This window comes from Eumetopias jubatus, unplaced genomic scaffold (genome assembly GCF_037043125.1).
Source record: "Eumetopias jubatus isolate StellerSeaLion01/CBP00866 unplaced genomic scaffold, mEumJub1_p1.0 scaffold_1, whole genome shotgun sequence".
Taxonomy (NCBI): Eukaryota; Metazoa; Chordata; class Mammalia; order Carnivora; family Otariidae; genus Eumetopias; species Eumetopias jubatus.
The window spans coordinates 212708956-212830851 of record NW_028274807.1 but is presented as its reverse complement, the minus strand read 5'-3'; the positions used below and the strand labels follow the sequence as shown (position 1 = coordinate 212830851).

Here is a 121896-nt window from a genome sequence, read left to right as displayed (position 1 = left end):
AAAAAGAATGCCCTTATCAGAAATGTGCTTAGGTATTGAAGGGGAAGTGTCTTGATGTCTGCAACTCTCCTTCAAACGTTTAGCAAAACAAATCTGCTTGTATATGTACGTGTGTGTGTATTTGTGTGTGTATACATAACAGAGATGGCTAAAGCAAATGGCAAAATGAATCTAGGTGAAGCGTCTACGAGTGTTCTTTATACTATTCTTGCAACTTGTTTGTGGCTTTCAAGTGTTTCAAAATGAAAAGGTGGAAAAACAAACAGAGCACCCTCAATGCTCCCCATATGTTCCTCCAGCTGCCATCATTTTTCCCTCTACACACAGCAAGGATTTCTCAGAGATGCCCATGCCTGCCCTACATGCTGGCTGAATGTTTACTAGCTGGCCCTTCATACGAACCAAAAGCTCCCGATCTGTAGTGTTTGCCAATTCCTGTGGTGTAAATACTCCTCCCACCGTGGCGGATTGCAAGCTACTGATGCGGTGTCACTGAACACGGAACTGATAGAAGATGCAACAGCACGTGTAACAGTATTTCCAGCATACACACGTGATTTATGTAAATACCCTCAGTAGCAACACGTGGAAAAATAATTAGGAAGTGTTGAGTTTTGAGTATTTATTACCTTTGTCTAAATACAATCCATTTGATGGGAAAGTTTATACAATGAACTTTTAAACAAGGGCCGTGTTTAACAACTAGCTCCCAAATTCCTGAAAATTCGACAATTTGCTCTCGCCGGCCAGTACAAGCTGATACCAGCACACCTCTGTAAAAAATAAACAAAAAAACTCAACCCACTGAAACCTGGCTTCCACAATCACCATTCAACCAAAATGCTCTTGCTTGTCTCATCAGGGACCTCCATATTGCAAAAATGCCAAGGACAATGGACACAGGTCTGGCCTGGCCTGCCTTGCCTGAGTTCCCTGTAGCATTCAACACTCCACACTCCGCCTGCCTTCTCCGAGGTCTTCCAGGCGCTCTTCCTACCTGTTGACCACTCCTGCCCAGTCTCCTTCAAGGGCTCTTCTTCCTCCAGACCTTCTTCTCAGCAACAAACCTATATATCCCAACCACTTAACTAGTTTGCTCTTCTTGGAGTAAAGACATTTCAAACAAAGCCAGAGTGGAAGCCCTCATTACTTACTCCCACCTCCAGGCGGAGCTTCTGAGAGACAGAGAATCTGTCCAACCCTGAAGCTAGGGAGTGTATGTTGCCTCCCTTTCAAGTCCCACAGACCTTATCACAGTTTAATAACTCAAAAGGCTTCAATAGGGCAAAGGCAACATGCATTGACTCCCCCACGGCACCAGCTCCCCATCTCTCCTAGACTCAGATCGCAAGGCCATGTTAAGGTACCGCCACTTGGTGGCGGCATTCTCTAAATGGAAAATAGTATCCAGGTGCTAAAAAGACAAAGGCCTAATCTTCTTTAGGGCCAGGTGTGTCAATTCACACGGGATCCACGGAGGAGCGGCCTCCACCCAGCCTGGTCTTAGCTTCATCTTCCTGTTCTGGACTAAAACCAACAGGAGCTTTCTCAAAGTGCTGTACAAAGTGGGCTCATTTGCTCTCGCTCAGGGAGCAACTCACTTGCCCGTCTGTCTGTCACTGTAGGCCACTGTCAGTGAGAGCCAGGGTCAGTCACTACCGGGCTGGTCCGCGGGCCAATCAGTCAGAATCCAACTGAATCCATCCCTGTGGTCAGCCGCTCTACTTGTCCTTGCAACCACTGCAACCCGGCGCGATCTGTCGGGGAGATCACCGCTTCGGACGGAATTCGAGCCCTCACGATCCGCCCCTTCGTAGTCTTATCCAACCATAGGTCTCCGCTTCAAAAAAAGTGCCCGCTCCCCGCTCGCTGACATCCAGTCACAGGCCCCGCCTTCCGAAAAATCCTGCCCTATCAGAGGCCTAGTTCTCTAGGCACTCTCCGGCTCATTAGGCCCCGCCCCTATTCCAGACCGCTCCCCAAGGCCCCGCCCTCCCCGGAATGCTGTCTAATCAGAGGCTGTTTCCTCTCCGAAACCCCGCCCCCAGGGCCGGCTTTTTCCCAGGCCCACGCCGAGCCACATAGACGCGGTGGGTGACGCCATCGGGCCGCGTCACCAGAAGGTTACACGGGATCCAGCAACATGGCGGCGGCGGCGCTGTGGGGAGGCTGGTGTCGCTGCCCGCGGGTAAACGGATGTGCAGGGTTGGGGTGCGGAGTAGGGGCGGGTCTGGGGAGTTCCAGGCCTGCGACCTCCAGGGCCTTTTTGTCCCCAGGCCTTTGGCCCCCTCGGCCCTTCCTTGGGCTCAGCGAGAGCCTTGGGGTTAGGGCGTTGGGTCGGCGGAGGCCGGGCCCGGGGTCCCGGAGCGAAACTCATGGGCGGGGGCAGAGCGTGCCGGCTGGGAGGTGGCCAAGGGCGGAGCCCGGCGGGGGGCGAATCGCCCCTCACTTCCTGATCACACTCCACGTGCACAGGGGAGTGAATGGTGGCCTCGGCGCCCAGTGGAGAAAGAGCGAGAAGTCAAAACAGCGTGACAGTCACGGCTCGCGTTTATATGCCAGGTCCTCTACCGAGGGCATTTCCTGCATCGCTCCTCCTAACCCTCCCTGTGAAAGTGCGGGAGGTAGTTCTCTCCCTGGCTGAGAGCTTGAGCTCATAGCGGCGGTAGGAGTTGAGGTGTGTAAGGCCTGCTCAGAAAACAGTAGTATTTCATGTTGCTGGAACTCGGTTAGGAAACTGGGAGTCAGAAAGGTTAAGCAACCTGCCCACAGTGTCAGCTGCGGGGGGTAGCTGACCTGGCCAAAATCCTGGGTCAGACTGACGACAGAGCCAGACTCTGGAGGGAGGAAAATATCTTATAGGGATCCTAGTGTGGGGAGAAAGAAGCTGTCTGACTCAGGGCTGATTTTTTTTTTCTTGGCTGCTTGTCTTTTGAGTCAGGGTTGAGAGATTGAATTTGCACGTTTGGATTTGGGCACAAAACTGGTGGGGCACCAACTTCAGGTTTGGGCTTACTGTGGAATTTCTTTCCCAAGTTAGACAGCCATCCACTTCTATCTCAGACTGTTGCTGAAGTCAGTGGCTCCAGGATCAATAGGTGTAGGCAGAGAAGAACAACTTACTTAAACTCTTGGGAGTTAACTCTCTCTTTTTTAAAGATTTTATTTATCTGACAGAACAAGCAGGGGGAGCGGCAGGCAGAGGGATAGGGAAAAGCAGGCTCCCAAAGAGGGAGCCTGATGCGGGGCCAGGTCCCAGGACCCTGGGATCATGACCCGAGCCAAAGGCAGCCACTTAACTGACTGAGCCACCCAGGCGTCCCAGGAGTTACTCTTTTTTTTTTTTTTAAGATTTTATTTATTTATTTGAGAGAGAGAGAGAGAGAGAAACAGTATGAGAGGGGAGAAGGTCAGAGGGAGAAGCAGGCTCCCCGCTGAGCCGGGAGCCTGATGTGGGACTCGATCCCAGGACTCCGGGATCATGACCTGAGCCGAAGGCAGTTGCTTAACCAACTGAGCCACCCAGGCGCCCTATTTTTTATTTTTTAAAGATTTTATTTATTTATTTGAGAGAGAGAGAATGAGAGATAGAGAGCACAAGAGGGAAGAAGGTCAGAGGGAGAAGCAGACTCCCTGCTGAGCAGGGAGCCCGATGTGGGACTCGATCACGGGACTCCAGGATCATGACCTGAGCCGAAGGCAGTCGCCTAACCAACTGAGCCACCCAGGCGCCCCCCAGGAGTTACTCTTTTTTAAAAAAATAATTTTTTTGGTGGGGGCGCGTGAGTGGCTCAGTCGTTGGACATCTGCCTTCGGCTCAGGTGATGATCCCAGGGTCCTGGGATCAAGCCCCGGGTCGGGCTCCCTGCTACGCGGGAAGCCTGCTTCTCCCTCTCCCACTCCCCCTGCTTGTGTTCCCTCTCTCGCTGTGTCTCTCTCTGTCAAATGAATAAATAAAATCTTTTAAAAAATAAAATAAAAATTAAAAAATAATTTTTTTGGTAAGTTTATTTAAGTCATTTCTACCCCCAGCATGGGGCTTGAACTCATGACCCCAAGATCAAGAGTCTCATGCTCTTCTGACTGAGCCAGACAGGCGTCTCAGGAGTTACTCTTGAACTATAGGAGATGGTGGCATTTGTATGAGTTTGGGATGTTGCTTAAAGTTTCTGGAGAAAGGAGGTGTGAAACAGGGAGAGGAAAGGCCCAGGGAATGTGGAAATGGAAGTGTTTTGTTTTGTTTTGTTTTTTAAAGATTTTATTTATTTATTTGACCAAGAGAGACAGAGAGGGAACACAAGCGGGGGGAGAGGGAGAAGCAGGCTTCCGGCGGAGCAGGGAGCCCGATGCGGGGCTCGATCCCAGGACCCTGGGATCATGACCTGAGCCGAAGGCAGACGCTTAACGTCTGAGCCACCCAGGCACCCCTAGAAGAGTGGTTTTTTGGGGTCATTGACATCAGCGTGCATGGTTCAGTGCTGGGTGCTAGGTTTCAACGTTGAACAGGACCTGCACAGGCCCTTCTCTTATGGAGCTTAAGTTCTTCATTTGGTGGGAGCAGAAATGCCTTTCACATGACATTAGTAGTGTTTTTGCCCAGGGGTTTCCCCTCAGTTGTCCCGCTGGCAACCCAACCCTGGGACATGGTAGGTTTCTCCCAGGGTTGTGCCTGGAACAGTAAGTTCTCTGTGTTTTACCTCTGAAAGCCCAGGTCTCTGGCCTTCTGGGGCTGGCAGAAGTGGGGGAGGCTTATGAGAGAAGACTGTTTACTGCCAGCATCGAGGCTCTGGGTGCCCATTTCAGTCTCCAGGATTAAATTAGACTGGCATGATTCGCCTTCTTCCACCATACATTGGCATTTCCTGGAACTTCTCTGGTTTCCCCCAGGTTCAGAGGCAGGAAAGTAGACGTGGACCCTGGAGGTGCAGATCCAGTGTCGTCTTTTCCGAAAGATTCCACTGGCTTCTCAGAATTTAGCAAGATTGCAGAGGGTCTAGCTTACAGCACAGGCATGTGGTAAAAATCGGCAAGTGAGTCTTGGGCGACCCCCAGCTTTTTAGTGTGGCCTGCTTACTTCCCAGTCATTCTCTTAACTGAATTGGGTCTTTCTCTTTTCTCTCCCAATTAGAAATGCCTCGGCAGTGGAGTCCAGTTTCTGTCCAGCCACAACCTGGTGCCGCTACGCCATGGTACCTATCACATACGCTGGCCCAGTGGAGAGCTGCCCGTGGTGAGTAACTCAGAATGCTAGCAAGCTGAGAGGAGGGGGAAGTCTTCTGAAAGATCAGGCCTAGTTGACAGGAGAGAGGGCTGCAAGGTGTTGCCCACACTGCCTGGGGCAACTGATTGGCTGACCTTCCACATCTAAGGCCTTCGGGGTTACAGAGTCCAGCGTGCTGGTCCTCTCAGGATCTCCAGAGGGGCTTGGCATTAACAGAGGTGGAACTCCCGCCTGACAAGGCAGATGATGTGTCAGCTCTAATCGCTGGAAAGGCATCCCTGGACTCAGCTGAAATCCACCTCCCTGGGGCTCTTGCCTTTTCTGCGTGACAGCCCTCCAGGCATTTGAGCAGAGTCACCCGTCTTGGGGGCTCAGTTTTCTGTTTCTGTTTTTCCCCACAGACCGCGTTTTCTAGAGCTTTTGCCCTTCCCTTCATACCTCTTCAACCATGCTTCTTTCTGTGAGTGTCTCACCATCACAAGGAGGAAAGCCCCGAAGATGACCTACTTCCCCAAACCCACACACTGGGGCAGCCCACACCCTGCCCTTCCCTCTGAGTCTCCTCCCAGCAGTAGACTCTCACACAGGCGGTGGCGCATTCCCAGATGGTCTTAGAACCTGGACTCTCACCAAGAGTCCATTCGCCTCTCCCCCGCCCCACCCTGAGAAAGGCTGGCCAGGCTGGCCCTGGGGCTTGATGGGGGCTCAGGAGTCAGTCACCCTGAAAACTGGGAAGGCAGGCCCCGGCCATGGCGGTGCACTGGCACACCATGGAAGTGGCCCCTGCCCCATGCCGCGGCTCCCTCCCATGGCTCTCCAAGCATTCCCTTTTCAGAGCCTGCTCTCATGCTTTTGGCGAAGCAGGGATCCGACCCTGGCTCAGTCTGACCCTGGAGCCTTGTCTTGGGCAGTGTACTGGCTCTTGTGCCTGGAGTGGGGCCTTGGCCTTTCTTTTGGCCTCCCTAGGCTCTGGCTTTTGGGTGTGTTGTGTCGGGTTTTTCCTATGAGGGGGACCCCTGAGCTTCAGTTCTTGGTGACAGTGATCCTGTGGGTTGACGAGGGAGGTTTGCGCCAAGCCCTGGGGTGACATGTGAAGCCCAACTTGGGACTTGAGTGTGACCCCAAAGGAAGAAGTTACCCCGGCTCCAGAAGCCCAGGGAGTAGGGTCCTATGCCAGCTTCTTTGGGATGTTGTCCCAGTCCTGGGCCAAGGGCCCCTTTGGGTGTTGACCTTCACCTTAGACGAGCACATTTGAATCCCTCTGAGGATTCTAAGCTGCGCCCGTTTCTCATCCAGGGTCTCCTCTGTTGAAGAAGGAGCCTGGTACTTTGTTTTGTTGTAGAATAGACTTTATTCTTTTGAGCACTTTTAGAAGTACAGAAAACCTGAACAGGAAGTACAGAGAGTTCCCATCAACTTCCTCTCCCCCTCTCCCACCTGGGCACACAGTTTTCCCCGAGAGGCGTTTTCACCATGAGGCGCATCCTGCATTAGTGTAGCATGGTTGTTCCAACTCATGAGCAGGTATTGATCTGTTATTATTAACTGCAGTCCACGGTTTGCCTCAGGGTTCGCTCTGGGTGCTGTACACTCCCGGGCTGTGGACAGACATCCGCCCTGTGTCCACCATCGTCGGGTCGCAGAGAGTCGTCCCTGTGCCCTGAACCTCCCTTGGGCTCGGCCCATTCATCTCCCCCCCAACCCCAGCAGCCCGTGACAACCACGGATCCTTTTACTGTCTGCATGGTTTCACCTTTTCCAGAAGGGCCTAGAGCGGGGATCATACCATCTGGAGGCTCTTCAGACCAGCTTCTCTCAGCTAAGGTTCCTCTGTGTCTTTTTTAAATTGAGATGTCATTGACATATGACGTTGCAGAAGGCCACAGTATCTTTTCATGGCTTGCTAACTCATTTCTTTTTATTATTGAATAACATTTCATTGTCTGGACATCTCACAGTTTACCACCAGATGCTTTTTTATTTTTTATTTATTTTTTTCTAAAGATTTTATTTATTTATGAGAGGGAGGGAGGGAGAGAGAGAGAACACAAATGGGGGTAAGGGGCAGAGGAAGAGGGAGAAATCACCCCTGCACCTGGGGAGAAGCAGACTCCCCACTGGGCAGGGGGCCCAACGTGGGGCTCCATCCCAGGACCTTGGGATCATGACCTGAGCTGAAGACAGATGCTTCATTGACCGAGCCACCCAGGCGCCCCTCACCTAATGCTTTTTTGATTTGACTTTTGTCGCTCATAAAAGAGGTAGCTATTCATTGTGAAACCCGTATCGATACAGAGGAAAAAGTACGAACCCTTTGTTTTCTTTTACATTCTTTTTAGTCCAGATCCTATTCTTCTGGAAACAGGAAAGGCTTTCTCTCTGGCTTGCTGGATAATATCAAACAAGAATTAGCCAAAAACAAAGAAATGAAAGAAAGTATAAAAAAGTTCCGAGATGAGGCCCGCAAGTTGGAAGAGTCCGATGCGCTCCAGGAAGCCAGAAGGAAATACGTGAGTCCCTCTGCTTCGCGTCCCCCCTGGTGGGACACTTGCTTCCCGCGCGGTGCCGGCGTGGCGGGGGAAGGTGAGGTCACTGCACTGGCGCTGGGGGCAGGGGGGGACAGGAGTACGTCACCAGCCCTCCGTTTCTGTGCTGAGATGGAGCGCCGTGCTCTGCACACTGGCAGCGCCAGCTTCTCTGGGGAGCGCGTGAAAAATGCAGGGTTCTCGGAGCCCCCCATAGCTGCCAGGCCCACGTGTGCATCGGCCAGCCTCCCCCGATGACCGCTGGAGCAGTAGGCTTGAGATGCACTGCTCCTGAGAGCTGGTCGTGGCCCTCTGAGTGAAGCGGGTAGAAAGCGGGTTACAACACTGCAGGTGTCATCAATGGGCGCTGTCTCTTAGCGAGCGGGCTCTGCCGCCTCTGCCACACAAGGGCTGTGAGGTGAGGGCAGCCTCCCCTCCTACCAGCGGGCGCCCGCTCCAGGCCCCTGGGCTTTTTGTTCTCTGGGCCCCCTCCCAGGCCATGCGCAAGGCCAGTTCCGTCGGCGGCAGGTCGCCCTTCCTTTCCATTAAGGAAGGGGTGGTTTGGGGGCAGGTCGGGGGGACAGTGACTGTGGGAGATCTGGCAGGGGCTGGCAGCTGCAGGGGTGCAGAGTGAGGCAGGATGATGTCAGTGAGCCGGGGGGAGGGGCTGCGGAGGGGGCCAGATCACCCCTGCACCTAGCAAGGGAGTGGAGCCAGGGGCTGGGCCTGGAGGGTCTCCACGTGTCAGCCTTAGGCTGCTGAGCCCGCCGGCCGGGCTGTGGGGCAGTGAGGAGCCCCGGGGTGGGCAGGCTGGCGGGGGAGAGGGCTGCTGAGAAAAATGCTTCTTTGGACCCTTGCCTGTAAGATACCCGCGGCGGCCTAACAAACACCATCCCTCCCGTAGAAAACCATTGAATCCGAAACAGTGCGGACGAGTGAGGTGATAAAGAAGAAGCTGGGGGAGCTCTCTGGCACAGTGAAGGAGGTAACGGTCTCTGGGCCGCCATGCCACGCTCCATCGGCCACGGCTCGGGGCCATCTGTGGGTCGCGTCTGGGAGGAGAGAGCAGTGCTGGGAGCGGCGGCAGAGTTGGTACCCAGGCAGGGCGGGACTTGGCCCCGGGGCTGCGGAGCCGTGGGCGGCAGGCAAGGGAAGAGCCGGCCCGGTGGGGTGGCTTCCGGAGTTAGGCTGCACGGCGCCCCCAGGAAGGAGGGCGAAGTCACACTAGCCCTCATGCCCTGCAGTTTACCACTCGGGTGAGAAGCTTAGCTGCCGCTGGCAAAGACTGGAGCAGAGACGAGGATTTTTTTTTTTTTCTTCCTGCCTAAAAACCAGGAAGCGCTGCTTCGCCCCCAGGCGAGGGTGGGGAGGGCAGGGAGTTGTGCCAGGGGCTTCCTTTTTGTACCTTGTTTTGCTTTTCTCTGTTCTGGGCAAGAGAGCAGGGCAGGCCGGTGCAGTGCTGGACGCAGGTTTCTCCCCTGTTATACCTCAGCTGCCTCTCCTGTCCATTCTGGGGAGAGCCAGTTGACCTGGTGTCTAGCCCAGAGCCCAGGGGTCCAGCACCCCAGACTTTGTACACGGGCCAGACGAGCTCAGAACACCTGTTCCTGCCCTTTGAAGGCTCAACTGGCCTTAGCTTTGGGGGAGCTCATGTGGGCCCCGAGCGGTACTGTGCTGACACCCCTGTCCCTCTGTCTCAGTAGAGTCTCGACGAAGTCAGTAAAAGCGACCTTGGCCGGAAAATCAAGGAGAGCGTGGAAGAAGCAGCCAAGACTGCCAAGCAGTCCGCCGAGTCAGTGTCCAAGGGTGGGGAGAAGCTGGGCAAGACTGCTGCCTTCAGAGCCCTCTCTCAGGTGGGTCAGCCTGGTGCCCTTCCTGCCGGGGGTGCCCTTGCCTTGGCCTGCTCAAGAGTCCAGGAGCCAGAGTTCCCACCTCGAGCTCAGCCCACCCGAGGCCCCTGGTCTGCGCTCCACTCCCGGCTAGGCAGCCTCGGGCAAGTGAGAGCTTCTCAGCTGCTAACATCCTTAGCTTGTGCGCCTAAACCAGGGACCTTTTGCACTCAGGGTGACTGGAGGTCCCGAATTCGTTCCCCATCACCTGTCAAATCTTCCCATGGCTGAGCCCTCTGCTGGCCACAGGGGCCACAAGATAGAAAGTCCTCGTTTCTGCTCTCAAGGGGTCTGGGGTCCCAGCTGGGGATGAGCAGTTCCTGAGCGACATGTGACACAGAAACATACAGGGAAGGAGCCACAGGTGGAAGGGGCAGGCCCTACAGAGGGGGGCATGCACAGGCAGCTGAACAGGGCCAGAGCCCCTGTCTCGGGGAATGAGAGGGAGGCCAAAGAAAAGCAAGGTCCATCTCGAACAGTCCCACTGCCCATGCAGGGAAGTCGGGCAGATCACTCTGAGCCACGTGACCTCAACACTGGGGGAGGCCGAGCCCCTGGGGTGTCATCAGGCCCTACGTTGGGGTTCCCAGCAGATGCTCTCTGACGTGGGGTGCAAACACACAGGCCCACCGTGGTGGTCTGCGGTGTCGGGCAGGTCCCGAGTGCCCACCACGTGGCTGGCTGCTTCCCTCCAGGGGGTGGAGTCCGTGAAGAAGGAGCTCGACGAGAGTGTGCTGGGGCAGACCGGGCCCTATCGGAGGCCAGAGCGGCTCAGGAAGAGGAAGGAGTTTGCGGGAGAGAAGTTCAAGGAAGAGAAGGTGTTTGAGCCCAATGAGTAGGTAGCAGACCAGCCAGCGCCTGTGTCCCACCCCACGCACTGGGTGTGGTCGAGCGCCTGCAGAAGGTTCTGCCCGAGTCAGTTCATTCCCCAGCTGCTTTTCTGCTCAACAGTTCCTGCTCCCTAGTGCATCTGGGGGAGCAGGTGGGGTGGGGAACAGGAGAGAGGAGGCAGGAGGCTGAGAGGCGAGGGGTGGGCTGTCCCGCTACACCCCTCGCCCCAGGGCTGGATGGGTGGGAGGGTTCGGGTGCATGCGCTAGCGCCTGGGGGCTCCTGCGCTGCTGCTCATCGCTGGCCCGGTCTTCCCAGGGAGGCCCTGGGAGTTGTGCTGCACAAGGACTCCAAGTGGTACCAGCAGTGGAAAGACTTCAGGGACAACAATGTGGTCTTTAATCGTGAGTGTTCACGTCTCGGAGGCTCAGCTGACGGCGTAGGCGTGACCGCGGAAACTCACTGAGTGCTCCCCATGTGCTGGGCACAAGCCCCCACTTTACAGAGGAGGAGACCGGGGTCAGAGAGGACCAGCCACTTCCACAGGATCGCCCAGCCAGTGAGCAGCAGAGCTCTGGCAGAGCACAGGCCGACAGGCAGCCCTGCTCACGTGGGCAGCCCGGTACATTTTGGGCTGGCGGGCCAGGGACCCTACCATGGGGGCCGAGTCACCCATCGCTGCCGTTGCCAGAGCGGTTGCTAGCAGCAGGGCGACCGGGCACACGGCTGTGGATTCCCCCGTGAGACACGCCCTCACAGGGAGCGCTGGTGGAGCCCGGCCAGCCAGCTTGAGGCCCCAGAGTTCTCTGGTCTCGTCTGGGGCATGGGGCTCCCCAGGTGGCACCCACCCTCGTCCCTTGTCCTGTGAGGGTTGCTAGAGGCCTGTTTCCTTTGAAGGGAGAGCCCCAGCTAGCAGGGCAGCCCCTCACGGTTTGCACAGCCCCCTCGGCCCACCGCTGGGGACACAGGCTCAGAGAAGGCCCCTCGTTTACCCAGCCTGCATGGAGAGTGGATCTCGTAGGGGCCCCGAGGAGCCCTCGGAAGTCATGGAGTAGGGGTGTCATTCTGGAAGGGCCCCCTGACCCCAGCCCATGTCCCCACAGGGTTCTTCGAGATGAAGATGAAGTATGACGAAAGTGACAACGCACTCATCCGGGCGTCCCGTGTGCTGACAGACAAGGTCACAGACTTGCTGGGTGAGTGGCTTGCCTGTCCTTGTCACCGGGGCTGGCAGCAGGGGAGGGCCATGGGCCCTCGACCCACTCCTGGCTCGGCTGCCTCCAGGGGGCCTATTCTCCAAGACGGAGATGTCAGAGGTGCTCACGGAGATCCTGCGAGTTGACCCCGCCTTTGACAAGGAGCGGTTCCTGCAGCAGTGTGAGAACGACATCATCCCCAACGTCCTGGAGGTGGGTTGCCCCCTCAGCGGGCCCTCCCCATCCCACGGGCCTCTTGTCGCCCTGGGCTGCGCATGACACCGGCTGCAGCCTGATGGAGCACTCTGCCGGGGCAGACACCTGTCCCGCCTTCAGAGGCCTGAGCACCCCACGCCTGGCCCTTGTTAGTCACGCACCTCTGAGAAGGCATCTGGGGTCGCCCGTGGGCCCTGCTGGTCCCCACGACGGCAGCTGCTTTCTTGCCCTGGTTGTCGGGTGCGTCTGCTCCCGGGACTGAGTTCCCTGTCACGATGTCCGGCAGCGATTCCTGCCTCCCTTGAAAGCCAGCCTGGAGCGTCCTATCTGGTTCCCTCGTGCTCTCTGCTTGAGGTGGTTCCTTGGAGGCTGCAGTGAGCGGTTGCCCGGGGCCTTTCAGGAGTGGGGGAAGCTGTAGCCCGTGGGGCAAGCCATGAGGAAGACCCTAACGGGGCTCTCCTCCGAGTTGTCCTCTCTGTGGGAATCCTGAATCCCATCTTCTATCCCCTTCCTGGCTCGGAAACGAAGAGGGAGCGGCTTGCTCAAGGTCCCGCTGCAACCAGCCCTCCACAAGGCCCCTGCCCGAGGTCGGCTGCCTTTTCCTCCACCACGTCTGCTCCTTGAGCCCCCAAGATGTGGCCGGAGCCTCGGAAAAGTCCTAATGAGACCAGAGAAAGGCCCTGCAAGCCCCATTGGGTTCCTGTCCCCTCCTCCTGCCTCCTCCATCCCAGTGACCTTCATGGGGTCCCCTCCCTTCTGATTTCCCAGGTCCCTCATGCCACTTTGGGCAGGGCGGGAGGAGGTAGACATGGAGTGATCCCCAAAAGCAGCAGTCCGAGCACAGGCAGTTTCTTCTGGGGTGAGGCTGTCTCAGCCCCCAGCCTGCTTGTGCTTTCCCTCGGGCCCTCAGCTCCTCCGTCACCTTGAGCAGGTTTGGCCCTGCCTCCGAGTTCCTACAGAGGTCTCCCCCATGGCACCTGGGGAGGCCACCCCCGGGACCCCTCCTCTGTGCCTTTGTGGACCCAGCTGTGCAAAGCTCCATCCCCAGTAGAGGGAGAATGCAGCTCCTGGCCTCCCTGGCTCAGTTTCCTGGCCAGGGTGAGCCCACCACGCTGCCACCCTCCTCTGCCTCCTCCCACAAGGCCCTTGGGACCACCCTGGGCTGCCGGGGGTCACACACACAGGCCCTTGGTCCCCAGGGCCTGAGGAGGGGCACCCATTGCTGCAGCCCAATTCAAGGCCCCCTGCTCCCCAGGTAGAGCCTGCTGGGGAGGGCCTCCTGCCTAGATCGTCCCCTCTTAGTCTTGAGCTAATTTTTTTTGTTTTCCCCTTTTTAGGCCATGATTTCTGGAGAGCTCGACATTCTCAAAGATTGGTGCTATGAAGCTGTGAGTACTTCTTTCTTTTTATTTTTTCTAGTTAGGCCTAAAAAGAATCACAGCTTGGAGATCTGCTTGGGCAGCACGGTCTGAGAAGGGCATGATGGGGTCTGGCGTCCTGATTGTGGGGGGACCCCGGGGGCTGGAGCTGGGCAGAGAGGGATGTGTGTGACCTTCCCATGTCTGGGCCAGAGTCCATCATCACGCCCATGTCACAGGCATCATAAGGGTACAGTGCGAACACAGGCAGCATTTGCAGGACACAAAGCGCTGGCTGGACTCATTAGCTGTCCTCACTTTGAGTTCCCGAAACACAGATCAAAACAGATGGTGATAGATTTCCCGCATGGGGAGGAGCCGTGTCCTGATGAGGCCTGACTGCTCCCCGGAGTCGGGGCTCAGGGTCCCCGGCCTGCATGGCGCCGGGCTATGGATGACGGGTCAGCACCCCTCAGGAGCACACCCTGTCTTCCTCAGAGCCTGGCAGCCTCCCCATGCCTGCAGGGCTCTGGCCGGCCACCGCGTCTCACCCGCTCACTCCCTGACTGTGTCTTCGTGGGGTTTTTTTTTTTTTTTTCTTTTTCCAAGCTTATTTGTATTAAGCAATCCAAAGCCTTTTTTGGCTGACTCTGTTCTGCTTCTAGCTCACAAACAACTTGGAGAAAGCAGAGGAGAAGATGTCGGATTTTTTTTTAAAATACTCCTCTGCATGGTGACTAATCCAACAGGCATTTGTGAGTGGTGGTGGTGGTTTTTTTTTTTTTAATACTTTGGGACCATTAGGATGTGGTTGATTATCTTTGCCAGAGAACTGCTGGTGCCCCTGGAAATGCACTTGAAGTTGCAGGTGCTCACACAGAGGTGTTTTTAAATGTCATTTTTTAAGAATCACACCAGAAATGGGAGCGGCAGCATTTGTTTTCTTGGTAGATCAGTTATTTCCATAAAAAGTAGTTGTGATTGGAATGTCTTCCATCATAGTTGCTGAGTCCAGAGAAGCTTCTGGAGGAAAGCTACAAGGCTGCACATGTCCTGGGCCTGGGAGCAGGCTGAGGGGGGTGAGGGGTGTTACGCGGGGTGCGCTGCCCCTTCGGAAGAATGGGCTGCCTGCAGGCAGCAGCTTCCTGGAGCAGCTGGTCAGCGAGGAGGAGGCACCCCAGGCAGCTCACTTCAGAGCAGCCATGGATTAGGGCAAATCCTAGAAAACGCGTTTGATTCCAGGCCAAGATTCAGAGTGCGGTGAATATGGGCAAGTCCAAGATCAGCCAGAGAGGCCTCAACTTACCCCTGGGGGTGTATTTCAGATCTTGTGGCAAGAGAATTACCAACTCTCCCGATGATACCACTTTCAGTCCGTAGTCTTGATGCAGTGCTACCTTTATAACGAGGGAGGGGTGTGTGATTCAGGCGAGCAAACGGGTGGCACCAGCCCGCCTGCTTGGACCCGTGCTCCTGGCATCTGCCACTCCTGGCATAGCACACCCCGGTGCCAGGAGCCGTTTCTGGACGGTACGAGGGCTGAAAGCTCGGAGCTCGGCTGGCAAGCCGGCCTGCAGGGAGAGCCTCCCAGGACTGTGTGCCCAGCCCCGCGGTGCGCCGGCCTTGGTGGTGCGGTGCCCGGGCGGGGCTTGCGTTCCGGCCTGCGTGCGTGCGGTCTCGGGCACGTGTGTGTGCATGCGGCCCCAGGCGTGCATGTGTGCGTGCATGTGTGCGTGCATGTGGCCCCAGGCGTGCGTGCGTGTGGCCCCAGGCGTGTGGCTTCTTATTGCAGACCTACAGCCAGCTGGCTCACCCAATCCAGCAGGCCAAGGCCCTGGGCCTACAGTTCCACTCCCGCATCTTGGATATCGACAGCGTTGATGTGAGTATCTCTCCCGGGGGGTGTGCTCGTCACAGGGGCACCCCGTCCCTGCAGGAGCCCTGACATGGGCAGGTGCTTGGGCTAAGGGACCTCCAGGGCCCTTTCAGCAGAAGCCCGTGGTGGGAGAATTCTTAGGCAGGTGGCAGACGCAGGGGTGCTGCTGCCCAGACCCTCGGGGCCCCCAAAGGCAGTATTGTCCCTGCGCCTTTACTGGGAAGGGGGGTGCTTTGTCAGGACTGCTCAGGCCCCGACAGTCCCTATGGGGAACTGGAGACACGCCAGCGCGTGCTTCCCTCTACCCCTACCTGTGTGCATGACTGGCCCCTTTGCGGGGCCTTGATGTGGCCGCCCAGCCCAGGTCTGGGGAGGCTGCATGGGTTCTTAGCAGTTCAGACAATGGCTCACATTGGGAAGGGTCTCATGGGAATCTCCCACCTGGAAATGGAGGACTGGACTCCTCAGCCTCCTTCCGGGACCTGGCCCGACAAGGGGCACGAGGGGAGTGCTGGGGCCGCTCCCTGGGAAGCGGGGAGCTGCACCAAAGGGGAGCAGCAAGGAAGGGGAGCAGCAGGGAAGGGGTGTGGCCACTCTCTGAGTCCCCTCCCTCCTCCCCCCCCTGCAGCTGGCCATGGGCAAGATGATGGAGCAGGGGCCTGTGCTGATCATCACCTTCCAGGCCCAGCTGGTGATGGTGATCAAGAACCCCAAAGGCGAGGTGGTCGAGGGTGACCCGGTGAGTGCGGGAGGAAATGGAGCAGCACGGGCGGGTGGCCATCTTCAGCTGCCTTGCACTTTGGAGCCAGGAGGTTTTGTGACTGTGCAGAAACAGCAGGGCGGGGCCTCCAGAAGTCTAGGGTCCCAGTCGGGCCTGGTGGAGGTCAGAGGGTGACTGACCTGTCTGGTTGGGCTAAGTCCTGAGTTGCAGCCTCTGGAGCCCAGAGCCAGGCTGACACCCCCGGCCCCACTCCCTGGTCCCTCCTGGCGTCCCTTCTGTGTTCTGCCCTGCTCCTCTCGACAGCCCCGTCCCCAGCCCTCACCTTCCCCACCTCGGCAGGACAAGGTGCTGCGCATGCTGTACGTGTGGGCGCTCTGCCGAGACCAGGATGAGCTCAACCCCTATGCAGCCTGGCGGCTTCTGGACATCTCCGCCTCCAGCACAGAGCAGGTCCTCTGAGCACGGTGGCCACGGCCGGGGGCTCCTGGGCTGGATCAGCACGCGATGGACACCCCGAGGACTGGTGTCTGCCTGCAGCAGCTCGACCTCTGGGGACAGGACTGTCGGTTCTCTTCCAGGGCAGCATGGGGAAGGGCGGGCAGCTGCTGGGGGTTTCTCCCCACAGTGCCAGCCCCTGCGCTGCCCCTCGGCCCCTCGGGGCAGCTGAGCGAGGTCACTGCGGTGCACAGACCAGATGGGGCCAGCGGGCCCCTACCCAGGGACTCTCTGGAGGCAGGAGGACAGGGCCCAGGCCCCTGCCACTCAGAGTGATCCACTGGCCACTTCAGCCAGGCCATTTTGGCTCTGTTTTTTATTTTAACAGTGCCCTTATTACCCCTGTATATATGCCTGAGATTTGGAAATAATAAATCACCAAAGTGCAGGAGAGCAACTTGGGTGGTCCGAGGTGTCTGTCACTAGGGTGGGGTGGGAGCTGACCAGGAGGTCACAGGGAAGTGGTCAAGGTCACTGAAGGAACTGAAGCCCTGGAGGGGGCAGCCTTGCCTGGTCAGGACCCTGCCCGCCCTTGGGCGGGGGGGAGGGGGGAGGGGGGGCGGGGGGGAGGGCGGGGACCGAGACAAGAGCTAGGGAGCTTTCAATAGCCTGGCTGGGGTCTCGGAGGGTTGGGGTTCCTAGAGCTGGAGGAGCTTGAGCGCCAATACGAGTGATTTTTGGAGGCATTGGGATCCGCCCGCGCAGGACGTCTGGTCGAGGGGTCTATCGCAGAGAATGGGGGGAAGGTGCGGAAGTCGGGCTGGGGTGCTGGTGGGGTGGGCGAGGTCCTCGGTGCTGAGGCTCCCCGTGGCCGCGGTCTCCCAGGCGCCTCCGGGTGGGAGCTCCGTCCTCCCCGAGGCCGGGGCGGGGTCGCGAGCCCGCGCACCGCTCCCTGCGCAGCCTCCGCCCCCCGCGGCGGCCCCGCCCCCGTCGCCATGGGAACAGCCGCGGCGGCCCGGCTAGCGCGCGGCTCGCCTGCCTCGGTCTCCAGCGCTCCAGGGGCGGGTGGGGTGGGCTGAGCCCGGGCCGCCGCCGTCGCCGCCAGCCGCCGCCGCCACCGCTACCACCCGGGAGAGGCCGAGAGCGGAGCCGGCGCGGGTCCCGGAGCAGAGCGCAGTCACCGGGAGCTCGGTCCCCGTCCCGGTCGAGGCCAGGGTGAGGGGCGCGGCGGGGTGGGGGTGGTGGGGGAGGGGTCCCCGGGACGCCGAGAACAAAGGGAGTGGGGCGGGGGACAGGGTTTCACCGCTGCGCCGCCCGGGCTGCGCGTTCGCACCTGTTGTGCGCGGGCCGGCCGGGTCCGGGCTCCCTCTCCCCACTCTCAGCGCCCCCACCTGCACGCACGGCCGGAGTTGGGTCCCCGCGAGCCGGGCTTGGGCGTAGCCGGGGGACAGAGGCGCGGGCGGGGGCTGTATCCGGGCAAGGTCAGGGGGCGGTGGCGGGAGGGGGCGGCGCAGGGGCGGGAAGGGGCAGCCTCATCCCGCCGCCCCCGGCCGGCCCTTCCTCCGCAGGGCGCGCGGCGATGTGAGCCATGAGCGCGACGTGGACGCTGTCCCCCGAGCCGCTGCCGCCGTCGACGGGGCCCCCGGTGGGCGCGGGCCTGGACGCGGAGCAGCGCACGGTGTTCGCCTTCGTGCTCTGCCTGCTCGTGGTGCTGGTGCTGCTGATGGTGCGCTGCGTGCGCATCCTGCTCGACCCCTACAGCCGCATGCCCGCCTCGTCCTGGACCGACCACAAGGAGGCGCTCGAGCGTGGGCAGTTCGACTACGCGCTGGTCTGAGCGGTGCCCGGCCGCTCTCCTAGGGGCCGACCCGACGGGGGCGCCGCCTGGCAGGGATCGCGCTCAGGACCTCCGCCCCAGCGCCTAGCCCGAGGAAGGAGGCCGTTAGAGGTCCGGCCCCTCCCCCTCAGACCCCTCCCATCTTTCCTCCCGGCCTGGCCGGAGCCCCACTTCGTGCCTTTATCCCGCCCCGTCCTCGCTCCATAACTCGCCGGCTCGGCTGGCCCCCGACTGGGAAGAGGACCCCCACCCCCACCCCAAGGCGTAGAGGTGGCTCTGCTATTGTCCTGCCGCCGAGCATGAGTGTCCTGTCCATTCCTGGATGCGGGGGACCCCCGTGTCCCCCCTCCCTCCCCTGTGGTCTGGCCATCCTCACTCCGCCCCCGCCCCCGCCCCCGCTCCCGCCTTAGTGTTGAGCTGCTCCTGCGGGGCAGGCTCTCCTGCGCCCATGGGGTGGACGCTGCATACCCATATGCCCTGCGCGGCCTGCCCCGGAGACCGAGCCTGGAGAGCACCAATGGCTGTTGTGTCCAGGACGCGCGGCGCTTTCGGTGGGAGCAAGAGTGCGGGCAGGTTCTCCCCAGTACAGGTCAGCGCCCCTCCCTGGCCCTCCTGCCGCTTCCCCCTGCCCCCTTCTCGCATCCCGCCGCCGCGGCCTTCCCCATGCCTTCCCCCTCCTCCCTGCCTCTGAGCCGATGGTGTCAATAAAAGCTATTACTGAGCGCTTACTACATGCCAGGCGGCGCGTGAGTTAGCGCATGCTGCGCATGACCTGTCCCCTCTGCGGAACCCAGAGTGAGCCCTCTTAGCATCGCTGTTCGACAGCCCAGGGGATGGAGGCCCAGGCAGCCTGAGGGACTAGCCTGTACTGTACTGAGTGGCGGGATTCCAGCCTGGCTGGGATTTGAACCCAGGTCTGACTTCCACATGCTCTTAATGGCTGCCCCATGCTGCCAAAACATGCAGGCCGCATTCTGGGGGACTGACGGGTGAACTAGCTCTGCGCATCGCCAAGGTCCACCCCCCACTTCTTTCCCTTAACCTGGGGAGACTGGAGGCTGTGGAATAACGGGACTAAGTGGGGCTGGAGGGGGGTGGGGGGGGCCCGCTCAGCCAGCCCTGGAGGGTGCCACCAAGACATGGCATGATCTCCTGGCACTGACCACATCTGCTCCCCCAAACCTCTCAGCCTGGTTCCTCCTGCCCACCATCCACACACGCACTTTGGAAGCCAGGGGACGGGCAGCACGGACTGGGCTGGCTCTGCTCCACAGCCCCCGCCCAGGAGCCTGTTTGTACCCCGGGGAGCCGTGTGCAGTATGTGGGGAAAAGCAGGCGCTTCTATAAAAGGAAGGCTGTGTGAATGCACGGGCTCTGCGAACACATCTACCGGCTCTCAGAGGACTAGTTAGGCTGGGGGGGGGGTGCTGTGGGAGGGTACCTGGCTCCCCTGCCGTGCCCTCCCCAGCCTCCCCCTGAATCTACACCCTCAGGCAGGCTGATGAAGGGGGACCCCTTGCAGGGACACCCCGCCACACTCCTGGGAATTCGGGGCCTTTGGCAGCAGCCAGGACCCTTCCTCTACCCAGCTCAGCTCCTCCGTCCCTGCTCTTCCTTGCTTTGCTGGGGGGTGGGGGGGATGACTTGCTCCCCCTTACCCTTGACCTGTACCTGGGGCCTGGCTCCTCCCACCTGGCTACCCTCTGCTGGCTTCTCTTCTCTTCATCTGTGTGAGGGGAGGTCACCTGCGCTGAAAACCCTGCACTCAACATCTGTCAGGCTCAGGCCTCATCCTCCACACAGTCACTGAGGGTCCCCTTCACGGCCAGACCAAGGTCACTCCAGGTGGCATTGAACCAGACCTGGCGGCAGCGGCAGCCTTTACTAATGACTATGCCTTCCCCCCCACATGCCCCCCCTTCAGGCCTGGGACCCCAAGCTCCAGCACTCCTACCTCTGACTTCTCCTTCTGGCACTTTGAGCCTCCACTCCCGCCTTTAACTCACAGGAAAAAGGGAGCAAGACAGATTGGCAAGAACTTTACTCACAGGACATAGGATACAGAATGTTGGAAGGGACAGGAGCTGGGGGGAGGGGGACTGGCTGCCCCCACCTCAGTTCCATGGCCAAACCCCTGTGCAACTGTGCTTCTGTTTCAGAGACCCCTGCCGTGTCGGTCCTCTTCAAGGCCACCCCCTGCTGCCCACCATGTCAGGGACCTTCCACCGTGGCTGGGTCCTCCTGACAACCCAGGACCAGCCCGGGCAGGACGGAGGGCCAGGGGGCTCACAAATGTCTGGTGTGTCTTCCACCTGCCAGGCCTTCACCTCGCAGGGCTGGCTGCCTGGCCCAGAAATTCCAGGGGCACCAGGAATGGGTTCAGGGGGCAGATCCCAGCTGCTTGCCAAGCAGACCTTGGTTCACTGGGCCCAGCATTCTCCGGAGCCAGGGGCACGGCCTGGCTGGCCTCCTCTCGCCCCTGGGAGCTTGTCCCGGCATCCTCAGCTCCGGGCGCCAGGCCCTCCATGGCTGGGTCCGGCTGAGGGCCTGTCAGGTGCACGTACATATCCGACATGTGTTTAACCAGGGCATTGCAGGGCAGGCGGAGGAGCTCCTCGGGAAGTGCCAAGAGCAGGTCGAGGACCACCGCTGCCTCTGGTGATGGACACAGAGGTGTGGGGTGAGGGCAGGGCGGGCCTTGCTGCCCGGGGCTCACTCCCTCCCAGCCCCTACCCGTTATTCTCACCAGCTGCAGAAAGCTCAGGGCCATGGCAGCTGCGGGAGACGGACGACAGATACTTGTAGATCTTCTCAAAGTCCACGGAGAAGTCCCCTTCCACCGAGGGCTCAGCCAGGGATGCAGAAGGTGCCTCGGGGGCGGGGCCATTCGCCTTAGGGGCGGGGCCCGCGGTGTCCGGGCTGGAGTCCTCCCGCCCTCCAGGGGCACTGAGCAGCAGTAGCTTCCCACGCGCCTGTGTGGGCTTGGGGGGCTTGGAGTGCAGGAGGCTGACGGGCTCGGTGGCCGCGATGGTGAGTACCTGGCAGGAAGAGAGACCAGGGAAGAAAAGGGGGAAGTCCTCCCATCGGCCTCTCTGCTGCCCTGCACCTGGCTGAGCTCTCCACCTCCACCGGCTCACCAAATCCACCCTGTTAGACGTAACACACGGGAGCTGTCGGAAGCAGGGTCACTGAGGCGCAGAGTGTTCGGTGACTGGCCAGCGTCACAGAGCTGGCAAGAGGAAGGGCCCCGGAGCCAAGTCCCCCTAATTCAGACTTATACATAACACCCCCATCCTGCCTGCGGGACGGCTGTACCTGTGAGAAAGCCACAGTCAGGGCCTCCTCCAGCGGGCCTGTTATCTTCTCAGCCAGATCCATCCATACCTAGATGGGGCGACCAGAAGGCACACGGTCAGCCTAGGGACCAACCCTCGAGGGTCTCCAAGCCCTGCCCCTCCTGGGGGTTCCCCTGACCAGGTTATGCCCCCCAACACCCACACCATGCCCCAGGGCCCGGTCTTGGCGGGCCTTGTCCTGCCTCACCTCGATGGGGGCCGGGGTCTGTGTTTCCCGGCGCCTCGGACCCTGCGGGCCACCGGGATGCACCCTCTGAATGGCCTCCCGGACCACGCGGCCCTTGAGCTGCCGCAGGAAGTCCCGGATCTGGAGAAGAGGAGGAGGCCGAATGGGCCTTCTACACGCCCAGGGTTGGGGAGAGAGGCCAAAGCCTACTGCCTGCTCCAGCACCGGCACTGCTCCCTAGCCTCCCGCTACCCCAGGGTTACAGGTCTCAGTGACTCTGCCCCGGGGCTCGGGCCCAGGCCCCAGGTGTGACCAGCCACCCCATAAAGGTATAAGGCCGGTTCTGCTTCCTCCCCGCAGCCAGGGCCCACCCTCTGCAAAGTACTACCCTGTTCAGCGCCCCGCTTCACCCACTTGGCCCCGCTTCCTGGCTCTCACTTCAGCTTCACTGCCCTTTCCGCCCTGACTCGGGCCTCCACTCCGTCTAATTCGGAGTCCGACCGACCCCTCAGCCTCTCGCACGCGCGGCCTCCACCCCGCCCCGCCCCTCAGCCTCATGTATGCCCCGCCCACCCCAGCCTCCCTTCCAAGTCCCCCCGCCCCCACCCCACGCTCGCCCCGCCTCCCCGCCCCTCAGCCGCAAGTCTGCCCCGCCCACATCCTAGCCGGGCCTCCAGCCCCGCTCCCTTGCCAGGACCCCCTCACCTCCGCCTCGCTGCGGCCCGGCAGCTCCCGGGCCAGCTCAGCGGCGTCCGGCTCCGGCTGGCCCTGCCGCGCCTGCAGTAGTCGTAGCAGCTGCCGCTTCTCGCGGGCGCTCCAGGCCGCGGGGCCGGTCACCTCACCCAGGTAGCGCGCCGGGGCCGCTCGCCGCCGCTGCGGAGGCTTCATGCCGGCGAGGGCGGTGTCGGCGTTCCGGGCCCGTTTCCCTGGTAGGCGGGGTTACGGAGGCCGCTGGGGTCAGAAAGCACCGCGCGGAGGCAGAAACAGATGGGGGCGTGGCTCCGCGTTTGCGGCCGAAGAGAACCGTTTAGATGGGAGAAAATGGAGAGATGGGCATGCGAACGGAGGTGGGAGCGCATGAGACACCCCACCTGCCTGCATTTTATCTCCTCCGTGAACTGGAGCCGAGACCTTACATCTCCTGCCCTCCCTCCATTCCGGGACTGAGTCTTGGGAAACTCCTACTGTGTGCTTTGTTTCTCCAAAAGGAGTGGACCCTGGCAAGAAGGCAGCTGTTCAGTGGTAGCCAAGAACCTGGGCTGTGGGGTTGGCCAGCCCTGAGGACCTAGAGCAAGTGATATGGCCGAGCCGAGCCTCAGTTTCCTCATTTGTGAAATGGAGCTAGTAGTCCCGCTGGAGGGAAGGGAGGAACTCGGACAGGAGACAGTTAAGAGCTCTAGACTAGACAGAGGGCGCTGGAGCAGAGACCAGAGGTCAAGGCCTTTAGCGAGGGCAGGCTCCATCCAGGGTGGGGGTGGAGAGCGGATAAAGCCTGGCTTTGGGAAGACCGCCGGAGGCAGGAGGGCAGGTGCAGGGCTTGAGGAAGGAGGCGGAGCTTATTAAAACTTAAGCACGTGGGGTTGGGTGTCCCTTCCTGTTTGGGAAAAACTCCCTTGGGTCTCCTCTGGCCTCCATCTGCACACGTATACACGGGCGTGTGAGCCCGGCCCCCAAGTCCTGATCCAAGGCCTCTGCTTCCTGCCCCCTATACCCGCGCCAGGCTCACACGCAGACTTCAGAACTCAGCAGGTCAGATCAGATGTTTATTTTGAGCCCAGGTGGGAGGGTGCGTGGAGGAGCGCAGCGGGGGCGGGAGGGTTCGGAGCAGAGACAGTGGTCCCGTCGGGTCCGAGGTCGGCCGCGGCCGGTGCAGTCCTGGCGGGCCTGGTTCGAGGCCGTGGCTGGTGTGTCTCGGGACCTTGCTGGGGGTGCGCCATCCCTGCGGAGGGGCTACCCGGGCTGAGCGAAGGAAAGGACACAACACAGGCCACCCCCTTCCCAGCGGATCATTGGCCTCCTCCGTCAGTCTGTGTGCGGGAGTGAGGGTGGGTGCTAGGTCTGAGTCGCGAATTCTCTTCGTCTAGTGTCTGTCCGAGGTTTGAGGACCCCTCTTGTGACACAGAGCCCGAAGTTGGCCACGGGTGACCCAGTGCCCGAGTTTGAATTCCAGCTCCACCAAATTTTGTGGCCTTTGACAAGTTACTTCAGAGAGTGCCTCATGCGTCTCATTTCTAATGTGGGGATTATAATAATATCTACCTGAACGTTGTTATGAGAATTACATTAATTAATAGGCATGAAACCTTCCGAACACTCCCCGGCACAGGGAAAGCCTAAAACGCCATTATCATCACCTCCCTCTTTCAGCTGTCCTACCGGCTCCACGTTACAACACTTTCCCCCCCTCACCCCCCCGTTTACCTGCCTCACTGGGGCCTCCTGGGCTGGGGGCCGCTGGGCGAGTCCCTCGGGGCCGGACCGGGGGTTGGGGGCGCTGGAAAGGAGAGGCAGGCTGCGGAGCACTAGGGGTTGCTGCGCACTGGGCCGGGGCAAGGGCGCCCCCTGGGGGCTGCCGCGGGCGTAGCGCAGGCAGGTCTGGGGATGGTCGGGGCTCCACTGGCTGGGTCGCGGCGACCCGGGGTCCCGACCCGCGGGGATAGGCTGGGGGCCGGGCGGAAGTCCCGGCGGGCGGAGCTTGGTACCTGAATGCGCACAGACGAGGCCGAGCCCGGCGGCCAGCGCGGCGCCCAGCACGAAGGCAGCCAACACCAGCGCCACCACGGGCGCAGGCTCCAGGGCCGCCGGGGCCGGGTCGGGAGGCTCGGGGCGCACGGCTCTGCCGGGGACGCCCTTGGATGGCCCTGTGGGAAGTACGACACAGGGACTGGGCCCGGGCCCCAGATGTCCTCCCCACCCCCCGTTCCCCGACCCCTGCGGAGAACTGCGCGCTCACTGGGGGGTGGCCGCGGCACTGTGACCACGATGGGCTGCGTCAGCGTGTGCAGGTGGGCGCTGTCGGCACCCAGGCTCTCGTCGCTGCCGGCGCCCGCGCACGCCTCATCCTGAGGCAGACACTGGGGGGAGGAGGAGGCAAGAGATGGGCAGTCAGGCCCCAGGATTCAGGGACCTGTCCCCGGGGCTCCCTAGAGGTCTACGTGTCCAGCTCTCTATTGCGACCAGGAGTCGCACCAGTGAACTCCTGGAAATCCGACCCCCGAGAGGTCCGCGAGCCCAGCCCCTAAGATGTACAAGCAGCCAGCCACCCAGCCTGTGAGGACTCCAAATTGCAGCCCCTCAAGGTCACACGACCCAGTTCTCTGAGAACCTTAGATACCCGACCGGCCCCTTGGCCGCCTCTGCATCCAGCCACCCAGCCCTGGAGGGACCTCTGAGTTCCGCCCAAGGCATCCCAGAGCAAGCCCGGTGTCCATTCCCTGTCCCCTTGGGGAACCCCTAGGCAGAGCCTCACGGGCCTCCCTCTCCGTCCCTGAGCCCAGCCACCAGCCCGAGACCCAGGGACTCTCCCCAGCTCCGAGGGACCCCCGTCTCCAGCCTCCAAAGCGTCGGACCCCCGAGATCCCCAAGCTCCAAGGGGCTCTTCCTTCAGAGGCCGGGGGGGGGGGGCCTGTGTCCAGGCCCCCCCCTCCCCGCGACTGGCCCAGGCGCCCAGATTCCCGGCCGTGCGCTCGCGCACCAGCGATGGCGGTGGCAGCGTCAGAGGCGCAGGTGTCCGGCGGGCTCCCCGGAGGCGGCGGCAGCGGCTCAGCTGGCAGTGCAGGAACTGCACCGAGGCGTTGAAGACCGGGCGCAGGCGGAAGCTGAAGCGCGCGGGCCCGGCAGCACCCGGGCGCGGCGGCGGCGGTGGGAGGACGACCGAGGAGTCGGCGGGGCAGCCCCCGCGCAGCAGCTCCAGGGCGGGCCCCGGGGCCGGGCGCGAGGACGGTGTCACCGAGCAGCGGTGCAGGACCAGGCCCCAGCGCGGAGACGGATGGGCCAGGGCCGCCTAGGGGGCGGGGGCGCGATCAGCGACGGCCGCCCCCCACCCGGCCCGCCTTGGCCCCGGCGCGCCCCGCCTCCACACCTGCACGAACACGCGGCTGTCGGCCGGGACCTCGAGCGGCCCCGCGCGGCGCGGGAAGGCGTCCTCCGCGTCCGACAGCTCCAGACTGAAAAGGGGTCGGCGCAGCCAGGGCCCGGGCGCCGCGGGGAATGGGGGCGCTGGCGGGGAGAAAGGGTGACACGAAGCAGGTCGCGCTGCCCCTTAGCCCCTCCAGGCCAGCGGAGCAACCTTCCCGCCTCCTTTGGAAAAAGGGTGCTGTTGCGGTGAGGGATTCCCGGGTGCTCGGTGCTGGGCTCCGCGCCGGCTTCACTGCTGGCAGAGTAGGCATGGTACGTCCCCTGAAGGTCCGGGGGCCGCCACAGCCCAGCAGCCGAGGCTGGGAGCTAAGCTGTGCGCCTCTGGGGAGGAGCCCCCCTTTCCAGACGTGGATCTCTCCCCCCACAGCAGACCTGGGACTCCCTGGCGGGGCAGGGTTGAAGGGTGCCTGACCCGGGGCGCGGCGGGGAAGGCGGCCCGGCTGGGTGAGGTCAGCTACCCAAGGGGCCCAGCGCCCGCTTGGGGGAGGGTGCTGCTCCCCCCTTTCCTTTCCAAGGTTACCGTGACCAATGGGGAAGGGGAGAAGGAAGGCGCCGTCTCTCTGCCCCTCTGGCACAGCTGGAGCCCAGCCGGGCCACCAGGGTCTCCCGCCTCTCCGTTTGTCCAGGTTCCTCGCTCCCAGACCGAGCGCAGCAGCAACACAGGGTGGGGACCCACACGCACCCACACCCCCTCTGCCCGAGGGAGGCACTCCGCTGGGATCCTTGTCAAATAATGTTCTCAGGACGGTCCCCACACGTTTCCTAAAAGCATTGGTACACCGCTCTCCCATGGTCACTGGCCTCAGTGTACCTGCTGGGGCCTCTGAAGAAGTTGGGGGTCCAGGAGAAGGATCTGGAGACGGGAGACAGAGGCAGAGCCCACCTGCCCCCCCACCCCCCGTTCCCCCCGGCAGGGCATAGGGGCGGTGGAGCCAAGAAAAGGCAACGCGGGGATGGCAGCCTGATGGGCCGTGTCCCCAGCCTCTACGTACCAGGCGGTCCGCTGGGCAAGGTGGCGGCCCCGGGGAGCAGGGCCAGCAGCAGGAGCGTGGCACCCAGCATGCTGGACCGGCGCCGAAGTGTGCCCCAGGAGTGCAGCCACCCGCCGGATGGCACCCAGGCCCGGCAGGTGGGCAGGCAGCCCTGTCCTTGGCTGAGCAGCCACCCCAGGAGGCGGGGGCGGTGGACTGAGGGGTGTGCATCAGAGCCAGCGCCCAAGGTCTGCCAGGGATTAAGGGCTCCTCTCTGGCCAACCTGTGGCTGGTGGGGTGGTGGGGAGGGAGGTCTGGCACACTGGTCGCTTGATATGCAGCAACTCACTACAAATACCACCCTTCCAGGCCCGGCTGGGCTTCAGTCCCCCGCCCCCCAGTGCAGAGGCCCCATCCCCTGGAATGGCACGGCTCCCCCCGCCCCCCCAAAGGTCAGGCCTCACAGCCCTTTCCCACCTCTTGCTGCCCTGGTCTGCCAAGCTCAAGACACACCACAGACTCCGTGGAAGAAAAGGGAGGGGTTTTATTCTCAAGCGTCTAAGGATTTACAAACGGGGGCATTTCGTTTTTAAAAAGGGCTGGGGGAATACTGGCGACCGGGGAAGGGGTCGTGGGCCGGCGGCCTGGGCCAGGCCACCCCAGGCCCCTGCCCGCCCGCCCACCTGCTCCCCCCTCTGCCTGGTCGAGAAGGATGGCTGGTGACTGGCGACGGAGGGAGAGCAGAGGAAAGAGGCAGAGAAGAGGTTCCCCCAGAACCCCCCCACTTCACGCAGAAGGGCGGCGGGGGCGGGCAGACGCACTCACAAAACAGAAAGTAGTTAAATAAAAATAAATCCAGGTGGCTGGCCCAGGGCCTCCACTGGCCCTGGGCCCAGCCACGGAACCTTCCAGCTACCCACAAAGGCCTCGCCTCCCCTCCCCTCCTTGGCTGGGCCAGGTGAGGGAGGGTGGGGGACCAGGCCTACGGGCCCCCCACCCTGCCCCCATCCCCTCACAAAGGGGACCGGGGCAAGAGAAGGTGGCCGTTTCCCTCCCGGGCAGGGGACACAGAGCAGAGAACTCGAGGACTTTTGAACATGCGGCGTTTTGTGAGTTTGGCGCAGAACGAGAGTCCACAAGACAGACAGGATACAGTGATGCCTAGGCCTAGACTGCGTCCGCTCCGTCCGGCCAAGTTCCTCACCTTTGGTGTTGGTTGGTTTTGTGGTTCTGTGGGTTTCTGTTTTTGTTTTTTTGTTTTGTTTTGTTGTCCACTTAATTTGCATGCATCACCAACAAAAAGGAAACATACCCCCTCCCAGTCCGGCTGCTGCAGAGGGCGGGGGGGGGGGGGGGGGGCGGCGGACTGGCCAGCTCTGGGGGAGTCGAGGGGCGCTCAGGGGCACTCCAAGGGCGTGACTGCCTACACACGCCCAGCCCTCAGCCAGCTCCACCTCTGTCCTGTCACACGTCCTCGAACCCCCACACCCGCCCCTTGCACCCTCGATCCCTGCCTCCCCGGGGCCCCGGGGCCCCGCTCCTGCCACTGACCCCCTTCACCACCTCCCTGCCGCAGCAGCATCTGCTGCCCTCACCGTGCCCTGCACCCGCCTTCCCTGAAGGCCACCCTGTGTGGCCGCGGCCCCTCGGGCTCCCTCCACGCCCCCTGAGGTCCTCAACTCACCCCCCCCGAGCTGTGGCCAGTCTCCAGCCCCGAGGGCTGACCCCGAGGGAGGAGCCCCCAGAGCCCACCTTTGGGGCTCGGCCCCGCCCCCCGGCCCCAGACGCCTGTACCCACAGGCGGTCGGGGGGCTCCACCACAAGCAGCTAAACATGACTTTGGTAAAAGTTTCTGAAGGTACCGACAAACCCCGTGAGAACAAGCTCTTTGCCCCCCCCACCCCAAACACCCCACCAAGTACAATAAAATACAATAAACTCCAAAAAGGACCCCCTGAGATCAAAGAGAGAGAGAGAAAGAGAGAAAGACAGAGAGAGAGACCAGCCCAGGCCCAGCTGCAGTCGTAATGCCCAGCCTGCCTTCCTGGGGCGAGGACACCAGCTGACGGACTCGCCACTGCCGGAGACCCAGGTGGACCCAGGAGTCCCCCGGGGGGGGGCTGGCGAGGGGAGCCCGGGTATGGGCCAGGAGAGAGGCAGAGGCAGGGAGGGAGATGGGGAAAGTCAGAGAGGTAGACAGGGGATGGGGGAGAGGGTGGATGGAGGCAGGGAGCAGGTCTGCGGAGGGAAGCAGGAGGCGGAGGGGATGGCACATGGCGCGTTGGGGGGGGAAGGGGCGGGACGGGCGGCTCTCTCCCGGCCCCTGGGGGCCGCCCCAGCCCAGAGGTTACGACTGAATAAATAGCGAGTCTGCTCGTGGCCTGCTGTCTTCCGTTCACAGTGTCTGTCAGGGGGACGCGCACGGCTGGCTGACCCCGGGAGGCCGGCTGACCCCGGGACGGGAAGGGCTGGGGCCTGGCGAGCCCATCTGTCCACGGCTGGTGGGCAGGGGGCTGGGGGTGGGTCGGCACCCCCTTCTTTCTGTCCTCAGCCCTCAGCAGCTGTCCAGGTCCCAGGTCCCCCTGGTGGGCAGCTGGGTGGCCAGGTGCGGAAGGGGGGCCTGTGGCCATGCCCCCGGCCCCCGGTGGGGCTGGCCGCCACCACGTGGCTACCTGAAGAAGGGCAGGTGGTGCTGGCTCAGGACTCCGCTAGTCCTCGGTGACTCAGTCTTCGCCATGACGTCCTTGAACCAGGATGCCACATCTACCTCCAGCATCTCGTAGCGCTTGATGAAGCTGTGTTCCTGTGGGCCGAGGGGTGGGGCTGAGGACGAGGGAGGCTCCCCCCGGGGTGGCTGCTCGGGTCCCCGGGCGGATGTCCCGGTGGGAGGGAGCGGGTAGGGGCCGCAAGTACTCACAAGTAGCTTATTATACTTTGGTCTCTTCCTGTGATCCTTAGTAAGGCTGAAGGAGAAGGAAAGAGAAATAAAAATTGGGGAAGGAGGGGCCTGGCTGCCCTGGGGACTCAAGTGTCCTGGCTCTGAGATGGGGGTCTTCAGAATGTCGGGGAAGGAGCTGCTGTGCGCTCGTGACCCAGGGCTGCTTGCTGAAAAGCCCGAGGACCCAAGGCCTGCACTTGGGAATCCCGCCTGCGACAGAAGCCCAAACTGGATTGTAAGGGGCTTGTGGGAGAGGTAAATGGGGCTCTCCCACGGTACAAGCAAACGCAGACACGACGGCAGGCAGAATTCAATGGCTTGCGGAGGCTGGACGCACAGACCCCCTGGCACTGGGGCATATCTGCTGTGCACAACCTCCCGCGGCAAAGGGAGGCTCAGGCCAGGGCCAAAGCCGACTCCTAATGCCCAGAGCTCTGGGCCCAGCTCCTGCCTGCATCCCTGCCAGGAGCACCTGCCCTCTCGCCACAGCCACCCATGCTTCCACAGAAGTCCGGCCCCGAACCTCCCTAGAGCCCAAGCGGGGGGGCAGGCTCCTCACCAGTCTTTGACGAAGGACTGAAAGTCCCCTGAGAAGCCCATGTGGCCGGGCAAGAGTGGGGGCTCTTCCTGTAGGACTTTGGTGAGGACTTCAAAGTCTGTCTTGCAGTTCTTGTAGGGAAACTGTCCTGTTGCCAGCTCCACCTAGAAGAGAGGACTAGGCCTGATGGGCTGAGCACGGGTTCCTCCCCTCCCTTCCCGCCTCCTTCTGGATCCTGAGGAGATGCTGCCCAAAAGGCGGGGGCCCCCACTCACCAAGGAGATGCCCAGGCTCCACACATCGGCCCGGATATCGTAGTCCGGCTTGGTGGGGTCCGGGGGGTCTATGCGCTCCGGCTGCCAGCAGGAGAAGGGGAGGATGTACCCCCAGGCCGATGCGGGTGCGCCGCCCCGATCCCCCACGCCCGCCCGCCCAGGCGCCACGCGGCTCCCACTCACGGCCATGTAGGCGGCACAGCCGGCGCTGCGCGTCTTGGCCTTGGAATCAACCAGACGGCCGCTGATGCCAAAGTCACAGAGCTTGATCTGGCCCCGCTCGTCCAGCAGGATGTTGGAGGGCTTGACGTCACGGTGGATCACGCCGTGCTTCTCCTTCAGGTAGTACAATGCCTTCACGATCTGCAGCGAGGAGAGGATAGCGGGAGGGCACCGGTGACGGGAGGACCGGGCCCCGGGGCGGGGGGAGACACGACCCGGCCGGCTGCACCCCTGCCCGGCCCGCTCACCGCCACCGTCATCTTGCCCAGGATCCGCTCAGGGATGGGGCCCTGCACCCGCTTCTTGAGCTTCTCAGCGCACGTGCCCATGAGCTCCATGGCAATGAAGACATCCGTCTGCGGGGGCAGCACAGGGAGGCTTGGGCACAGCTGCAGCCCCTGCCCCCTCCCCCCTCCACGGACTCCAGCCATGGAGGAGACCCCGCGGAGCCCCCAGAGAGGCAGGGGAGCGGTGCAGGCCGCCGGCCGGGCACACACTCACATTCGTGATGAAGGTGCCGAAGCACTGCACGATGTAGGGGCAGTCGTGGCTCTTGAGCACCACGTCCAGGTCCATGAGGATCCGCTTGTTCTCCTCCTTATTCCCAGAGCGCCGCATTTGCTGCACGGAGGGCCAGGGGAGCCTTAGTGCCGGAGTGCCGGGGTCTCGGGGTGCGGGTGGGGGGCCCACCCGGGGCGGGGCTCACCTTGACGGCGATGACATGGCCCGTCTTCCGGAAGCGCATCTTCCACACCTGGCCACACGTGCCGCTACCCATTTCCCCCAGGTTCTCCAGATCGTTGATTTCTGCTTGGTAGCGCTGGTAAGGACAGCCAGAACTGGAGGATGGGCCAGGCCTGGGGCACCGCCCCCACCCCAAGGCCTAACCCCGCGGTGCGTCTTGCCCACCCCCCAGGGGGCCAGGGCCAGGGTGGTACCTGGCCCCCGATGGTCAGGTAGCCCGTCTGCTTCATGATCTCCTGCAGCTTCTGGTCAATCTCGATGCTGGGGGGGGGACAGGGAGGAGGTCCCGGTGGAGGAGGATCCCAGCCAAACAGAGGCCACCCCAGTCCCCCACACACAGAGGTTCCCATAGATTTAACCACCCTCCTCCCTAGGGCAGGAGAAGTGACCCTCCCCACACTGACCTCCCCACCCCCTCCCCCCCCACCCCCCGCTGGCCAGCTAGGCCCGTCCCAACAGCTTACCTCTCCATGCTGCGGGGCATGAACAAGGTTGACGGAAGCCCCAGCATGTTGCGGGGCCGGGCAGGGGGTGTGGGGTGCTGTGGGGAGCTCTCAGAGGACGGTGAGCGGCTGCCCCCATCATTGGCCAGTGGGAGCTGGAGGGCTGGTGGGGGGTGAGAACCAAGGGTGAGAGGGGGTTAGCTACCACCTGGCACTCGGGCCTTGGGACTCTGGTCTCCCCCTCCCTGGCACCAGGTAGGCCAGCACAGACCCCCCCAGCCCCCACCCCACTGGGCTGGAAGAGCTAGTGTCTCCCTGACCACTCTCAGGGTGCCTTCTCCCACCCCCCTGACCTGGCAGAAGATGGAGTAGGCTGGCAGGGAAAGGTGGTCCTCAGAGGCTGAGGGACTGTCCCCAAGTCTATGCTGACACGGGATCACGGCCCAGAGACTGATGACATCCTTCAGCCAGGCAGCCTTCCTGATATGTCCCTTTCCTCCCCACCTCTGCCCAGGAAGCAGGCCCAGAGCCACAGTGCCCACACTCTGGACCATGTGAGGAAGGAATGCCTGCCAGGATCAGCCTGGGTTCTGGGCCTGTTGGCAGCACTGACCCTGGCTGCCCAATAAGAATCAGGCAGACCACCCCAGGGAGACACTGGGCGAGGGCCCCACGCTTCCAGCTGCCTTGCCCCACGTTCTGTTCCAGGGTCAGGGAGGGCCACCCTCTAGCCAGCAGGCTCATCTCTAAGCCTCCCAGCTTGGCCTGCAAAGCTGGGGCCAATGGGTGGGGGCAGGCCCCCAGGTTGGGCCTGTGTCCTCAGGGTGAGGGGATCCAGGTGGCACAGCCCCTCCAAGGGCTGGTGGGATGGGGGGGTGGGGAGTGGGCCAGGCGGTGGGGGCTTCTCAGCAGCCTGCATGCGGACAGCTTGGGCATGCTACAGGCAGGCGGGCAGGCAGCGGGCAGGCAGCGGGCACCCCGGGACGGGCAGGCGGCATTCGGGGATCGGGAGGGCAGGAGACAGACAAGACAGATGGGAGCCAGGACTTGGGGCCCAGCTGCCCAGAGGAGGCACTGCAGAGACAGGCCGGACAGGGGCCTGGGACAGAACAGTAGGTTCCTGCGGGGCTAGGATCCTCCCTGGCTGGGCTGGCAGTAGGGTGGGAGCAGAGATCCGTGTGGCCCCTGGAGAAGACAGATGATCCTCCACCGAAGCCTCGTACCCCAGAGGCCCTGGTGCTCCAGAAGGGGCTCTCTAGCTGGGTAGGGCACTGGCTGAAAAAGTCTCTAAGTGGGGCCAGAGAGGACCTTCCCATGGAGAACGGCTGGCCGGGAGGCCTGGGGCCTGCCACTCTCCCACAACCCTCAGCTGATGCCCCCTTCTCTGCCTACACCCCCCGCCGCACTCCATGCTTTCCTCCCACAGTTCTGCAAGCACCTGGTAACGTGGGCCCAGTGACCAATGGACAGAGACAAATATGCTTGAACTGCTGGCATCTGGGTACTTTCCCCACATTGTTACCCTGGACCCCTGACCACATCCAGAGTGAGGGAGCAGGTACGGGATCCTGGTCTGCAGTCACAGAAGGGACACAGGTCTTGCTAAGGCCTGCTCAGAGCAAAGGAAGAGCTCGGGAGGCCCCGGGGAGATGGCCAGGCCCAGCACCTGCACTGGCCCAGAGGCCTCACCTCCTGAGCGCCCTCCCTGCTGCTCTGGCCCTGGCTTTGTAGGGTCCTTGCTTCACTCCTCTGTCACGGCCCAAGTCCTAACCCCTCCCTCTCTGGCTCAGCCACCTCACGGGCACCTGAGGGGCCCCCCCAATGCTCCCCTGTACCTGGACTCTCTGAGGATACTGCCAGGCTCTCGCCCCCCGGGGGGTATCTGGGCCCCTTTTCTGCCCTGCATGGTCAGCTCCTCTCTGAGGTGAGGACCACACCCCTGCCCTCTCCATACTTCTGGGGCAGCGGGGGTGGGGGGGGGCAGATGCTTCCAGTGGCCCTACAAACTGAAACATGGTGGGGACTTGAGCGGGGCTGGTGTAGGGTGGCTAAGGTGGGGGAAGGGAGGAGGTACACAAAGGCCCTGAGAACAGAGGTTACAGAGGTGGTGACAGGCCACGCGGCAGAGTGAGAGCAAGAGGCTGAGTGAGAGAGAGAGGGAAAGAGAGAACAAGAGAGCGCATGGAAGCACACGGCTAACAAGAGCCACAGACGTACCAGGCTGTCAGTCCAACACACATGCACGCGTGCGTGCGCGTGCACACACACAGGACACGGCACAAAGCCCCACACGCATACAGACAATATGCCGAGAGCCCTGAACAGAGCCAGCCCCACGCTGTCTTACACACACACACACACACACACACACACACACACACACACACCCTGCCCCAATCTAGTTCCACCTACACAAGGGCCAACAGGGCCAGACCCCACCCAGGTGTCTGTCTCTCTGTCCCTTGTGCTCTCTCACACACACACAGACACACACACACAGCGCACACATCTGCTCCAGACCCGCTAGCGACTGCGCTCAGGCCCCGGCCGGCTGCTTCCTCCACCTGCAATCTCCGGCTCCCCGCCTCCCACGAGCCTGTGCTCAGATCCCAGCTTCTCCAGAGGCTTCCCCGACTGACCAACCCCTGAAGAACCGGCCTTTTCTACAAGGCATCCCTGCTTTCCCCACCTCTCCCAGACCGGGAAAGTGCTCACTGTCCGTGAGCGTCAGCCACGTGTCGAGCGGCCCGCGGTCCCTTCTGTCCACTGCTGTGTCTCAAGTCGGGCGATACGTGTTCGCTGTGCTGTTGAAACAAATCAACAGGCACAGCGACGGCCTGGCGCAACTCTCTCTCTCTCTTCCCCTTACACACGCGCGCACACGTGCCCTCTCACAGGCGGCAGACTCCCGGTGGGTAAAGGAGCTCACTTCCTCTTCCAGGGAGTCCAAACCTGAGCCCACCAGGAAGGGAGGAGTGGAAGGCGAGTGGACACAGAAGAAGAGGCCAAGTGGGCTGAACACTGTTGATCACTGATGGTGTGGAAGGAGAGAAAGTAAGAGTGACAGGCGCGCACACGCACACACAGCATGGGGGGTGGGGGAGGGCATTCTGCGGCGGGGCAGCGGTTAGGTCAATGGTGCAGATGTCCAAGCGACGATGATAAAAAGGCTGGTACCTGCTCGTTGGGACGGGGCAGGAGCAGGGCTTAGAGTGATCACAATAACTGGATGGGGAAAAGGAAGAAAAAAAACAACACCACGATAAATCACAACAGAAACAACTGATTTGTCCAAAAGAAAAGAAATCAAATCATAACGAGGAAGAGAGGGAGGCGCGAGGCACCAAATTGCAGAGACGGGTAGAAACCGACAGAAATGGGAGGACCGGGAGCATGGGATGGAGCTGACACAGACACAGACGCCTGAAGGGGGCTCCTCAGGGGCCTTCCCGCCGTGGGCCTCACCGTACCTCACTCTGTACCTGGGACAGCCACCCCATAAGGCATCCCCGGCCCCATACCCAGCCCTGTCTCATCCACACCGGGGCTAGGGGAGGCAGCACCGCAGAGCCCAGCAGGGACCCTCCAGTCCTGGGAGGGCTTTCTGCCCCAGGGAGGAACCCACGCTACCCCAAGTCAGAAGAGTGAGGGATGAGGAGTGGACCGCACACAGGGATTGGGGGCGGTCAGGCTGTGAAGGTCAGGCTGGGCGAGCAGGGAGTGACCCCAATACCCTGATATGGGGGTGTGTGCCCCCTCCTACCAGGATGACCCCACAGGGAGCTACATAAGCTACAAGGATCATAACAGAAGAAGTACAAAGGAGGGCAATTTGCCAGCTCAAGAGACACAGAGTGTGTGGTGGGGTGCTATTCATCAGGTCTGTGGGGTGAAGACCTGATGCCCTCTAGCTGAGAGATTTGGGGAGGGCGTTCCGTGGGACATAACAAAGAAACTAGACAGTGGTTGTGGTAATCCCAGGCCAGGTGTGAGTGCTGGGGGAAGGAGGAGCAGCTTTTGATTCCAGATGATAAGATGCCAGGGAGGCAGTCACAGAGATAGCGGGATCAGAGATAAGGTGTACGTGGGCTGGGAGGTCGAGATATCACCACACTGGCCTCACGTAACCCTAGGCCAGGTGAGTGTGGGTGTGCAGGGAAGAGGAAGTCACTTGAGTCCAGGTGAGGAAAAGCTGTTAGGCCGGGGGCTGGGTGTGTATTTTTGGAGAAACTAGACAGTCACCAAGATGGTGGCAGTGAAACCAGTCAGAGAAGTCCGAGGGGACCTGGTGTATGTGGGTAGGGTGTGCGTGAGAGCGGGCCTGGTAGGCCCAATGACAAGGTCCCAGCCTGGGAAAAAGGGATTACCGGACACAGCCACAGGGAAGGAGGTCAGAGGAATAGGAAGTTATCTGTGGTCAAATGACCTCAGGTGTCACCCGGGCCAGGTACGAGTGAGTGTGAGTGGATCATCCACTGAACCATCTGACAAGGACCCAGGTGCGGAAGGGGAAAGGGCCCTCCCGCCAGGCACTGAGATGGCAGGAGCAAAATCATCTGGTCGGAAGGGGTGTCCGTGTTTGCGAGGAATCTGGATGTCGTCACGGTCGCATGGATTAGGGGAGCGCGGCTCCGGGTAGGTGACGGTGACATAGGCTCCGAGGATCACGGTGAGGGGGCGGGTCATCAGGTGGGGGGCCTTGCCCTGGGGCCGGGTAACTGGGCTCGTAGGCCCCGTAAGGGAAACCCCTACGTTGGAGGAGGACCGCCCGGGAGCCCGCGGCCCCACGCCCCCCGGGTCACCGTGACCCTCTCCCAGCGAGCCGACAGCAGGGGGTACGGGGTGGCGGGGAGGAGGAGCAAGAGCGCCCCGGAAGCGGGGGCGGGGCCTGACGGCGGGGGCGGGGCTGCCCGCGGCGCGCGCCCCGCCCCGCCCGCCCCCTCCCCCACGCCGCCGTGCTTACTGGGCCTGGGCCGCTGGGGGCTGATATCCAGGTTGAGGTCGATCCTCCGCCGGGCCTCGCGATTCTCCTGCTTCAGCTTTGCTTCCAGGCGGGACAGCTTCTGCTCCAGAGAGGACGCCGCCATCTTCCCCGCCGCCGCCGCGCACCGCCCGGCCGCCCGTCAGTCCGGCAGACAAACACCGCACTGCGCCTGCGCCTGGATGACCCCACGGAGCCGCCGTCTCTCCGTGCACGGCGCATGCCCGCGGCGCGCACTCGCCCGTCCCTCGTGCCTACCCTCCGCGCATGCGTGCTTCTTCCCAGCGGGAGGGGTGACACTACCTAGAGCTCGCGTCTGGCAACGTGCAAATCCTCTCACCGTGATGCGCACGCGCGGATTCCGAGCGCACTCTCGAGAGGCGCTGTGTTGAAATCCATTCACTGTTCTGCAGGGAAGGGCGGGCGGGGAAAACGGCACGCCTGCGTACGGAGGGGTAGGAGCGAGCCCGCGCGTGGCCCTTGGTGCGCATGCGCAACATTGGCTCGCTCTTCTGCCGCTGTTGCTGGGAGTAGTTCCCCGTTTTCGCTGTTCCCCGCCCGGCCTGTTCTCTGGCACCCACGCTCCCTCCGAACTGCCTTTCTCGTCTGGGACAGTGCTTCATTAGGATCCCTGTTAGGCTTAATTGCTGCCTCCTCACCATAATTAGGCGCCCGTGGGGAGCCCTTTCTATTTCGGCAAGCTCGGGATTGACCAAGGACTGGCGGGAGGGGCGGGGTAGGGCTCGGTCACTGTAGGGGCCCTAGGACCAGCGGCATGGGGGACCCCTCATCTCGACCACAGGGCCAGGGTTATGGCCAGAAGAGTTCCAGGTCAGACCCGGATGGGATATTTTAAGACTTTCCCTCATCTTCCCTCCCCGGAATGTGAGCCCAGCTCCTGGACAGTGCAGGAGACGGGCCTTGGTATTAATGCGCCTCAGCCTGTCTTTCCCGCCGCTTAACTGGTCTGATGGGTGCCAGGGAAAATGTCCGCAACTGGAATCCTAGTTTCCGGAAAGCAGCTTGCCTCTGCTCTCGTTGCCAGGAAGAGGCTCGCCTTTTGCAGACACCTCGAGGTGTCCAGTCCCAGGAGGTCAGGGTCAGTCAGGCTGTGCTATATGCCCTACCTGCTCCTGGTCCAGTACAGGAACACTGGTGGGCGCTGAAGGCTTGTGGGGACTTCCGTGGTGACAACTTATGGGTGGAACAGATACAAAAGAGTGGAGTCTGGAGAATTAACGGAATGTAGAGGAAAAGGGGTTCTCCAGAAAAAAGCTGGGCAGAGGATGCCACCTAATTTCTCCTGATAAGCCGAGGTCTCCCTGCCTCTGCTTCCAGGACAGAAACTCATAGCCTTGATTCTGGCACGTCTGTGTCTTTGCTTGCCTGTCATTGGTCTGGTGAAATGGAAGGCTTAGACAACAGAAGTGGATAGCAGAGATCAGAAGTTTAGTTCTCCTAATTCATATTATTTATTAAGCACCCACTGATAGATGCTCCCTCACACAGGGAACACTTGAGAGACAAGTCCCTGCCTGTGCTCAGAAGAATGTAACCTCCATGGCAGGCGTTCTTAACCCCTGCAGTCTGCCATCCTTAGGATGTCCACGAATGGCCCTCTGGGACATCTGGGGGAATCTGTTGACTGCCTGAGGTTGCTTGCAGAACTTTGCGTGTATGTGTACCCGAGCATTTTCCTGGGAAAGGAGGTGCCCAGCTTTTATCAGATGTTCAAAAGTTCTAGGACTTGAAAAGGGTTCAGAATCCCTGCACTGGACATCCAGATTCTGTAGGTCCATAGTTCCCAACATACAGGCCTAGGACCACCTGCATCAGTTACCTGGGATGTTTATTTACGGGCAGGTTCCTGGCCTCCAACCAGCCCTGCGTCAGTCTTTCAGGGGTGGGGCCTGCGATGTTTTGTTTTGGGGATGTTGATTTTGATGCATAGCCAAAGTTCACGTGTCTGTAGCAAACAACTTATAAATAAGGGATTGGCATCAAAGTTGGGGGCGAGGGTCGCTGGTCCCTTGTGTCTGTGTCCCCTCCTTGGGAGAGAACCCCAGAGATAAGCTGTTTTGGTCGGGGCCAGTGGGGGGCGGTGGACAAGGTTGAAATCCCATTGGGATGTGCCCCACCCCCATATATGGCACTAACTGAGCTAGAATGTCCCCGGGGCAGGGCAGGACAGCCTGCCAAAGACACAGGTATCTTTGGCCTGAGAATCCTATGACTGAGTTAATCCCTCCATGATGTTCCACCCCAAATCCACGGCCTCCTGTCTCTTCTCAACAGACCAGTCCCAGGATCTTGCCTGGACCCCACAAGGTTGATGCGTCTGCTCCTCCTCTCCTGGCCTGGGCCCTCTTGGCCACCTCTCTTGAAGACAACAGTAGAGATTCTGGGGTGGAAGCATCCAGAAGGCCTCTTACCCCAACCTTCCCCACCAACGCTTCATTCCTCCTCCAGCTTTTCCCGCACCTCTGCCGGCAGGCCCTCGTAAAGGGTGTCCTCCACCAGGAGCCCCGCTTTCTTGAGCCCCGCACAGTTGCCAAGCTCTTCTGGCAGGCCCTCCAAGCGGTTGCCCTTGAGCTCCAGGCGGCTGAGGGCTCTGAGCGCCCCCACCTGGGGCGAGAGCTGGCTCAGGTGGTTGTAGCCCAGGAGCAACGTCCGCAGCTTGCGGCAGAAGAAGAGCTCGTCGGGCAGGGCCTCCAGGGCATTGTAGGACAGAGCCAGGTGCTGCAGGTTCTGGAGGAGGCCCAGCTCAGGTGGCAGGGAGCGGAGCCCATTGTGGGAGATGTCCAGCAGGCGGAGGCCAGAGCACATGCCCAGCTGGCTGGGCAGGGTCTCCAGCTTGTTGTGGCTGAGGTAGAGCTGCTCGAGTCCCCGGAGCTTACGCACGTGCTCGGGGACATAGGCGATCTGGTTGTGCCACAGCCTGAGCGTGACCAGCTTGCGACAGTGCTGGAAGCTGAGGATCTCCTCAATGGACCGCAAGTGGTTGTCTTTGAGGTCGAGTTCCTGCAGCGCGCCCAGGCTGAAGATGGCATGAGGGATGCGCTCCAGCCCGCAGGCCACCAGCTCGAGCTCCCGCAGCACCGCCAGCTTCTTGAGGCTGTTAAGGGCCAGCAGGCGGGCCCCATCATTGTGCAGACTGAGCCGCTGCAGATGCCCGGCCACGTCAGTCACGCTGGCTGGCACCTTGCTGGCATTGCTCCGCAGAGACAGCACCTTGAGCTGCTTTAGCTCCCGGAGGCTCTCGAGGGTCGCCGCCCGAGCCAGCTCCGGGGGGAAGAGCCCCTCAAGGTGCAGCTCCTCCAGGCCGCGCAGCCCGAACACCCACAGGGGCACCTCGCGGAGCTCCTCACACTTGACCCGGATGACCTTCAGGCGGTCCCGCAGAAAGATCTGCAGGGAGAAGGGCAGCCTGGCGGGCGAGTGGAGCAGGCTGAGCTCCTGCAGGTTCACCAGCTGTGAGAGGCCCGGGGGGAAAGTGATATCACAGATGGCCTCCAGCCGGAGCGCCTCCACCTCGCTGAGCTCGAAGACGGTGTCGGGCAGCCCCGGGAGCATGCAGAGGGCCAGCTCGAGCTGGCCCCGGGCGTTGCGCTGTAGCTTCTGCCGCAGCTTCTCAGGCGTCCACTCGTGGTTCAGGTTGAGCTGCTTCAGGCGGCTCTCACTGACTTCAGAGAGGAAGACAGCAAAGCGCTTGGAGTAGAGCGAGTCATACTGGTCGATGAGGTGTAGCATGAAAGCAAAGTCATTCTTGACGTCCGGTATGTCACCCATGCCGGTCTCCTCCCGCACCGAGCGGAAGGAGTACTCCTTGAGGGGCCGATGGAAGAGCCAGTAGAGCGTGTAAAGACAGGTTAGCCCGTAGACGCACACAAAGGAGATGTAGCAGAAAGCCAGCTTGGAGAAGAGGTGGGCCTTTGTGTGATTGCAGCAGAAAGTGGCATAGCCTGTGACCTCCGAGGTCTCTACCCTGCAGGCCACCAGGAAACTGATCTTCTCCACGTAGACCAGGTTGTAGACCAGGATGGCAAAGAACTTGCAGACTTTGAGCACCGTTTGCCGGATGTACATGGTATATAAGATGTCTCCCTCCTCCACGTGCACACGGAACTTCTTGACCTTCTCAAACAGGGCTTTGGCCTGTTCACCCTCCTTCTTATCCAATAGGGTGACGGCCGGTGGCTCAGTGACCACCTTCTCAGGCTCCACCAGCACCTTTTCCTTCTCACCCTCACTTGCTTTCCCTGGCCCTGCGGAGGCCTCCATGGTCGCTGTCGCCCGTCCCGCGGTGGCGCCCTTGTGGTTCTCCCCAGAGACCTCGGACAGGGCCCGCGTGGTCCACGGTGAGTCAAAACACTTGCCCAGAATGGAGATGAAGTGCTCGATCTTGGAGCTGGTGCCAGGGAACTTGAACCAGAAGCTGGTGCAGACCATGAAGATGAGCGTGTGAATGACGACCAGGTAGGGGAAGTATTTGGCATACCAGTGGAGGGCTGTCTCGTAGCAGAGCTGGTTAATGAAGCTGTACTGCTGTAGGTCCAGGTTGTTCTTGAGGCCGCTGACCTCCCGGAGGCCCCCCATCTCCTCGGAGACCCCCCGTGGCAGCAGTTGCTGGCATGGGGCCTCGGATAAATTCTCCCTGAGTTCGTGACTGGGCAGACAGATGATCTTGTCCTGGGTCACCTGGGAATGAGGGTCGGGGAAGAGGGTCAAGGAGCTGGGTCGGCCTGCATAGTGGGGGTGCCGGGGGGGGAGAGGCGGGCTGAAGGTGGGAGGAGGCCCCAGTCCCTGACTGTCCTGAGCAGGCTGTGATTTTGGAAGAATCGCTAAACCTCTGAAAGCACCTCAGTCTTTGAAAAAAGGAGTTAGCTTGAATGGGATCCTCCCGCTCTCCCCCCTCCCCTCCCCCGCAAAAGATACTCAAGTCCTAATCCTTAATACCTATGAATAGATAGTCTTTGCAGAGCAGATGTGATCAAGTTAAGGTGAGGTCATTGAGGTGGGCCCTAATTCAGTATGACTGTGTCCTTTGGACATAGACACACACACACACACACACACACACACACACACACACACACACACACTGAGGGAAGATGAGCGAACGTCATCTATAAACCAAGGAATGCCTGAGGCCACCGGGGAGCCGGGAAGGAGAAAGGCATGGAACGAATGCTCCCTCACAGCCCGCAGAAGGAAACAACCCTGTCAACACTTTGAAGTTCACGCTTCCGGGCTCCAGAATTGCGGGACAGTTAACAGGAAGACTTCCGGAATCCCCGCCCCGGCCCCCACCAGGCTCCGCCCCCACCAGGCCCCGCCCCCGCGCCCTCGCCTCCAGGCCCCGCCCCCTACGCCCAGGCCGCGCTACGCCCAGGCCTCGCTCCAAACCTTGCGCCTTACCTGCAGCGTGCAGCCAAAGACCCCGATCATGAGCATAGCCACGGTGAGGTACTCCGCCAGCACGTCCCACCAGGGTTTGAGCACCTTGAAGGCGGGCTGCTGTTCCGTGAACTGCTTGAACTCGGCCAACGGAATCATCTTTGCTGCGGGGGATGGAGAGGCAGGGGTTGCAGAGACTCTCAAGACGGCCCCGCCTGGTCGTGGGCCCCCAGCGAGCCAGACACGTGCCTCTGCTCCCAATCTGTGCTCTCGCCTGCCCAAATCTGGCACAGCGCACGAACTGTGTGCCCCCTTCCCCTCTCACCCAGACCTCCCCTCCTTCCTGAAGCCAAGCTACTACCGTTCTCCCCACTTCTGCTTCCCGGGATCCCTGCCCCTATCTGACGCTGCTGGCCCTTTTGGACGCGCAGTCCACAGGGCCGCCGTCCCCCAGCTAGCCCATGTGGCCCTCTTCCCAGAACCCAGCCACCGCCCACCCTTGATGCCGAGCCTGAAGCGCTCGCTCTGCAGCTCTGACTCCAGACACCTGGTGTCCGGGCGGCTGGCCCCGGCTCTCTCTGCCACTGGGCCAGAGAGCCGCTGAGGCAGGCTCGGGACTTCCGGGGTGTGGGCCCCCCACCCCCTTCAGGGGCGCTCCAGGCACCACCTCCAACCTCCAACCGGAAAAGCCGGCTGGAGCCTGGCTCTGGTTACAGGGCCCGAGGGGCAGGGAGTGGCAAAACCGAAGGCTGGTCAGTTAGGGGCGGGAGGACTTAGGACACCTGGGTTTCTAGAGGGGCTGGTGCCTAGAATCTGGGGCAGAAAACAGAAACCTGGGTAGGGGGCTGTCAGGATGGCGGAAGGGCAGAGGACTGGGAAATGGAAAGCACAGGGAGCAGCCGGAGCGACACCTACGACCCGGCTGGGGCTGGGCTGCCCGGCTCCTGGGAGGCCAGCCCACTCTGTCTGTCCCTGGGTTTCATTTTAGACCAAGGTATCATTATTTCAGATACGGGCGGCCAGGAGCAAGTCCCATGGGGGCGTGGGCCACCAGCTGGGACATCACCCTCCCAGGCAGGCAGCTGGGGAGGCTCCCTCCTCCACTCCCTGAGGCTGGATGGAAGGAAAGGGAGGCAGCAAGGCCCCCACTGCTTCCAAGGGGGCTCCTAAGCTCGACTGCCCCTCCCAGCATCCGTGCTTCTCTACCCTGCCAGTTTTCCCACGTGGGGTTCTTGGAGGCTGAGCAAGGGAGGGAGGCAGCCTCCTCCCCCAGCCTCCCACCCATTGCCTAGGGGGAACCTGGCCCTGGCCCACACCTCAGCCAATTACTCAACACTTCCCTCCCTCCCTTTTTTTGGTCCCCAGGTGCAGGAGGCCTTGGGTTGACTCCTGGGTGGGGATGGGGTGGATGTGGGCAGGGATACAGGATGCGGGCTCTGCCCACCAGGCTGAGGGTGGGGCAGTCCACCACACCTTCCAATCCCATCAGAGGCCCTCACTTCGAGACGGCAGGGGCAGGGCCCCCTGACTCAGGCCCTGACTCACTCAGAATCAGGCGCAGGCAGGGGGTGCTCAGACAGAACCGAGGCTCACTCCCACAATGCCCCATCCTTCACTCTCAGTGTGACACTCTGTCCTAAAAGAAAAGCTGAGTGTATCGGTCCAGTCACCGGGGAAGCTTAGAGAAACATACACAGGGCAGCTCAACAGCACCCAGGGGCCCAATGTACACTGTAGCCATCCAAGGGGACACCTGGGGGCATTCTGGAGTGTGCGTTTGGGTGTACACACTGAGCTGAGGGGGAGACCCAGGACCAGTTCCAGCCAGCCGCTGTTCTCCCTGCCCTGGGGACCTGTCCCTCTGAGGGACCCCACTCTGCTGTTTAACCTAAGAAGAGTACTTCTGGGGGCTGTGACAGAAATAGACGGGCAGGGACCAACTTCCTGGCTGCATCCATCTCGCACTGCTGGGAGCTCTAGCACCCCCCGCACCAGGACTACAATCAAAGGCAAAAAGGCAGAGACACCCAGGGTCCCCAGTGGAAGGCCCCGTGGCTCCCACGGAACAAGGTATATACACAACACCATCCGAGGCAGACACGGGGGTTATCATTATCTGTCTCCATGACTCAAACTGGATGGTCTGAACCTGCCATTAAGCTTCCACAGACACAAGAGTGGCCCCCCTTTGTCTGAGCAGGGCTGGTGGGAGGGCCCCGGGGCAGAGGGCTTGAGTTAGGGGGAGTCCAGAGGAAAACAACCACAGGGCCACATGCAGCTTATGGCCGCTAGATGCTTCCAGGACCTCCTTTTATCCCAACTCCGGGGTGGGGGGGGCTGCAACCCTCATTTTCCAGACTCACGGGGAGGGAAATAGCCAGCTCGAGGTTTCACAGCTACAAGTGGTATTTAAGGCGTAACCCCCAAGTCTCGTCTGGCTGGTAGCACCCCCTGTATTGTCGTGGGTGAGAATCTCTTGCTGAGATGCAACATCTTCCCCAAAAGAACCTCAGAGGGGAGCTCTGGCAGAGAACAGATGGGCGAGCGCTGCTCTGCAGGCCAGGTTGGGGGCCCCTGGTCCACCTAAAGACCAGGTACTGCCCCCTGCCCAGCCTGAGCTCCACCCATCCCTACCTCACCCCTGCTTCTCCTCTCTCAGGCCCTCCCCTGAGCTCCCAGCTGGCCTCCCAAAACAGGGAGTGGTGGGTGCTCCTGGTCCAGGCCTCTCCTCACCCACAGCCCATGCTAATGGGCAAGGAAGACACAGTGATAGCTGTCAGCTCTGAGACAGGCTTTGGAGCACACAGGTCCGATCTTTGACTCACACAAGAGAGAAACTAAGAAAAAAAGCACAAGAAACTGAGGTCAGGGGTGGGGGCGGGGGGTGGCCCCTTAGCAGCAGATCTTGGGCCGGGCCCCGGCGCAGGGACTCCCAACCTAGTACTTTTCTGAGCTGCCCTGCCAGGACTCGGGAGCGAAGGGGGTCTTGAGGTTTAATAGTCCCAGAGGGGGTAACTTGGTAAGGACCCCAAGGGGTATGGTTCTGGGGCATTGAGGGGTTCGCAGAGGTGAGTTGTTGCTGTTGTCCCAGCAGGCAAGGAAAGGGGAATGGGGTCAAGATCGCCCCCCCCCCCCGCCGGGGGTCTCCCCCATCCTGCTGATCTTCATTCCGTCCTTGGCCAGGCCTGCCCGCTCCCGGACAGGAGCCCTTGGGCTGGCCACGGCCCAGTCTCTCGCCGCCCCCACCCCCTCCCCAGCTCCTTGTGTGCCCCAGCGGGCCTCGGGCTCGGGCGGCAGTGCCAGCGTCACCTGGGGCGGTCCTCACGTGGGCCAGACCCCTGCCCCACCACCCCGTCCCCGGGGACAGAGACCCACCTACTCACCGCTCCGGCTGGGACGCTGGGCCCAACTCCTGGGTCCCTGGGCGCGGAGCGGCCGGGACTCCCGCAGAGTTCCCGGGCCAGCCTGGGTGAGTCAGGGCGGGCGGGCGGGACAGGAGCCCGGGAGCCGCCCCGCCCTCCCGCCCAGGGGACGTCCCGGCCCCGCCTCCCTTTGGGCCCTCCCAGGTCGCCCCCCACTCCCGGCGCCGAGGGATTGCGGGAGGAGTCTACCCCGGCTCTTCCCCGAGGTGGGTGAGGGGCGGGCCGGAGGAGCAGGGGTCTTAGGACTTTGGGCCAGGCTGCAGTCGGGGACACTGAGGGGGCCCGGAGGCACTGTGCTCCGAAAACCAGCCTCTGGGCCTCCTTCCAGGATCCAGGCTGTATAGACCCTGTCAGGAACAGGTGAAGAGCCTCCTCCTCCCCCACCCCCACCCCCAGGTGCGACCACCTGGCCTTCAGGCACAACCAAGGAACCAGTGAACAGAGTCCAGGGAAGGGAAGGGGGCTTCCCTTTTCCTGCTCTGAGCACCCAGCCAAGGGAAGCTGAGCAGAGTGGGGGTGCTTATCTGTGTGACCCTGCCCAGGCTTGAGACCTGCTCTGGACTTCTGGGGGAGGGATAGGAGTAAGCTGCTCTTAGGTCTGGGGTAGGGTGAAGCACAGGGGCCAGAGGGCTCTCTGGGATCCCGGACTGGAGTCCAGTCTGGGAGGTCAGCTTCTAGAAAGGATGACTGCCTCTCCACCCCCACTCATTCCTCCCCAGCCAAGGAGGCCTGAGCTGGGTCTTAGACTAGCAAAGCACCCAGGTCAGCCTGGAGGCGTCTGATGAACCTTGATGGGTTCTGTCTGCAAACCTCAAGAGAGAGGGGACCTGGACGAAATGGGAGAACAAGACCCCTCCCCTGTGGGAAAAAGAAGCCCATGAGTTCACTAGACTCGACCTCACTAGGCAGCCAGAGACCTGAGACTCCAAACCTTGAGGATGGGGTCCCCCCTCAGCTAAGGTTCCTGTGTGAAGCCTTGTGATGGGCATGACCCTCAGAGGCACGACATCTCCGAAGTGTCTGTGGGCTCCACCACAGGCAGCCCCAAGACAGAGTTTCATTGTGAGGCCAAGATAAGCAAGGCCCCCTTCTCTCTTAGAGCTTCTGCCCGAGTGGGGGCAGCCAACACAGAGGTAAGCATGCAAACATGCCGGGGAACAAGATCTCCATCTATGACAAGTGCTGTGCTTGTAACTAAGCAGGGTGAGGTGGGTAATGAAGGCCAAGTCCACTTTGGACCATCTGAGATAGAGTCATTGCTCCCTCTCCTTCGCCCCCTTCCCGCCCCTGGAGAAGCTCCTTCAGATCCATGCCCTGGGGATGGGTTGGGGGGGCGGTTTACAGCTTTATGCTGGAATGAGCATCCTTTAAAAAAATAAAAAAGATTTTATCTTATTTGAGAGAAAGAGAGAGAGAGAGTGCACAAGAGTTCGGGGAGGGGCAGAGGGAGAGGGGGAAGCAGACTCCCCACTGAGCAGGGAGCCCGATGTGGGACTCAATCCCAGGACCCCAGGATCATGACCTGAGCTGAAGGCAGACCCCCAACCGACTGAGCCACCCAGGTGCCCCTGGAGTGAGCATCCTGATACACATCGCTTTGCACACTTATAACGAATCTCTGAGGTCACTGGGATGGAAGCCTCATGACCCCAGGCACATGACCCTCCTGCAGCCCGCTGTGTCCCCAACACTTCAGTGGTGCCTGGCACACCGTGGGCATTCAGTAAACGATGGGTGGGTGGATGATTGAGGTGTTGTCTTAGTTCACACTCCTCTAGCGCAGACCCTGAGACAAGGAATTGGATCCCAGTGGTCTACCTGGAAGGTGATCCCAGAAAGCACTGGAGTGGGGCAATGCGGAGGGGAGACTGGGAAAGGAAGGAGGCCAGTAAGCATTAACGAGGGTACGCGAATGAGGGTAAATGAACAGGTTCACGGGCAGCTAGGGCTCTATTCTGCTGGGGAGCTCTGGGAGATGCTGGAGGACACACCTCCACGTTGCCCCCACCCAAGGCGTGAAGTCAGCGATGCTGACACCCTCCCCCACGTGGGGACTGTGGGTGCTCAGATGACCCGGAGTGGTCTAGACACCGGAGTAGAATGGCTATGTCATGAGGCACACATACTCACTAGGCTTTCCAGTTGTTCTCCAAAAGGACTGCCTGCTTTACATTCCCATTGGTAGTGCATGAGTTTTTCCACATTGATAATAACCAGCTTTAAAAAAAAAAATCGTAGAAGCCTAAAACGCCAAACCCGGAGCTGCCGCGCCAGTCGTCGAGCAGTGCCCCGTTAGTTCTTGTTCCAGAGCTTCGTCCGACACGCCGGCTAGCGAGCCGCTTCTGCCGCCCTCTTTCTCCCTCAGCTCTTCTTCCTTCGCTCAGTTTGTTGGGAACGTGAAAGGAGAAGGCCCGGGGACGCCCCAAAACCCCTTCTGTTCCTGCCCATCGCAAGTGCCACTACTGCCATGGGCCTCACCATCTCCTCCCTTTTCTCCCGCCTCTTTGGCAAGAAGCAGATGCGCATTTTGATGGTTGGATTGGATGCTGCTGGCAAGACGACCATTCTGTATAAACTGAAGTTAGGGGAGATAGTCACCACCATTCCTACCATTGGTTTTAATGTGGAAACAGTAGAATATAAGAACATTTGTTTCACAGTATGGGATGTTGGTGGACAAGATAAAATTAGGCCTCTCTGGAGGCATTACTTCCAAAACACCCAGGGTCTTATTTTTGTGGTAGATAGTAATGATCGTGAAAGAATTCAGGAAGGAGCTGAAGAGCTGCAGAAAATGCTTCAGGAAGATGAGTTGAGAGATGCCGTGTTGCTGCTTTTTGCGAACAAACAGGATTTGCCAAATGCTATGGCCATCAGTGAAATGACAGATAAATTAGGTCTTCAGTCTCTTCGAAACAGAACATGGTATGTTCAAGCCACTTGCGCTACACAAGGAACTGGTCTGTATGAGGGACTTGACTGGCTGTCAAACGAGCTTTCAAAACGTTAAATGAAACTGGATATCTAACCAAGGACACATTTGATAGAATTGGTCTAGGCTTGTTACAACAAAATTAGTTTGCATCTTGGTTATTAAACAGTATCTGGGACTGGTTTGGGCAGAATATTACAGCGTTTAAACTTATTTTGTTGCCAATTATTGTTGACCAAGTATAATATTGTTATTTAGCAATATGCTTGGTTTTAAAGAAATTCTCCTTAACTTGGGAAAAAAGTGTCCTCTTTTAATTGTAATTCCCTTAAGCCTAAATGCCTGGACATAGCTATTGTGACACCTTTAAATAAATCCGTTTTGAATGTTTTTTGAGCCCACAAGAAATAATGTTTTAAAGTTATCCCCTTGCTACTTTACTGATACCTTTATCATTCCTGGGACAGTCTGCTGATTTAAAAAATGTAGCATTCCATTTGTATTTATTTTTCTCCCTTGCCAAAAAGATCTTCTAATACTGCTTGTACCAGCCAGGGAAATGCTCCAAAACACTATTCAGATCTCTTGCACTGAGGAACTTATATTTCCCCCCCCTTATTGAATCCTGGCTTTCATCAGCCAAGCTTACCTTAGTGTGGTTTGGATTTGATAGCTAATTAGGTTCTGTGCTGGTTGCAAAGAGTTCATATTGAGATGATTTTTAATACCCAGCAGATTGTCTTCCTTTATATTGTATCTTTTTTATGTTGCATGTTGCTTTTTGGTATCAGCCTGACTCTTTGCCCAGTATATGATAGTTCTGCTGATGTTTTGTTTATCGGTGAACATATCTTCATTAAGAGTTTTTGGAAAACTCATCAAACTCAGTAAGTTTTCTTCATAACCCATTTGGAATTATTCCTAATAAAATGATAAAAAAAAAAAATCGTGGTAAAACACCATAACATAGAACCCACCATTGTGACCATTGTTAAGTGTACAGGTTAATGGCACTAAGTATGTTCACATTGTTCAGAAACCATCACCACCGTCCGTCTCCAGAGAACTTTTCATTTTGCAAAAACTGAGACTCTGTCCCCATGAAACACTAACTCCTCATCCCCTCCCCCAGGTCCTGGCTCCCACCATCTACTCTGCCTCTGTGAATTTGGGATTCTTCTAGAGATCTCATATAATTGGAATCATACAGTATGTGTCCTTTTGTGACTGGCTTAGGTCACTGAGTACAATGTCCTCAAGGTCCATCCCTGTTGTAGCAGGTGTCAGGACGTCCTTCCTTTATAACGCTAAGAAATATTCCATTGTGTGGTTGGACCACACTCTGTTGATCCATTCATCCATGGATAGATAGTTGGCCATTGTGGATCATGTTGCCATGAACATGGGTGCGCACTTAACGCTTTCTTTCTCGCTAGCTTGCTTGCCTGCCTGCCTGTCTGCCTGCCTTCAATTCTTTTGGGTGGGATTGTTGGATCATATGATACTTCTTTAATTGTTTAATTTTTCGAGGAACCGCCATACTATTTTCCACAGCAGAAACCACCATACTGTTTTCCACATCCCATTTTGTGTTCCCACCAACAGTGCGCCTGGGTTCCAATTTCTTCACATCCTCACCAACACCTGTTATTTAATACCCAGCTTTTTAGGTTTTGTGAACGTGATGCAGTTATCTATTGCTGTGTAATTACCACCAATCCTAGCAGCTTAAAACCACTCGCATTTATTGTCTCCCACGATTTCGGAGGGTCAGGAATCTGAGAGTGGCTACGATGGGTGGTTCAACAGTCTCCCTCCCCCGCCAGCCCTGGCTACCACGGCTTTGCTTTTTGTCACTATAGATTAGCTTGCATTTTCTGGAATGTTATATAAATGGAATCAGGCAGTGCACGGTGTGTGTGTGTGTGTGTGTGTGTGTGTGTGTGTGTGTGTGTGTGTGTGTATGTGGCTTCTTTTATTCAGGAGAATGTTTTTGAGATGTGTCCCTGTTTTGAGTGTCTTGGTAGTTTGTTGCTTTTTATTGCTGAGGAATATTCCACCATAGGGTATACTTTGTATAATCCCTGTTGCTGGAATGTTCTTAAAAGAGGGCAGTCCAGATCCCAATAAAATTCAGGATGGGTTCAGAGTAGCCTTGGAGGGACCTAGCACTAGAGAAGGTAGGAGGGGGGCATCTGGGTGGGTGGCTGTGACTCACTCAGAAGGGCACCGCTGATGAGTGGGCGTGTGGGCAGGTGGGGGGACTAGGCTGCTGTAGTGCCAGAAGGGGCTCACACAGGTGACACTCGGGAAGACTTGGGGGGAGGAGGTGAGGGCTAGAATGATCCAATCTGGAGGGCAGTGCCCTGAGGAACGGTGAGGGAACACCTCTCCCAGGCTGGAGGGGGGTTTTCATTCAAAGGATGGCTACGGAAGAGTTCTGACCTTGCTCTCTTTCTTCCATTCCCTGACCCTCAGTTGTGGGCACAACTCCTGAGGTGAGAAGACCCAAAGTCCTGCTTCCAGCCACACCCTAGTGAAGTCTATCCCCCCACCCCCTTCCCTCCAGGACAGGTTCAGCCAGGTGCCAAATGCCACCCCTTCTTGTCTGTGCATGGAAGTCCCCCGGTTCCAGACAAGGAATGAGCAGCCCATGTGTGGACATGCAGACATGTGATGGGGAAAGGGTTGGGGCAGAGGGCGCTGGTTCTTTGGGATGGGGTAGGGAATGGCTAAGTCTGAGAGAGGAGGTATCCGAGGCAGAAAGCACTGTGTGTGTGGGTGGGGGGGGGCGGCAGAGGGGGTAGGTTGCCTAGCAATAAGTGGAGGTGCAGGAGGGCACTTGGCGTCAGTGGGCCAGTGCAGGGCAGCTGAGGATGGCCATCTCCTTCTTCACACTTCTGCCTCCTTCATGCCACTGTCCCTGGTCAAGGCCCTCACCTGAGACCCCCTGCAGGAGTTGGTAAAGTCACCAAAATGACACCGCCACTCCCGCCGGCTGTGCAGGGCAGCCTCGGACAGGATTGGCTCTGCTCCTTCATGCACCAGTTTTGACCCCTTCCACCCCATGCCCAATATTGTATCCGCATCCCCCTCCCCCAAGCTGGGCTCTGCTGACTTGACCTTGCTTTTTCATGTGACACAGGAAGGTGTGGAAAGTGGGGGGTGCTCTGCCCTGCAAAAGGCTGGGTCACCTCTCACAGTCCTGTCTCCCCCTCCCCATCCTTCCTTTCTTCTTGTGTTCCCTAAATCCGAGTCTACCCCTACATTTCCAGGGCTGCATTCTCTCCGTAGTCCGCCCCCCCCAAACAAGTAGGGGTTTTCTGGGGTCTGGGGAAAAGTCTTGGATATGAGAGGGGCGGAGGCTCCCGAGGATTCTGGGGAGCCCGGCCTCCGCGGTCGCGAAGGCGAGGACAGGGACCGGGGACCCTGAGGGCCGGACGGGTTGAATGGGCACGAGGCCCGATGGTCCCGCCCCCTGGTTGCCAGGGCCCAGCCTATCCGCGTCCAGGCGGGCCTCGGTCGCCAGGTGGCTGGGGTGGGGGCCGGGGCAGGTGTGCGTGTTGGGAAGGAAGGGGCTAGGCCCTGTCGGGACCCTCAAGGGATTCCCCCCGAAGTCCCTGCGGCTGGGAGTCTGGGGCCCTCTGGCTCAGCCGCGGAGAAGCTGCGCCTCCTTCCACCGCGCCTCTCCCCGCCGCCCCCGGCGCGCTCCCGCCCGCCGCCTCTCGGGTCTGGATCGAACGCGCGCGCCCCCGTCTCCCAGTCCGCGGCCGAGGGGCGGGCCCGGCTCCCCGAGCCACCGCCCGCAGCCCCCTCCCCTCGCCCGCCCGCCGCGCGCGGCAGCCCCGGCGCTGCCGCCCGGCCCCACCCCAGGCGACCCAGCGTGGAGAGGCGGGCGGCCGGAGCCCGAGGTGAGCGCGGCGCGAGCAGGTGGAGCGGGCAGCGCGGACCGGGGCCCGGCTGGGGGAGGGGGACGGGCTCCGGACGCGGCTCTTTGTCTCCCCGAGCCCCATCGCGGGCTGCCGGGGCCGCTCCTCCTCCCGGCAGGTGCCCGCATCCTCGGGGAGGGCGCTGGGGGTGGGGTGGGGTGGGGAGGGTGGGGTGGCGAGGGGACCCGGGCATGCGTTCCCGTCCCCCTCAGCTGGAGGCTGGGGCGGCCCCCCTGTCCCCGAGGCTGGTGGTCAGGGTCCCTGAAGAGGCGAGGGGTGGAGGCGTGGGTCTCGGGTCCTGAAAGGGAGCAGAGGCGGGTGGGCTGGGGCTGGCAGGGCCTTTTAGCTTTGGAGGAAGGCGGTGGGGGTGGGACTAGGGGACAACCCTGAGCAGCTGGGCGGGTGGGTGGGTGGGTAATTGGGTGGGAGGGAAGTGGGTCGAGGCCGACGTTTGGGTGCCTATGGGTGGCAACGCTGGGGAAGGGGCAGCGAGGTGCCAGGACAGCGTTGCCGTGCAGGAGATGGGATGCTGATCCGTCTGTCTCCTCATCAGGTGCGGGATGGACAAGAGGGACAAGGGCAGGGCAGGGGCCGCCACGCGGACGACGGCTTCTCGCCCTCCCAGCCTTCCCACTCCCAGGGCCCCAGGGTCTCCTCGACCCCCTCCCCCAGTAACCAGCGCGGCCCTCCGCGTCCTGGGAGCAGCGGGAGCTGCTGGGCGAGGGCCCCTGGCCGAGCGAGCTGGGGGTATCCGGGCAGCCGCTCTCCCGGAGGCTGGACCCCGGGTGGGACCAACGCAGAGCGCTGGGACAGGCCTCCGGAGTCCAGGTACCCCACCCTCTTTCCCCCATTCATACCCCATCTTCCTGTCCCCCTTCCCTTCTGAGGCTCCAACCTCCCCTTCTTTCCTGGGGGCACCGCCTTGACTTGGCCTTCTCCCCGCAGCCTCCAGGCCCCCAGCTGCTGGGAGAGGGGAGCGGGCCCCTGCTAAGACCCCAGGCCCAGGCTCTATCACTAGCCCGGGACGTGCCAGCGGGACCACCAGGTAAAATGCCTCCCCAGTCCCTTTGGCAAGGGTTAGTGTCACTATCTGGAAACTTAATTTTACACATGAACTGGGGAGTGGAAGCATTTGTGGGTGACTGGGCGCATGTTGAGTGAAAGCCATTATTGGTCCGCAGGGAGGGCATAAATGGGAAAATGGAGACTTGGGAGAAACAAGGAGCTCTATACTGAGGGTGGCCACTCCTGTCCCTAGGCCAGGCTCTCTTGCGCAGAAGGGGCTTCGGCCCCCAGCTGAGGAACCCGTGACCAGAGGAAAAGCCCCAGAAACCCCCAGAAGGAGCGCGCTGAGCGCCGGGGCACGGAGAGGTACGTGACCTGGGGAGGAGCGGGATTCCTGGGCAGTGAAGGGGACCAGCCCTGAAGTATCTCTGACCCTCCGGCCTTCTGCTTTGTCCCCAGACTCTTCTGGGCCCTCCCCAGGCGCCCCTTCCCCAGCCACCTCCCGTCGGTCCCGGGCTGCAGGCGCTGAAGTCGGTCTCCCTCGGGCAGCTCCGAGTGCCCGGCCGCGGCCTCCGACCGAGGCCCCCAGGAAATCAGTGAGCAGTGCTCCGCAGCACGGTACCGCAGAGCCGAGCCCCGCCGCCAGGAGGCGACCCACTGCTGGTGGAGGCCTCCAGAAGCCAGCCTCGCGCCCCTTGGGCTCCAGCGCCACTCCTCTGTCCTCCCCCGCCCGCCCCGGGGCCTCGCCGGGTGGAACACCTCGGGCTCTGGGGCCTCCCTCGCAGCCCAAGTCGAAAGGGCTGCAGGCTCTGCGCACCCCCCAGTCCACACCCCCAAGGAAGGGAGCAACTCCCGTGCTGGGTCTTTCTCCTCCTTTAGCCACGCCCTCTCAGCCGGGTTCGAAGGCACAGCTGGCACCGCCTCCGCACATCACAGGCACTTCTCTGCCTGACACGCTCCCTCCCTCTCCACCGACCACGCCCCCTTCCCAGTCCGCAACCGGCCCTTTGGCCACACCCCTTTCACTAGCCCCTCCTCCCTCTGCTCCACTCCCTCAGCAGACCCTTCCCTCTCCGCCGGCTACTCCCCCTTTGCAAGCCCCACCCACACACCTGGGTACCTCCTTTTTGGAGGCATCCGCTTCTCCCACAACCACTTTTCTGGCTTCATTCTCTCCATCATTGTCACCCCCTCCGCAGATTATGCCCCCAAGCCAGGCTTCTCCAGCTTTGACCCCTCTTCTGACTCCCCCCTCTCCCTTAGCCACACCTCCTTTGTTGGCTCCTGGACCACCAGCCACGGCCCCTCTACCAGCCTCTTTTACTCAAGCGACATCTCTGCTGAACCCGCCCTCTCCCGAAGCCACACCCCCTCTGCAGGGCCTTTCCACTTTGACTACCACCCCTCCACTGGCCCGTGCTTCCCTATCTCCTACCCCTCTTCAGGCCACGCCCTATACAGTGACCACGCCTCCCACGCAGGACACATCTCTGGCCACATACCCTCCGCAAGTCTCTCCCTGTCCTCTGACCACCCTCTCTCTGCAGGGTCCTCCCCTGTGCTCTCCATATCCCTTGGCCTCACCATCTCTGCAGGCTGCACCCTCTGTCCTGGCCATGCCCCCTCCACAGACCCCACCTCCTCTGGCCACACCCCCTCTACAGGCCCCTCCCTCTCCGACCCGGCTCCCTATACAGGCCCCACCTTCTCTGGCCTCACCGTCTCTGCAGGCCCCACCCTCTCCCGTAACCATGCCTCCACAACAAACTCCAGTGTCTCTGGCCACACCCCCTCCGCGGGCCATTCCCTCTCAGAGCGTGCTCCCTGTTCAGGCCCCACCACCTCTGCAAGCCCCACTCTCTCCTCCGGTTTTACCCCCTCTGCATGACTCTTGCTCTCCCTTGGCCATGCCCCGTCCCCAGGCTCCACCTTCCCTGGCTTTGCCTCCTCTTCAGGCTCCTCCCTCTCCCCCTGCCTCACCCCCTCCGCAGGCCCCTCCCTCTCCCCTGGCCGCACCCCCTCCGCGGGCCCCTCCCTCTCCCCTGGCCGCACCCTCTCCGCGGGCCCCTCCCTCTCCCCTGGCCACATCCTCTCCGCAGGTTCCACCTTCCCTGGCCTTGCCTCTTCTGCAGACGTCTACGCTCCCTTTGCAGGCCCCTCCCTCTCCCTTGGCCACGCCTCCTCAGGCTCCACCTTCCCTGGCGTTGCCTCCTCTGCAGGCCTCCGCTCTCCCTTTGCGGGCCCCGCCCTCTCCCCTGGCCACGCCCCCTCAGGCTCCACCTTCCCTGGCCTTGCCCCCTCTGCAAGTCCCTCCCTCTCCCCCGGACTCACCCCCTCTGCAGGCCCCACGCCGCCCCCCGACCCCAGGTCCGGATGCCCCGATCCCGGGCCCCCGGCTGACCCTGGCGCTGGCCCCGGCTCCGCCGCCACCGCCCTCGCGCAGCCCGTCCAGTACGCTGAGCGGCCCGGATCTGGCGGGCCACAGCAGCAGCGCCACCAGCACGCCGGAAGAGCTGCGCGGCTACGACAGTGGGCCCGAGGGCGGCGCCGCGGCCTCCCCGCCCGGCGACGCGGAGCTCGCCGCCTGCCACCCGGCCTCCTGGAGCCGAGGTCCCGCCCCGCCGCTGGCGGTCCGCAGCACCCCAGGTGAGCGGCCCCTGGACCCCGCCGAGCTGTGGGAGGGGCGAGGTCGGGAGGTGGTAGGGGGGCGGGGTGGGAGGCGAGGCTTCCCCACTCGCTGACAGGGCAGCTGGGTCTGGGGCGGAACGGAGGGAAGGGGAGGGGCCTTGTGGCGGGAGCCGCGCTTCCCGCTCCTTAGGCCAGGCTTGGCGTCCCACCCCGCAGGAGCGTCCCTGCCTTGGCCTCCTACTGCCGGGTCGGGCTCCGCTGACGGCCTATGCACCATCTACGAGGCTGAGGGGCCCGAGTCGGCGAGCCCCGCCCCAGGCGCACTGGATCCGGGCCCCGGCCCCGGCGCGGGTAGTGGGAAGGTGGTAGCTGGAGCAGGGGCGGCGGCGGCCTCGCGTGGCGCGAAGCCGGCGCGCCTGGGCGAGCTGCCGCTGGGGGCGCTGCAGGCGAGCGTCGTGCAGCACCTGCTGAGCCGGACGCTGCTGCTCGCTGCGGCCGAGGGTGCTGCGGGCGGCGGCGGCGGCGGCCCAGGGGGCGCGGGAGCTGGTGGCGTCGCGGGGGGCGCCCGGACTGCGCTCAGCGACGCCGAACTGGGCCGCTGGGCTGAGCTGTTGTCTCCTCTGGACGAGTCGCGCGCCAGCATCACCTCGGTCACCAGCTTCTCCCCGGACGACGTGGCTTCCCCGCAGGGTGACTGGACGGTGGTGGAGGTGGAGACCTTCCACTGAGCCAGACCCTTAGCCCCGCGCACGACACCCCTTCCCTGCTTTAGGACCCGCCCCTCCGGTTATGCCTCTCTTAGACTGCCCGCCTGCCCTCCTCCGGGAGTCTGGCTCCCGGTGGATTGGACATAGCCCCCGGAGGCCTAGATTTGGGGCCAGGCTCGCGTCCCACCCACGCCTCTGGCCAAGGTCTTTCCCCTCGAGTTCTGCCCCCTTGGCCTGGACGCACTCCCGCTCCCCTCGAGCCCCGCCCCCTCCCTGGCCTAGGCCCCACCCCATGTCCTGAGTGTTGTCTACCATGTGTCGCCCGAGTTTGCAATAAAGCCGGGGACACTGCAGCTTGTGCGCCTTCGCGGTCGCCGAGGGGGTCCACCGCGGGGCGGCGAGAGGGGTTGGGCCTGCGGGTGCTGGAGGCTGTGCACGAGAGGGTGGTAGCTCTGGCTGAAGGCCTCGCACACAACGCAGGGGTGCCTTCTCTCTACTAAGGATAATGGGCGCGTGAGGCGGGGTTGGGGTGGGACCTGGGGCTGCTGGGTCCCCGCGGTCCAGCGCGGCGCCCCCACGCATGTGCGTGAACCTGGGCTTTTTCCTGTGTGACTTATGGTGGAAATGCTAGGCGGAGGAGCGGCCCAGTGATATTGCACGATCGAGTGGGTGAGCTGATGCGTGCCTGGCGTGGCTGAACGATCGAAACTCCTCCTACACTCCCCTAAGGGAGCCGGCATCTCTTGCAGGGAGGGGGAAAGACAAGTGGAAAGGGCTCTTTCAGGTCCGGGGCGAGGGCAGGGCGTCCCTTGCTGAGGCCCCCTTCTCACAGTGCACGCCCCCCTTTCCTGGCACCTGGGGGTGCCAAAGGGAGGGAAGGGTCGCCTAGGCCTGAGGGCGATCTTGGCTCTCTCCTGCGTCCTCCCAACCGAACCCAACCCAACCCAGGGCGCACTGCGCTCACTGAGGAGGCTCCAATGCAGAAGGTGGGTCTGCAGCTGGGCCCAGGGCTCCTCAAGAAGACCTGGTGTAGTGTACAGGCCCCTCCTGGGTCAGGCCCCGCCTCAGGATTCCTTGTCCGGGGGAGCTGACTGTGCCGAGAGGGTTCTGCGGGGAAGGAGCAGCCTCTGCCCAAGGTTGTGCCTCCCAACCCTTGGGCCTCACCTTTCTGTCCATCTCAGGATGCCCTCCTCAAGCCCCTCGAGCCAGGCATCCTTGCCTGTGCCCACAGCAAGGGTCCTCAACAAAGCCAATCTGTCTTCAGGAGAATTCCATGTCCTTCCTCTCTCAGCTGTCACCCTGACCCTGGGCCCCTCTAGCCACACCCAGGCCCTTCTTCCCAAGTATCGCTGCCAAAAATGCAGACCCTGGGTCTTTTCTCCCTTAGGGTCTCCTCCTTTATAGCAAGGATGAAAGAGGCCTTGTGGGGACTACAAACAGGGCAGGTAGAAGGACAGAGCGGGACCGTGTTGGACCCTCAGCCCAGTCTCACCCCTAGACCCAGTCTCTGTAGTCCACCCTGTAGCCACACACCTGTCAGACACCGATCACCAAGTCCTGCCTGTCCTCACCCCTGATGTCAGCCTGGAGTCCTAGGAGAACATCAACCTTCTCCCAGTGGGACAGTGCACCTCCAGCGGGCCTGCCGGGGGACCCTGAGGATCCTCAGACCGCGGCCCTACCCTCTGCGCCTGGGGGCCAGTGTATATGGGATGGGGTGGGGTGGACAAGTATGCTCCCTCACTCAAGCTCTGAGTTCAGTGGCAAATCACAGAGATTCCCTTTCTAGCTGGGCCCTGCAAGGACCCAGGTGTCCTTGTTTCCAGATGCTGGGGGTTAATCCTGACATGCTGGGCAGCCAGGGAGGGCATCAAGACCAGCTGCTAAGATGGAGCAGGGCAGAACCTCGGACATTTCCCCTGGGGCCCTGCCCTAGCCTGGGGAGCCAGCTGGGGTAGAATTACCCTGTGGGAGCAGGACAGACAGCAACTGTTGGGGGGTCTCAACGTTAAATCTGTACGATGGGAATGGTGTGCACACACACACCATTGTTGCGTGATGGGTCAACGCGTGGGACTTGGCTATCCTGGTGCATAACCAGTGTCACGCCTTGCTGCCTGGCAGGTATCAGGCCACCGTGGGTGGGGGCACTTTGGGTGCAGAGGGTAGGGCCTGGTTGGCATCTGTCTGGACCCAACTAAGATTCTCCCCCTGGGAAGACTTCCTTTGCCATCCCTGGCTCTGCTGCTCCCCAACCTTCCGGCCCCCAAGGGCTCTGCCTCCTCTGGGCCTCCTTCCCTCAGGGGAGCCCCTACTCCCTGTCCCTACTGCCCAGCTGTTTGGGTTCTGCCCTGGTCTCCTGACTGACCCCCAACACTGGTCCATCTGATGGTGCCCCCTCCCCCACCGAAGCCCTCCATGGCTCCCCAGTGCCCTCAGTTCAAAGCACAAATTCTGGCTCCTGAGAAGCAGATTCTCAGTCTGGCCAGGCCCACTCTCTCCTGTTCCTTCTTCAGTGGCATCATGCGCCTCCTGCTGACCCTGCCAAGTCTTGCTTTCTGCTTTTGCCTTTGGAGATGACTCCACCTCCCACCCCCACCTTCCAGGAAGCCTTCCTTGATTCTTTTGGGCAGTTAACCGACTAGTCTGCAGGCTCAGCCCCCAGCCCCACCCCGTGGTCTGTCTCCACTACACTGGGGACTCCTCAGAGCCTGGCGCAGGGCAGACCGCCCTGAAGGGCTTCAGGAAGCGTGGGCTGAATGAAAACAGCAATCAGATCCCGGATCTTCCTGAAGCCCTGGGCCCCCACCTTCCTCCATGTCTCTCAGGGGAGACACAAGCTAAATCACCCAGGTGGAAAATCATGCCCCCCACGCAATACCCCCCCGCTCTCACCATCTCCAGAGCTACCCTTTCGAAAACTGGCACGCCGTAAGGGTCCGTGTGTCAGCCTGCCATCTGAAGTCCTTTGCAACTTGTCCCCCCATTCTATTCCCCCCAACCTCCAACCTTCTGTTCACACTGAACCAGCACATGCCCTTTTCTCCCCCATGCTGCCCCCCAACCTGGGCAGTCTCTCTGGCATCCCTGCTGGCCTGCTGGGCCCCCTACCCCTGATTCCCTTAGACTGTGGGAGGCTCCCCTTCTCACTGCTTTTCAGGACAAGGAGCTGGGGACTCTTAGCTGCTTGCAGTGCCCCCCGCCCCCAGGCGTGTTGTACCCTTGTCTGTGACTGTGTAAATACACTTTATTTTCCATCTTTCCCGCCTGGGCGACATGTGGAGTGTGAACAGGCAGTGTGCAAAATGGTGGTGGGCAGTGTGGGGGGCACATGGGAGAGCCCCTCGGATGCCCACCCTGGTCCCCAGGCTTTGTTAACACTGAGGAGTGGGCAACCGGGAAGGGGTAACTGAGCATGGATCCCCATCCCAGGAAGTGCCAGGGAGATTGCTTTTGACGCTGCTCCAGGCTCCAGGAGCACCTGACAGGGTCAGGCCCAAGGGTCACAAGGCCCTGGGGGCAAGGGGCTGGGGGCATTGTTGGACTTTGGCACCGTTCTCAGCTCTGACTCTGCAGAGACCACGGGACCACCGTGAGCAGCCGAGGGGAGGTAACCCCACTGGGAAGGCTCCTCCCCTGGGGCCTGGCCTTGGCCAGAGGTTGGGGCTGAGGACACAGGGAAGGAAGGGATGCGGAGGCTGGGGACCCCTTGGAGAGCAGGCTAGCTTGGGTGGGGGAGTCCCTCCATCATTGGCCAAGACAAGGTGATGGGAGTGTCTCAAAAGGAAGATGTGGGGTGTTGGGGAGAGAGGGGGTCTCTTCACTTCCTTGCAGCTGCTCCGGCCCCCAAGAAGCAGGGGCAGACACTGCCCGCGGCCTGGGCTGGTTCCCGCTGTCCACTCACACCCCAGGTGGCCCTGCATACAGTAGGGGGGACTTTGGTTTCTGCTGCAGGGGCCATGATGCCTGCACCAGGCAGGAAAGCCCAGCCTGGCCATCTGTGCCCAGCCGCCAACGGTCCCCAGGGGCATCATGGGGCGGTAACTTCCAGCCCAGAGCTGCCCCTTCTTCCTTAGGCCTCCTTTAGCTCCTGGGCCCTTCCCAGCAAGGCCACCCTTGTCCCAGAAGGGGGACTGCTGGGAGGAGGGAGCTTCCTGCTCATCCAGTCCTGGGACCTCTGGGTCATCCCCTGCCCTGGCTGTTAAGAGGGGCAGACCCTCCAGGGAACCGGGCCCGGAGGGGTACAGACCAAGATGGGTAAACACTGCTGGGGAGAGCGGGCCTGCCGGGGGACCCTGAGGATCCTCAGACCGCGACCCTACCCTCTGCGCCCCGCCGCTCTGGGTCTGGCCCTTCGGTGGGCGGGACCGCGGAGCGCGTGGAGTTTATCACGTGCGGCCACCTGCGGAGGAGCGGGCGCTGGCCCCCTGGCTCCCGCACGCAGGGCACGGCCTCAGTTGTCCAGGCCCTGGCTATAGGGCGCGGTCAGCTCGTCGGCGTCGCTGTCTGAGCTGCCCTCGCTGTCCTTGGCCGGCCGCTCCAGACGGCGGAAGAAGCGCGCGTCGCGCGGGGACAGTGGGTAGAGCGCGTCCTGCAGCGCCGCGCCCACGCCCACGCCGAGCAGCTCCTCGTCCGACGACGGCAGCGAGTCCTCATCCAGGTGCCGCGCCAGGCCCAACCCGTCGAAGGCCAGCGGGTCCTCGAAGGGCGGTGGGCCTTTCAGCAGCCGCACCTGGGGCAGGGAACCGGCGCGCTGAAGGCGGGCACGGCCACACCGGCGGACGGAACCGGGCCACCGGGCCGCTCCTCCCGCCCCCACTACCGCCCCCCCCCCCGCTGCTCTCCCCGGCGCCGCAGCCCGCCCCTCACCCGCGGGGGGACACGCAGGGCTTCCGCCCCTCCCGCGCCAGCCTGCGCTCACCTCGGCCTTCAGCTCCTCGATCTGGTCCTTGAGCTCGCGGATGTACTGAGACGAGTCCGAGTGGTTCAGTTGGCCCTGGATGCGGCCCTCCTCCCTCTGCGGGGCGGGCCAGGTCACGGGGGGTCAGGGCAGGGCCCGCCCCGGGGCCCGGCCCCCGCCCGGGCCCCCGCAGCTCACCTGGATCTCCAGCTCGGCGATGCGCTGCCGCATCTCGGCCACTGCCGCCATGCTGTCCGCCTCCCGCAGGCGCACGGCCATCACCTCCTCCTTGCTCTGGGGGCAGAGGGGGCGAGGGCGGGTCAAGGGGCGCGGCGGGGCGGGGGCCGGGTCGAGGGCGGGGAGGGCGGGCGGCGGCGCACCTTGCACTCGGCCTCGGCCTGCTTGCGGCGGCTTTCGCTGAGCTGCGTCTGCAGCCCCTTGTTCTGCGCCGCCAGGTACTGCAGCTTCTCCTGCAGCGCCGCGCGTTCCGCCTCCACGCGGTTCAGCAGGTTGCGGTGGATGTGGTCCTGGGGGCGGGCGGGGCGGCGGGGGTCACGGCCTAGCCACCGCGCGGGCCGCCGGCACCGACCCCTCTCCTCCCCCCCCCCCCGCCCCGGGACGCGGGCGCTCAGGCCCACCTGCGTCTCGAGTTCCACCACGCGCTGCCGCAGCTCGCGACCCTCGGCCAGAGCCTGGGCCTCGCGCAGACGCACGCTCATCAGCTCGTCCTGCAGCTCGCCCAGAACCAGCTTCCGCGGGGACTCCTTCCAGCGGCCGCCGCGGGACAGGTGGGCCTGGGGGGAGAGGTGCGCGGTCCGTCTCCGGCCCCGGGGGTCGCACGGGCCACTTCGCGTGTGCGTCGGGCTAGGGCCCTCACCTGCCAGGTGTCCGAGAGCTCCTGCAGCTGCAGCTTCAGCTCCCGCGCCGAGGCCACGGCCTCGCCCTCCCGCACCTTGAGTGCCTTCAGCTCCTCCTGCAGCCGCGCCACGTTGTTCTCGTCAGGCAGCGAGCTGTTCCTCTGCCGGGCGAAAGGCGGTCAGAGCCCAGGGGAGCAGCATGGCCAGGAGGCCCTGACCGTGGCACCAAGACCCCTCCGCCACGTCTCCTCTGAGTTCTACCTCCGGCAGCCCCTTGGGGACAGGGTGCGCCCCGGACCCCAGGATACACTGGACGGGCGGCCCAGGCCTATGCGGAGCAGACCCCACCCATGTGGCCCCGGGGATAGATCCTCAGAAATTCTGCCTGCAAAAGGGGTGTCAAGAACAGCACCTGCTTTCACTGGACTGTCTCAGGGTGACCCCCAAACGCCAGCGTTCTCCACACATTACTGCTAATAACACCAGGCAGGTTGGGCAAGGGCAGGGGCCTCCCCACCTGGGAATCTGAGTTCCGCCCCCTGGGGCCCATGATCACACTTGGGACCTGCCTCAGCAGCAGCCGAGAAGACTATGGGTTGCAGCAACCTGTCCCTGCTCCTTGCCCCTCCCCCCCACCCCAGACCAGGCTAGGCAGCCCCTTTCCCTGGAATGGACTGAGGGCCAGTATAGGCCCCGGCCCAGCATTCCGAGGGCTCAGTGATGAGGGACTTGTGCTCCAGCCTCTTGGATCAAAATTCAGCTTGCTGCTGGAGGTCCTCACTGACCCTTGTTTGAGCCTGGGAGTTGGGGGTAGTGGCGGTGGTGGCAGGATCTCCTGGTGCAGATTTCCCTTTGATGTGGAGGGAGGTGGGAGGAAAGCCCAGTTCTGGGCCGGCTGATGGGGACTGAGAAGCCCATGGATGGGGCAGTCACCCCACCTGGCAGGGCACCCCACATAGTGCAGGCTTGAGGGAGGCGGGGAATGGCTCCTGCCTTGTGTGAGTCCTGCTGCCCTCTGCTGGCCAGGGCCCCTCTCTTCCAGTGGCTTTGTGGGAGCTGAGTCAATATGGAGTGAGGGTGACAGCAGTTGAGGAGGGCCCAGGAGGTTTGGGGCCCCCCTTCAGGGTAGCAGGTGGGAGAGGGTGGTCCCAGTGCACCCCCTGGGTGGTATCTCCCTCGGGGTGGGGAAGGGGAGAGCAACCCTGATGGGCCTTGGCCTTCCCTCCCACTTCCATCCTGGAGCCTGGGGACGGAGACACACACAGGTGGGACTGTCTGCCCAGGAAGCCCATGAAAGCCACCACACTGCTGGCCCTGTGCCTGGGGCACAAGGGCAGCTGTGCCCCTTGAGGATTCATTCTGCTTTGTGTGTGCCCCGACATGTGTGTATGCCTCTGGGGCTCAGGAGGGTCTGTGGTGAGGGGCCCAACTTCCTGTAGGCCCAGAACCTTGGGTGGTGACCATGGGGGAGGAAGTGGGGCACCAGTGGGTCAGGGAGGTTCCCTAGGTTCTGGGGGGACCCGCAGGGCAGGGGGGGGTCTGATGTGCCCCGCAGGTCTGCCTGGTCACCCCTTCTTGACTAGGGCCTGGTCATGTACCTCCCAAAGTGCACCCAGTACCCCCACTCCCCCTTCCCCACCGTTCCCCGAATGCCCACCCACTTGGCCACCCAGTCTCACCTTCTCCATGTCTAGAACCTTGTCCTGCATCTCCCGCAGAGCCCCTAGCGTCTCGGTTTCCCGTAGCCTCGACTGTTCCAGCTCAGTCTCCAGGTGGGCCACGAAGTCCTCGCTGAGGCGCGGGTTGTCCTGGGGGCCGGGCAGAGGGCTGTGTCAGGCCCCAGGCGGCAGCTGGAGGGTATGCAGCCTTCCTGCCAACTGGCTGTGGGCCCAGGCCTTGGCCCCCTCTCCTCAAAACCCCTGGGCTGGCAGAGGGGCTCAGGCTGCCTGCCGGTAGAGGCGGGGTGGGGGGTGAGGAGAAACCCCGAATCCCCTTCCTGTGTGCCTTCTGACCTCATGGGGAGAGAGCTGAGCCCCATCATGGGGGTTCTGATGCTCTGTGCCCAGGGGTGTCGCCGTCCTGGCTTAGCCTCTTTCCTGGGAAAGCCACAATGAGGGGACCTTCTGAAGGGGTCCTTCCATGGCCTCAGGCTGCCCCCCTGAGGGATGCCAGGGGCTGGTTCCCAGGATTGGGCCCCCTTCCTGCTGTGTGGTCAGCACCTAACCACACAGTGGGGGTGGGAGCAGGGTGGGGCTCAGGGCTATGGTGCTCCTGCCCCTCTTTCCCCACCTCCTTCCTCTCATTACACCCCCATTTCAAAACAGCTCGACAGTGAAGACCTGGCTGGTAGGTGAGGGATGCCCCTAAAGGCGGAGCTCGGGGGTGCCAAGGGAATGTCTCCCTGGCCTCAAAGGGGGCATCGTGCCAAGGTTGGGAGGAGCCCAGCCTTGGTTTCCCCATCGGCCACGCTGCCACTGGCAGGTCATCAAATAAGGAAGGTGGCTTGGGTACAGCTGAAGGAAAATCCCAAAAGCCACGTGCTGGAGAAGTGGACTCTTCATAGTGCTCTGGCCTGAGGGCCCTCCCACCATGATTCCGAGTTCCTCACTCCACAGTACGACTTGGGCCGCCCCCTCACCCCCCACTCTGCCAGCTCAGAGTGGTGGGCACAGACCAGACCCTCTTCTGGGGGCAAAGTGCTGGGCTCTGGAGCAGGGAACCCCCTCCTCTCTCGTGCTAGTCCCCCCCCTGCATGGCTGGCCCCTGGGGAAGCCTGACAGCCCTTCCGACCTTGGGGACACACCAGGGCTCCCCTAAGGAGTCACAGCCACATCAGCTGAGGGAGGGGGCCCTGCAGGTAGAGCCTGGGTCCCAGGGGCCCTTGTGCTGACGCTGTCTTGTTCTCAGTGTGGCTGGCCAGACACCTCGCTGGCTGGGGGAAATGGAGACCCCAGGTCTGGGTTTCTCCTCCCCTACCTCCCCCCCCCCCCCGCCCCGCCAGGATGTATGGGGGCGGGGGGGGGGGAAGCAGACCCAGAAGGCGGGAGCCATGGTGTGGCACGCAGCCCCGCCCACCTGGCCTGGTACCTGCTGCTCCTGAAGCTGCCGGATGGTGCTCTGGGCCTTCTGCAGGTCCTCGGCCGCTGAGCTGCACTGCTGCCGCACGACAGCCAACTCCCGCTTAATGACATAGTTCTCCTCGGCCTCCTGCGCCCGCGTCACCTGCCCCTGAGCACAGCGAGGACGGGACGCGTGACCCTCTGCTCACACTCCAGGCCCTGCCTCGGGCCCACCGCCGGGGGAGGCCCCGAGAGAGCGGCCATGGGGTGGGAGAGGGGCAAGGCCTCCCGCACTCAGAGCCTGGGATGGGGCGCCCCACCGGGTCTGGGCCTGTGGGTGGGGGCAGGCAGGAACAAGACACGGGGAGGAGCCTGAAGGCACAGACCCACCCCAGGCCCAGGCTTTGTGGGGCTTAAATGGAGAACAGGGGCCCCAAGCTGGGGCCGAGGCCAGCTCCTTCCCCTGCCGGCTCCTGGCTCTCAGCCTCTGTCCCACGTGAGGAGAACCCATCCTTATTCGGGACTGAGGCACAGCAGCCACGGGGCTCCACTGGCGAGGGTGGGGGTCTGGAGGCAGCGGAGGCCCCGGGGACTCAGGACTGGCCCTCAGGGCAGGGTTGGCAGGTGGAGTACAGCTCTTCTGGAGCCTTCTCCAGTCCTGAATCCTGGGGCCTCCATCTACCTGGGGCTAAGACCCCTCCCCCCCACCTCATTCCCTCAAGCCACCCAATTCGGGTCCCCCCATTCCAGGCTCGGAGCCACCAGGTGGCAGGCAGAAGCTTCCAGATAAAGCCATTCGAGATGAGGCAGCAGCAGAAGCAGGTGAGGGAAGATGGCAGGCCTTGCAGGTAGGAGCGGAGAGGAGCGTGAGGGGCCAGAAGGGGTGGTGCGTGTGTGTGTGTGGGGGGTGGGGTGGGGGGTAGGGAGGCTCAGCGCAGTGCACACACCAGGGCCTGTGGCTGATATAGACTCAGGATCCCCACCTGTGTCCCTGGAGGGAGGAAGCTTTCTGTCCACATGCGTGTACAGACATGCACAGACTCACACTTACCCCCACACACCATGCCTTCACACACACACCCCTCTTCCCCCCCCTAGGGAAACCTCTGTCTCCCCTGAGAAGCAGTCCCCAGCCACCCCCATGCATGGTGCCAGGCCTGCCCCCTTCTGCCCCCCGGGTTGGCAGCGGCCAAGGAAGAGGCGGTTCCTGGCTGTCGTGTGCAGGGACCAGGACGGACATGGGAGAGGGGCATGAAAAGCTACAGTACCTGGATTAACCTATCAGCCAGAGCAGCGCTCTCCTACCCGGCGGAGGGGGTTCCGAGCGACAGGGGGAGGAGGCAGAGCGGAAGGCGCAGGGACAGGAGAGGGGGAGAGACAGACAAGAACCACTTGTCACTAACGCAGTGGACTATCTCTAGAAGCAGGGGAGAGAGGAGTGAGACCAGAGAACCAAAGAACCAGCAGGAGAGGACCCGGAGGAAGAGCAAAGCCAAGGCTAGCTCCGTCCTGGAGAGGGATCTGTGTGTGGTGGGCAGGTGGGGGTGCCCACAGCTGCTGCCTCCAGGGCCTGGCAAGCTCCGCACGGGAGGAGGCGCATCCCCGGAGGCTGAGGGATGGGGCGGCAGCGGCGGGCCATGGGGAAGTGTTTTAACTTGGACTTGGAGTAAGAATCGAGGCTTTGGCGCCAGGGCAGTACACTCCGGTGGATGACTACTCCCTGTGGGCAGTGGGGGGCCAAGTGAGAGTCGGAGAGGGGCCCCCTCCCCGCCTTTACTCCCATCTTTAAAAACAGGTTGGGGGCCAGGGTCAAGGTTGTGGCACCCCACCACAGCACCGGGGGTAAGGCCGCCCCTCCTCTACTCTACCTCCTTTCTTTCGAGGGTGAGGCCTCCAAATTACAGGGTTGGGAGCCTGTGGCCTAATTTAGGGCACCTCAGTCAAGGCAGCAGTCTGCCTCCTTCCCCCCATGCAGGCAGCCCAGGAGGGACCCGTGTTTGCAGTTAACTGGGTTATAATTTCACACCCAATCCCAAGCAAAGCTGCCCTATGCCCCCTGGTTCTATGGCAGCCCAAATCTCAGTGGGGCTTGTTGGGGGTGGGGTGGGCATGGGATGTGCACCATGCTTCTCAGGGGCCGCTGGTTCAAGGTGGGGCCCAGGCCCGGGCAGGGGGCTGGCTGGCCCTCTAGCTGCTGGGTCCTGCTTGGGCCCTGGAGGAGTTGGTGCCACAGGCTGGTGGCCATGCTCCTCACCTTCTCCAGGGTCTCGATCCGTTGTTTCAGGAGCCGGTTCTCCGTCCGAAGCCTCTATGTGGGGAGAGGGGGGGAGTGTGTCAGAACCCCACTCCCACTCCCATACGTAAAGGGCCAGGCTGCCTCCAGGCAAGATATAGAGCCATCATCAGATGCTCTGGATCAGTGATCCCAGGAAACAGGGCCAATTCCCATATAGCATGGCCCATTTGATTTTTTTTTTTTTTAAACAAACCTTGGTTCATAAAGTGATTGCTTTCATGGGTATGCACTGTGTGTCAGGGGTCAGTGGTCAGCACCCTCACCTTCCTGGGGAGTCTCCTGGGGAGATGTGTGGTACCTCCCACAAGGGCAGGCCTTCCTCTGGGCTTCTCCATTCCCTCCCCTCACTGCTTCACTTCCAGCACCAGAATGAACTGTTCTCAGAGTTAGGGTCCAGGGGAGGGGGTCTTGCTGAACACACAGCCCTCCTTCAGCTGGACGGCTATGTTTCTATGACCCACCAAAAGTCAGCTGTGCTCAGAACCCGGCTGGGGTTCTGGAAGCAGCTTGCTTTGCTTTTCACCTTCTCCCCTACACTGATGGATTTGGTTTTAAGCAAAGTGAGGTTTATATACGCCTTGCATCTTAGTCTCTATCTATGTACGCTTGAAGGAGCAGGTACAGATAGTTGGATCCTAAGTGTGTGCTGAATGAACACCAACCAGATCCAGCATCTTCCTGAAGCCCTGAGACCCCACATTCATCCATTATTGAGGGCCCTGCCTCCCTGTGGATCACAAAAAACATTTTCTGGTTTTTCTCCGGGAAGAAGGTGATGGAAACACCCAGAACACTCCTGGGAAGCATCTGCAGTCAGAGAGAATCACAGACGTGATTTACAGTCATTCAGTGATGTCATGTGTGGGGAAACTGAATCAGGGGGGGCACTGTCTTGTCTGAGCCCCCCAGCTTGCCTGGATTAGAGCTGTTTCAGGCACAAGTCTCTGCCCCACATCTGGAATGTGGAGTCCAGATCCTCACCCCTGACCTTTGGATCGCTCTGCCCCATCTCTGGCCTCGGCCCACCACTGCATAAGCGCAGAGATCCCTGAGGAGTTTGATGTGCCCAAGCAACAACTCTCCTCTCTTCTGCTTACTCCAAAGGGAAAATGAGACAAGGAGTGAGCAAGAACTCTGGGGTCTAGGTATGCATCAGGCGTGTTTTTTTTTTTTTTTCTTCTGTATTTTTGATGCTTTGACATCCAGCTACCTGGCCAGTCTTGGGAGAGACTGCCCTGCCCGGACTAGCTAATTCCTAGAGACAGCAAACCACCTGCAGGCTAGTGCGCCTTTCAGATGCAAACCAGCCAACCCAGAGCCCCCACCCACCCACCTTGCCTGTCTCACTCACACACCAAGCCCAATGTTCTCCCTGCCCTAAATTGCCCCAGGACAACGAGGGACCCCACTGTAGCCTGCAGCTTCCTGAAATTATTCAAAGGAACCAACCCTCAACTCCAACTTGACTACCCTGCCTTGCCCGTTCCTTCCTGTGGAGACCACAGTAAAGGCTCTGGCCCATGCTTTGCCCCTCTCGCCCTCTGCCTCCGGTGCTTCCCCATGTGGCCAAGCACGGTGGGGCGTGCCCCCTCCTTTCGGGAACTGTGAGTAATGAACTCTTCTTTCAAAAGCAGTCTGTGTGTTGTCTCCGTGTCTGTCACCGTACCACACCTGATTAAAGCGAATTCCAGGTACATTTTGAAACAGGCTAAAAGGGAAAGAGCAAAGGGCAGGGCCAGGGGTGAAGACGTCTGCCTGGATCCTTTAGGGCCTATGGGCTCTCAGGCTCCTCTGAGGGGAAGTTTCCAGGTGGGGCATATAGTCTCAGTGTCAGCTGTGTCCCTGCCTACTGCTGGGCCCTCATGGTCACCAATGGGGGCAGGCCCATGACTGTGCATGAGCAAGACAGGTACCCACGTGTGGACTGGTGCATCAGTCAAGTTACCATTCCTGAGAAAGGGGGACGCTTGCAAACTCAGGACACAAAACTACTTCTGGAAAACCTACAAACAGGGTCAGGACGCTGATGTCCTTCCTCTCCCTTGCAGGTATGGGTGGCAGGTTACCTGGATTCTAATCTAGATTCTGCCTCTGCCTTTCTAAAGGAGGTGGAGATGCTGATAATGGTGATGATAATAAAAATAAAAATTAATAAATTACAATAATTTGAACAGCAGAGCAAATGTTGTCCCCATTTTGCAGAAGGGGACACTGAAGCTCAAAGGGATGAATCTTCCTGGGTCACATGGCTGGTCCATGGTAGAGCTGGGGGTTGAATCCTGGTCTGTGGGGCTCTGTCCCTGAAGAGGACAAAGCCAGGGGTATGTGTTTGTGTCTGTCCCTCTTGCTGGATTGGGGGGGGGGAGCTCAGTCTCTGCTGTGACTCTGGCACACAGCAGGTGCTCAATAAATGCTTATTGTGTGAATAACTAAAATCACGTGTGGAAGGATGAAAGCAGAAAGGAGGAGAGGGAGGAGAGTCTGGGATTCTGTCCGACATGCCTGGCTCCTGCCTGGCCCTGGGCTCAGGGTTGCAGCCACTGAGGCAGCCTTCCTGATACCCCCGAGTCCTAATGTTCCTTTAGTCCATCAGGCCTTCTGCTGCTCAGCCTTTTGCACTGGCTCCGTGGGCCTGGAGCAATCTTCCCCGGGGTCAGCTCCACCTCTCTCCTGCACGTTTTTATCCAGAACTCTTTCTGCAGTCCATACTCTGTATCTATGGGTTCCCCAACCATCTCCCCATTATAATTGGGGGGTCCCATGAGGGCAGGGACCTATCCACCTTATTTGCCACTCCAGCCCTGGGACGGGTCTCCAGCCCTGGGGTGGGCCCTGGCTCACACGCTGGCCTGCTGGTGAACAAAGGGGCGGGTGGGTGGAGGGACGACGCCTCCAATTCTGAGGACAGGCTGGTACGTGGCTTGGGCCAGGCTGCACTCCCAAGGCCATCCCGTCCCTGTACCCACACCTCCCTGGAGACTCACTTTGATCTCAATCTGCTCCTCCATCTCCTTGCTCTTCATGGCTGCATACTCCTTCTCCAGCCTGCAGAGGGGAGAGCCGATGTGGTTGCCATCCCACTCTCGGGGACCCCTTTCTGCCAGCACCCCGGCCGCCTGGTACTGACCTCTTCATCTTCTTGGGGTTGTACTTGACCTGGTAAGCCTTGAGGATCAGTTTGTCTGGGCAGCTGTCGAACTGGTGGGGGATCACCCTCTGGAAGTACTGTGGGGGGCACAGGCCGTCCCTGACACACAGGCCCTGACTTGGGGGGCCGCCAGAGCTCTGCTGTACCCCGCTTCCCTGCAGGATGAGCTGGTTTGCCAGGGGCGTTACCATGTCCCAGCTCAGGGCCCAGCCTGCCATGGGCACTCTGTCAGTGCGTGTGGAGCGAGTAAGTGCGAGAAGCAGGGCTGGGCGTGCACTGGGGGGAAGCAGCACCTGAAGTCAGGACTGCCGTCTGCAGGGGAAAAGCAGGGCTTCGGCAGCTCCCGTGGGCAGAGGCCAGGTGGTGGTGGGGTCTGAGCGCAGGGACTTTTGCAGAAGAGGGGGGAAGGCGTGTCACTGCCCCAGGGCAGTGAGAGGCTCAAGAGTGTGAGGAGTCGGGGCAGTGGGAGCGGCCTGGAGGGAAGACCCCTTGGTGGTCAGCCTGCACGCCTGTGGCCCCAGGAGCCCTGGCAAAGGGTTAAGCACCAGCTCCAGCGGAGGACACAGCTTGCTGCAGTTCGGGGCCAGGCTGGCTCACGCTCCTCAGCCCAGCTGGCCCCCTCTGGCAGCGGCACACAATGGATGCCCGTGTTCATGGACACAGCCGTGGCCTTTGTGCATTCTTCCCCGAAGCACCAGCTGGAAGATGCCGGCAGGGGGAGGGGCCTGTGTGACGCGGACGTGGCGGGAAAGCCGGCTGGCCTCCTCTGCAGCTGCCCCAGCCCCCTCACTCCCGCCCGTGCCCTCGCCTGGCCCAGCTGCGGGGGCCCAAACCACAGCCAAGGCCTGGTGGTTTGGCTGCTATCACTATTTGCCCCATTGGACTTTGGAGGACCCAGAGCTGGGAGCAGGAGAGGAGGGTGGGACCTCCTAGGGCTTGGCCTAAGCCTAGGCCTTCCACCATTTCCCCCCCGACCCCCGAGTAGCCAGGCTGCTCCTCAGAGCCCACCTTGTCCTCCAGGAAGGCCTCAGGGAATCATGAAAGGAGCAGGATGCTCAGGAGCACCTTTTGCCCTTGCAGCCAGGCCCTTCCCCATCTCTCAGGAGGACTTTACCTGCCTGGGCAGAGGGGGGAGGTGCTGGTATAAGGGAATCCCACCCACCCGGGCCTCCTGGCCCACCTGGGACATCCCCTCCATGTCCAGCTGCATCAGCTCTGTCTGGTTCACCTGCAGCAGGGCAAGGCCCACCCGGAACACAATCTCCAGGCCCTGCAAAGGGGATGATGGCAGTGAGTCTCCGATCCTGCTCTCCCGGGGGCGGGGGCTGTCTGACACCCCCCCCAATCCCTCCAAGCCCTCGCCCTTCCTTAGCCTGGGCCTGGCTGGGATTTGTTTCCCATGTTGGGTATCTGGGAGACGAAGGGGTGTTTGGGGTCCTCACCTCGTACATGAAGATGTCGAAGACACGGGTGGCAACAGGTAGCGGGAAAGTGGTCAGGAAGAGCGTGAGAAACCAGGACGAGGCATACATGGATGTGTGAAAGCTCTGGGAGCGGAAGTGGGTGTTCAGATCTGGGAGCTGCTCCTGGAGTGAGGGGGTGGGAGGAGAAGGCCAGGCACCGTGAGGAGGCTGCTTGGCACAAGTGCGGGGCCTCGGTGCCCCGGCCTCCAGGGAGACTTCCTGGCCCGCCCTGGGCAGCCTGTGGCTCCCTTCCTCTGTGCACCCTTGGCACTGTGTTTGGGTGAGGCTGAAGCACCCGAGAGTTCCGAGTGGCACGAGGTGGGGACATAGGCAGGGGTGGCAGGAGTAGCGGCAGCTGGGCGGGGGGGGGGCTGGGTATACTGGTAGGCACTGGCACAACGCTTATGGGATCCTCACCACTGCCTCAAGAGGGAGCTTCTAGGGCTCGGGGTGGCGGCGGGGAGGACGGTTATGTGGTTATGTAACTCCCCAAGTTCACCCAGAGAGCGAGAGGTGGGGTGGGGTAGTGAGCCCACCGCAGCTCACCCCATATTTTGTGACCTGCCAGTTGCTGTGTCCACCCACAGTGGCCGCCCCTGCCCCCATGCTTGGCTCCCAGCAGTTCTCAGAGGATGCCTGTCTGATGGGCCTGAACTTCAGACTCCCTGAAAAGGGACAGAAATTGGGGAAACTGGGGCTGGACCAGGTGTCAGGAGCCCCTGGATGTCCTTCACCAAGAGAGAATGGACTCTGGGGCTGTCTCCCTACCTGCCCTGGGGCTTCGTCCCACAGCCAGGAGTTCTCTGGTCCTGTCCCCTACTCTGCTGTGGATGGCCTTGCCTACCTGGCCTGGGGCAGGTGGCTTCTTCTCTGTGGCCTGGGCCACCTGCTTGTCAACACTACCAGGTCCCCTCACGTGACAGTACCTTCCTGCCCACTGCTACACCGAGCTAGACAGCCCCACCTGCGACAGCTTCTGAAGCAGGCCCTGTGTGCACGTGCAGGCATGCGCACGTGCGTGTGCGTGTGTGCACACGCACGCACACCCAGTCTTTGTCTGCCAGCCAGGGGCAGGCCCTGTAGGGGCTGCTATTTATAAACAGAGTCGGCTGCTCTCCAGTATCAGCAAAGGCAGGCAGACAACACTGTCCCTACTCCCGCCCCTGGGGAGCAGACAGGGAGGGGCCGGTGGTGTATCTGATAAGAGCCAGCCTGACCCCTCTTCTCCTAGCAGCTCTGGGAGCCCCCACCATCAATGGCTGGTCCTTGCCCTGTCCCTGGAGGCACCCTTCGGGACAGTACCCCACAGCCTCACCAGCATAGGACCCCTTTCTTAGCTGGAACACGCATGTGACTTCTTGGCCCCAGGATTCTCAAAGAGACAGAAATGGGGATGCCCTAGGTTAGCACCCATGGGTGTAGTCCAAAAGAGAAGAGTGGGTGGGTGCAGACCACGCCCAGCCACCGCTCACCTGTAGCATGTACTCGAACTGGTAGATGCAGAGCCCCAGCTCCGCCATGCTGGGCTTGAAGAGCTCCCTCAGGCGGTACTCCTGCATCAGCCGCACGAATACACAGAAGGCTTCCTCCTCAGGCATCTGTGGTGGGGGGGGAGGGGGCAGGCAGGGTGGGAGGGGGCAGGCAGGGTGGGAGGGGGTGCTCACTGCTCTTCTTATGGCCCTGGTGTGCAGGGCTTTGCCTGCTTCTGTTCCATTTAGATTTACAGGACATGGACTGTGTGGGCGGCCTGGACCCTCATTAACAAGCCTCTGGTCAGTATCGTCACCTGGGTTTTACTGATGGGAAACCTCCTGAGGCTGAGGTCACCTGCCACAGACCGCCCGGTAGGAAACAGTGGTGCTGGGACTTGACACCCAGGTCTGCCCACCTCCAGAGCCCAAGGTGAGACACCCTCTGGTCCTCCCACCCTCAGCTGTCTCCATTCTCGCCTCCTGAGTCTGCTGGGTTCTCTGGAAGAAATCCTCAACGCAACTAACACTGGCTGACCTAAGCCCCCTGCCTGAGTTCTGGCCCCTGGACAGTGCCGGTGGTCAGCCCCTCTGCCCCCACCCACTGGGGGCTTGGCCTGGAGACTGGCAGAAGTCGTAGGCGGATGGAGAGGGAAGCTCCGGCCCTAGGAGGACCATGGATGGAGGGAACACTGCTTTTGCCCACCTCCTGGGGGCAGAGCCCAAGGCTGGCTGGCCGCAGCCACCTACCTGCATGAGGAGCAGGCCCACGATGAAGGCGCTGCCCTGGCAGTAGCCCACCTCCCTGTCCACCAGGGAGTAAGCCTGCAAGGGAACACACGTGCGTCACAGCAGCGCCCCCCACCCCACCCCCCGGCAGGCCAACCCCGGCAGGGACCCGGGTAGGGAAGGCCCCGAAGGCCCCGGGCCTCACCTTCATGACGTTGAAGAGGACCTCCTGGCCCAGGCTGTCCTGGCCCTTGAAGAACTCGTGCTCTGGGTAGGTGCGGGCAATGTCCCTGCGGATCAGCTTCTCACAGGGCGAGGACATCTTGAGTAGCTCCGAGTACTGGTTCTTGACCGGCATGTCTGTGGCACTGCATAGGAGCTGCCACACGATGGCCCGGAAGTGGTGTGGGATGCCCTTGCGGATCAGCTCCTGACAGCGGGGCGGGGCAGGGGGAGCAGGAGGCTGGGCTGGACCCTGTCCCGGGGCAGCCTTCCCCACGGCCACCCAGGCCAGCCCCTAGGACCGCGCTGTCCTCTGCCTCGCCTGCAGCCCAGAGCTGGCTGAGCCACTGTGCGGCAAACAGAATGCATTCTGCTTAACGTGCTGTCCCCAGTCCGTCACGGGACAGAGCAGGGCAGGAGACAGACGCGCACCTGAGACGCCAGCGTGACATCTACTTGCCTAGCCATCCCCACCCGCTGCAGGAGGCCGAGTGGCCCGGCCGGCCCCGCCCAGCCGCACAGGCCCCGCCCACCTTCAGCAGCTTCTCTTTCCTGCGCCGCCACTCCTCCCACTCGTTGGCGATCCGGCCCCACAGGATCCACGTGTCCTCCTCCAGGTGGCTCAGGTTGGAGGAGGCCGAGGAGCTGGACACGAGCGAGGAGCCGCTGTTCCGCCGGGAGCCGTTCATGGAGCGCATGGACTTGGAGTCGGCTTCCAGAAGCCTGGGCAGGGAGGGCTGGTGGAGGCGGGCCCAGGCTGCGGGCACCTCCTGGCCCAGCCCCTAGTCTCTAGAGACGCCGTGGGGGGCTGCTCCTCTCAGGAGCCCCGGAGGCCGACAGGGATTGGGTCTAAATTGTTCTTGCCGGTGCCCTTGGCCGGTGCCCTAAACCCTCTAAGCTGCGTCCTTATTCCTGGGCCCCTGGAGAGTCTGCCTTCTGTGTCCCATTCTGTGTCTAGCGCTAGGCTGAGAAGCATGTATAGGAGCTGACTTAGTCTTGTATCAAGCCAGCAGGGCAGGTTTCCTTAAGATCTGTGCTTTACAGGCCAGGTGTAGAGAGGGCGGGCCACTGGCCGGGGGCAGCCAGCTGGCAAGCGGCTCTATTACCACACGTTTCTGCAGCTCCAGCATCTGGGACCTCGCTGACCCTGCAGGGACTGCCCATGCAGGCCTAGCAGATTCCTAGAGATAGTTAAGGACTTGCCTGCCAGTGCCCCTTTCCTATGCAAACCAGCCAATCTAGAACCCACAAACCAACTACCTCCCCTTCTCTGATCCCCCCCCCCCCCCAGGGCCAGGTGCCAGACAACTAGGGCTAGCCCCCACCCCAGAGCCCGCTGAGATTATTTAAACGAGCCAGTTTTATCACACGGCCTTGCTAGTCCTTGCTGGTCCTCGCAGAAACCACAACAAAGGCTCTTCTCACATTTTCCCTCACTCCCTCTGCCCCCTGACTGACCCTGGTGCTTTCTTGTTTAGCCCCACATGGTGTGGCGCTCCCCTCCCGCCCCCGCCACCTCTTAGGGACCGTGAGTAACAAACTGGACCTGTTGTCCCTGCCATATCTGATTTATAATAACAACACCTACATTTTAAAACAGGGGGAGGGCCAGAGGGGAAAGGTGGGAAGGCCTGGCTGAGTCAGAGGCTTTGCTCTTCCCTCCAACAGAGGCTCAGTAGGCGAAGGCCAGGTTCGCAGGCCTCTTGAAACCTTGGTCTCATCTGAATGGGGAAACTGTCTGCTCATCCAGGGGTGACAGAACAAGGACACGGCCCCTGTCAAGCCTCTGGTGGGAGCTGTTCATTTGCCCAGGGCCAGGCCCAGCTCTGAGTGTGAGAGGGCCACCGGGAACTTCTGTTTGGGGCCCAGGCTGCACCCACCCCTCCGAGGCCGCTCCCCATCCCCCAGGCCCCAACTCACCGGTTCTGCTCTTCAAGCTTGGCCAGCAGCTCCAGCTCATCGGGGCTGAGGTTCTCGGAGTCAGAGGTGGGGGAGCAGGTGGGGGCCGACAGGGCCTCCTGGGATGAGGAGTCGGGGCTCAGAGTGGGGCTCGCCATGGTGGGCAGGCTCAACAGCTGCGAGCAGGGCCAGGTCACAGCTCTGTCTGGGGACCGGAGACACGGGTGGTCAGCACCGGGTGGGGTGCCTTACCCTGTCCTGCAGGCTCTGGGCAGCTGAGCCTGCTGCTCACCTGGGTACGTTTCCTCACCCAGGGCTGGTCTGTCCACTCGGTGCACCCCTCATCCCCATGCACTCCAGCCCAGCGGATGGCCGTGCTGGCTCCTTCTACTCCAGACGCTAGCTACCAGGAGCCCTGCCTGTGTTCAGATGCGTGGACAGAGACAGAAGGACCACAGCCAGGGCCCGAGCTGTCCTGCCGTCCCTGGGCATGAAGGCCAAGTCTCAGCTTGACCCTCCTGAGTCTTCAGCAGGGCCAGGGGGCCAAGGGTCCCTGTCACTCAGACCTTGGGGGTGCAGAAGCCCCTGCTTCAGTGGCCCTTCCTGACAGCCTTGGTCCCTGTCTGGCTGTGGCCGGTCCTGGGAACCCTGCCTCAGCATCTGACCTTCCCCGTCTCATCAACCAAAGTGGGTTGCTGGCACAGCCAGAAGCAATTATTCTCTACTGTTAATTGTCCGTTGCTGCCAACAGCCGGAAGAGTTGACTCCCCTTGGGCTGGGAAGCCAGGGATGGACGTGTCAAAGTGCTGGGAATCCGCCCCAGTGGCTGCAGAGCGAGAGCCACAGGCTCTCATCAGTACCCTGACCACGGCCTGCTGCTGCATGCCGGGTGCGGGCCAGGCCCGTTGGTCCCGTTCTTCTTGGGGTGGTCCGGCCCCACCCTCCTGGGAGCTTCAAGAACACCAGCCTCTTGCTTTCTGTCTGCTTCAGGAGAGGCAGTTCAGCAGCAGGCTGAAAGCCAAGGCTCTGGACTCCAACAAACTGGGTCTGAATTGTTGCTCCCCCTCAACCAGCTGTGTGGCCTTGGGCCAGTCACTTGGCTTCTCTGAGTCTCCAAAGACTGAGGATCATACGGGACCAACTTCAGAGGGTGGCCGTGAGAACTGAGCAAGCCATCACATGTAACATGGGAGAACAGTGCCTGATACTTAATGACTGCTCCCTCCCTTGCTGCTGGTCATTCTTATTCATTCCAGGGCGAGGGCCAAGGCCCCGGTCTAGCTGGGCTCCAGGGTTCTGCTATGCCAGGTGTGGGGGCTGTGGGCAGAAGCAGGCATCACCCTGGTGGGAGGGTTTAGGGGTTGGAAATGGCTAGGGGAGCAGAGGCAGGGGCCGGGGGTGGTGTTCCTTCTACTCAGTCATGCTTCTGGTAAGCCCAGGCTAGCATCAAGGGTTGAAGAAGATGGGGATCTCCAAGGCCATGGAGGCAGGAAGGAAATGCTGCTTCCCTCACTGTCACTTTGGATGGCTCCTTCATGCCCACCTACTCCCCAGCATACTCTGAACCAGGAAGCCACTATTGCCCTTGGACCCCACCTGACCTGGCTCTGACAGCTCAGCCCACAGAGGGGCCCTTGTCCAGTCCATGGAGAAGGGGCATCCGGTCCCCTGGGCAGCAGAAGGACAATGACAGGACAACAGCAGACCATTTCATACCTGCCATCAGGTCACTGGGCACCTACTCGCAATCCAAACTCAGAACCCAACCAGCACCTGAGGTCCCCTGGGTTGACCCTGGGCTTGACCCTGACCATGCACTTGATTCTAGCTTCCTTCCCTTGTGCTGCCCTGTCATGGGGTGTGGGAGAGGTGGGCATCATTCTTCTTCCACCTTGTAGGGGGCCCAGAACCCTCCCTTCCCTGGTCTCTGTGGCTCCTTGGGGCCACTGGTTCTGCCTCTGGCTCCCAAAGGCTCTCCAGTTCTATTGGGTGCCAAGGGCTCTGGCTTTGGTGAGCAGTACAAACTCTAGGTGGCACATGCCGGCGGAACTGGAAGACTTTTTCTTCCCATCGCTTGGCTGGCCGGGGATGACTGGCCCAAAGACCAAGCCACTGTGCACCGTCTAGCCAGGAGTTAATCTCTCCTGAGAGAGGGACAGTGGGGGCCACTCTGGGGCCTACCACAGGGTCAAAGTCTGTGACCAGCCAGGGCAGAGAGGGGCTGTGGACAAGAAGTGCTGACCTAGAAGGATCTCTCTGGGCAGGGAGGGGCTGGGAAGGCAGTGTGGGTTTCCCAACGTCAGATTTGGGAGATGGGGAAGATGCGGTGGAGGTGAGGACTGCAGCCTCCTAAGCATGGTTGGGTTGGGGGAGCAGTGGGGGCTCTAGAGAAAGAGACCACATGTGGCCAGTGTAGTGGTCAGGGCCCACTGTCTCCTTGCTGAGCCCAAGAGATCCAAGCCTTGGAGTGCATTAGCACCCCCACTGCTGCCCCTAAAGGGCCCAAGAGAATGGTTCAACTCTGGGTTTCTGATTTAAAAACACAACCGGGGGCCAGCCACTAGCAGAGTTTGTTCAGCTATTTATCACATATTAATGTGAATTTCATACAGGAAATAAAATTGATTCAATACATAAGGCTGAAATTTGCAGTCTGAGAGGCAGAATCTTCTGATCCCTCAGGAACTTTCTCTTGACTCATCGCCAGACTAAACACGGCCTGGCCCTGGAAGTCATCCTCCTGATGCACACATATACACAGACACACACACACTCACACCTTGTACACACTCATGTAACACACTCATGTAATTGACACTCACACATCCACACACACTTACCTACACTCACACACTATTTCACACCCCACACACTCATGCAGTCTTCTACCCACTCTCCTGTGTGTGCGTGCACACACGGACACACACGATCTCGCACCCATGCACATGGATACACACACAGACACACTCATACACATCCACACCATCTCACTCACACCCACATTCTCACACGCACACACGCACGCACGCACACTTCCTGCACTGACCAGATCTTGCCACCCTTGGGACTGAGGAGATGGGGAATGGACACGGGCTTGCTGCCCTCCCAGCTCTGTGGGTGGCCTGGCCTCCCTTCCAGAGCGCTGCAACTCTTACTGGCTCAACTCTTCCTTCCCTGATGCTCCCTGAGGGCCATCTGAAGCCCAGGCACTGTTGTAGGCCCAGTGATATGGAGGAGAAAGAGGCAGATGAGACACCACCTCCACAGCCATCCCACCCTTGCTGGATGGGTACAGAGACCCAGAGACAAGGCAGGTGCCCTTGAGTGTGGAGGGGCCACAGGCCTTTGGGATCCATGCACAGGCCCACTAAGTCTGAGGTCCCAGCCTCTCAGCAGCCTCAACATCAATCCCCTTTGCCTCTGCTCCACCTCAGCCACTTAAAGGGGGTCCTGGGTCCTGCAGAGTAGGCAGTGGGCCACCTACCCCTGTGTCTGCTGGCATTACCCACCCTCCACACACCCCCCCCCCCCCGTAGGGTGGCCAATGGCTTATGAGGCTGAACCAACCCAGAGGGGTGGGGAGAGACTGCCAGTGAGCTGGGGCCGGGGGCACAGGGGCAGAAAGGCTCAGCTGCTGGGTGTTCTCCACCACCCTTTCTCTTTCCTTCGCAGGGGTGTTTGCACACTGCCAGTCATGCTTCCTCCTTCTTGCAATCCTTTTCCAGCTAGCTTCAGAGAGGCTGGGCTCCTGGCTGCTCTCCTGCTTTTCTGCTAGGGCCTCTCAGTCTCCTGCATGGCACCCCCTCCTCCATGGACCCTGCCTTGGCCCCTGTCCCTTCATGCCCTTGGTGGTCTCCCTCTCGAGGCTTCAATGACCACATATATGCCTCCTTTTCCCAGCTTGTCCTTTCTCCTGAGCACCATCTAAGATTGCCAACTGGCTCCCAAATATCTCCATCAGATTCCCCACCAGGGCAAGAACCGCCCCTGTCTGGGTCCCCACTACTGTGGTACCCTGCACTGGGCCTACAACATAGGACTTCAGAAATATCTGAGGAACTGCACCCACCTGCCCACCCACCGAAGTTTGCTGAATGCCTACCAGGTGCTGGGCACCGCACTAAGCAAAGACTGACAGAGCCGCTGCCCTCCCGAGTGCACGGGGCATCAAGAGTAAGAAACCATCATCCAAGCTTTCTCTTACAGATTGAGAGACACGCTTCAAAGAACAGATAGAGTGGAACACCACCTGGCAGCTCCTCAAAGAGTTAAATATGGAGGTCCCATACGACCCAGCAATTCTGCTCCCAGCTATCTACCCAAAAGAATGGGAAACATACGTCCACATGAAAACTTATACATGACTCTTCACAGCAGCGTCATTCATACCAAACAGTGGAAACAATCCAATGTCCACTGACAGATGAACAGATAAACACAGTGTGGTCCATCCATGCACTGGAATATGATTCAGCCGTAAAAAAGGAAGGAAGCTCTGACATACGCTGCCGTATAGATGAACCTTAAAGACATTATGCTCAGTGAATGAAGCCAGACACAAATGATCACAAGTGACATGACTGCACTGATAGGAAATGTCCAGAATATGTACATCTATAGGGACAGGAAGTTGGCTAGTGGTTGCCAGGGGCTGGGGCCTGGGGGGTGGGGGGAATGGGGGGACCTGCATCCATGATTTCTTTTTTGGAGTGATGAAATGTTCTGGGACTAGACAGTGATGACAGTTGTACCACGTTGTGAATATACTGAAACCCACTGAACTGTTCGCTTTAAAGGGGTGAATTTTATGTTATGTGAATGACAGCTGAGAGAAAAAGGTAAGAGATGGGCTGGGCTGGCAGAGGAAGGGTGGTGCAGAAGCAGGAGGGAGGCATGCCACTCCAGAAAAGACTAGAGAGTTCTGCAGGGGCCAGGCCCTGTGAGCCCCCGTGGGCTCAGGCAGGAGCCTGGCTGGGCTTGCATTTTATTAAGACCCTCCTGGTCCCTGGTGTGGAGATAGATGCTCCTCAAACTCAACACTCTCCTGACTAAGGCCAGTGCCTCCTCCTGCTGCAAGTGGGACTAGCTGGGTCCATGGTGCTGCCCTCCACCCACCTGCTCAGGCCAAGCCTGGCACTACCCTTCTGCTGCTTGCCCAAACCCTTCAGCCACTCCCTACTTGGAGATGGAGCCCAGATGTTTCTGCCTGGTGCACACAGCCCTGCCAGCCTTGCTTCCTCCCTCATCCTAGCCCCACGATGCTCAGCTCTCCGGGACCACCGCTTCTTCATGCCTGTGTCTTTGCATATGCCGTTCCCTCTTGCTGGAAAGGCATTCTCCAACGCCTGGTTTGAATATCTTTTTTGGTGAAATCGTTCCTGTCAACCCCCACCTCCAGCATGCTGGCTCACTTCTCTCTCTCTCTGAAAATACTTGCCCCCTACACCTCAGCCCAAGGCACAGTCCATGGCAATGACTTCTATATACGCCTGCCTGCCCTACTGGGTCACAAACATTCTTTTTTCTTATTTTTTTATTTTTTTATAATTTTTCTAAAAGATTTCTTATTTATTTCTTTGACAGAGAGATATAGAGAGAGCACAGGTAGGCAGAGAGGCAGGCAGAGGGAAAGGGAGGAACAGGCTCCCCGCTGAGCAGGAAGCCTGCCGTGGGGCTCGATCCCAGGTTCCTGGGATCATGACCCAAGCCAAAGGTAGATGCCCAACTGACTGAGCCACCCAGGCACCCCGGTCATGAACATTCTGAGGGCAAGGGCCTATCTTCTTAATTTTCTACTCCTAGCTCCTAACACATCTGGAATTTAGTAGGTGTTCAATAAACATTTGCTGAATGAATGAAGACAAAAATGTCTGTGCTGCTCAGCCAAGTGATCAAGGTCAACATCAACAGTGATAAGTCACATTGAGAGCATGGGCCCATGATGAACTGAGAAGGGCATGTCACCTCTGTATCTTTCTCCCCAGAACACATCATCCCAGTTTAACTACGAGAAAAACATGTGACAAATCCAGATCAGGGGACATTCTAGAAAATGCCTGACCAGTTCTCCTCCTCTGTCAAGCTCATCAGAAATAGGGAAAATCTAAGAGACTGTCCCAGACACAAGAGCCTAAGAAAGCTTGATGACAAAATGTCATGTGGGATCCAGGATGGGCTCCTGGAAGAGAAGAAGGAAATTAGGGCAAAACTAAGGAAATCTGAATAAAGTGTGGACTGTAGTTAATGTATCAACATTGTTAATTACAACAAATACACCAGACCTACTGAAGATGTTCCTAATCGGGGAAACTGGGTGTGGGGTCTGCAGGCACTCTCTACTGTCTTCTCAATTTTTCCGCAAATCTGAAACTGTTCTAAAAAATAAACTCTATTTTAAAAATAATTTAAAACAAAGATTCTGTATCAGTGTAGACAGAAAAGTAAAGACAGCGGTAATGCATGTCCCATAGCAAGTGGGACACTCACAGGTTCCCTTGACTAGGCAGGGGAGGAAGGATTTGCACTTGGATTTCTGACTCCAGAGCCTCTGCCCTAAATTGATCCTCTGTGCTGCCGCTCTCTGCATTCTTTTACTTTAGAAACAATATACATTAAAGCACGAATGCCCAATTTACTGGGTGCTCAGTAAAGCACAGTCATTACTTTTCAACTGGGAGAGGGAGTGAGTGTGTGTGTGCGCGCCATCTTGCAGAGAGCTTGGCGATTTCAGAGGCAGGGAATAAAGACCCCAAGTTTCCTTTCAGTTTGGCTCCCTACCTACCCCCCCCGCCCCCCCCGCTTCTGATCCTCCACCTCTAATGATTACGGGGGACACAGACTCATTTCTGAACCGGATGCCTCGGGAGATGCCACGTGACCCCATACGCCCAGACTGCCAGGACTGTCAGTGTGGGCCAGCAGACCACCATGGTCCTGGCTGGCTCCAACTCCTGGGGAAATGGCCTCGTGTCTGGGTCCTTTTCCTTGCTGAGGGATGGGCACCCAATGGGTAAGCCTGAATAACAAGGACAGCAACTGGAATTCAGGGCTTGCTGTCTGCCTTCCTCTTTTCCCCAGTTCTAGCCACTCCTCTATGCTGTGGATGTTTCCATATCCGCGTCCCTTCTTCACATGGCTGTGTGTGTGTAGAACTGCTCTTAGATCTCTTGGCCTTCTGTGAGAACTTCAGAGCCAGTAACCTGGGTTCAAATCCCTTCTACACCCTTGTATATCTTTGTGATACACTTTGCCTCAGTTTCTTCATCTGAAAACAGGGCTAATGATAGTACCTGCCTCACAGGTTTCATTGGGAGGAATACCTGAGCTAAACTTGTCAAGTGCTTAGGATAGGAGCTGGTTCATGGTATTCCCTGCTAGATGGAATGTTCCATGTGGGCAGGGGCTGTCTAGCTACCACTGGATCCCCAGAGTCTAGCACACCATCAGGCATCCAATATTCGTGGAATGAATAAACAAACCTCTCCTCTACAGCAGACCCCCTTTAAAGGGAAAGCATAATTATTAAATTAAAGCAGTGAAACTATAATTATCATTATTGGAAGTAATAGCTGCAGCAAATACCTTCAGACTAAAATCTGAAAGGTGGACCATTATGACCTGTGGAATCCCTTCTGGCCTAAAAAAAAAAAAAAAATGCTTACTACCCTATATCATCACCAACTTCCTTTCTGCCATGGAAACAGGCTCATTCCTGGCAAATCCCTCATTTCTCTATATTTTAGGTTCTTGAGAATGACAAGGGAGAAAATTAAAAGCCCTTATAAGCCTTCCAGGGACAGGTGAATAAGAGAAGGGGCATCCTGCAAAGGCTCTTGGCTCTTCAAAGCCAAGATGCTATCTTTTCTGCTGCCTGTGTCAGTGGCAAAGTCTTGCAGGACCAGGGGGCAGGGGGCGAGGTGGGTACACCCTGCCTTTGGGAGCTCTCCGAGGCAGATGGGTCAACCTCCTTCCATGGAAGAGATCCAGGCCGTCTTTCGTAAGTGGGTGGTAGGGAAGACTGTCAGATCCTAAAACGAAGCAAGTATTTACTAAGCATCTGCTATGTGTCCTACACTTGCCTGAGACTCAGCCGTGAACAAATGGACAGGCTCCCTGCCCTTGCGGGACTAGTGGGCCGGTGTGGGAGACACACCTCAATGAAACAATCTCACAACACATCACAGCACACGAGTAAGGCAAGAAAAGCCCAGGTGAGCTGTGCCGACGGGGCCTTCGAAGATAAATCTCTCCCCTGGTGCCGGTGAGTCCGTGGTCACTCCTGTTTCACTTCTGGAACAGGTGTGCTACAGACTCCCCAGGGCAGGGTAGGGCTTGCTCCCTCTCTTGAGTTTTTCCAACTACGGGTCCCTTTTCCCAGGGAGGGACACGCAGTATGTGCCCCATGGATTGCATCTGGGACACCGGGAGTATAGGATGAGGCCCACCAAACAAGGCATGACTCCCTGAATGCACCACACTTGCTCCTGCTTTGTGAGCCTCTGTCCAAACACTGCCTGCCTGGAACGCCCTTCCTTACCACGCCTGCCCAGAGAGCTCTTCTCTGGGCCTATATGTCATCCCTGTTCCACTTTCCCTGGCGGCCCGGGGATGCACCGGACCCTTTTCTGTGCTCCCACAGCATGCTGGGCATAGTTCTGCCTCGTGCTTCCACATGGCAAGCAGCAGGACGTGATGGTGAGGGCGCACACTGGAATCTTGGTTCCTCCTCAAGGTTTGGAGGATTAAATGAGATAATATGTAAATGGTGCTTGGCACCAGGCCTGGCATGTGGGATGGGCCCGATCAGGGTGCGCCAAGAGGGTCTTTAGAGGCAGGGCAGGGACCATGTGTGATCTTCCTTCATACCCCAGCACCTGACTCAGTTCCTAGCATGTGGTGGGGATTCACCTGGAACAATCAGCATCTGTATTCTGCCAGAGGAAACTGAGATCACTCTCTGCCTCGCCCCCCGCCCCCATCAAAGCGCGTATCCAAAGACACAGGCCTGTACCCCCAGCCTCGGGTAAAAGTGCACTGATACTGTTCACAAGCCCTCCCCGGAAGCTTTCTCGTGTTTTCCTAAGGAATTCACAGTCTGTTCTGAAGAGCCTTCTGGCCCCACTGCATCTGCACAAGGGCCCACCCTGGGGAGGCTGTGGAGACTGTTTCCTGTGTGCCTCGTGACCTTCAGGAGTCTTCATCCACTCCTCCCTTCAGCAAGTGGGCAGAATGAGCCTCTCCCTACCCAGGTCTGTGTGTCAGAGGTGTATGCGAGGCGAGGGCATTGCCGGCAAGTAGGCCCCCTCCTACCCCCCATCCACAGGAGGCTTCTGTGTGGCCACAAATCCCACAACAGACCATCTCTCAACCCCCAACTGAGCCGGCTTCCTGAGATGCAGCTTGGCCACAGAGAGACGGCCATTATCCAGTGAGGCGTCAACTAATGACAACCAGGGGACCAGGGCGGCCAATGATTCTGCTCTCACCCATAGATAGGCGACTGCCCTGCTGGACCCCACTGACCCCTCCCACACGGTGCCCAGGGGACATTCAGGACCACATCCTAACCTCACTGGCTCCCCTGCAGTACAAAGCAAGGGTCTAAGGATTTATCCCCCCATTTTCCAGATGGAGAAGTTGAGGCCCTGAGCCAATAGGTGCTTCTTCCTGGGGCTGTCCAGAGTCCACTGGTGAATATCTGCAAAGAAGCCTGGGCCTGTGTCTCTGGGGCTTTCCAGGCATGCTCATGTGGCTCAAAGGAGCCCAGACAGGCAGAGCTGGGGCTGGACTGATCTGGATTCTGCACGGGCGGGACCCAGGCTCCTCCTCACTCCCTGCAGTCCTGGCCACACAACCTCGCCAGTTCTGTGATCTTCTTTCCTCATCCCTGTGCCAGGGCCAACCACCTGCAGGTCCTTCCAAACCACCCGCAGCCAACCACAAAAGCCCAGGGGAACCCACAGGTTGGACCTGAGGGTGAGAGCTGTGGGGTGGCAGGACGAAAGGAGAGAACCAACACAACCGGGAAAGATGGGTGGACATGGGTCCTCTGGCTGGATCAAAGCCCAGCCAAGGGGAAAACCAAGCTGACTACTCACTCGTATTCCACCCGAGCCTCTTCAGCACATTCTTCCCTTCTGAAAATATTCCTTAACAAAGAGCTGTCTGCTTCTGGCAGGCCCAAACCCAGCCCCACTGGGTCCCAAATGCCAGGAGAGAAGGAAGCCGTTTCATTTTGGTATGACACACTGGTCGTGGGTGAAGGAACTCACGCGGGCTATCAGGGGCTGCCCCTGGCAACAGTGCTGGCCCTGCCATTTGAGGCCAGCGGGCGAGATGGGGTCAGGAGGCTGGTCCTCCCCGTCTGGTCAGACTTCAGGACTAGGCCAGGAGCAGCCTGAACCCCTCCCCACCAGGGGGTGGCATAAATCAGGGGGCAGGCCGTGCTTCCTTTTGGGAGACTTCAGTGTAGGAGGGAGAGTGAGTGCCCTTCCCTTTGAAGAAGGGCAAAGCAGGCGGAGATGGATAAAGGGGAAGAGGCCGGGGGCAGGTGTCCACAGGAGTGCTGGGAGATTCTGGGTCACCCTGCCACCCTTCCGGGCCCTGATGCCGATACCAGGTCAGGAAGGCTGGTGTGGCTGGGCAGGCTGGCTGCCTGGGGCAGGGTAGGCAGCTCAGGTCTCCAAGCTGGCCTGAGCTGGGAGCTTTGGGCACCACAGGAGGACCTGGGCAGGTGGGATCCATGGAGGTGTGTGAAGATGCAAAGGAGTCCTGCGTGTGAGGGTGTGTTTGTGTGTGTGTGTGGGGGGGCCAACTGTCAGGGTCTGTGTTGGAGGTCTGAGTTCCTCTGTGTGGGCTAAGGATCCAAGTGTCTAGCTCTGTGTGCGTGTGTGTGTGTATGTGTACGCCCACCTGCAGATCAGGGGGCTCCTGGCTGTTTGTGTGTTAGAGGCCAGGGTGTCTGTCAGTGTGAGTTGCCAAGGGTTCATGGTCATCTCTCTCTGTGAGAACTGTTGGCTCCCAGATGTGTGTGTTGGGGGGGGCACGCACGGGTGAGTGTGGGGCTTTCAGAAAGATGTGTGCCTCTGAACCTGAGGGAGGGTTCAGAGCATCTGCCAGGAGGTCCTGAGCAGGAGGTGAGGGTGGATTTTCAGGAGGAGTCAGGCTCAGGGGTGTGTGTGGAGCTGCTGGAGTGTGCTGGGAGGAGCCTGAGGAGTGATTTTTCCGGGTGCCCTTGGGCATGGGGTTGCTGGGGATGGGAGATGGGCCAGCAGGCCGAGGGGAGGCCCGTGGTGGGAATCCTGATTTAGAGAGGCTAGGGGAAGGGTCCTGTGGGGTTGGAAGGGAGGGGTAGGGCTCTGAGGCTCCTAGCCTTGGGGCTGGGGGCAGGTCTGGGCCCAGAGATAGGATGCGAAGTGAGGGGAGGGATGGGGTGGCAAGGGGTCTGCAGATGGGAGGGGTCCTGGGGGATCCGGACAGAGGGCGGGCGGGCGTCCTGGCCCTGAGGGGGGCCGCCGTGGGGGGCGGGTCTGCGAGGTGGGGGCTAGGGGAGCCCTGAAGGGTCCGGGAGGAGTCCTGAGGGTCTATGGAAAGGGTGGGCGGGGGTCACGGCCAGGGAGTGGGGGGAGGCCCCTGCAGAGGGGGCGGGATGGGGGAGGGGGCGCCCGGAAGGGGAGGGGGAGGGGCCCCGAGGGGTCCGGAGGCATCCGGAACGAGGGTGGGCGGGGGCCTCGGCCCAAGGCTGACGGCTAGGGTCCGTGCCGGGAGTGCCGAGGGCTCCCAGCGCGGGTTCCGTGGCGAGGCAGCCCTAGTCCCGGTCTTGCCGGGCCCCGCGGGCCGCAGCGCGGAGCCGCCGGCCTGAGAAGGCGCCCGGGAGGCCCGGCCCGCGCCGCCTGCCTACCTGCGCCGAGCGCGCCGCCATCGCCGTGCTGAGCCTCACTGTCCCGGGCCGCGCCGCTGGATCCCCGCCGCGCTGCTCGCCCCGCAGCCCCGGCCCGGCCCCCTCAGCCGCCCCCCGGGACCGCGGCCGCCGCCGGTTCTGCCGCTGCCATTTCACCCGCTGACAGGAGCGGCTGCCCCGCCCCCGAGGCCCAGTCAGCCAATTCGCCGCCCCCAGGCACCCTGGCTCCGCCCACCATCCAGGAGTGACGGGGTGTCGGGCCAATCCGTAGCCATTCCGTGAGGAGGGCCCGGGCTACGGCCAGAAGGTTGCCGCCTCTAAGGAGAGAAGCAAATTGAAATTAGGAAAGCAGTGAAGGACGGGTAGTTTTGCCTATCGACATGTGGAATCCTGTTGAGCAACACCTGGCGGCACCAATAACAAGGGGAGAGGGGTGTGTCTCTGAGGGAAGGCTGCGGCCCTGAAGAACCCCAGACGGAGGCAGCCAAGCGTTTGGCTCTAAGCCCCGCCCAGAGCCGGGCTCTCTGCCCAATAACGAGACGCTCTGAGCCGTCCATTATTATCTGCCCCTCAAATCTCGGCCATGGCAACTGTTGGGACTCTATAAAGAAGATTGACACCTGGGGACCCAATAACACTGAAGGAAGGCGGTGCAGTAACACTGTCTGGCCAATGGGATCGTGAGATTGGTTTTGCAGTTAGCCTCCCTGGTGGTGGGGCTTGAGGCCTGATTGAATGAAATGGAGGAGGAGCTGAGGGGGGCGTGACCTAGACAACAATGGGGCGGGGCCAGTAAGGGAGAGGCTAATGGGTTAGGTCTGAGAAGGGGCGTTGGCAGGCTGAGGGGGCGGTGATGGGACTGCATTTTTGAGCCCAGCTCGGTGCTGGGGGCGAGGCTGTTGAGGGTGGGGTCACGTCCAAGGCTCAGGCCCGTCCCCTAACCTAGTCTAGGCCTGGTTAAGTATCTTCCCTGGGGCTCGCAGTGCCTTAAGTTCCCCCATCAAAACTCTGATCAGGCTGTGTCATCAGTGCTTACACGGCCCTCCCATCCCCCACGTGGCGGGGTGGGGGCGGGTGGGTGATGCAGGGCCTGGGTCAGGTCTCCCCCGCGTCCCCAGCGTTGCTGAGCAGGGGCCAGGCTCGTGGGAACCAAGTGTAAATGCTTGATGAATGAATGAATAAATGAATGGTAGGCCCAAGACTCTGAACAGGGAAGAAAAGGGTGGGGGAGTGTCACTCAGGCTGGGAAGGAGCATGTAGGGACAGTCACTGACAGCAGGCAAGACTTAGCAAAAAGGACACGATTCCGCCCCCAGGGATGGGCCCTGGAGGGGATGGGGCAGGGAAGGACCCTGTCACAGAAGAGAAGGTAACAGTGTAAGTTCAGGATGGGGGCTGAAAATGGGGGGGGCAGAAATGGATGTGGGAGGGCTGGGACGGAGAGTGGGGCTGTCAGGGCCTTCTAAGGTCTGAGATATCAACCTTCTAAGTACTAGGGGCTTCTGTCTGGTGTGGGGAGCAATGACCGGCATCTGTTTGCTGCCTGCCCCTGGCCATCTCTCTTTGCCTCCGTCTACACTCTGTCCCATCTGCATTTTGCTTCTGTCTGCATCCTCTCTGCCACTGTGTATTCTCTCTGCCCCTGCCTAACTCTCTGAATACTGTCCACACCCTCTTTGCCTCTCTCTTACTATCTACATTGCATCTATTAAAATTCTGGAACTGTAAGAAAAGCCCCAAAACATATTTCTAAAAACTCGAGTGGTAAAAATAAATGTAATGCATTCCTTCTCCCCACATGCCCGTATCCCCTCTCCCTTTTTTTTTTTTTTAAGAACATCTTTACCTCCCTTCTTTTAAAGTCAGCTTCTCTGCTGGGCATTTCATAGTCCTGACAAAGTTATAAGGTGACTTTGGATTTGCAGAGTATGAAGCTGAAATGAATCTCATCGACATTGTCCCCTGATTTCTGGGTGGGCTTGAGGGGGTTCCGTAGACCTGCATGGACGTGGTTAGAAATGCGATGCAGGGTGGGCGTTAAGTCAGGAGGGTAAGAATAATGCCAGGACATGGTAAGGATCCAGTGACCAGCAAGGGACAATCTTTATGTTGGCTGCCCGTGATCCCTCAGTGTGGGGGACTGAGGAGCCATCATAAGGGCCAAAGTCTTGGGGTTTACCTGGGTTTCCAGAGGTTTTCCCCACTAGTGTTCCCCTCAGGAAAGAACAGTTTGGTGTGAGTCACACCTTCCAAGGAACAGAAAAACTCGGACTGGTAGCAGGGATGTGAGAGAAGAAGGGGTCTATAGAAGCACATGTCTGGGTGGGGTCCAGGGCGCCCCAGAAAAGGGTCATGACCAGTTCATTTCTGGGGCCTTGCCTGGGAGATTAGCAGCATCTGGTGTCTGGTGAATAAAATCAAACACAAGAAAAGATGCACAGGACATTTGACCCTCTTGTCTTCACATTGCCATTTCCACACAAAGGGTGGTTTTATTCTGGGGACACTTTGATTCCATTTTTATAAGCACAGTGGAAAAAAAATCCAACACATTTCTGTTGGAAAATACTTTTGAATCACAAACTGCATTTAGCCAATTAGATTCCTGGATCACTTTTCTGTTTAGTGCAGCTAAACCATTCCCAATTTTTTTTTTCTATGCTCAGTTTTACTTGATTGAAATCATCTTTATCAGGAACAATTTTTTCCATGTGATTTTTTGAAACATTGGATTCATTAATCAGGCTCATTTTGTCCAATTTTTACCAACTGCTAATTCTACTGCTGTGATTTTTTTGGTATGTGGTTGTCATTTCTCCAGAGTCGAATTTTGCACATTTGAATTTATTAAAAGACTCTTCTCTCAGTATTTTGCTGATAACAAATTTTAGCACAATCAAAAATTTTTTCTGGGTTAAACTTTGGACTCAAAATTCATTTGTTAGGAATATTGACTAGTGTGAGCCGAGACCTCATTTGTCTCATAGAAAGAGAGAGAGAGAAAAACAAAAAGCCACAGTATCTGTAGCTCTCTTTATGAGGAAGTGGAGTCTGTTTTCTTTTCACTTGAATTTGAGCTGGCTTGTCACCTGTTCGAACCAACAGACTGCATCAGAAGTGATGCTGGGCTAGTTCTCAGCCTAGATCTTAGGAGGCATTGTGACTTCTTTCTCTTTTTTGAAAAAAAAAAATCTTTTTTTTTTTTTTTAAGTAGCCTCCATGCCCAACATGGGGCTCAAATTTATGACCCTGAGATCGAGAGTCGCACGCTCTACCAACTGAGCCAGCCAGGAGTCCCTCTTTTTTGGAAGAATTTTAATTGTGATAAAATACATATAACATAACTCTTGCCATTTTTAAGACTACAATTCAGTGGCATTAAGTGCATTCACAGTGTTGTGCAATCAGCACTGCTATCTATTTCCAAAAAGTTTTCATCATCCCCAAACAGAAACTGTCCCCATTAAACACTAACTCCCCAGTTCCCTTGTCCCCAGCCCCTCTATTCTACTTCCTGTCTCTATGAATTTACCTATTCTAGGGACCTCATATAAGTGGAATCATACAATATCAGTCCTTTTGTGTCTGGCTTCTTTCACTTAGCATGACGTTTGCAAGGTTAACTTATGCTGTAGAACTTTATTCCTTTTTACGGCTGAATAATATTCCACTGGATGTGTGAACCACGTGTTGTTTATTCACTCCTCTGTTGATGGACATTCAGATGATTCCTATCTTCAGGTTTTTGTGAATAATGCTTCTACGACGTGGATGTGCTGATATCAAGTTGAGTTCCTGCTTTCAATTCTTTTGCTATCTACCTAGGAGTAAGAATTGCTGGACCATAGAGTAATTCTGTGTTTGGCTCTTTGAGGACCCAAAAGAGTTTTCCACAGTGGATGCATCAGATTATATTCCCACCAGTAATGCGCGAAGGTTCCTATTTCTCCACATCCTTGCCAGTACTTGTTATTTTTCATTTAAAAAATTATAACTATTTAATTTTTTTAAGATTTTATTTATTTATTTATTTATTTGAGAGAGAGCGAGCAAGCAAGTGCATGCATCTGAGTGGGGGAGGGGTAGAGGGAGCAAGAGAATACCAAGCAGACTCCACACTGAATGTGGAGCCTGACATGGTCCTCGGTCCCAGGACCCTGAGATCATGATCTGACCCGAAATCAAGAGTCAGTCGCATAACCGACTGAGCACCCAGGTGCCCCATGAAGATTTTAACTTTTTTTTAAAAAGATTTTATTTATTTATTTGATACAGAGAGAGAGAGAGATCACAGCAGGGGGAGCAGCAGACAGAGGGAGAAACCGGCTCCCCACTGAGCAGGGAGGCTGATGTGGGATTCGATCCCAGGACACCGGGATCATGACCTGAGCTGAAGGCAGACGCTTAACTGACGGAGCCACCCAGGCATCCCGAAGATTTTAACTTTTGATGAAGTTCCAATTAATCTATTTTTCTTTTGTTGTCTGTGCTTTTGATACCACATCTTAGAATCTGTTGCCAAATCCAGTGTCATAAAGCTTGAACCCTACGTTTTCTTCTAAAAGTTGTATGGCTTTAGCTCTTATATTTAGGTTGTTGATCAATTTTCAGTTAATTTTTATATCTGGGATGAAGTAGGGGTCCAATTTCATTCTTTTGCATGTGGAGATCCAGTTGTCCCACACCCTTGTTGAGGACACTATTTTTTTCCCTATTGAATAGACTTGGTACCATTGTAAAAAATTAACTGGCTATAGATGTATGGGTTTATTTCTGGACCCTTAATTCTGTTCCATTGGTTATGTGTCTATCCTTATGTCAGGATAGCTTTGTATTAAGTTTTAAAATCTGAAACTGTGAGTCCTCTGCCTTTGATTTTTTTTTTTTAAGATTTTATTTATTTGACAGAGAGAGCACAAGCAGGGGGAGCAGCAGAGGGAGAGGGAGAAGCAGGCTCCCCGATGTGGGACTTGATCCCAGGGCTCTGGGATCATGACCTGAACTGAAGTCAGCTGCTTAACCGACTGAGCCACCCAGGCGTCCCTGACTTTGATTTTCATTTTCGAAATTGTTTTGGCTTTTTGGGGCCCCTTGCAATTTCACATGAATTTGAGGACTGGCATCTCCATGTCTGCTAAAAAGACTGTTGGAATTTTGGCAGGGATTGTACTGAATCCGTTGATAGTTTTGGGAGTATTGACGTCTTAGGAATATTAAGTTTGCTTATCCATGAACACAGGGTATCTTTCTACCTATTATATATTCTTTAATTTCTTTCAACAATATTTTATAGTTTTCAATATGCAAGCATTCCACCTCTGTGGTTAAATTTATTTCCAGGTATTTTACTCTTTTAGATGCTACTGTAAGTGGAATTGCTTTACTTATCTTTTTTGACTGCTTATTGCAGGTATACAGAAGTGCAGTTGAATTTGTTGTATTGATTTTGTATCCTGCAATTTTGTTGAATTCGTTTATTAGTTTTAGTAGCTTTCTTGTGGATTTTTAAGGATTTTCTAGATATAGGATTATGTCACCCACTGGTGAACAGAGGTAGTTTTACTTTTTCCTTTTCAATTTTGATGCCATTTATTTCTTTTTCTTGTCTAGTTGCTCTGGTTAGAACTTCCAGTACAATGTTAAATAGCAATGGCAAAAGTGGGTATTTTCCTTTTTCTTGATCTTAAGGGGAAAGCTTTCAGTCTCACACCATTGAGTATTGTCTTAGTCCATTTGGGCTTTTATAACAAAATGCCATAGAATGGGTGGTTTATAAATAACAGAAATGTATTTCTCTTTTGTTCTGGAGGCTGGAAAGTCCAAGATCAAGGTGTTGGTAGATTCAGTCCCTAGGGACTTCCTTTATCATTTCTTGTAGGGCAAGTCTAGTGGTCATGAACTCTCTCAGCTTTTGTTTGTCTAAGAATATTTTCATTTCTTCCTTATCTTTGAAGAACAATTTTGCCAGATACAGAATTCGTGATTGACAGTTTTTTTTCTTTCGGCACTTTAAATATGTCACCATGGTCTCTTCTAGCCTCCATGGTTTTTGATGAGAAGTCAGCTCTTAATATTATTGAGAATCCCTTGGAAATGATGAATCACTTCTTTTGTTGCTCTCAAGATTTTCACTTTGTCTTTTGATGGTTTGATATTAGTGTATCTCAGTCTCTGCGTTTATCTTATTTGGAGCTCACCGAATTTCTTGGATTTGTAGATTCATGTATTTCACCAAATGTGGGTAGTTTTCAACCACTGTTTGTTTTTTTTTTTTTTCAAATGGTCTTTCTACCACTCTCTCTCTCTTCTCTCCTAGGAATCCCATAATGTGTATATTGGTCCACTTCATTGTATCCCAAAGGTCCCTTAGGCTCTGTTTATTTTTCTTCATTCTTTTTTTCTTTCTGCTCCTCGGGTTCAATAATCTCAATGGTCCTGTCTTCAAGCTCTCTGATTCTTTCTTTTGCCTACTCAAATATGCTATTGAACACTGCTAGTGATTTTGAATTTCAGTTTTGTACTTTTTAATTCAGTGATTTCTGTTTGGTTCCTTTTTAATACTTATTGTTTTATTGATGTTGTCATTTTATTCATACATTGTTTTCCTAGTTTCTTTCAAATCTTTGTCCATATTTTCTTTTAGCTTGTTAAACATATTTTTTTATTTACAGATTTTTATTTATTTATTTGAGAGAGAGAGAGAGAGAATGGGAGAGAGAGAGCACGAGAGAGGGTAGGGTCAGAAGGAGAAGCAGACTCCCTGCTGAGCAGGGAGCCCGATGTGGGACTTGATCCCAGGACTCCAGGATCATGACCTGAGCCGAAGGCAGTTGCTTAACCAACTGAGCCACCCAGGTGCCTTTTTTTTTTTTTTTAAGATTTTTATTTATTTATTTGAGAGAGAGAGAGAGAGAATGAGAGATTGTTAAATATATTTAAGACAGTTGCTTAGAAATCTTTTTCTACTAAGTCTAATATTTGGACTTCTTCAGGGATAGTTTCTGTCAATTTGCTTTTTCCTTTAAACAGGCCATATTTTTGTGTTTCTTTGTATGTCTGATTTTTCTTGTTGAAAACTGGAAATTTGAATATTCATAATGTGGTAACTTTGGATATCAGATTCTCCCCTTGCACCAGAGTTTGATGTTTGATGTTATCGTTTTTGGTTTTTGATTGCCGAAAGCGCTAGTAGTGTATTTGATTAGTGATTTTCTCAAACAATTCTTGCAAATACTGTATTCCTTCATGTGTGTGGTCACTGAAGTCTCTGTCCCTTAGTTTGTGGTTCAGCTGGTGTTTTTACAGATTTTCTTGAACATCCAAGAGCTTAGAAATCAAAGAAATAAAATAAAACATAAATCCCACTTTTCTGTCTTTGCAAATCACTTCTGTGCCAGAACACTCCTTCAACACTTAGCCAGGCTTGCACTGGGCCTAGAATCAGCCTAAAGTAAACCTTGGGGTCTTCTCAGGTCTTTTCTGAGAATGTATTTTGCCCTGGGCAAATACCTGGGCACCAGACTTTCTACATCCCCATTACTACACAGGTGATTCTGAATGTCATAATTTTCCAAAAACACTCTCCCCAGCTTTTGATCCTGAGCCTCAGGCAGTATATTGTATGTTTTGACCATAATCTTTGCCCGAGATGTCTATGGATTGTTAAGTCAGCTTGCAGGGTTTTTGAGCAGCACCTGTGCCTCCTCTAGCTTGAATGCCAGGTAAGCAAAAAGGAGATATGTACTTTGTGTCAGTCTTTCAGGTAGTTTCCAGACAGGTTAGAGCATACATACATTATAATTTTTTGAATCAAGTCTGCTGGGCTCCCTTCAGATCCAGGGACCAGGGTCTAATGCTGAGAACATGGACTTCCTTTTTTACGACACCGCCACACCAGGAAGAGGGTGGGACAGGGCAAATAAAAATGCTACAAAGACTTTTATTACCATTCTGAAGTTGCCTTTTTTACTAACCAGTGTTTCCTTGGTTGCTATAAACCTTTGACTCTTTTCCAGAGTTCTGAAAATTTGGTTATGGCAGTTTCTAGGCTGTTTTTTTTTTTGTTTATTGTTTTTTGTTTTTTGTTTTTTGTTTTTTATGTTTCTACTGGGGGTTGATGAAAGCTGTGTACTCTGATTTAGCCCAAGCTAGTCCAGGTGATAAGAAATATATGACTTCATCACTTCTATGGCCTCAACCACCAACCAATCAACCTCCAGCTATGAGTGAGGCTACCTATTCCAATTTCTTATTGCTGGGTAACACACCACCCCAGAACTCAGTGGCATAAAACAACAGCCATTTTTTAATATGTTCATGGATTCTGTGAACAAGACACAGAGGGGATAGTTTGTTTTGCTCTATGACATCTAGTTCTTAAGCTGGGAAGACTAGAAGGGCTGGGGTGCCTAGTCGTTGGGGGCTGGAATTATGTGGGGGGCATCTTTCCTCACATGTCTGGTTCCTGGGCTGGGAATGCTCAAATGGTTGGGGTCTCACTGGGGGGATCTCTCTCTCTCTATAGTCTCAGGAATTTCCATGTGGTCCCCCACATGGCATCCACAGCATGGCAGCCTCAGCATAGTTGGACTTCTTACATGGTGCGTCAAGACTCTGGAAGTGAGTCTTCCAGCAAGCAAGGTGGAAGCTTGCATGGTCTTTAATGATATAACACTGGAGGTCATGTAATATCGCTTCTGCTATACTCTATTGGTTGAAGCAGTTAGGCACACCCAGATTCAAGGTGACCTCATCTCTTGATAGTCTAAGTATTTTCATTGTCTAAGTATTTTCAGTTATGGGACACCTGGGTGGTGCAGTCAGTTAAGCCTCCAACTCTTGGTTTTGGCTCAGGTTGTGATTGCAGGGTCTTGAGATCGAGCCTTGTGTTGGGCTCTACACTCAGTGCAGAGTCTGCTTCAGATTCTCTCTCCCTCTCCCTATGCCCCTCCCGCTCATGCTCTCTCTCTCTGTCTCTCTCTAAAATAAGTAAATAAATCTTTTTTTAAGAAGCATTTTCAGGGCGCATGGGTGGTTCAGTTGGTTAGGCGACTGCCTTCGGCTCAGGTCATGGTTCTGGAGTCCCAGGATCGAGTCCCACATCAGGCTCTCTGCTCAGCAGGGAGTCTGCCTCTACTTCTGACCCTCTTCCCTCTCGTGCTCTCTATCTCTCATTCTCTCTCTCTCAAATAAATAAATAAAAATCTTAAAAAAAAAGAAACATTTTCAGTTATGTTTTAAAACTGCACTGGCTAAGTAACCAAACTTAGCTAGCCTGCCAGCTGACCACAGATGTATGAATAAGCCCAGCTGTGCTCAGCAGAACTTTCCATCTGAGCCTGACCCAAATTTCTGAACCACACAATTGTGAACTAAATAGATTTTATTTTGAACCATTAATTTGAGGGGGGCAGTTTGTTATGCAGCAATAGCTGATTGATATATTTGGTAGGTATATAGCACTCACCAAGCGTAATATCACCTAATCACTTCCTGGAGCCCTACAAGGTGATGCAAGTGAGCAGACTATGACTTCTATAGTCCAGTAACTCCTCCCTATCTGTGTTCACCCTACAGTCTTCCACCCCTGGTTTTATCTGCTATGACAATTCCACCCATCCCACTGCTCCTTGATTTGTTTCAACAACCTGTGAATAGAACCCCTGAACATAATAAAAGAAATGTTGAATTGAACAATCCCCAGCTATTCTACTCTTAGACCATACAGCTTTCTCCATTCAGTCTTTCATTTTACAAATATTAATTGAGCATGTTCTACATGCCATTCACTCTTCAAAACACTGGAGAAGTGACAGTTAACATGGACAGAAGTGTTCCTGCTGTAATGGAATTTATATTCTGGTGGGATACGGTAAGAAATTTCTAAAAAAATTCCCAGTGGTCCCCACCTCCTGATATTCATGACCTTGTGTAATCTTCGTCCAAGAAGTAATTTGCTTCTAACTGATATAATGCCTCATCACTGAAGAAATGTCGCTTGTGTAATTAGGTTACAAAAGATTCTAACTTTCATTTCTCTGGCACACTGTCTCCCTTGCTGGCTTTGATGAAGCAAGTTGCTGTGTTGGAATAATTCATGTGGCAAAAACCTGAAGATATCCTTTGACCAGCAGCCAGCTGGGAACTGAGGCTCTTAGTCCAACAGGAAATGAATGCAACCAAAAACCATGTGAGTGAGTTTGGAAATAAGTCATTCCCCAGTTGAGCCTTCGGATAAAATCCTATCCTGACCATTCCCCTTGACTGCAGCCTCATGAAACAACCTAGGCAGGGGATCTCCTAAGTCACGTCTAGATTCCTGACCCACAAAAACCTGGGATAATAAATGTGTGTTGCTTTAGTCCACTCTGTCTGTAACAATCTATTACACAGTAACGGATAGCTCCTATGTGAGAGAGTTGGAATGAACAAATACATGAACAATTCAGAAATAAATCACAGAGTGATACAATCTATCCAAAGGACCCAAGAAGATGGAAAACATGAACAGACTAAATATTACAGGAAACACTGGAAAGGAAAGTAATTAAAGATCTAGTACCTAAAACGGCACAAGGGCAAGGTGATTCTATAGCCTCACCCTGGTCTCCCCATATGCTAGCCTGACCATTTGATTCCCATGACCAGTTTGGATTTTCATGTTTGGCCTATTGGATCTTGGATGGTTTCTCCTTCAGTTCTGGCCTTGGTGCCTCCTTCTGATTTTGCTGCCCCAGGCTGGTTTCAGTCCTGAAGAAACTGGATGAGCAGTCTATCCCTGGCTGCCTTTCATCCTCCCAACAGCGGAAGGGGATTTGGATAGCAAAGCTTCATGGGTGATAGGCTCATTTCAAGGTCAGGCAGAGGAGGGGCCTATGAAGGGGATGGAAAAGCACTTGGGGAGATAGAGGAGAACCCAGACATGAGGCAATCAGGGAGGGAAATTCTGGGAGACTGGGGTTTCCAGCAGGAAGGAGGGAGTAGTCACCCTTCTTATGGGTAAGACCAAGACAAAAATGGGTCTGTTGGTTTTCTCAAGGGGAAGGTAGTTCCTGCTATTGGTCATTTTCATGGAGTGGTGGGAGGCAGCAGTGAGGAAAACACTTTTCCAAGAAGTTTGGTGACACCTAGAGGACTGAGGAGTTGTTGGGTTTTCTTTCTTTTTTTCTTCCTAAGATGGGAGAAGCATGCTTATGTTCCTGGAAGTCTCCCTGTTCCAAGACGTGAGGCACAGATCATCTGCATCCCCAGGAACTAAGCTCCCAGGGCTGAAGCAAGAGCAGACCCAGGAGCTGACTTCACTGCAGGGCAGAACTCTGTGGTGGGGCATGCCTTTCTTCCTGGAGCAACAGTGCCCAGGAAGGGCTAACGCTCAAGGTGAGGAAAATGAGCAAACCCGGAGGATTGTGAGGTCACTCTCAAGACCATGCAAAATGTTGGCTAGATGGAGGAAGGGTATGGCAGGCTAGGCAGAGTTCCCAGCCAGTGCAAAGGCAAGGAGGCAGGAACGCGTTGTCTCTGTTCTGTAAACCAGTGTCAAAGCCACCTTGAGCACTGGGTGGCGCTGTCCAGCCTGGCGAGAGACCATTCCTTGATTCCCGACCACAGCGCTCGGTGGTCTCCTCCTGGTCTGTGGATGTTCGCCGAGGTTCTGGAATTCTGTTGCCAGCAAGTTTCTGAGAGGCCAGCTGAGCCTGATCAACATTTCAAAGAAGGGGGAGAATGACATCTCTAAAGCTGCTGGTGTCACTTGTCTGAGCCATGGGAGGTTAAGTGGGTTCTTTTTTTTTTTTTAAAGATTTTTTTAATTTATTTATTAGAGAGCGAGCGAGAGAGAAACAGCATGAGAGGGGAGAGAGTCAGAGGGAGAAGCAGGCTCCCCACTGAGCTGGGAGCCTGATGTGGGACTCGATCCCAGGATTCCAGGATCATGACCTGAGCTGAAGGCAGTCGCTTAACCAACTGAGCCATCCAGGCACCCTGTTAAGTGGGTTCTGACCTCCTATAGGGAAAACCTCCTATCAGGTCAAAGCTTACAGGGTGTGGCAGAGTCTGTGAGCCCAGTTAGTTTGGGAACGGGCTACGAGTGGGTAGGGAAGGAAGACTTCTCGGAAGAGGTGGTATTTAAAGATGATGAGGTTTGTCAGTGGAAGAGAAGTGAGAATATGAGTTAGGATGTAGGACTGGGTAGCCATGTGTGTCTATGTGTGGTGCTGAAGTTGAACTGGGTAGTAGAGTGAGTCAACATTTGCTCATTCTATTTGTTCCCTAGACATTTCCTGAACACCTATTTTGAGCTGGTTTCTGTATGTGGAACTTGGTCTACAGTGGGGAGACTGATCTGAAAGACAGATCCAGGAAGAGCCTGGAGGAGGCACCTGGCCTAGCCTGCAGGGGGGAAGATCTAGGATGGCTTCTCTGATGGTCTTTGTGCCTGGTTCCTGGCACGGAGGTTCTAAGACCCTTGTAATTTTCTGAGTGATAAGAGTGTCATTTGTTATTTGTAAGGAGCCCCTTTAGATCATACCTGAGTTTATGTTAACGAGATGACTTGGCATAGGGCCCCTCCACAGCCTCAGGAGGGTCTGGTCACCAAGAAGGCCAAATGATTAGAAGGTTGCAACTTCTGGGGGCTGGAGATTAAACTCTACAAAAATTCTTCAACAACAAGACTTGGTTGGCTTCCTGGTCAGTGAGGGGTCCACATGTGGGAGGCCTGTGCAGCCCAGTTTTGTGGGGACAGAGTCACCTGCATGCAGGACCCTCTGGACTCATTCTGTGCACCTCCTCATTTGGGTGCTCATCTGTATCCTTTATAATAAACCGTGAAATGTATGTCAATGTTCCCCCTAAGTTTTATGAGTAGTTCTAACAAATTATCTGAAGAGACCTGAGGAGGTGGTTGTGGGAAACCCTGATTTATAGCCGGTCAGTGAGAGGTATGGGTGGCTTGGGCTTGTGATTGGTGTCTGAAGTTGAGGACAGTCCGGTGGGACTGAGCCCTTAACCTGTGGGATCTGTAAAAACAAGGCCCCAAACACACTAAGCCCCATGTCATGAAACCGAAGTTTAACTTAATCACAGTTTGGCTCTCTCAAAAGTGGACTCTTAACCAGCCAGTCAGGAATCACCTGATCAGCACTAGTTAGGTGACCTGCCTTGTGGACCACTGCCCTCCCCTATGGGGCAAGGCAAGGAAGCTTGCAGTAACCAACCCGCTTTTTTGCCTAGCACAATTTCCTTGTTCTTGTTTCCTTCTGTCTGTAAAGTCTCTTGCCTTGTCCAGCTCCTCAAAACTCCTTTCTATTGGCTAGATTGGATGTTGCTTGATTCATGAATAATTGAATAAAGGCAGTAAGATCTTTAAAACTTATTCCAATGAACTTTGTTTTTTTAACAGATCTGATGCTATCTCCAGGTTGATAATGTCAGCACTGCGTTAAATTTGTAGGACATTCAGTTGGTGTTGGCGGAGAGTTGGAAAACAGTTTGGTGATGCTGGAAAACACTCCAAGAGCTTCCAGAAGGAGATTACACTCAGGCGGAAAGGTTACATTCTGAAGGGTGAATTGTTTGAGCAGAGATGGAATAGGTTGGTGAGAAAAGGAGTGTCGCCCGTTGGAGCGATTCGCACATGCAAGGATCAGGAAGTGAGACAGAATGTGACTTCTCAGAGGAACTGAAAGTCTTTCAGCAGGACTGCCTAGCCCCAGCAGGGAAAACTGGAGAGCTAGTCTGGGATCAATCACACGGTGCTCAACCCCAGGTGAAACGGTTAATAACGAAGGTGGTAGGAATAGCCCATCCCGGAGAGAGTATCTTGTTTGGTGTCCCGAGGGGCTGATGTTACAGCTCTGCTGATGTGTCTGCAGATAGGAAAACCACCACCTCCTCAGGAGACCCAGCTGGGCATGGATGGGGCCGACTTGGCCTTGGACCCTCAGCTCTGCCTCGTGCTGTGCAGCCATGGGCAGGTCTCCTCAATTCTCTGAGCCTCAGTGGTCCCCATAGGTGAAATGGGTGTCACCAAATCTCCACCAAGAACATACAATCAATGATAACTCATTTAGGTATTCATTTATTTCATTCATTAGTTCATTCATTTAGCAAACACTGATGGAGCGCCAGTCCTTGATACTGGGGATACAGCGGTGAAGGAGACAGACTCAGTCTCCTCCCTTCCTCCCTCTGCACAGCCAGCCCCCCTCCATTCGCTGACATACTGTCTGTGGTGCCTTCACGTTACAGTGGCAGAGCTGAGTCGTTGTGACAGAGACCGTATGACTTACAAAGCCAAAAAATATTTGTTGTGTGGCCCTTTTTTCGAACATGTTTGCCAACTCTTGGTCTAGAAAGTGACATTCTGGGGGAGGCAGAGAAACAAATTTTGAGCCTGAATCTGGCCCCTCTCCTCCCTCCCTTGGACTCCCTAAATCTAAATCTGAGAGACTGCATTATCAATCCCCCCTCCCATTTTTTGAGCTGGTTGGAGTTTGAGGCACAGAAATAAATGAAGATGATGTGCTTTCTTGCTCTGTCCCCCAGCTCCAGCATTCATGGGCAGGGGACATAATCTCTGAACCTCTTTTTGCTCTTAGGTAAAGTGGAAAAATAGTAGCTGTGTTATGGGAATTAACTGAGATCATGTCCAAAAAGCATTTAGCACAAAATCAGTGCTCAAAGAATGCTGGTCAGATTTTTACTTCTGGTTAAAATGTAGAAGGACCCAAAGGACCCTCACTTTTGTGGTGACAACTAGAAAAAACCCAGATAAAAACCCATTCTTTTCAATAGAGCTAGTTAAGGGTGGTGATTGCAAGGAGGTTTTGATGAGCTGGTTTTCAGGGATAAAACGAGCCCTTCATAGGTGAGTCAAGAGCAGCGGCAGCTTCCATACCAGGGGGCAGGCAGACACCAGCTCTGGGTATGGGAGGGCTTGCAGGCATAGAGAGATGTTTGGGAGACAGAGGAAATCAGCCAGTTCTTAGATGAAAAGAGCAAATGTTCAAAGTGGTGGCCACTAGAGTGTTGGAGTCCAAACCTGGTGAGGACAGCATCTGTGCAGAAGGACGAACTGGTCTGTAGTGTTGGAGCCCAAGTGAGGTAAGAAGGACCACATGACAGTCTGTCTGCCTGGTGCAAGAAGTCAGTGTCCAGGCGCAGTAAGGGAGACATCCATACAGAGTAGAGGATGGTGGTGGAAAAGGGAGATTGATTATATATGGGGGAATTGATTAAACAAACAAACAAACAAATAAATAAATAAATTCAGGATAATGGAAAGATTTCCCAACATCAGAGAAGGGTGTTACAAAGTTAAATGGAAAGAAAACTAGAATGAACCCTATTGTATTTAACTGGAGGTAGTGGTGTGAAATCATGATTTTCAAAATATTTGGAGAAATGTGTGTGTGTGTGTGTGTGTGTGTGTGTGTGTGTGTGTGTGTGTGTGTGGTGTGTTCCCATTTGTCTACTGAGAGGTCCTGGAACCAGTGATACTTCCATAACAGTGAGCACACCCAGGTCTTGGTTTCTGAATACCATTCTCCACTTAAAAGCAATCAGGGCTCTTTGGAAAAATGGCTGATTCCAGAGTTGGGACAGGGAAAGCCTGAAACATCTAGTTAGACCAGAAAGGAAGTGTTGGAGAAGGTCACTGGTTGGAGAAGTTCAATGGTTGACCTGTGAGCTGGACCTGGGCACTCAGAGGCTCCTCACTCCCTCCCCAATCCTTGGAATGTGGGTTCCACTTGCCTTCCCCATTCCCAAAGGCTGCGGCAAGGACATAGCCTTGAGATAGTGATGTGGCAATGAGGCCATCTGGATGAGATATGTGAATGAATCCTGTTAAGGCCTCTGTATGGACTTCTAAGATTCTGGTAGGCAGGTGTGGAGATCTACTTGTCTTGCAAACACCCAAGACAAGCCTCATATGTAATTCCTTTGCTTATTAAAACTGCCACCTGCCAATCTGGAGTGGCCTGCTTCTTTCTTCTTTTTCTCCCTGCCCTATGTATATGGGGACCAGTTTCAGATTCCACCTGGGGAAATTCCTGAGGTTGCAAACCAACAGGAAGGAAAACTGATTAGCAAAAAATGGATAAGCAGGTGTCAAAGGGACACAGAAGCCAGTATGAAAGGCTCCCAATGGCCAAATCAAAGACAATTTAAGCATCAAAAATATGGGGGTGGGAGGAAAATAACATCAGCAAAAATGGCAGAGTAAATTTTGCCCTTCTATAAAAACAATGGAATAAACTGCAAACTTTGTCAGAATCAGCATTTTTAGAACTCTGGAAATCAATCAAAATCTTACAACAATTCAGGGAGTATTTAGTCAAGAAAAACAGCTGGATCTCAGTAAACAACAGTGAGCTCTGTGGAATTTTAACTCACTCTAGTTCTATTCCCCACTCTCCAACTCAGAAGTAGACTTGAAAAATAACAGCCCATATTGCTGGTACTGGAGGGAGAAGAACACAGCTGGAGCCCTTGAAAATCCTCATTGCCAAACGAAAGTCATTATTTGATCTGTCTTCTGGTTCCCCAGAAGACCACACTTGAAAAGTTAGTCTTTAGTTGACCTTGTTTGAACTTGCCCAGTGCTAAAAGCCTCTCCCCAGTGGACATTAGTCAAATATTTTAACATGACAGCTGCGTGAGGTGAAGGGGCAAATAATAACGTAATTACAAGTCTCAAAAGGAAAATTTAAGGAATAAGATGTCCTTAGGGGCTTTGAAAAGTTCTGATATATCTTGGAATCTGAAAGGTCACCTGTGTGCATAGCTTTGTGCATGCCCAGGAAAGACCTGAGAAATCCCTTAAGCTCTCACTTCTGGCTGACTCTGAGGCTCTGTGAAAGCAGGAAGTGAAGGCTAAGGCAGAGCTTCAAACTTTCTGGCTGCATGTTGAAGTTGTGTGTGAACATACAAAGACCCTCAGCAGAGACTGGGAGACCTTTAGAGGCATTCAGGGAAATGTCTGTCCAACCATCACCTAACTTCTAAGCTAACTGACTAGAGATTTTAATGGGCATACATGGCAGAGAATATAGTCTTTTCTTTGGAGAATTAGTGCAGAAAAGTAATTAAATAAACAAAAAACACACAACTATAACAAACAGCAGCAACAGCAAACCTTTAAGAGGAGGGAAAATTTGATTTCCATAGTTGTTATATTATTCGAAGTGTCCATTTTTCAACAAAAATATTGTGAGACATACAAAGAAACAAGGAAGTATTACCCATACACAGGGGATAAAAGAGTGAATAAAAATTTTTCCTGAGAAACTCCACATGTTGGAGTTACTAGACAAATATTCTAAATCAGCTGTTTTAATATGTTCAAAGAGCTAAAGGATATCATATGTAAAGAACTAAAGAAAAGTATGAGTACAGGGATGCCTGGCTGGCTCAGTTGGTGGAGCTTGTGACTCTTGATCTCAGGGTTTTGAGCTTGAGCCCCATACTGGGTGTAGAGATTACTTAAAAATAAAATCTTAAAAAAAGAGAAAAGTATGAGAACAATTTGTCACCAAATAGAGATTATCAATAAAGAGAAATTCTAAAAAGGAACCATATAGAAATTCTGAAGTTGAAAAGTACAGTAACTGAAATGAGAATTTCACTAGTAGGTTCAATAGCAGATTTGAGCAGGCAGAAGAAAGAATCAGCAAAAACTGGAGATAGATCTATTGAGATTATCCAGTCAGAGCAACAGGGGTGAAAAAGAGGATGAAGAGGGGCACCTGGGTGGCTCAGTTGTTAAGCGTCTGCCTTCAGCTCAGGTCATGGTCCCAGGTCCTGGGATCAAGCCCTGCATAAGGCTCCCTGCTTGGCGGGAAGCCTTCTTCTCCTTCTCCCACTCCCCCTGCTTGTATTTCCCTTCTCACTGTGTCTCTCTCTGTCAAATAAATAAATAAAATCTTTAAAAAAAAAGGATGAAGGAAAATTAACAGAGCTAGGGCACCTGGGTGGCTCGGTCTGTTAAGCATCTGCCTTTTGGCTCTGGTCATGATCCCAGGGTCCTGGGATCTGGCCCTGTGTTGGGCTCCCTGCTCAGTGGGGAGCCTGCTTCTCCCTTTCCTCCCCGCTTGTGCTTTCTGTTAATATCTCTGTCTCTCTCTCTCTCTCTCTTAAATAAATAAATAAATAGATAAATAAAATCTTAAAAAAATTTTAACAGAGCCTCAGAGACTTGAGGGACACCATCAAACATACCAACATATGCATAATAGGAGTGTCAAAAGGAGAAGAAAGATGGAAAGGGGCAGGAAATATTTGAAGAAATGGCTGAAAGCTTCCAAAATTTGATGAAAGTGTTAGGCTACACTTCAACATTCTCCAAGTAGGCTAAACAAAGAGATCCACACTTAGACACATCATAATCAAACTGTCTAAAGACAAAGATAAGAAAGAATCTTGAAAGCAGCAAGAGATGAATGTCTCATTATGTATAACTGGTCCTTAGTAAGATTAATAGCTTATTTCTCATCAGAAACCATGGAGGCCAAAGGCAGTGAGAAGACATATTCTAAATGCCGAAAAGGGGGAAAAACCCTGCCAACCAAGAATTATATATCCAACAAAACTACATCATTCAACTGTAGAGAAAAAATACCAATCCCTGCTTCAACGTGGATTGACCTTGAAAACATTATACTAAATGAAAGAAGCCAGACAAAAAACTCACATTTTGTATGATTCTATTTATACAAAATATGCATCATAGGTAAATCCATAGAGACAGAAAGTAAACTAGTGGTTTTGGGGTGTGTGTGAGGGAAGTGGGAATGGGAGTGACTACTTGGTGAATATGGGGTTTTGTTTTGGGGTGATGAAAATATTCTGGAACTAGACAGTGGTGAGGGTTGCACAACATCCATGACACTGTGAAAGCACTAATTGCTCCTGAATTGTACAGTTTATTTTTTTAAGATTTTATTTATTTATTTGACAGCGAGAGAGAGAGAGCACAAGCAGAGGGAAGGGTAGAGGGAGAGGGAGAAGCAGGCTCCCCGCCAAGCAACGAGCCCGTTGTGGGCCTCAATCCCAGGACCCCAGGATCATGACCCGAGTCGAAGGCAGATGCTTAACCAACTGAGCCACCCAGGTGCCCTGAATTGTACAGTTTATTTTTTATTTTTATTTTTTAAAGATTTTATTTATTTATTTGACAGAGAGAAAGTTAACAAGAGCAGGAATACAAGCAAGGGGAGTGGGAGAGGGAGAACCAGGCCTCCCACGGAGCAGGGAGCCCGATGGGGGCTCGATCCCAGGACCCTGGGATCATGACCCGAGCCGAAGGCAGATGCTTAACGACTGAGCCACCCAGGAGCCCCTGAATTGTACAGTTTAAATGGTAAATTTTTTAAAATAATTTTTTATTGTTATGTTAATCACCATACATTACATCATTAGTTTTTGATGTAGTGTTCCATGATTCATTGTTTGTGCATAACACCCAGTGCTCCACGCAGAATGTGCCCTCTTTAATACCCATCACCAGGCTAACCCATCCCCCCATCCCCCTCCCCTCTAGAACCCTCAGTTTGTTTTTCAGAGTCCATCACCTCTCATGGTTCGTCTCCCCCTCCGACTTATTCCCCTTCATTCTTCCCCTCCTGCTATCTTCTTCTTCTTCTTTTTTTCTTAACATATTTTGCATTATTTGTTTCAGAAGTACAGATCCGTGATTCATCAGTCTTGTACAATTCACAGTCCTCACCATAGCACATACCCTCCCCAATGTCTATCACCCAGCCACCCCATCCCTCCCACCACCCACCACTCCAGCAACCCTCAGTTTGTTTCCTGAGATTAAGAATTCCTCATATCAGTGAGGTCATATGATACATGTCTTTCTCTGATTGACTTATTTCACTCAGCATAACACCCTCCAGTTCCATCCACGTTGTTGCAAATGGCAAGATCTCATTCCTTTTGATGGCTGCATAATATTCCATTGTGTATATATACCACATCTTCTTTATCCATTCATCTGTCGATGGACATCTTGGCTCTTTCCACAGTTTGGCTATTGTGGACATTGCTGCTATAAACATTGGGGTGCACGTACCCCTTCGGATCCCTACTAAATGGTAAATTTTATGTTATGAGTATTTCACTGCAATAAAAGAAATAAAAGGAGTCTTTCAGGATGAAGTGATAGAACACTAGATGGTTTCTCAAATACACATGAAGAAATAAAGACTCCCCATAAAGGTAACTACACAGGTAAATATAAAGACAATATAAATGTAATTTTTGTTTGTAACTCCTTTTTCTCCCATCTGATTTGAAAGACAACTGTATAATGCAGTAATTAGAAATCTAAGTTAATTGGCACTCATGTATGGAGATGTAATTTGTGATAATAGCAGCATAAAGGGAGGGAAAATGGAACTATAAAGGAGCAAAGTTTTGTATACCATTAAAACTAAGTTGGTATTAATCCAACCTAGATTGTTACAAATGAAGATGTTAATAGTAATCTCCAAGGCAACCACTAAGAAAATACTGCAAAAGTATATAGTAAAAGAAACATAAGAATAAAATGATACACTAGAAAATATCTAATTAACACAAGAAAAGATAGGACTGGAGGAACTGAGGACAAAAAAGACATAAGACATATAAAAAACAAATATCAAAATGGGAGATATAAACCCTACCTTATCAGTAATTACATTAAATAGAAATGAACTAAACTCTCCAATTAAAAGGGAGAGATTGACTGTCACCTCAGCTGCAGCAACTTCTTGCTAGACACATCTCCAAAGTCAAGGGAAACAAAGGCAAAAATGAACTACTGGGACTTCATCAAGATAAAAACTTTTGCACAGCAAAGGAAACAGTCGACAAAACCAAAAGACAACCGACAGAATGGGAGAAGATATTTGCAAATGACATATCAGATAAAGGGCTAGTATCCAAAATCTATAAAGAACTTATCAAACTCAACACCCAAAAAACAAATAATCCAATCAAGAAATGGGCAGAAGATATGAACAGATATTTCTTCAAAGAAGACATCCAAATGGCCAATAGACTCATGAAAAAATGCTCAACATCACTTGACATCAGGGAAATACAAATCAAAACCACAGTGAGATACAACCTCACACCAGTCAGAATGTTTAAAATTAACAAGTCAGGAAACTACAGATGTTGGTGAGGATTTAGAGAAAGGAGAACCCTCTTATATTGTTAGTGGGAATGCAAGCTGGTGCAGCCACTCTGGAAAACAGTATGGGGGGTTCCTCAAAAAGTTGAAAATAGAGCTATCCTACGACCCAGCATTGCACTGCTGGGTATTTATTTTATTTTATTTTTTAAGATTTTATTTCTTTATTTGACAGAGAGAGACACAGTGAGAGAGGGAACACAAGCAGGGGGAGTGGAAGAAGAAGCAGGCTTCCTGCCAAGCAGGGAGCCCGACACGGGGCTCAATCCCAGGACCCTGGGATCATGACCCGAGCCTAAGGCAGACACCCAACAACTGAGCCACCCAGGCTCCCCTGCACTACTGGGTATTTACCCCAAAGATACAAATGTCGTGATCCGAAGGGACACCTGCATCCCGATGTTTATAGGAACAATGTCCACAATAGCCAAACTATGGAAAGAGCCCAGATGTCCATAGACCGATGAATGGATAAAGAAGATGTGGTGTATATATATACAATGGAATACTACTCAGCCCTCAAAAAAAAAAAAAAGAAATCTTGCCATTTGCAATGATGTGGATGGAACTAGAGGGTATTATGCTAAGGGAAATAAGTCAATCAGACAAAGACAATTATCATATGATCTCATATGCGGAATTTAAGAAACAAAACAGAGGATCATGGGGGAAGAGAGGAAAAAATAAAACAAGACGAAGTCAGAGAGGGAGACAAATCATAAGAGACACCTAATCGTAGAAAACAAACTGAGGGTTACTGTAGGGGAGGGGGGAATGGGGTAACTGGGTGATGGACATTAAGGAGGGCACGTGATGTAATTAGCACTGGGTATTATATAAGCCTGATGAATCACTGACTTTTACCTCTGAAACTAATAATACATTATATGTTAATTAATTGAATTTAAATTTTTAAAAATTTTAAAAATAAAATAAATGGTGGTTGATCAGTCAAAAAAAAATCTACCTCATTCCCTGAACCAAAAAATGTAGCCTTAGATAAAAAATATAAATTGCGGGGCGCCTGGGTGGTTCAGTCGTTAAGCATCTGCCTTCGGCTCAGGTCATGGTCTCGGGGTCCTGGGATCGAGCCCACATTGGGCTCCCTGCTCAGCAGGAAGCCTGCTTCTCCCTCTCCCACTCCCCCTGCTTGTGTTCCCTCTCTCGCTATGTCTCTCTCTGTCAAATAAATAAATAAAATCTTTAAAAATATATATATAAATTGCTTGAGATTAGCATAGGGAGTTCATAAAAAAAGAATATCCACGTGGTCACAAGCACATTAAAATGTGCTCAACATCGTTAGTCATGAAGGAAATATACATTCAGATCATAATCAATAACACTTTGTACCCATTAGAAAGGATAAATTGAAAATTAAGGGCAATACCAAGAAAAACGTAACAATTAGAACAATTGTTTGGCAGTATCTACTAAAGGAGAATATGTACGTGTACACTGTAATCCCCAAATTCCACTCCTCAATATATAGCCAACAGATTTATGTATATATGTGCACCAGATAACACATTAAAAATGTTTGTAGTATGCTCAGCGTGAAGTCCGCTTGGGATTCTTTCCCCTTCTCTCTCTCAAATAAATAAATACACTTCTAAAAAAGGTAGAGATTGACAGAATGGATAAAAGGGGTCATAAAAATGACCCAATTATATGCTGTCTGCTGGAAACTCACTTTAGATTAAAAGAGAGAGCGAGAGATAGTAACATGTAACCACTTGAATCAGGTAGGAAACCAGGAGTCCATACATACATAAATTGAGAGTTTGATACACACAGTTTCAAAGTGACTCTCTACAAAATACTTAGTAATTACAAAGGGGGAACAAAAAGAGTTATTGCTTAATGTAGTGGTTAAGGGGGGACGCAGAGGTCTGCCTGCCAGGGTCCAACTCTGAGCCCCACCACTTACAAGCTACCTGACCTCAGGAAGTTGCTTTCCCTCTCTGTTTCTGTTTCCGCATCTGTCAAGCCAGATAATAACTGTGTCTTTCTCCTAGGGTTCTTGTGAAAACTGTTAGTCAAAGACCACAAAGAACACACCTGTGGTTGAACAAATCCAGATTTATTTTGTTTCCACAAGGGAGAACACACCCCATGCGGAACCGTGAGGCACATGCTACAGAGTATTGGGGCCATTGCTACAGAGCATCTGCTATTAGAATAGACGATTTCCACCCCCCGGCTAGCACACAGTATTAAACCTCAGAAGAACAGCGCGAGGCAGGGTAATGGTCCCATTTCACAGCCGAGGAAACAGAGACCCTGACAAGGCAAGGCCAATTGTGGCAGGACTAGAAAGGGGTTGGAGCAGTGCCTTTGGACACCAGAGTGACCACACAGCTCTTGCCCCCACCCTCAGGTCCTCTCTAGTAGTTGTGTCAGCACTTCATTCTTCCACCCACTGTTCTGGGAGAAAGCAATGTCCTGTTTCTTGTTCTTCTTCCTGAACTGGGGAGGGATGTTCCTGAGGAGGGGCTGCAAGGGCAGCACGTGGGGTTATAAAAACCGTCATCAGGAGAGGAGCCCGAGAGAAGAGGAGAATGGCAGAGATGTATGACTCCAAGGAGCCAGGGGACCCCGGTGAGGCTGAGCCCCCTCACTCAGGGGTGATGGTAGGGAGGACAGGGCTCCAGGGTCCCCGGGGGAGTCGGGGCTGGCCTCCAGCTTGCAGTCCTCACAAACAAGGCTTGGCAGCCTTCAAAGCTCAGCTGAGTGTGTTCTGTCCTGTTCAGAGGAGGAGATGTTTGGGGGCCAGAGAATAAAGAAGAAATACACCAGACTACTCAGGAGCTCAAGGAACTTGCCAGGTACCGAGGCGGGTGGTTCGGGGGGCAGGCATCTGGGGAAGGGGCAGCTGGGAGGCCCCCTCCAGCATGGGTGGGTGGGGCAAGGTCTGTCCCTGAGAACCTCGGCTCTGCCCATTTGCCGGTCCTGCAGACTGTCTGACCCGGGCCCAATTGCCTTTGCTGCTTCTTCTCATCTCTTTGGGCTTCTTCATGCTCCTGGTGACCACCCTGGTTCAAGGTGAGTCAGGGGCTGGGGGCTTGGAGTCTTGGGTCCCTTTAGGTCTTTGCCCTATCCCACAGTCCCCAGACCCACTAGGGCTTGGGCATTTGAGCTCCACATCGCCTTCTGTGTGATGGTGGGCTGGTTACTACCCTGCTCTGAGCCTGTGTCTTTATCTGTGGGATGCAGCTCATCTTCCTCCACAGGGAACTTAGGTTCCCAGAGAGACCTGGAAGCCAGATTCGACACAGGGTCAGGCCTACACATGGTGCTGATAAAGGGGAATTCTCTGCTCTGTTGTAGTCTCCAGGATTCACCAATCCCTGCAGAAAGACACGTGGGACCGTCAGGAGAGCCCCAGCCAAGGTGAAGGGCTGAATGCAGGGTTCAGGGCGGGAGAGGGCTCAGAGGCTGTGTGACTTTGGATGAGCCACTGCCTGCCCCCTCCACCCCTTCACCCCTTCACCCCTCCATCCCCCCCCCACCCCACCGGGCCCCGTAGGGTTGAAGGTCGGGGAGGAGACTGGATTCCTGGATGAGACCCTGGGGGCAATGTCAGGCAAGTCATTCTCTGAGTCTCAGTTTTTTTTTATTTGCATAATGGACTCTTGGGGTCACTGTGAAATCTATAGATAGGTTCTCATGGGGCCCTCTCTGCACTAAGCACACGCTAGGTGCTTCATAATTAAAGTCCTTCTTCCAGTGGGTGTTTCTCAGGAGCCGACACGCTCAGACCTGGAGGAGATCCTTCAGCAGCTGACCTGGATGAATGCCACCCTGGGTAAGGGTCAGACACCAAGGAGAGGAGGGAGTTTGGGGATCACCTGTGGGGCTGGAACTCACTTTCTATGGCTCCCCACCTGAGGGCAGAGCTGGGATCTTTCAAATGGATTTTTTGGGGACTGAGCTGAGAGCTGAACATAGGGGGTTCCCAGAGCTGATGCAGGTGCTGGGGGGCCTGTCCGCCCCACCCCCACTCTCCTCCCCAGCTGGCCTCTGCCGCCCCTGTCCCTGGAAATGGGAACTCTTCCAGGGAAGCTGCTACTTCTTCTCCCAGACCCAGAACATCTGGAAAGATGCCATCTCTGCGTGTCAGAACTTGAGGGCCCAGCTGGTGATCATCAACAATACTGAGGAGCAGGTGGGCCGGTCTGAGTTCCCGTCTGGGGCGGGGCCATGTGAGTGTCAGCAAAAAAGCCGTCTGTCCTCTGAGAGATGGAGGCCCAGGGGAGCTGGGGCGGGGACATGGGCAGGGAAGGCTTCCTGGAGGAGGCCCCACGGTGGGCTTGGGAAGGTCATGTGAGAGAAGACCCCGCATGATAGGAGCCCATCTGTGGACAGAAAGGGGACTCAGCGCACTCCTGAGCCCATACATAATGTCCCCCCAGATACAAGTTAACACATTTCCACATGTGTGTGCACATTAACACACAACCACAGCATATACACACATGTGAACACATGCAACTTGAGTAAGGGCTATAGGCTGGACCGCAGGAGGTCTTTCATGGGGGGAGGGACAACCGTGGGGATACGGGCAGACATGGGGCGGGTGACAGCTTGCTGCCCCTCCCCCCACCCCCGCCGCCCCTGCCGCCCCTCCCTAGAAATTTCTGAAGTCTTGGAATACGAGAAATAACCAGCGCACCTGGATCGGCCTCAGTGACCACCACAGCGAGGGTTCCTGGAAATGGGTGGACAACTCTCCCCTGCAACTCAGGTGACCTCCTAGAGAAAATGGCCCAGTACGCTTGCGCAGGGAAACCCAAACCGAGGGTGTTCAGACCCTGGGTTGGAAAGCATGCCCCGAGGAGCTTGGTGGAGATGCAGAGTCCTGGCTCCATCCCAGGGTGGGAGAGTCTGATTCTATAAATCTAGGCATGGGCCCAGGAGTCTGCATTTTTTACTTTGCCAGAACTGATTCTGATGGAAGGGGTGTTTGAACCCTCATTCTGAAAGCACCGCCTCTGAATCCTCACCACTCTCAGGCTGGTACTTGGACTTTCGCTGCCCAAGGCCAGGGACGTGCTCTTCCAAAGGGGAGGATTGTGAGTTGGGGGGGTGGTCTCTGGGTGGAGTAGGGGGCTTATGGATTTGATGGTGTTCACAGCTTCTGGAAAGAAGGGGAACCCAACAACCACGGAGACGAAGACTGTGTAGAATTGTACAGCGATGGCTGGAATGATAACAGATGTAGTACGGAAAACTTCTGGACGTGCAAGAAGCCCTTGTCCCCCTGCCCTGGCTCCTGAGGGCCAATGTCCCCCCCCCACCACCACCTGTCTCCAGGGATGAGGCAGCTTGGACATTCTGCTTGTTTCCCTGGCTGCATTCTTTCTGCTTCTCTGTCTGGTGAATTGCATCCTCCTCCTGCATGGAGGTCTTTGCAATCCCGAGAGAGTGTCTGAGACCCCCTTCTGCTCTAAGGCCTGTCCCTCTATAGGCTATAGACCTCTCCCTTCTTCTGTTGATGGTCTCAACCGCCCAACTCCCCCCATGACATCTCCTTAATAAAGTCGCACATTGCATTATGTGCTCCGTTGAACTTATGTCTATTTTTTTAAAAAGATTTTATTTATTTGTTAGAGAGAGAGAGAGAGACAGCGAGAGAGGGAACACAAGCAGGGGAGTGGGAGAGGGAGAAGCAGGCTCCCCACTGAGCAGGGAGCCCGCTGTGGGGCTCGATCCCAGGACCCTGGATCATGACCTAAGCCGAAGGCAGACGCTTAAAACTGAGCCACCCAGGCACCCCGAACTTACGTCTATTTTTTTTGCCACTGTTTCAGTTACTGTAATTTTATTCTATATACTATACCTTATACTTTATATTTTATACTATACTATCGTTGTATATATTATGTTTGATGTAAATGAATACATTGTTGTCTTTCAGCATGTTTCTCTCTACTGCTGTGTATATCTTATTTTGCGGATACAGTTTTGAATTAATTTGTAATTTTGGTTGGGAATATACATATATACATATAGGTATGTGCATGTCTGTGTGTCTGTCTGTCTGTCTTTCAATCTATCTATGTGTTCATTCATTCCTGAACACATCATCTCTTTATGAGGTACCTTTAAAATGTCCTTCAGGGGCGCCTGGGTGGCTCAGTTGGTTAAGCCACTGTCTTCGGCTCAGGTCATGATCCTGGAGTCCCGGGATCGAGTCCCGCATCAGGCTCACTGCTCAGCGGGGAGTCTGCTTCTCCCTCTGACCCTCCCCCCTCTCATGTGCTCTCTCTCTCTCTCATTCTCGCTTTCTCAAATAAATAAGTAAATAAAATCTTTAAAAAAATAAAAAAATAAAATGTCCTTCAGTAAAGTTTTGTGACTTTCTTCATACACATTTTTAAAAAATGTTATTTCTGAATGTGAGTGTTAGTTTCCTATTGATGTTGTAACAAATTACCATCAACTTAGGGGCTTAAAACAACACAAATGCATCTCTTACAGTTCCCCACGTTCAGTCTCTTATTGTCTTTCTGTCCTTAACCTTTTTGACAGACTGTCCCCCAATTTGAGTTCATCTGTGTTGTTGGGTTTTTTCTTCTTCTTTCTTTCTTGCTTGTTTGTTTGTTTCTCATGATTACACCGAGGTTAGTTATCCTTTTTGGCAAAAATACCGCAGAGGTGATGTGTCCTTCCTAGCGCCTCATCTCAAGGGTTACACAGTGTTGATATGTCTTGATATTGGTGATGCTCACCACAATTACTTGGTTAAGGTGCTGCCAGCCACTTTTCTTCCTTCCTAAGTTAATATATTCCCCTTGGTAATGAATAAATATCTTGCGAGGAAATACTTTGAGACTTCGAAAATATTCGATTTTGCATAAAATTCCCATCCACTCATTTTGGCATCCATCAGTGGATTGTCTGTGGCAATTATTTCAGTAGTGATTTTCTTAATTATTCTACATTTATTTATTTGTTTGTTTATTTATTTATTTTAAGATTTTAGCTTGACGTAATCTTTACATCCAACATGGAGCTTGAACTCATGACCTCAAGATCAAGAGTTGCACACTTCACTGACTGAGCCAGCCAGGTACCCCACAATCATTTCTTTTCTTGCTCAAATTGTTCCAGCTTTGGCCATTAAGAATTCCTTAAGGGGGCGCCTGGGTGGCTCAGTCAGTTAAGTGTCTGCCTTCGGCTCAGGTCATGATCCCAGGGTCCTGGAATCGAGTCTCGCATCAGGCTCCTTGCTCAGCAGAGAGACTGCTTCTCCCTCTGCCTGCCGCTCCCCCTCCTTGTGCTCTCTCTCTCTCTCTCAAATAAATGAATAAATAAAATCTTAAAAAAAAGAAATTCTGTCCCCACTAAACACTAACACCCCATCTCCCTCGCCCAGTCCCAGGTAACCTCTGTTCTGCTTTCTGTATCTGAATTTGCCTATTCCAGGAACTTCATATAAGTGGAATTACACAATATTTGTTTTTTTGAGTCTGGCTTCTTTTACTTGACATAATGTCTTCACGGTTAATCTGTGTTTTAGCATATATCAGAGTTTCCTTCCTTTTTATAGCTGAATAATATCCGGTTATATGAATACCCCACATTTTGTTTATCCACTCATCTGTTGATAGACACTTGGGTTGCTTCCATGTACCAGCTGTTGTAAATAGTGTTCCTATGAACATGGGTGTACAAGTATCTGTTTGAGTCCTTGCTTTTAAATCTTGTAGGTACGTACTTAGGAGTGGAATTTCTTAATCATCTGATAACTCTATGCATAACATATTTTTTATAAAGATTATTTTTTATAAAGATTATTTATTTATTTATTTATTTATTTATTTATTTATTTATTTATTTATTTTTAGAGAGAGGGAGGAGCAGAGGGGGTGGAAGAGGGAGAACAGAGAATCTCAAGCAGACTCCGTGCTGAGCATGGAGCCCAGTGCATGGCTCAACCCCCAAGACCCTGAGATCATGACCTGAGCGGAAACCAAGAGACAGATGCCCAACCGACTGAGCCACCCAGGTGCCCCTCTATGCATGACATTTTGAGGAACTGCCAAACTATTTTCCACAGTGGTCACATCATTTTACATTCCCACCAGCAATGCATGAGGGTTCTAGTTTCTCCTTGCCAACGCTGGTTATTTTTATTTTTATTTTTTGATAATAACTATCCTAGTAGATGTGAAGTGGTATCTCATTGTGGTTTAGGTATGCTTTTGATTTGGGAGTGTCCATTGCTCTAGGTCTTCTCGGTGGGCAGAGCTAGGAAACATATGCATGTATACTAACTGTTACACACACACGCGCACACTTCTGAGTTTATTTCTATATCTACTTATCTGTGTACATCTATTAAAAACCGTGAGTTCCAGGGGTGCCTGGCTGGCTCAGCAGGTATAGCATGTGACCCTTGATCTCAAGGTTGTGAGTTTGAGCCCCATGTTGGGTATAGAGATTACTTTAAAAAACAAAAACAAACAAACAAACCCATGTTTTCAAACCAATACACTACTTCCAGTCCAACATCACATAATTCATTCTGGCCTTTCCTTGTCCTTATTTGTAACTTCTTTCTCCAACAGTGAGAAACCTGGTGCTCATTATTCACAATATATTTGCTAGTAGTCTGCTCAATCCTAGAACACGTAGGAAGTAGTTACAGAATTTCTAATTCATACCTCTGTGAGCAACAATTATCCTGTTGTTGGATGAAGTATATCCTCTCATGGCTTCTTCAGGAAAGACCAATGGGTACAGAGTTCCTTAAGGTCTTGTGTGCAGTTGAAGGACAGCTGGGCTGTGTATCAAATCCTTGGTTCGCACTTTTCCTCACTGGATTTTTTGTTTTCTTTTGCTTTTTAATTTTTATTTTTTTAAAGATCTTATTTATTTGAGAGAGAGAGCATGAGAAGGGGGAGGGTCAGAGGGAGAAGCAGACTCCCTGCTGAGCAGGGAGACTGATGCAGGACTCGATCCTGGGACTCCGGGATCATGACCTGAGCCGAAGGCAGTCACCCAACCAATTGGGCCACCGTGGCGCCCTTGTCTTGTGGTTTGTTTGTTTTTTTAAATGACGCTCATTTTTGTCTCATTTTGAATGTTAGTCTTGAAAAGTCTTTTTTTTTTAAAGATTTTATCCATTTGACAGAGAGAGACACAGCGAGAGAGGGAACACAAGCAGGGGGAGTGGGAGAGGGAGAAGCAGGCCCCCCGCCGAGCAGAGAGCCCGATGTGGGCTCGATCCCAGGACCCCGGGACCATGACCCAAGCCGAAGGCAGACGCCCATCGACTGAGTCACCCAGGCACCCCAAGTCTTTTTTTTTTTAAGATTTTATCTATTTATTCATTTGAGAGAGAGAGAGCACAAGCAGGGGAAGCAGCAGAGGGAGAGGGAGAAGCAGACTCCCCGCGAGCAAGGAGCCCAATGCAAGACTCCAAACCAGGAAGCTGAGATCAGGACCAGAGCTGAAGGCAGTCGCTTAACCGACTGAGCCACCCAGGCATCCCTAGTCTTGAAAAGTCTTATGGCAGTCAAATTATTTCGACTTGGTAAATTATTAGATCTGGAGCATTTGAGGATTTTTTCTTAATCTTTGAAATTGAATAGTTTTAAAATAGGTCTCAGAGTTGGCTATGCTGGGTTAATTTTCTTAGGTTCCTGGTAAGCCTTTTTAATGTGTAAATTCAGGTGATTTTCTATTTCTGAAATGTTTTTGATTATGGTTTAAATATTCACTCTGTTTCATTGTTTTCACTTTTTTTCTTCAGGACTCCAATAATATACACATTATTCCTTCAGTGACTGGAATTCCATTTCAATCCATTTCTCCCCGGCCCTATTTTTTTTCCCAAGGATTTTATTTACTTAGAGAGAGAGAGCACAAGCAAGGGAGGAGCAGAGGGAGAGGGAGAGGGACAAACAGACACTACACTGAGCAGGAGCCCAATGCAGGGCTCAATCCCAGGACTCCAAGATCATGACCTGAGCCAAAGTTAAATGCTTAACTGACTGAGCCACCCAGGCGCCCCACCCAGGCCCCATTTTACTTCTTTCTCAGTGTCATTGTTACTCTTTGATGTTTTCTGCCTCTCTCCACTGCCCTTTATCAAATTTTTGTTGGGGTTTATTCTTTCTTGAGTACCTTACAATTTATTCTATATATCTGAGATAATTTTGCCTTTTTATTCCATTTCCTTCCTGAGTTGGTTGGACTCTCTATTCATATATCCCTGCCCATGTCAGCATTTTAGTTTTTGATTTTTTTTTTTTCAGAGAGAGCGCGAGTGAGGGAGTGCATGATTGGGGGTGGGGGCAGAAGGAGTGGGAGAGAGAATCTTAAGCAGGCTCCACACACAGCATGCAGCCCGACTTGGGGCTTGATCTCATGACCCTGAGATCATGACCTGAGCTGAAATCTAGAGTCCGATGCTTAACCAACCGAGTCACCCAGGCGCCCCCTGAATTTTTGATATAAGGAGATTTTTTTTTTTCCTTATCGGCAAATGCCTGTTGCACTACGCAGTATTGTTTGGAGCGTTGACTTACAAAATCCTTCTACTTCTTGACTCCTTTCAGGGGCACTTTTTCCCTCATTCATTTATGTGGATTTTCATTTCCTGAATTTTTGCAATTACTCTCTGTGGACTAACTATGTTCCTTTAGCTCATTTTTTTGTTACTGGGACTCTGAGCTATGCAGTTCAATGTCTCCCTCTTCTGTCAATGCAGCAAATCGGCTTAATTTAGTGTTTGTTCTGTTTTGTTCGTGGCAGGAATATAGGTTGAGAGACCTCCAATTTCTGTGGATTACTTTGCTAGTTTCCCATTTTTGTATCCGCTGCACTTTTTCTCCATTGTTCAGGCGTGAAATTGTTCTGTTTTTTTGGTGGCAGGAATGTAAGTTGAGAGACCTCCAATTTCTGTAGTTTTTTTTTTTTGGTCTTGAAGGGTCCTACATTTGCCCCTTCCATTCCTCTTCACCACCAGACTTCCAATGAGCTCTTCTCTCTTCCTTTTTCTTTTTCCTTTCCCCAGAAGCTATGCATTTGGAACACTATCCCTTTAATCCATTCCTTTTCTGAAATCCACACTCTGATCTGCTCGGACATCATTGCAGTATTTTCAGACTTAGGGTTAGCTTCGTCTTTCTGGAACTAGTCCTAGATCAACCTTAGATTACTTTGCTAGTTTCCCATTTTTGTATCCGGTGCACTTTTTCTCCATTGTTCAGGTGTGAAGCACAAGGGTGGGGGTCTCATGCTTCACTTCCATGATTCTTCACTTTTCCTCATGATCCTTTTACATTCTGGCATTCTCTGTGTTCAGGCTATGCCATAGCTTGCTTTCCCCTATTTTTGTGTTGCTTTGGGAAGAAATATTTGGAAAACAGGTAGATCTCCCCATGGCGGGACACTCTTGAGATTCTTCATTGCTGTTCCGATACAAATGGTTAATGTTGCTAACCCCAAAAGACATGAGTAGCATTGGTAGTTTTTTCTAGGCTTGTGGAGGGCTCTCTATTGAGTGAAACTCATTTGCCAGCCTGAGGACTGACCACTGCTGAACAACAGGGGAGTCTGCAGTGGAGGGTCAGATGTGGGCCACAGAGATTATGACAATCAGTAAGCAACTGCTATTACTAGACACATAGGGTACCGAGGAAAGGTTAAGTAAAAGCTAGTAGTTCAGCACTATTCACAATAGGCAAAAGGAAGAAACAGCCCAAATGCCCATCAACCGATGAATGGATAAACAAAAGCTGGTCTATTCATGTAATGGGGTATTATTCAGTCCTAAAAAGGAACTAAGTACTGGCACCTGCTACAACATAGATGAACTCGGAAAACATTATGCTCAGGGAGAGAAGCCAGGCACAAAATATC

The 121896-nt window shown here is 56.1% G+C and overlaps 10 protein-coding genes across 16 annotated transcripts; 5 read left to right on the top strand and 5 right to left on the bottom strand.

The window, feature by feature from the left end:
- Nucleotides 1–2102: 2102 nt before the first annotated feature.
- TIMM44 (translocase of inner mitochondrial membrane 44) lies at nucleotides 2103–16724 on the top strand. Its single transcript, XM_028093201.2, has 13 exons — nucleotides 2103–2188; nucleotides 5129–5230; nucleotides 7561–7731; nucleotides 8651–8731; nucleotides 9450–9599; nucleotides 10331–10470; nucleotides 10783–10868; nucleotides 11568–11660; nucleotides 11749–11873; nucleotides 13214–13264; nucleotides 15027–15116; nucleotides 15739–15849; nucleotides 16171–16724. The coding sequence occupies exons 1-13, from the start codon at nucleotides 2144–2146 to the stop codon at nucleotides 16288–16290; spliced, it is 1365 nt and encodes a 454-aa protein (XP_027949002.1). The 5' UTR covers nucleotides 2103–2143; the 3' UTR covers nucleotides 16291–16724.
- A 1130-nt stretch (nucleotides 16725–17854) lies between these two features.
- On the top strand, nucleotides 17855–18103 carry CTXN1 (cortexin 1). The gene has a single exon (XM_088022587.1). It carries the CDS (start codon nucleotides 17855–17857, stop codon nucleotides 18101–18103), a length of 249 nt encoding a protein of 82 aa, XP_087878713.1.
- A 2024-nt stretch (nucleotides 18104–20127) lies between these two features.
- Nucleotides 20128–22545, bottom strand: SNAPC2 (small nuclear RNA activating complex polypeptide 2). Of its 2 annotated transcripts, XM_028093176.2 has the most exons (5): nucleotides 22331–22545; nucleotides 21647–21766; nucleotides 21419–21487; nucleotides 20850–21141; nucleotides 20128–20758 (listed from the first exon to the last, which is right to left on the bottom strand). In XM_028093176.2, exons 1-5 carry the CDS (start codon nucleotides 22511–22513, stop codon nucleotides 20427–20429), a joined length of 996 nt encoding a protein of 331 aa, XP_027948977.1. In that variant the 5' UTR covers nucleotides 22514–22545; the 3' UTR covers nucleotides 20128–20426. The 2 variants fall into 2 exon arrangements, with proteins under 2 accessions (XP_027948977.1, XP_027948978.1); XM_028093177.2 differs by lacking the exon at nucleotides 21647–21766.
- A 934-nt stretch (nucleotides 22546–23479) lies between these two features.
- On the bottom strand, nucleotides 23480–26839 carry TGFBR3L (transforming growth factor beta receptor 3 like). The gene is made up of 7 exons (XM_088017615.1): nucleotides 26755–26839; nucleotides 25707–25843; nucleotides 25320–25628; nucleotides 24579–24699; nucleotides 24328–24486; nucleotides 24047–24119; nucleotides 23480–23652 (listed from the first exon to the last, which is right to left on the bottom strand). The coding sequence occupies exons 1-6, from the start codon at nucleotides 26822–26824 to the stop codon at nucleotides 24052–24054; spliced, it is 864 nt and encodes a 287-aa protein (XP_087873741.1). The 5' UTR covers nucleotides 26825–26839; the 3' UTR covers nucleotides 23480–23652; nucleotides 24047–24051.
- Nucleotides 26840–28084: 1245 nt separating this feature from the next.
- MAP2K7 (mitogen-activated protein kinase kinase 7) lies at nucleotides 28085–37062 on the bottom strand. 2 transcript variants are annotated; one of them, XM_028093183.2, is made up of 12 exons: nucleotides 36857–37062; nucleotides 35071–35118; nucleotides 31915–32056; nucleotides 31645–31711; nucleotides 31413–31526; nucleotides 31208–31327; nucleotides 30955–31062; nucleotides 30668–30847; nucleotides 30485–30565; nucleotides 30231–30373; nucleotides 29651–29696; nucleotides 28085–29536 (listed from the first exon to the last, which is right to left on the bottom strand). In XM_028093183.2, the coding sequence occupies exons 1-12, from the start codon at nucleotides 36978–36980 to the stop codon at nucleotides 29402–29404; spliced, it is 1308 nt and encodes a 435-aa protein (XP_027948984.1). In that variant the 5' UTR covers nucleotides 36981–37062; the 3' UTR covers nucleotides 28085–29401. The 2 variants fall into 2 exon arrangements, with proteins under 2 accessions (XP_027948984.1, XP_027948985.1); XM_028093184.2 differs by lacking the exon at nucleotides 35071–35118 and having other exon boundaries at nucleotides 36857–37061.
- A 2266-nt stretch (nucleotides 37063–39328) lies between these two features.
- On the bottom strand, nucleotides 39329–42430 carry LRRC8E (leucine rich repeat containing 8 VRAC subunit E). The gene is made up of 2 exons (XM_028093223.2): nucleotides 42293–42430; nucleotides 39329–41572 (listed from the first exon to the last, which is right to left on the bottom strand). The coding sequence occupies exons 1-2, from the start codon at nucleotides 42428–42430 to the stop codon at nucleotides 39329–39331; spliced, it is 2382 nt and encodes a 793-aa protein (XP_027949024.1).
- Nucleotides 42431–47961: 5531 nt separating this feature from the next.
- On the top strand, nucleotides 47962–49015 carry LOC114200875 (ADP-ribosylation factor 4). Its single transcript, XM_028093215.2, has one exon. The coding sequence runs from the start codon at nucleotides 48161–48163 to the stop codon at nucleotides 48701–48703; it is 543 nt and encodes a 180-aa protein (XP_027949016.1). The 5' UTR covers nucleotides 47962–48160; the 3' UTR covers nucleotides 48704–49015.
- A 4099-nt stretch (nucleotides 49016–53114) lies between these two features.
- PRR36 (proline rich 36) lies at nucleotides 53115–57247 on the top strand. Its single transcript, XM_028093191.2, has 5 exons — nucleotides 53115–53382; nucleotides 53500–53599; nucleotides 53813–53925; nucleotides 54019–56205; nucleotides 56404–57247. Exons 1-5 carry the CDS (start codon nucleotides 53115–53117, stop codon nucleotides 56913–56915), a joined length of 3180 nt encoding a protein of 1059 aa, XP_027948992.2. The 3' UTR covers nucleotides 56916–57247.
- Nucleotides 57248–60122: 2875 nt separating this feature from the next.
- Nucleotides 60123–88989, bottom strand: EVI5L (ecotropic viral integration site 5 like). Of its 3 annotated transcripts, none has more exons than XM_028093166.2 (19): nucleotides 88836–88989; nucleotides 76958–77141; nucleotides 75571–75760; nucleotides 75021–75245; nucleotides 74837–74911; nucleotides 74090–74215; nucleotides 72597–72740; nucleotides 72335–72424; nucleotides 71134–71231; nucleotides 70991–71051; nucleotides 67965–68018; nucleotides 65727–65879; nucleotides 64331–64459; nucleotides 62672–62812; nucleotides 62433–62588; nucleotides 62175–62321; nucleotides 61993–62088; nucleotides 61816–61911; nucleotides 60123–61626 (listed from the first exon to the last, which is right to left on the bottom strand). In XM_028093166.2, the coding sequence occupies exons 2-19, from the start codon at nucleotides 77092–77094 to the stop codon at nucleotides 61348–61350; spliced, it is 2397 nt and encodes a 798-aa protein (XP_027948967.1). In that variant the 5' UTR covers nucleotides 77095–77141; nucleotides 88836–88989; the 3' UTR covers nucleotides 60123–61347. The 3 variants fall into 3 exon arrangements, with proteins under 3 accessions (XP_027948967.1, XP_087873731.1, XP_027948968.1); XM_088017605.1 differs by having other exon boundaries at nucleotides 76958–77137; XM_028093167.2 differs by having other exon boundaries at nucleotides 65739–65879; nucleotides 88836–88988.
- Nucleotides 88990–112519: 23530 nt separating this feature from the next.
- On the top strand, nucleotides 112520–115591 carry CD209 (CD209 molecule). 3 transcript variants are annotated; one of them, XM_028093172.2, is made up of 8 exons: nucleotides 112520–112620; nucleotides 112773–112847; nucleotides 112978–113064; nucleotides 113350–113412; nucleotides 113750–113827; nucleotides 114036–114187; nucleotides 114654–114766; nucleotides 115157–115591. In XM_028093172.2, the coding sequence occupies exons 1-8, from the start codon at nucleotides 112581–112583 to the stop codon at nucleotides 115296–115298; spliced, it is 750 nt and encodes a 249-aa protein (XP_027948973.1). In that variant the 5' UTR covers nucleotides 112520–112580; the 3' UTR covers nucleotides 115299–115591. The 3 variants fall into 3 exon arrangements, with proteins under 3 accessions (XP_027948973.1, XP_027948975.1, XP_027948974.1); XM_028093174.2 differs by lacking the exon at nucleotides 115157–115591 and adding an exon at nucleotides 114962–115079; XM_028093173.2 differs by having other exon boundaries at nucleotides 112576–112652.
- Nucleotides 115592–121896: the final 6305 nt, after the last annotated feature.

What these genes read in the sequence shown, in the direction of transcription:
- EVI5L (XM_028093166.2), bottom strand. Translation starts at nt 77,094, where the DNA reads ATGGCGAGCCCCACTCTGAGCCCCGACTCCTCATCCCAGGAGGCCCTG. An exon ending in TCCTCTTCAACGTCATGAAG is followed by an intron (nt 74,912 to 75,020) that starts GTGAGGCCCGGG and finishes GTTCCCTTGCAG; the next exon opens with GCTTACTCCCTGGTGGACAG. An exon ending in AGCAGCAGGTACCAGGCCAG is followed by an intron (nt 64,460 to 65,726) that starts GTGGGCGGGGCT and finishes CCCGGCCCCCAG; the next exon opens with GACAACCCGCGCCTCAGCGA.
- LRRC8E (XM_028093223.2), bottom strand. Translation starts at nt 42,430, where the DNA reads ATGATTCCGTTGGCCGAGTTCAAGCAGTTCACGGAACAGCAGCCCGCC. An exon ending in TCTTTGGCTGCACGCTGCAG is followed by an intron (nt 41,573 to 42,292) that starts GTAAGGCGCAAG and finishes CCTCATTCCCAG; the next exon opens with GTGACCCAGGACAAGATCAT.
- TIMM44 (XM_028093201.2), top strand. Translation starts at nt 2,144, where the DNA reads ATGGCGGCGGCGGCGCTGTGGGGAGGCTGGTGTCGCTGCCCGCGG. An exon ending in CAAGGTCACAGACTTGCTGG is followed by an intron (nt 11,661 to 11,748) that starts GTGAGTGGCTTG and finishes GGCTGCCTCCAG; the next exon opens with GGGGCCTATTCTCCAAGACG. An exon ending in AGGTGGTCGAGGGTGACCCG is followed by an intron (nt 15,850 to 16,170) that starts GTGAGTGCGGGA and finishes CCACCTCGGCAG; the next exon opens with GACAAGGTGCTGCGCATGCT.
- MAP2K7 (XM_028093183.2), bottom strand. Translation starts at nt 36,980, where the DNA reads ATGGCGGCGTCCTCTCTGGAGCAGAAGCTGTCCCGCCTGGAAGCAAAG. An exon ending in GGAGCCTGGGCATCTCCTTG is followed by an intron (nt 30,374 to 30,484) that starts GTGAGTGGGGGC and finishes CCTCTCTTCTAG; the next exon opens with GTGGAGCTGGCAACAGGACA. An exon ending in CAGTCCTTCGTCAAAGACTG is followed by an intron (nt 29,697 to 30,230) that starts GTGAGGAGCCTG and finishes CTTCTCCTTCAG; the next exon opens with CCTTACTAAGGATCACAGGA.
- LOC114200875 (XM_028093215.2), top strand. Translation starts at nt 48,161, where the DNA reads ATGGGCCTCACCATCTCCTCCCTTTTCTCCCGCCTCTTTGGCAAGAAG.
- PRR36 (XM_028093191.2), top strand. Translation starts at nt 53,115, where the DNA reads ATGGACAAGAGGGACAAGGGCAGGGCAGGGGCCGCCACGCGGACGACG. An exon ending in GACAGGCCTCCGGAGTCCAG is followed by an intron (nt 53,383 to 53,499) that starts GTACCCCACCCT and finishes TTCTCCCCGCAG; the next exon opens with CCTCCAGGCCCCCAGCTGCT. An exon ending in GAGCGCCGGGGCACGGAGAG is followed by an intron (nt 53,926 to 54,018) that starts GTACGTGACCTG and finishes CTTTGTCCCCAG; the next exon opens with ACTCTTCTGGGCCCTCCCCA.
- CTXN1 (XM_088022587.1), top strand. Translation starts at nt 17,855, where the DNA reads ATGAGCGCGACGTGGACGCTGTCCCCCGAGCCGCTGCCGCCGTCGACG.
- CD209 (XM_028093172.2), top strand. Translation starts at nt 112,581, where the DNA reads ATGGCAGAGATGTATGACTCCAAGGAGCCAGGGGACCCCG. An exon ending in CTGGATGAATGCCACCCTGG is followed by an intron (nt 113,828 to 114,035) that starts GTAAGGGTCAGA and finishes TCTCCTCCCCAG; the next exon opens with CTGGCCTCTGCCGCCCCTGT. An exon ending in AACTCTCCCCTGCAACTCAG is followed by an intron (nt 114,767 to 115,156) that starts GTGACCTCCTAG and finishes TGGTGTTCACAG; the next exon opens with CTTCTGGAAAGAAGGGGAAC.
- SNAPC2 (XM_028093176.2), bottom strand. Translation starts at nt 22,513, where the DNA reads ATGAAGCCTCCGCAGCGGCGGCGAGCGGCCCCGGCGCGCTACCTGGGT. An exon ending in CGGGCCGCAGCGAGGCGGAG is followed by an intron (nt 21,767 to 22,330) that starts GTGAGGGGGTCC and finishes CCTCTTCTCCAG; the next exon opens with ATCCGGGACTTCCTGCGGCA. An exon ending in CCCTGAGCTTTCTGCAGCTG is followed by an intron (nt 20,759 to 20,849) that starts GTGAGAATAACG and finishes GTCCATCACCAG; the next exon opens with AGGCAGCGGTGGTCCTCGAC.
- TGFBR3L (XM_088017615.1), bottom strand. Translation starts at nt 26,824, where the DNA reads ATGCTGGGTGCCACGCTCCTGCTGCTGGCCCTGCTCCCCGGGGCCGCC. An exon ending in CTTGCCCAGCGGACCGCCTG is followed by an intron (nt 25,844 to 26,754) that starts GTACGTAGAGGC and finishes TCTCCCCGCCAG; the next exon opens with CGCCCCCATTCCCCGCGGCG. An exon ending in ACAGCCGCGTGTTCGTGCAG is followed by an intron (nt 25,629 to 25,706) that starts GTGTGGAGGCGG and finishes CCCGCCCCCTAG; the next exon opens with GCGGCCCTGGCCCATCCGTC.